This window comes from Hylobates moloch, unplaced genomic scaffold (genome assembly GCF_009828535.3).
Source record: "Hylobates moloch isolate HMO894 unplaced genomic scaffold, HMol_V3 SCAFFOLD_13, whole genome shotgun sequence".
Taxonomy (NCBI): Eukaryota; Metazoa; Chordata; class Mammalia; order Primates; family Hylobatidae; genus Hylobates; species Hylobates moloch.
This window is the reverse complement of record NW_026652288.1, coordinates 11,956,864-12,101,042: the sequence shown is the minus strand read 5'-3', so window position 1 is coordinate 12,101,042 and position 144,179 is coordinate 11,956,864. Positions and strand designations below refer to the sequence as shown.

At 38.5% G+C, this 144,179-nt stretch overlaps 1 pseudogene; it reads left to right on the top strand.

Annotated features, from left to right (window-relative positions):
• The first annotated feature begins 30,205 nt into the window (after positions 1 to 30,205).
• LOC131380922 (histone-lysine N-methyltransferase SETMAR-like) lies at positions 30,206 to 31,231 on the top strand (annotated as a pseudogene).
• Positions 31,232 to 144,179: the final 112,948 nt, after the last annotated feature.

Genomic DNA, 144,179 nt, shown 5'->3' with positions numbered 1-144,179 from the left:
TTCAAAATAGCTACACATTTAACATTCAATCATGTGTAAAGTATGTTAATTTTTCTCTGCTCATTTCCTGATGCAAGTTTATTTGAACTCATCCTGTCTCCTCAGTATCATGTCTTCCTTGTCAATCAAAACGCTCTTTGAGTCACCTAGTGCACCTAATCTTTATTTTTATTTAGGGTTGAGAGGCAGATCTTCTTGAATCTTTATAAAAGGTTGTCACTGGAAGTTTTTTCCCAAGTCACAAGTTTCTATTTACTATTCATGATCTTTGCAACATACATCTCTTACCCAATTGCGTTCCTAAAGTGGTTTTGATATCCTTGTTTGTGACAACGTGCAAGAAATGAACTTGGGAGGTCATCACCAACTCCCAATTCCCAGAGAAATAATTACACCTAAATTACATTTCTTTGCCCCCTTTGTTAATAATCCCATTAAGAGACGTCTATAGAGACCCAATACCAATGTTTACTGAGGTTGCTTCATGTTAATGTCTATTCTCCAAATACTAATTTGATTTGAAAAGTAAAATATTGGGAAAAGTCCTCTATAGTAGATTTTATACAGAACTAGATATGTTGCAATTCCTTATTCTCAAAATGATGTGTTGTTTTGGGGAAGACAGCTTTCCTTTTAATCTGACCTTTATGGCATAAGTGGAAGGGTAATACAGTAGTCCCTCCATTTCTGTGGGGAATATGTTCTATGGAATATGTTCTAAGACCCCCACTGGATGCCTGAAACTGCAAATGGTACTGAACCCTATACATACTACACTTTTTTTCTGTACATACATACCTATATAAAGTTTAGCTCATAAATTAGGCACAGTAAGAGATTAACAACAATAATAAAATAGAATATTGATCACAATATGCCAGTTTCACTATTGCTGCACTCTGAAGCCATTATTAAGCGAAACAAGGTTTCTTGGACACAAGTACTGCAATACTAGGACAGTGATTCTGAGAGCTGGGATGGCTACTCAGTGACTCACAAGCCGGGAGCATATGCAGTGTGGATACATTGGACAGAGGGATGAATCAAGTGCTGGGCAGGAGAGAGCAAGGCAGCACAAGGTTTCATCATGCTACTCACAATGGCACACAATTTACAACATGATTTCTTTCTGAGATTTTCCATTTAATGTTTCCAGACTGCAGTTAACCATAGGTAACTGAAAAGTGAAACTGGAAAGTGAAACTGTGGTTAAGGAGGAAGTACTGTGTGGAAGAGAGTGTGATTGACTTTTTCTAGAAGAAAGGGGATGAGTTAAGAAACTTTCCAAGGAGGAAGTGATACCAGAGGGTGAATTAGAAGGACCATAGGTCATGGTGTTAAGCAAGTGAAGTTGGAAGCACCCCTCATATAAAGGTACTATGGGGAAATGTTAAGAACCATGGAATATCTGAGATTTTCTTTTCTTTCCAACCTAACAAGTTAGCTGTTGCAGGTTGACGAGTGCCGGCAGAAGAAATGAGACTCCTGGACCAGAGACAAAGGACCATTATTTACAACACAGACAGCAGCATAAACTTCATGGTTGCATTGGTTCACCTTGTTCCAACTTCTAATGGAGACAAGACAAAAGTGGGCCCAGGTGAATGCTGCATGCACAGGTGTGCATCACAGATGAGGAACTCCAATCTCATGAACTCAAATCTTTTATACTAGATTGCAAGCAAACTTGTGGAAATTTTTTCCCAGAAGGAAGACATTATCTTTCTTTTACCTGACACTTAATAAACTTACCCTCTACTCTAGAGGATGATGCTATCTATATCTTCCAAGGCTTCTTGCTATATACAAGCATCCTTGAAAATATAGTTATCTTTTAGTGCTTCTGCTTGCAATACCTTCAGAAATGTGAAAACCCAATGGAGAATTGTCTCCCAACAGGAAAAGCAAATATACTTGAAATGACTTACCTGAGGTCACAAAGCCAACCAGATCTGCTCACAGGCTACACAGTGCACACACACTCTACCCCCGGCCTTTCCTGCTGACATCATTCTTCTGTGGGATGATTGGCTCCCCTAGATAGCATACAAGCCCAAGGAGGCACACAATGAGGGAAGAGCCCATGAGGCAGGCAGACTTCTAAAGTGACCCCCAATGCCCCACATCCTTGTACAGTCCTTTCCCCTTGAGTGTAGGAGCAATAGGAAGGGAATCTCTTCTGTAACTAGATCAGTTATACAGCAAAGGTGAAAAGATTTTGAAAATGTAATCAAGGGCCCTAATCAATTGACTTTGAGGTAATCTAAGAGAGATTATCCTGAGCGAGTCTGATGTAATCAAGCGAGCCCTTTAAAACAGGTGCCTTGTTGTGGAAAGTGCCACATGACAGAGAATGGCAGGTGTCTTCTAGAACCTGAGGACTTCTGTCTCACAACTATAAGGAATTGAATTCTGCAAACAAACAGTGAGCTTGGAAGAAAATGCCAAGCCTCAAATGAGTTCACAGTCTTAGTAGACACCTTGATTGTCTGAGCAGAGAACCTAGTTACGCTATACCTGGACTTCTGACCCACAGAAGCTGTAAGATAAGAAATCTGTGTGGTTTTAAGTTACTAAATCTGTGTACATTTGTTGCATACAACTAATGCACCCCAAGATTGACTTCTAGTTGTTGTATATTTCTGATCTATGCTTCTATAAGATAGCAGAATGAAGACACACATATTTATTGTGTACTATTACTTGTTTTTATTCGTCTTTCTTCAATATGTGTATAGCTCATATTAATTTCAATGTTTAATATTAGAAGTGTTTTGTCTTTATTTAGAAGTTTGATGATGTTTTTGTGACTAGAAATATGCTGCAGGAACTTAAGTCCTGTTTATATCAATTAAGCTATGGTAAAGTTGGTTTCACTATACATCATTTAACTTGAAGTCCCAGTTTTCAACAACCTACTAGATCTGACTTTTAGAACTATATTAATATTTTGCATATGCAAATATAATTAATAAGAATGGAAGAAAAAACTCCAAATGGAATGCGAACAGAAACAAATTAACCAAACTACATTTCAAGTTAATAACATAACCGCACTAAAGGAAAAAAGAAAAAAAGACACGTCACTTCTGAGAACGCTTCTCTAGTTAATAAGTCCTCTGCATTAGAAGTTGGCGAATTTCTTTGTAAAGGGTCAGATAGTTAATATTTCTGGCTCTGTGAGCTATATGATCTCTGTTCCAAATATTCCACCTTTGGAGTCAGAAATCAGCTATAGATAATATGTAAATGGATGGGGGAGTGGTACTGTGTTCCAATCCAACTTTATGTATGACATTGAAATTTGAATTTCATATAAGTTCCGTATGCCACAAAATTTTATTCTTCTTTGAGTTTTTTTTCCAACCATTTAAAAATGTAAAAGTTATTCTTAGCTCATGGGCAATATAAAAACAGGGATGTGCCAGATTCGGTCTGTGAACCACTGTTTGCTGGCCTGGCATTCATCAGTGATTGAACAAGTCTAAATTCAGCTTTTTACTGTCTCCAATGTATATTTTATTTTTTTGTATCATATTCTAGTTTAATTACATTTTCTCCCTAACTCCGCCAGCTCCTTTAAAACCCTATTTTCCACTTGACCAACACAAATTCTGTCTTACTTCACAGCAACAATATTTTTTTATATGCTGAGAACACAAAACAGATGCATTCTATTTTTTTCTGCCATTTGTAATGAATTATTTTTCTTTTCTCTGAATCTTTATTGCTATATCTCACCTTGTCATGTGTCAGAATGTTTTCATACAGCCCATGTTGTTGTTTTCTGTTGTTCTTTTCTAGTTTTTGCTTATATGAGATAAGACGTATAGATGTCTGCTGTTTGCCAACAGATACGGAGTGTGTATTCAATTTGATCTTTTTATTGTTCATCTGGGTGCCACCTTAATGTCCCCTCACATCTTAAACTATGCAATAAGCATGGTCTCTAGCCAAATGTCTAGTGTGTGGTAGACCTTTATCTTGCACTGCTTTGTGGGAAGGTGGATATTTTTTCTCATTCTCTCAATATGGTTCTTTAACTATCAGAAATTTTTTGTCCTTCTATCCTAGCTTCTGTATATTTGAAACAATCGATACTTTTTCTTGCTCTTATCAGTGTGGGGAATGTAAAAATGCACTATTCATAGCATTCTGCTTCTAATTCTCTGTCTGTCCTTGATGGAGAGAGGGTTGGAGAGTGGAGTTGGCCAGCAGCGTTTTCCAGCCTCTCTTTTTTCTAGTTAGAGTGCTCTGTTTCAGAGGTTTAGGTGGGAGTCAACCACCAGTCCTTTCCCCAAGCTCATTCCTGCCATAGTTAAGGACAATTCCTTCAGTGACTGGCCTGTCATTCATCAAAATCCTCACTACTACTAATACTACGCTTTTACTATTTAAAAAACTTCATAGGTGTGGGTTCAGAGACACTAAGTGATTTGCCTAAGATTTTGCAACAAGAATTGGAAAAAGGATTTAAGTCCCCTTCTACGTAAATTTGAAAGTATGCTCCTTCCATAGGGACCCTGTCTCCACAAAGGTTAGGCCACCAAGAAGTCATTAACTGGCAAATAAAAAAGTAACATAAAAATGCATAGTATGGTATTATAAAAAAAGGAAAAAGTAATTCATCAGTGGAATGGAAGATCAATTGTACTCAATGTGTTTTGAGGCGGGTGGGGGGTTGTCTTATTTTGTCTATGATCCTCTAGTAGACATTGGCATGAAGACACAACTTAAAAAAGAGGCCTCTATTGTCACAGTTCCAAGCTCTGCAGCTTCTTGATTTATAAGTCTGAGGCAGTTTGGGGAATACAGGTGCCCATGATGCATATTGTAAACCATAAATTAATGAGTGATTAAAATCTTACTAAGGCAAACACACAGCCACAAATCTGAATGATGCACAATTATTGCCAGCCATAGCCAGCAGATGTATAGAAATAATTGGCTTTTAATGCTCATTAGTCAGTTTTATTACAAATAATGCATTTGCATGAAGTTTGTAAATTTATGCTCCAGTGGGAAGATATGGTGACTGCACAGTACAAACAGGCAAAGCAATTACAAAAAGTGCATCCAAAATTTATTAATTGTTCAACGTTACATTTATTTATATGTTTGCTTCTAACCTTGCTCATTCCAAAACAAAATAATTTCTTGTATTTGAAGAAATATAGCCATTATAAGAATTTTTAATTGAAGAAAGCATGGAGAAAGGAAAATGAAGGTCAGAAAATATAATAAATCAGCAGTGAAGTTAGTATGCAAGATGGATGTCAGAACATTCTATATGTGTGATAAAAACATAACGCAAAGCCACCTCTGTATTCATTAAAATTCAACACAAAAGAGTGAAAACTGATTTGTGTGTGATTCATAGTGTTTATAACCAAAAAAAAAAAGCGCATTTTTCTCAAGGGAAATATAACTTTACTTGGTAAAATGACCAGAGAAAAATTTACCTTATAATTGATCATACGAGTGATATGACCATAAAAAGAAACTAATGTTTAGTGATATCTCCAAAGCAAATGCAATAGACTTCTTTTTGATAATGCTCCAGTACGTAGGCTGATAACCTTCCACCAAATTGCACTTAAATGAAAATTAGGCACTTGAAGAGGGGAATTAACCCCCCTTTCATACCCCTCTCCCTGCCATATTCGTGCACACTTCCTGGCCTGTCATCCTTCCAACCTATCCATATTTTCATTTTAGTTGGGTACAAAATGAAGTGCTTATTTTATTATGGCCATATAAATGCTAGGCATGATTGACAGATACAGGACACTTGAATGAATTTTCTTACACAAATTTATTTTTCTTAAAGTTGTCTAATTTATTTCTTTTTTTCTATTAATTATTACTAATTCCTCCCCAAATTCTTCCCCAGAAATAAAATCTCTTTATAATACAGTGGAGCGTATCCAATCTTAGGAAAGTTTCATCTGCTTGAAGACGTCCCACCCAGAGACTTCTATCCGTTGGGACTGGTACCTCACAGCCTGGAGCGTGGCTGCCTAACATCTCCCCTCACTGTCCTGTGGAGACCCCCCAGCTCTTTTGTGTTGAATTCCTAGTTTAATGAATCTCATGTGTTTTAGTGTCTTCCTTTTTTTTTTTGTAAGTTGCCTCCTTGAATAGCTATCTAGAAAAGTGCATATGGCAGATAATTTTTTGGGTCTGGGTCTGTGAACATCTAAAAATGACTACTCCATAGGCATGCAAAATGGATGACCTAGGTGCTATGGAACACTGATTAGAAAGGATTCTCTTTCAGAACTTTCAAGGAGTTGCCACTTTTGCTTCTACTTCATTGTGCCTGGGACTCCTATTTTCCTCCTACTGGGAACACAGCACCATATAGCGAACGTGCTTTGTGCATACACTGCTTCCTAGAGATGTGAACTCCATCCTCTATCTCTGAGCCGGTGCTTCAGCTGTGTTTTCACTGTTCCAATGTTCTTTCAGGCCTGCAGGTTTTAGCTGGTATAATATTTGTTAAGATCATTCCTGTAGTTACTGGCCTACTCCCTCACCTGCATTTCTGTTAGGTGGGCTCACTGGTTTTTGACAGTTGTTTGTGGAATCCTGTGCCAAGCAGCAAATACTTCGTAAGGCTTCAGACACTGGGGCTGTCTGACACCCTCAGGTAAGTAAAATCCATACCTGAAATATCTACCAATTTCGCTCAGTGACTTGGTGGCATCTGCAATGTGGAAGAGGCCCACTTGGTCAACTGTTACCAAGTGACCAGTTTGGTCTTCAAACTCAGTGTGGGCCTCTACATTTGACGTTGACACTCAGTGGCAACACTAGTCTTGGTCAGTAAGAGATCCTGCCGTGGGGTCCGTGTGGAGGCTCTCCATCACTGCCACTGCTTTGGCCATATGTCCCTGTGCTAACATTGGTCTATGACAAAATCTGGCTGACATTCTGTCTACTTGGGTATTCAGTACTCCTTCTCTGGTGGATGCTCTGTGGTGGGTATTAACATGTGACTCCAAGATCTTCATACACCATTCACACTCCAAAGGCCTCTATCCCACCCCTCCTTGTCCTTCTCATTGCAAAATTTGTTTATTTATTTTTTCAGACTTGCCAGGCTATTTGCTGCTGCCTATGAATCTGTATAGTCTCATGTTAGGACACCTCTTTCCACAAGTGCACAACTAGGTGTTCTTCCCAAAGTGCATTTCCCCTCACCACTGTCTTTCAAGGCTGCCTCCAAGAAAGGCTGTTATTTCTGACTTGGGCCACATTCAGAGCCAACCCATCTGTGAACCAAGCTCTGTATCTTTCCCTCTTCATAAGCTGGCACAAGGGATCACACCATGTGGCACTGGTGCAGGATGAGGGAAGGGTGCTGGGGCATCAGCGGTGGATGGCATGGGGTCAGCTTTCCCTTTGCATGCAGTTTGCTCTGCCCCTGGTCCTGCCCATGCTACACTTCATTTTCTCACTATTGTTGCCAGGTGTGTCTAATTTTATAACAGTGTGTTCCAACAGAATCTAGGTCATTGTGGGCAGTTCCTCATTCAGGGTCAAAAAAGTCCCATGCATAGATATTCCACTTTTATTGGGGTTGGTGGCATGCCAGCAGTTGTTTTTCAAAAGGTGATTCTCCGCTGCATATGCATGGCAAAGTGTCCACTGGCATTCTTGGTCCAGAGTCCAAAAAACTTGCTCTGTGATGCTCTCCCTTGAGACTCTCACTGGCTCTCCATGGTCTCTTTATTCCACCACTAATACCTTTAATATCTTAGGATCTTCTGGGTCATATGGCCCAAGGGTAATGGCTGCTTGAACTACAGCCTGAACCTTTTACAGTGCACTTTCTTGTTCTGGGTCTCACTCAAGGCTGGCAGCATCTCATGTCACCTATACATAAGTCAGAGCAGTATTCCCAGGGGGGTACACTGCTCATGGAGTGCTGGGAGCCACCCAAAGCAGGAAAAGGTAAGGAATGGAATTTTTCTATGAGCATTTTAAGGATGTGTGGATCTGTCAACACCTGAATTTTGGACTTCTGGCCCCCCAAACTGTAAGAGAATAAATTTCTGTTGTTTTAAGCCACCCATTTTTAAATAATTTGTTATGACAGTTACAGACAACTACTACAGGTGGGATCCTGGTTTGCCCGGAACACTGGCTTCCTAAATATTTTGCTAGTGTGGCAGGCCATATAGCTTTGTAGGCTTCATATTCCACCCTCAGTTGTGTGTGTCTTACTAAGGCTCCCAAAAAGGTTGCCACCTTTGGTTCCTCCAATCCAATTAGCATGACGTGTAAATGCAGGTGATCAGTGTGATGCTCTGTGGATGTCAGATAGTCCAGTACCTCTTCAGACTGTATTATTGACAAAGTAGGGGAGGGAGGGAATCAACAGTGCCTTGAGACACAATTATGAACCTGTAGTTTTGTCCATTCAATGTAAATATTAACAATTTTTTATCTTCTTTCTGATAGAGATAGAAAAAATGACCACAAAACATGGCCTCAAACCATGCACTGAAACCATGTTAATCTTCTCTATCAAATATACTCGATCTGGAACAGAGACTGCAATTGTGATTGGAGTTATATTTGGTATAGTTGGTGGTAGTACATTGCCCTCCTCTATGACTCATCTGGTTTCTGTAGAGGCTGGACTGATGAATTGATTGGGTATTTGGTGGGGACCACTATCAATGCATCATTTAAAACTTAGCAAAAACCCTAGGATGATGCAAACTGGGTCTTAGGAGCATGCAAACTAGATCCTAGGAGCATGGAAAAAGTGATGGCCAGGGTAAGGGAGGTCTGTCCATATGTTGGGACCACTGTGTCTGATGGTAGAGAATGGGATAAAAAGCTATGAATGAATGAATGAATTAATGAAACTCATTTTTCACATGCCCTGGAATGCAATATTATTTTTAATTTACTGTCTTGGATTGATGGGGAGAGCAGTTTCAGAAGGGCCTGAGAAAACAGCAGGTATTGCAGACTTACAGTTGGTAAGTCTGATATTGGCCTTGAACTCTAGTTAGTTAGCTCTATTTAGTTAGCTCCACCCCAAAACTGGAGCCATAGTGACTTTTGGAGTTTCTGGTATCACTGCCAGTTTGAGTTTTCCTATTTCCTAATCTATTTCCTATTCTCCTATAAAGTTACCTGAGTTACCTGTCTACCTGGATTTTGACAATGAAGTGCTACTGCCTGGCTTCAGCAGGGATCTTATTATCCTTATCACTATCAGTGACCCTAGCTCTGTAATAATGCCCTCTCCTATGGTCAACTTCACCTACAAAGGACAGCCACCAATGAACTTCTTGGTGATGCTGGTTCCCCTCTCACCAGAACACCTCTTGTTTTCTCTGGGGATTTCCCATGAAATGGAACCACATGGTGGGCTTTTCCTACATTGTATATCCTCCCTAGAATGCTCACTCCCTAGCTTTCTATCCCATTCTCCACCATCAGACACAGTTGTCCCAACATGTAGGCCTCCCTTACCCTGGCCATCACTTTTTCCATGCTCCTAGGAACTAGATTGCATGCTCCTAAGACCCAGTTTGCATCATCCTAGGGTTTTTGCTAAGTTTTAAATCCTATACCTTGGGAGAGTGCTCCCAAATTTACTAAACTACTAGTAGATAACATCCTTTATTTACTCTTAGGCTCCAGCCTCCTCAATCAGTCCCATACCTGCTCTCCTGGACCCTGCAGCTCTATGTTAGCAGGTTTTATTTTAGCTCCTTTGGGATGCAATTCTTTTCCTTTCTTACCAGGCCCAGCACACTCAAGGCTGGATTATGCTGCAATTTACCTTAGTTATTAGCCTAATGGCCAGGAAGCAAGGTGGGGAAAGGTCCTGAGTGGAGTACCTGCTCTCTTTCAGGGGAGTAACCTCTGAATGGGTTAAAATGGAGGGAAAAATCTGCTTCTATAGGCTCAGAGATTTGGGAGAATCTAGGAATTCAGAATTTTTCAGGTCATCAACCAAGTCTCTTTTCCGTGTTTCAGAGTCCCGTTCATCCCAATCAGGGTCTTCACCTGGATACAAATGGCTTTGTTATGAGTACATTATTCTTTCTAGTTCAGCTACCATGACAATTAAGTTGTGGAGCTTTTCTCCAACTTTCTTCCCTGCTGTTAAAGGAGATGAGAGGCTTTTTATAGGGTACTACATAAAAGCTTTGGCTTTTGGATTTGGCTTTCATACTTAACCTTATTTTTGTTTTTTTCTCTAGAGCTTAAATAAAGTTTAACAATAGTCATACAACCTCTTTGCCCTATAGTCCCTACCTCTCCCATAATTTTCAAATGCACTAAAAAGCATGCATTGCACCAGTGAGCGCATTCACTTCCACTGGTGTAGCTTCCCAGCTCACCTTAGTGAAAGTTTTACCAAGCAGTACCCACCTTGCACCAGGACTAGTTGTGCTCCACCAACCACAAGTGACTGCATCTTAATCACTGGCTGGGTGGTGAGTCATCCAGCTCCAAAATCCCATCTTGAGCCACTTGCATTAATGATACCATTTAGATTCACCAGGATGCAGACTCTGAGATGAAGTATAATGTTCAAAGTGTTTATCAGAGTGCTCTTGTAATCAATCTCCACGGAAGGGAGGCATAGAACGTGGGATTGGACAAAAGGAAAAGCTGAACTATTATGCAGGCACAGCCTCAGCCAGTTTCATGGAGAACTCTGGAACTAAGATGGCCCCAATTCCCCTGCATTGGGCTGCAGTGGCTGGGCCTTTATAGCTCCTGCATCCATCAGTCATGGATGTGGGTCACACATGGAAGGGCATGACCTTGGGGAAGGTGGCTTGCTGCAGCTGAGAAAAATCACTGGAAGGGCTGGCAGCTGGAGCCTGCCTCCTAACAGCTCTGCCAAGGGCTGGTGAGAAGATGGGGGCAAGATTTTCCCTTCATAGGAGATAAGGATTATGGGTCCTATGCCCTGACTCTGCCAAAGGAAGATGTGAGCAAGAAATTAGGATTCCTTTTTATCTTCTACAGCACCAGTCTTATCCCCGCTATTGAGAAAGAATTATAATCTCATTCTGAGATGCTCCTTAAAGATTCTAATAAATCCCAGAATAATTATCAATGCACCTTAAAAGTATCTCTAAGTGTAAGTAGGGAATACAGAAACTAAAGTATTAATTCTCTAGAACATAGAGGAATAATTTCAAAGTGATTCAGTCAATAAAAATTATTGTCTATAATGTGCTAGATACTATGCCAGGTGGCAGTGATTCCAAGATATATGCTCCAAATCCAGTAGGAGAAACAGACAAAAATGCATTTGACATGAATATTGTTCAATAGAGACTATAATTAAATAATGTCCCAATTAGAGTGAGAGCTCAGAAAGGGGAGATTCCAAGAAAAGCTTCACAAAAGAAAGGACCTTGGAACTGAAGTATCTGACACCTTGCACTCATTCAAAGAATATTTAGTGAATATTTGGTGAATATAGGTGGAATATTAATAGGCAGCAGAAATGATGGTGGATGGGAGAATTCCAAGCAGACCTTGGAGGCCTTGAAATGTTTCCCTGTATAGAAAGCAGTAGGTAGTCGGTATGAATATTTATTAGGTAAGGCTAGAAATATAGGATGATGTCATGTTGCTTTGAATTCTCTTAGAAGGAGTACTGACAATATTCTGTGGACAGTGGGAGAAGGTGTGGGATTCTGAATGGTTTTTGAGCTGGTGAACAGCTGACACATGAGCAGTTTATAGAATGGTTTCTCTGTGGAAGTCAGGGGAATGGACTGGTTAAGGAAGAATTAAGGGAAGATGACAACGAAGGGGCTATTGCAGTGGCCTGGGTAAGTGTCAGTGAGGCCTCAAGTGTGATACGGCTGTCCATGTGAGGGAGCATCTTCATGAGGATAAGCTCATCACCAACTGTCACATAATAAATCAACTGCTGAAGGAGAAGTGCTGGCAATGTTTCTGCCTCCAGAACAGGACGTGTCACCTCAAAATTCAGTGTCTCAGTTAATAACAACAGATCCATCGTCTCAATGAATGATGAGAGTTTGGAAGGGTATTCCAAACTCTTTCATGGAAACAAAAAAAGGTTTAAATTCTACATATTTATTTGTTTATTTTATTTTGGAAGAAATGTCATCATTTAAATATATGTTTGTTGTCACTCCTTAACAAAGCTCTTCAAACTCTGGCCAAAATACCCATTACACAACAGAGAGTACATTTTCCTTTCTGTTGTCCCTGCATTGTATTCACACTTTGATCTATCATTTTCTCACATTATGTTTTCACAACTTTCAGGATGTCTTCTAGATAATCCAAATAGATTCACAGAAAGCAGATCTGCTCTTCCTGTCAGTGTGGCCTCAGGCAATGCCCAGGATTAAAAGGGTCATTAGCAGTTATTACTTTGATGACATCACCAGTAATTTGCCTCATTCACTTTCTAACATGCTGTAATTTTGCTTTGAAAATGCTGCACATAATAAAGAGTTATTGGCAAGGGTTTTGAACCACGACATCTCAAGTCAGCTTACAGTTTAACTCTTCTAGCACTGATAATTTCCTGCTGGACTGCAGCTTGAGGGAATGCCCATGGCATCTGAGGACCGTGCATATGTGCAGATACTATTTCATTGTTTTCATGACTTCAAATTATGGCAGCCTCTCATCAACACACAGTCATCTGCAAAATGATGAAGTGTGAAGCAATAATTGGGTAGTGAGAAGAACACACGATTTTGAGTTAGAAGATCTGTATCAAGCCATAAGTCTTGGCCAAGTTACTTACAGTCTTAGAGTCCCAACTCCCATCTTTCCACTATGATTAGGGGAATGACCCAAGAGCACATACTTAAAGAGGATGTATCAAATTAATCAAAATGCAACAATACGGTAAGGTGCAAAAATTATGAGTATGTTGCTCTATAAATTTTACGAAAGCAGCAAACCCGTGAAAATTACAACAGACATTAGAAGCTGCAACATTACCAGGACCCAGGGGTATCCTCTCTCCCCATTCCAGTTATTATGCCAGCTTTCCTAAAATAACCTGGATTCTTACTTAAATTGTTATAGTTAGTTAGCTTTGGCCATTTCTGAAACTTCATGTAAATGAAGTTGTACTCTATGTACTCACTTGAGTTAGTAGTATTCTTTTACTCAACATTCTGTCTGGTAGTTTTATCCTTGATGGCTCACATAGCAATAGTTAAAACTTGGTTGTTGCACCATAGTATTACTTTATGTGATTTTACAACAATGAATGTATTGTATCCTGGGAGGTTATGTGTGTTGTTTCCATTTTGAAGCTATTATGAAAAATGTTTCTAAGAGTGTCCTTGTGCCACTTTTTTTGGTGTACATGTGTATGCATTTCCTTGGGGCAAATTTCTACAAGGGGAATTGCTCAAACATCAGGTATGCCTATGTTTAGTTTCAGTAGATAGTACCACAAGGTTTGTTGTTGTTGTTTTTTGTTTGTTTGTTGAGATGGAGTCTCCCTCTGTCACCAGGCTGGAATGCAATGGCTCGATCTCTGCTCACTGCAACTTCTGCCTCCCAGGTTCAAACGATTCTCCTGCCTCAGCCTCTCTTATAGCTGGGACTACAGGCACACACCACCACACCCAGCTAATTTTTGTATTTTTAGTAGAGACGGGGTTTCACCATGTTGGCCAGGATGGTCTGAATCTCTTAAGCTCATGATCAGCCTGCCTCAGCCTCCCAAAGCGCTGGGATTACAGGCATGAGCCACCACACCCGGCCAGTTTTCTAAATTACCTGTGCAAATTCACATTCCTACTAGCAACGCAGAGTTATTCCACATTCCTGCCACCACTGGTCTTGATAGGTTTGTCGTTTGTTTTTGTCTTTTTTCTTTTTTTAATTTGACATTTCAGATAGCGGTGTCTAATTGTTTCAGTTAGTGGTTTTTGAAGATTTGTGATATTGAGCAGATTTTTTTATGATTATTAGTCCCTTGAATTTTTTTCTGTAAAACACCTGTTCATGGCTTTTGCTCATTTTTTTTCCAGTTATATTTTCTGTACTGACTTGAGGAAAAAGGAATAAACATACAGTTTTTCTATTTTTCTCATTAAGTACAACTAAAATCAAAGCAAGTAGAAGGAAAAGTAACAAAAGTAAGATTTCAATGAAATAGGCTGGACGCGGTCGCTCACGCCTGTAATCCCAGCACTTTGGAAGACCGAGGTGGGCACATCATAACGTCAGGAAATCGAGACCATCCTGGCTAACACGGTGAAACCCCGTCTCTACTAAAAATACAAAAAATTAGCCAGGTGTGGTAGCGGGTGCCTGTAGTCCCAGCTACTCAGGAGGCTGAGGCGGGAGAATGGTGTGAATCCAGGAGGCGGAGCTTGCAGTGAGCCGAGATTGCGCCACTGCACTCCAGCCTGGGCGACAAAGTGAGACTCCATCTAAAAAAAAAAAAAAAAAGAAAAGAATTTAATGAAATAGAAAGCAGAACAAACTAGAAAAGAGAAAAAAATCAAAATGGATTTTTTTGTGGAGATTAATAAAATTAATACATTCCTGAAAAATTCTTAAAGATGGAAAAAAGAAAACACAAATTTTCAATATCAGAATAAAAGATATCCTATAGTCTTTAATTGGATTGTAAGGAAATAAAGGTCTTATAGATCCTCAAATCAGAAAAGGATTATAGATCAATAAGTAAAATAATTTTTATACTAATAAACTTATCTACATTAATACATAGCTCCCTTTTCATTTTAGCTGAGGTGCAGTATTCTTTGCAATTGGATTATTGTATATTTTATTTATCTGTCATCATTTTTGTGATAATGAGCAAGTAGGCTGTTTCTAGTATTTTTTTGTATATCCAATAACCATCAATTATATGTTGGTGATATAAATGGCAAATGCCTTCTACCATCCTGTAGCTTTTTTAATTTAAAAAAAAAAAAACTGCATTGTCTTTTGTTGTACAAAATTTTCCATTTTAAGGTGGTTGATTTTATCAATGTTTTCCATTAAGAGTTATGTTCATTGTGTTTTATTTAAGAAATTCTTCATTGCCGAGGCCAAGGTCATAATGTTAACTTACAATCTGTTTTTCTAGGTGATTTAAAAGTTTGTTGCTTTTTAGGTTTTAATCATCTGAGAAGAATATTTATTTTATGCCGTTTGGGGTAGAGGCATCGTTTTTTCCCTGTGTAGACAGCAGATTCTGCAGCACCGATTATTGTATAATCTTTTCCCCATCTGGTTTAAATGTTACTTCCCGTATTACAAGTTTCCATATATGTGCCAATCTGACTTTGGATTCTTCTTTTTTTTTTTTTTTTTTTTTTTTTTTGAGACAGAGTCTCACTCTGTCACCCAGGCTGGAGTGCATTGGCGTGGTGGCGCGATCTCAGCTCACTGTAGCCTCCACCTCCTGGGTTCAAGCGATTCTCCTGCCTCAGCTTCCCGAGTAGCTGGGACTACAGGCGCCTGCCACCACGCTGGGCTAATTTTTTGTATTTTTAGTAGAGACGAGGTTTCACCGTAATACCCAGAATGGTCTCGATCTCCTGACCTTGTGATCTGCCCGCCTCAGCCTCCCAAAGTGCGGATTCTATACCTTGTATCATAACTCCATTTTTCTATTTCTAAACTAATACTACACCACACTTTTGAAATTATTATAATAAATCTTGCTGTTTTTTTTTATTTTGGCTAGGGCAAGTGCTTCCACTTTATTTTCATTCAAATATAAATGACTGTTCTTGGCTATTCTATGTATGCCTTTTGGAATCGATTTATCAGGTTATACAAAATGATTATTGGAAATTCAAAAAATAATAGTATTATTGGAGTATAATTTATATGTTATAAAATTCACCCTTTTATAACACTCAGTATTCTTTTGGCATATTCACAGACTTGTGCAATCATTACTATTTAATTTTAAAATATTTTCATACCCCTAAAAGAAACCCTGTACCCATTAGCAGTCACACTCCATTCTACCCACCCCCGGACCCTGACAACTTCTTATTTACTTTACGCCTTTAGGGATTTGCCTATTCTTCACATTTCATATAATGGAATCACAAGATACATGGTTTTTAGTGCCTGGTTTCTTTCACTTAACATCATACTTTTCAAATTCTGCTGTAGCGTATGTCCAGACTCTGTTCCTTTCTATCACTGGGTAATATTCCACTAGGTATATGTACCACATTTTACTTATCCCTTTAGTCACTTGATGGGCATTTGGTTGTTTCCACTTTGGGGCTATTAAGAATGATGCTATGAACATTTGTTATGAGTTTCTATGAATGTACGTTTTCAAGTACCTTGGGCATACACCTAGGAGTGGAATTGTTTGTCATATGGTAGCTCTATGTCTAACTCTCTGAGTGCAGCAAACTGGTTCACCTGTTGGATTGTCTCTATCAGTTGTCTTTTCTCTTAAGAATTGATCACATTTTCCTCATTCTTTTTACACCAAGTACTTCTGGATTACAACCCAAGGCACTTGATACCCACATAACAAGATACGCAGAGCACATTCTACATATTAAATGGTGTGCTAGGGAGCAGTGTTGGATTGAGTTGGAGATTGGATTCTCTTACATTTCTCTGAAGAGTGTGGATTATCTTTTAAGCAGATTTAACTTGGTTGGAATCAAGCAGGTTTCCCTTGATTGAACTCAAATAGCAAATTCTGCCTTCTGCAATTCAGCTGTATTTTGTCCCATATATGCATGCTTCAAGAATCAGCAACACACTTAGGAAGTGTTTATATGCAAAAATTAGTTTCACTTTTATTTTTGATCTTTCTGTTTCCTGAAAAACAAAAACAGACCTGAAAAACATATAACATATTTTAATACTTGTTAATGCTGAATGGTGGACAGATGCATATGACTATGCTTTTATCTTAGTTTTTTTTAAAATAAAGCCAGTAAATATTGATTGTTCGCATCCTGAAATGTAGCAGAATTTAGAAAGTAGTTAGTTTTCAATTATAACGTTGACCTTTGATTTACTTCTTAGCAAAAAAGGAATTAATTCTTTACTATAATTAGTATTTCTAAAATTAGTAATTTATTGTTTTTTGAATTTTTCTGATATTTCTAAGCTAAACTTCACTTTGCTGCACACATATATTACACACACCTACATATATGTGTAGATGTATATTCGTGTGTATTTAATATATATTTTATGTAGTATATGTGTAAGTATATCTAATTTGCTTGTATGTACATATTCATATCTGTAGATATACATAAGTATATTATATATACATTTCTATGTATATGCGTACACATATGTCTTATATATTTGAATATATATCATTTTAAAATATAATACACTATAGAATTAGAGTTTTGAATTTTATTTGGATTTTTACGTAGATGTTCATATGTGGCACTCGTCAGTCATTTTCTCACTGCAGTCATTTTCAGATTTGGGGTTTAACCCCATGCTGGCTTGGTAAAAAGAATCTGAAAATTTTTCTTCTCTTGGCTGGAAGAATTTAAACACACTGAAGTTACATAGTATTCAAAAATATAAAAGTAATTTTCCTATGCAACACCTTCTTAGCATGTGCTGTGATGTGTGAGTATGGGTATGTATGAGGCAGGGGAATTGTCCCATACTCCCTTATTGAAAAAACTGTGGCATTTGTTTGTTTGAGTTGATGAGATCATTTTGAAATGCATTTCTGTCCTTGATATTTTCCTGGAAATTCATCCATTTTGTGTGTTCACAAACTTATTTTACACTGAATTTAGTGATGCTACCACTTGACAGCAATTAGCAATATTGTATGTGTTTTCCCTTTAACCACACTATTTCATTTACCTTAAAATAATCCCTCCACACGTTCTCAAAAAAAAGGTAATGAAAAAGCATGTTTGATAATGCATTTAGCAATATAACATAGCATGATACTATTTCTGTAATTGTTAAAAGATCTAATGGTTTCAAATATATTTCTCAAGTATGAATAGATATGTTGTTCATGGACATATGTATGTTAATTTATAATTTGGTTCAACAGATATACACAAGTTCTTCACAGTGTCTGTCTCAGAGAAGAGTGAAAGGGGGAAGGCAGATGGAGAATGTGATTAATCTGTTATGTTTTCTTTCTTTCTTTAAAAATGTCTTGAAATAAATATAACACAATGTGAAACTGTCAATTCAGGGTAATAGATATCTAGCAGTTTCTCACCTTATTCTTCATACTAATCTGCATTTGTGTTTTTTTTTCTCAACAAAAACAAGCAAAATAAATAACCAGAAAGAAGGACATAAAAAGCCCATTCCTATCCTACCACCTCCACTCATTCATACTGCCCAGGGAGCAGTCACCGTTCACGTCACTCCTCCAGATCTTAGCCTATGCACAGAGAAATGTGCATTTCATCTCATTCAAAAAGATCAAGGTTTGTAGGGAACATTTGTTTCTGTTTTGTTTTAATTTGCATTTCCTTTTTCAAAATTTAGAAAGATTTTGCATCATTGGTTTTTTTAGGATTTACCTTTATACAAAAATGAACTTTTCCAATAAATCTGCCATTTTTTGACCTACCACTGTGAACATAGGGAAATACGAAACTTACACATTCTCTTTTCCCTCCCTACTTCCTGATATTTGTTTTAAAACATTTTTCCAGGGTCCGTCAGAGTTATATAGTTGTTTTTATTCCTAATGAAAAAAATCATTTTTTTCTGTTTTAAAATATATATTTTAGGTAACCATAATTGCCTCAATTATTTCACTTTGGTTTTGTATCTAAATGGATTTAGTACTTACTGCCAGTCCTTTCATAGAAGGTCTTTCCATTCCATTAGTTCAATTTTTTTTGCTATGGAAATTTCTCGTTTTCATCGGTGAACTTTTTCAAAAAGGTTTCAGTTTCTTCATCCTAGCAATTTTTAGGATGCCTGTTGATTTCCTTTATACCTGAATGACTATCAGTCTGTTTATGACATTCACAGATCATACATATTTCCCCACAAGCCTCCACTGGAATTCCTGCATTGTCTTCTGGCATTAATTGATGCAGTGTAGAAGTTTGAATGCAATGCAAGTTTTCTCTTTTTTCCTCTTACAGGACTCTTTCTTCCCCCAATAATGTTCAGGAACTTTGCCAAGATACAAACAATAGCTGATACCTGAAAAGAATATCCTCTGTACCAGTAACTCACCGAAGTCCATGACATATATTACCTCATTTCACTCCCATTCACAACAAACCATGAAGCTGGGATTTTTAATAGTCACACTTTGCAGATTAAAAAATCAGCCTGACAAACCCGCCCAGAGTCACAGCTACTAAAGAATGGAGCTAAGATTCATGTCAGATCAAGGGATCTCTTTTACTCCCTTTACATACGTGGATGTAAAAGCTTCTCATGTTTGAAGGTTTGGCAAATGTTTCATTTCAGGAAATATTTTTCTGTATCTCTGAGTGTTCTTTATCTGTTCCATTATTTTCTCTTCTCCATCTCAAGGACACAGATGTTCACATGCTGCTGCTTTGATGCATAACTTCCGTATCTGCCATATTCATTGAAATTGTTGTCATCCTGCCATGCTTTCCAATGACAATCTTTATGATTATTTCAATTCTCTCTTCCATAACACAGTATTGATTTTCAACTGGCATCTTCTCTTTTCCTTACCCTCTAAAGCATGTTTATTAATCTGCAGTGCTATTGCTTGATCTTCAAATACTTTCAGTACTTTTGCAAACTAATTCGGTGGTGTTATATTTTATATCTATATTTTATTTATATCAATCTGTTCATTATTTTAATTGTAGTTTTGGCGTTTTTCTAAGTTCTTCTCAGAAAGTGTTTTATCAGAATATTTATTCTATTACTTGGTGTATACCTTCTTCTAGAATAAATTCTTCTTTTCTATTTTATATGCTAGCTTTCTTTCTTCTCCTCCTCCTTCTCCTTTTTTCTTTTCCTTCATAATTGTTAAGAGTGCCATGACTCTTTTTTTCATTTTACTCATCTTTGATATTAGCAGCTGTATGTGGGCATTTTCTTTGTGCATATATAGCATATACAAATTATTCTTGTTTATCTGCCTCTCTTAGTGGAGGCTTATTTGTTTATTCCACTAGAGGTTCAGCTTGTGACTTGGTTACTGCTGATGTCTGCTTGCAGGTGTCTGTTTTCTTAAGGGGCCTCAGATGCAGTTGTGACTGTTTTGATTTGTTGTTTTCTGCTCAATTTCATGTAATTTTATTATTATTATAGAGTTTATTATGAGTACTCCAAGGTGTATCCTTCTTAGGTGAGTAGAGAAATTATGTTTATATTGGATTGTTCTGCTATGTAGGCATCACTTTATAGCTACTGCAGTTTCACATTGCCATCCTCCTGAGCTATTCTATGCTGTTATCCCTCTTCTGACCAAGCCAGAGGAGGGGAAAATGAGTGAAATTTATTATTTGAACAAGGTGCTATAGGAAGAAAGACCATATAGAGCTCTTTTCTTTTTTTACCTCCTTTCACATTATTCCCTTTGTCAAGGGACAACCAAATTGCCTCAACACTTTGTCTTATCTTGATGTTGTTTATTACTGGAAATAATTAGTTGTGCTCAATCTATGCCTCTACTCCCTCATCCTTGAGGTGTAGGGGAAGACCGATGAGCAGTAACAGATTTTCCCTTTGTTGAAAAATTTTTCATCTCTGATGTTGGGAAGAGGCTTCTATTATGAAAGAGACATTTTATAAAATTACCCAGGATGGCCTTCCAAACTGGGGAGAATTTTATGCAGTTTTGCCTATAGATGTCTTCTCACACACTTCTCACACAAGAATTTGTGTACTATTTTCTAGATTCCTCTGTCTCTCTGTTTCTAGATTATCTTTTTCAAAATGAATAATATTTTTTGCTCCATTTATTTTTGTATTGCTCTTGGAGAATTAATTTTTGAAATAATTTTGCTCATGTCTGTTTATTTCATTAGGTTTTGGGTAGGGACATTGAGGATTCTGCTTTGTATCATTCTGTTTTCCCAGAATTCCCCATCAGTTTTCCTCCTGCCTCCAAAGTCAGCTCACTTATCTCTGATTTCTGTATTTTCATACAAAATATTCAAATAACTCCCCTTAATATGGTTTTCTCTCTTACAAATTATAATCCATGCTTTCTTTCTTTGCTTATTTCATTTTCATTTTGTTGTGCAACCTCTCTTCCCTGGATAGCCATCTTTCTTGCTTACTTACTAAACATTGATTTGATCACGATGTTTTTAGTCTAACCATTCCCTCTTTATTTTTTTTACAGTCTATCTTTGTGCCCCAGTTATCTACTGCTGCATACAAATTAACCCAAACTCAGTGATTTTAAAATAACAATAATAACATTCTTATTTTTCTCGCATCTCTGCAGGATAACTGGGCTCAGGTAGGTGGTCCTCACCCAAGGTATCTCATTTTGTGATAGTCAGACAGTGGATAAGGCTGTAGTTACCTGAGGGCTTTGCCCAGTCATACGTCTGGCTGGACTGGGAAGACTCAAACATCCAGGGAAAGTAGCAGCTGGAGCTCCTTAGGCATCTTTCTCTATCACCAGCTGGCCTTGCCATGCTATTTCTCCAGCATGGTGATGTTAAGAGCAAGGCAGTGACAAAGTCCTGATCAACTTCAAGGTCAAGGGTAAATAGGCTCCACCTCTTGACTGAGGGATGAGAAAGTTCTAGAAGAGCATAATATGGCCATTTTCTGAAAAAATAACAATTGGCGAGAGTCTTCTTTGGCCACAATAATCTACTTTCCTTACACATTAAAAATACACTAACCCTTACCTCCAAGACCTCCTAAAGCTTTATTTCATGAAGGGATCAGCATGAGGCCTTAGAGGCAGAATTTTATCATCTCAATTAGTTCCAGGTATAATGAGGCTCCTAGGGTGCACTTCCTCAACTACAGTTCCTCGAGAATGTCTCCTCTTAATGTAAAGACTTACAATTTTCAGATCACAAGAGAAAAGTTATCCTCTGCCTTCCCTCTCTACACTTATCATAGACAAGTACAACAAGCATAGGATAACCACTACAGACATTCCCTTTCAAAGGGGGAATACTGTGGTGCACATAGGAGTTGCTGGTCTGTAGCATTCCCAAAATCAAGCCTGGCACATGTTGTCAGCCTTTTTAAACAGCTTTACAAAGAACTGTAGATATTTAATATGTAGAATTTGATGAGTTTGTAAGTATGTAAACACTTAGGATACCATCTCTACAATCGAGTTAATACACATATCCAACACCTCCCAATGTTTCCTTGTGTCCCTATGTTTTGAGGTCTTTTATGTGGCAAAAACACTTAACATGAGTTCTAGCCTCTTAATAAATTTTAAAGTGCATAGTACCTTGTTAACTATAGGCACTGTGTTGTACAATGTATCTCTAGAACTTCTTCATCTAGCTAAGATTTTAAACCCATTGAAAAACAAATTCCTGTTTTCTCCATCCCCTTAACCCCTGGCAATCACTACTGTATTCTTATTTCTGTAAGCTTTACTATTATACACATCTTATAAAAGTGGACTCTTACAGTATTTGTCCTTCTGTGACTATCTTATTTCACTTACCATAATGTCCTGTGGTTTCTTCTTGTCAGAAATAGCAGGATTCAGGATTTCCTTCTTTTTTTAAGGCCGAATAATATTCCATTGTGTATATATGCCACATTTCCCTCATCTATTCATCTGTCCATGGACACAGGTTATTTCCATATCTTGGCTCTTGTGAATAATGCTGCAATGAACATGGGAGTTCAGATATCTCTTCAAGAGCCTGATTTCAGTTCTTTTGAATATGTAACCAGATGGAAGATTACTAGATCATATGGTAGTTCTATTTTTAATTTTTGAGAAACTTTAGCACTGTTTTCCTTAGTGGCTATACCATTTTGCATTCCCATCAACAGTGTATGAGGGTTCCAAATTTTCCACATCTGCACCAACACTTTTAACTTCTGTTTCTTATTTTGAAATTAGCCATACTAACAGGTGTGAGGTAATATGTCAATGTGGTTTTGACTTTCATTTCCCTGAAATTTCTGATTTCAAAATTTCAAAATACATTAAAGGCTCCAGAAATTAGTCTGATACTGGCATAAAGACAGACATGTAGATGCATGGAACAGAACAGAGAGCCCAGAAATAAATCAATGCATGTATGGTTTCACCTTGGTACTTTTTGACGAAGTACCAAGAATATACAATGGAGAATGGATAGTCTCTAACAGATAGTGCCGGGAACACTGTATATCCTCATGTAAAAAAAAAAAATGAACCATCACTTTATACTACACTCAAAAATCAACTCTAAATGTTTTAAAGACTTAAATGCAAGACCTGAAACTGTAAAACTTAAAAAAAGGAAAAGAAAAACTCACCGGGGCCAGGCAGTATGGCTCACGCCTGTAATTCCAACACTTTGGGAGGCCGAGGTGGGTGGATCACTTGAGATCAGCAGTTTGAGATCAGCCTGGCCAACATGGTGAACTCTGTGTCTATTAAAAACAGAAAAATTAGCCAGGTGTGGTGGTGGGCACCTGTAATCCCAGTTACTTGGGAGGCTGAGGCACAAGAATCACTTGAACCTGGGAGGCAGAGTTTGCAGGGACCCGAGATCACGCCACTGAATTCCAGCCTGGGTGATAGAGTGAGATTCAGTCTCAAAAAAAAAAAGGAGAAAATCATCTTAACATTAGTCTTGGCAATGATTTCTTGGATGTGACACAAAAAGCATAGGCAATACAAACAAAACTGACAAGTGCAACTACATCAGATTCAAAATGTTCTGTATAGCAAAGAAAAGAGTCACCAGAATAAAAAGGCAACATACAGAATGAGAGAAAATGTCTTCGAATCATATAACTGAGAAGGGGTTTAATTTTCAAAATATATACGAAATTCCTATAACTCAGTAGCAAAACCAACCAAACAACCCCAAATAACTCAATGAAAAATTTAAAAAAAATGAACGGAGGACCTAAACAGACATTTCTTCAAAGAGGCATACTCATGGCCAACAGGTATCTGAATGCAAGTTGTCAGTTGTTGATCAGAGCTCAGCTCTAATGTCTGGAAATCATTCCCATAGTATATAGCTCTGAAAAATGTAGCACATGTACCCAACTTTGTAGTTTTTCAGCCTGCTTCCTGCCTGTAGAAGCAAAAGATTCTGATATCTCTTTGTATTTTCTTAGTTTTGATAGCCCTTTCAGTGTAAGCTAATATAATTCCTGTAAAAACGTTCTGGGTTTTCAATGAATCAATTTATAATTCACTCCATTAGATCCAAGCCACTCCACAATTTCTTCAAGATAATTCTTTCTGTGCTGTGGACTCCCTTGGGGAATGCTGTGGGACAATGATCTTAACATTCTCAGAAAAACTGTTGTTTAAAGAATAGAATCTTCAAGTCATGCCCTCAAGATCTTTAGAAGGATTTCTGTCTATTGAAAGGGTCTATTAGGCAACACCTTAAATTGCTCTGTGGACTTAACAAAGTGTTTTACTTTGATACCCTTAGCTTCTCCCTTACATCATATTTTCCTAAAATTATAAATTTGTCTCCTTTCCAGAAGTCATTTCTGAATTTCAGCATTGTTTGGCCACTGGTGGGGCTCAGAACAAGAAAAAGTTTTATTTCAAAACCTGGCAGGTTCTATCTCCTTTCGCATTTTACTATATTTAATAAGAAGAAGCCACATAGCACTATCAACATTCCACCTAGAAATCTTGGCTGGATCATCCAAGGCATGAGGTAGACTGCCTATTTTCCACCTTACAGCTGGAAGTAGTGATGTTAAACTTTCTACCACTCTGTAAGAAAGTCTCCTTTCTTCCAACTCCTAATCGCCTTATTCTCACTTCCTTTGAAGTCTTTCCTGATGATCTCTTTGGGGTTCATTAAGCTCCCACTGTTTTTCTAAGGCTTTTTCAATGTATGCATCATCCCTTAATCCTAAAGTCCCTTAGTTACTTAGTCCCAAAGCCACTGTCTCATGTCTTAGATTCTGTTAGAGCAACACTTCACTTACAGGTATCAGTAGGTTTTCCAGTGACCCATTGCTGAATAACAAGTCGCCCTATACTGTAGGGGCCTTAAACAACAGTATTCATTTTATTATTATTTCTCACATTTCTGGGGGTTGACTGGACTCAGTGCAAAAGTTCTTACCCAATGCCTTTCATGTAGGTATCAACCCATGCAGCTGGCGCTTGAATCTTCTGAGTATTTGCTCCCTCTCCTATATGGTGGCATTTCTGGGAGATTCAAACTGCTGGGGCCCTGGATTGGCTGGAGTCCTTGGAAGTCTCTCTCGGTCTCTATGTGGTCTCCCAATTAGCCTTTCCAGCGTGGCAGCTTCAGGATAGCTGCAGGGTTGCTGGAATTCTTATGTGGTAGATGAGGGCTCCTAAAAGAGAGACACAGAGAAAGAGAGAGAAAAGAAGAGGGAGAGAGAAAAGGAGGCTAAAACTGTAGTACCTTTTCAAATCCAGCTTTAGAAGCTACCTGTGTCCCTTCTGCCATGCCTCTTTGTTGGGCTAGCCATTAAGACCTGTCAAGACTCATGGTGTGGGTAAATCTGCTCTGCTTCTTGATCACAAAATTCTGGAAGACCATGTGGGACCAGAATTATTATTATGGAGACTACAATCTGCCACACTGAGTGCTAACTATTATCTCAAGCATTCAACGTTTCTAGGAGTGAAACACTGTGATGTTGTCAGGCATTTGAACCAGAGTGACTCCATCTTGAGTAGGGGGTGGGTAAAATAAGTCTGAAACCTACTGGGCTGCATTCCCAGTTAGGCATTCTAAGTCACAGGATGAGATAGGAGACTGGCACAAAGCACAGGTCACAAAGGCCTTGCTGATAAAACAGGTTGCAGTAAAGAAACTGGCTAAAACCCACCAAAACCAAAATGGCCACCAAAACCAAAATGACCTCTGGTCGTCCTCACTGCTACACTCTTACCAACACCATGACAGTTTACAAATGCCATGGCAATGTCATGAAGTTATCCTATCTGGTCCAAAATGGGGAGGCATGAATAATCCACCCTTTGTTCAGCATATCATCAAGAAATAACCATAAAAATAGGCAACCAACAGCTCTTGGGGCTGCTGTGTCTATAGAGTAGCCCATTCTTTTATTCCTTTACTTTCCTAATAAACTTGCTTTCAGTTTTCTCTGTGGACTTGCCCTGAATTCTTTCTTGCCTGAGATCAAAGAACCCTCTCTTGGGGTCTGGATCCAGACCCCTTCCAGTAACAATGTAAGCAGATGCAGAGTGATGATAAAGAGGATACAGAGGGTAAAGATTTCACATCCTGAAAAATAAGGGTGAGCTTGAGACCCTCTCAGGTGGGAGTTAGAAACTCCAGAGCAAGGTTCACAGATATAAAGACCTCGTAGTTTAGAAAGCTTTGCCACTCCCTCTGGTATGTTAGTTCTGCAGTTCTTCACCATTGCCGATGACCCTTGCATGTGACTTCATGAGCAACCTGGAGGAGTGTTAGCTGCAGACTGATTCCACACTGCAGATATTTACAAGGATGAAAACTCAAAGGAGTTCATGAGAGGTGTCTGCTCTCAAAGGAAGTGCAAACAACAAAGTCCTGGGTCCTGTAGCAAGAAACATGCAGAATGGTGGATGGCCTGGGACAGCCACACAGCAGCTAGCCCTTGTTGACTCATAGGTCAGGCTCTTCCGTCGTGTGGTTTAATCTTTAGAGCAAGCCTGTGAGGTAGCTCTCTGCATCGTTGGTGAGGAAATGGAGACTTCCATGATTTTATTAACTTTATACAGCTTTAAGGCAAGAAACTAGGACACAAAACCATGTAAGTCTGTCTCCAGAGTCTACAACCTTGTACTGGGACAGGTGACTGAGAGGACCACATGCAACCCCACTTATCAGGGACATGTTTTTTCCTCTCTGGAAATGACAGAACAAAGATTACAAAGACTAAGAGATATTGGCCTGAGGAGTGGGACATTCACTTAGCTCCTTCTTTTCTGTAAACACATAAATTGAACTAACATTTTTCCAAATATCCTCCTGTAAATGTCAGGTAGATCGTTTCTGCTATTGATTGTCTTATTTATAGCTAACAACATGCATACATTAGTTAGGAGAGAGGAATGAAAATAGTCTGTCAATTACTTTTGTGCTCACAAACTATGCTAGACATTTCAAGTTCTTCATTCAAAATTCCATAGCATCTGTTTAAGGTAGTAGCTACTTACTTCATTTCACAGGTGTGATACTAAGGCTTAGAAAGGTGAAGCATCTTGCCAATGTCACATAGGTAGTAACTGGAAGAATCAAGGCTTAATCCAAAGTTGTCTGGCTGCAAACTTATTTTTGGGTTTTCAAATGTGCACTAAAAGCACTGGCTAGGCTGGTTGGGGAGAAACCGAAGAAGAGGAACTCATGTAGAACAGGGAAACTATTGGACCAGCCAAAGCTGCTTAACCTTTTCTGCTGTAATAAAATGTCCAAGGGTACCATGACCTTAGTCAACGGCACCTAAATCCACTCTTACGAAGCTGTGATTCTGTGACATGCTTGATAGACACTTATCTGAGTCTATCAATTAAAGCTTCAGCAACCTCTGTCCAGATGTATTTTCATCTATAGTTTTAAGACAAATTATTATTTAATGTCAGTCTTTTTTCCTTAGCACCATGCTAAGTGCTTTACATACTTAGCATCAGTTAATGTTCGCAACAGCTCTGTGACGTGGCTTGTTATCCTCATCCAACAGATGTGAAAACCAAGGATCCTTCCAAGCTTGCACAGCCAATTTTGGTGGAACCACAATTAAGATGCAAGTTGGTTTAACTCTGAAACCTGTGTTTCTTCATGAAATTGTGCCACGATTTCATTAGGAGAAGCCCTCTTGCAGGCCCCTTTCATATTTAACGAATAATCCATACTTGACGGTTTCTGCTGCTTTTCTTTTCCTGGAGGATTTTATTAAGAAATCCATTTGTCTTCGCGCCCTGGGAGCTGCTTCCTCCTGCTGTCTGACTCAGGCTTTTCAGCCTATTTGCACCTCAAATCCCTCATTAGGGAATCCAGGCTGGGGAGAGTTCTAGGCACAGTTTAAAAGGTTTTGTTCCCCCCACCCTGCCCGCCCACCCCTTCCTATTTTTGCTTTTATTTTTAACTGCACTTCTTTCTGACAGGAACTCTGTTTGTCCTGACTTGAGTCTGATGTTATGAGTCACTGGGGAGATATAATATGCTGATTGCCGAACCAGGTTATTACTTTTTCTTTTTCTATGACTCATTCTCTTCAAAATCTCTAATTTATGATAAAAGTCAGTAAGATGTAAGCACAGAAAATGTTCCTAATGGGCTGTCTTATTAAGTTTGGGCCCACTTTGTCTAGTTTAACTCTTGAGATGAACAATGTAATTCAGTGTCCCCCTTAGAAAGATCTGGGGCCGGTGGGCCATAGCTCCTCCCACACCACTGCCAGACAGGGCAATGAGCACTGCTGGGGCTCCACTCATAGGAAGAGTTCAACCTGTGGACCCAGTTGAAAGAAGAGAAAGCTTCTGATGAGATACTACTAGTGCTGCCTACATATGTGCATCAGAAGGACATAGAGCCATAAAAACCTATCTTGCTTTACAATGTTTCTAATGAAGGAACACTATAAGTCATCATCCCCTTAAAATGCCACCCCAAAATGGGGCAAACGCATATTCAAAATACAAACATAGCTCACAAGATTACAGTGTAAACTAAGAAAATCTGCTCAGACATAGAAAGAGATGGGGATTTTTTATGATCCACTTTATTATGTAAACAAAGAGTCAGACTGTGAGACCAGGGCAAGATTTTCAAGGTCTCATTCAATGCACAACCACTTTTCATAGCCCCTTGGACAGATGCAGCCAGAAATGGGGAGCTCCCTGTGTTCTCAACTATTTAACCATTTGAAGTTCATTGGTGAATAACTGAACACTTACCCTGTGCCCCGATGTCTCCTAGGAACCAGAGACACAAATGTGATAATGATGTCTCTAAGCTGCCCTGGTCTTAGGAGGACAAACTCCTGACTCTTATTCAGCAAGCCCTGCTGTGTCCTTTCTTAGCCTTGCCCAAGCCCGTTTAACCTGTGCAGGAGCCGCAGCGTGAGGCTGAGGCAGCTTCTAAGCTGCTATAGATGTGGCCTTTAGTCCCCCGGGTTGTTCTTTTGTGTCAGCCTCTGCCTGGTGACACAGCTTTTCGGTGACACAGCTTGTCAGTTCCACTGCTTAGGATCTGCCGCAGTGCAGCAGCTGGAATGAATCACACGCCTCTTCCAATTTCAGTGGTCTTCTGTTGTTATGGACTGAGTTCTGTCCCCCTAAAATCCACATGTGGAAGTAGTCGTAACCCAATGTGACTGTATTTAAAGATAAGGTCTTCAAGGAGATAATTAAGCTTATTTAATTTTTTATTCATGTAAGTTTACAGGATATAAGTGTAATTTCTTTGCATGTATAGATTACATAGTGGTCAAGTCAAGGCTTTTACAGTACCCGTCGCCTGAATAGCATACACTGTACCCATTAAGTAATTTCTCATCCTCTACCAATTTAATTAAGTTTAAATGCGTCAAAAGAGTGGGAAGCTAATCCGATAAGAGCTGTGTCCTTATTAAAGGAGGAAGAGACACCAGGAATGTGCAAACAAGGAAGAAAGGTCACATGAGGACACAGTGAGGTGACCACCTGCAAGTCAGGAAGAAGCCAACCCTGCTTCACTTTCATCTTCAACTTTTATCCTCTAGAACTATGAAAAGATTAATTAAGTCACTCAATTTGTGGTATTCTGTTCCAGCATCCCACAGGGGACTACCACACCTCTTTATCATCATTCTCTTGTCCAACAGAAACTCTTTTTGGGGAGATAAATGTCTTGGTCTTGGCCATCAGGCCAGGTTCCATCTTACTCCATCTAGCACCAAATGGACATCCATGTTGTTTGTTTTGATTTGGTGCAAAAGTAATGGTGGTTTTTGCATTGTGTAATTTGATGTTTGATATTGGAATACATTCTTAAACAAATGTGGTTATGTTACACATCATTCTAATGTGCATTTCTCGCTTTATGGTTTTTTGCTAATGACTTATTACTTGCTGTTTATTTTATATTTATTTTAGACTATGAAAATTATGTTAGACAAAAAGCAAATTCGAGAAATTTTCTTATTTGAGTTCAAAATGGGTTGTAAAGCATCAGAGACAACTTGCAACATCAATAACACATTTGGCCCAGGATCTGCTAATGAATGTACGGTGCAGTGGTGGTTCGAGAAGTTTTGCAAAGGAGATGAGATCCTTGAAGATAAGGAGTGTAGTGGCCAGTCATCGCAAGCTGACAACAGCCAATTGAGAGCAATCATCAAAGCTCATCCTCTTATAACTACATAAGAAGTTGCTGAAGAACTCAACCATGACGATTCTGCAATTGTTTAGCATTCGAAGCAAATTGGAAAGGTGAAAAAGCTTGGCAAGTGAGTGCCTCCCCAGTTGAGTGAAAATGTAAAAAATCATCATTTTGAAGCATTGTCTTCTCTTATTCTACACAACAACCACAAACCATTTCTCAATCAGATTGTGACATGTGACAAAAAGTGAATTTTATTTGACAACAGCAATGACCAGCGCAGTGGTTGGACAGAGAAGAAGCTCCAAAGCACTTCCCAAAGCCAAACTTGCACCAAAAAAAGGTCATGGTCACTATTTGCTGGTCTGCTGCTGGTCTGATCCACTACAGCTTTCTGAATCCCGGCGAAACCATTACATCTGAGAAGTATGATCAGCAAATCCATGAGATGCACCGAAAACTGCAGTGCCTGCAGCCAGCAGTCGTCAACAGAAAGGACCCAATTCTTCTCCATGAAAATGCCGGACCACACATCGGACAACCAACACTTCAAAAGTTGAACGAATTGGGCTATGAGGTTCTGCTTCATCCACCATATTCAACTGACCTCTCCCAATCAACTACCACTTCTTCAAGCGTCTTGATGACTTTTTGCCAGAAAAATGCTTCCACAACCAGCAGAATGCAGAAAATGCTTTCCAAGAATTCGTTGAATGCCAAAGCATGGATTTTTACACTACAGGAATAAACAAATTTCTTATTGGTAAAAAGTTGTTGATTGTAATGGCTCCCATTTTGATTAATAAAGATGTGTTTGAGCCTAGTTATAATTATTTAAAATTCATGATCTGAAACAGCAATTATTTTTGCACCAATCTAGTAACTGTGGTTTTTAGTACCAAAGACAAATCAGTCTTTCTTGTCTCTTCCTTTTTGTTAGTTCCGCTTTTATTCAGCCACCAAAGATCTTTTCTTAGTATTCCTCTTTCTGACTTCAGAAATCACTATTTCGTCCATCTTTTTTCCAAAAGACATTTGTTTTCAATTTTTATGAGCAGACTTGAAATAGCTTTGCATTTTTCTTCAAAGATATCATGACCCCTAACCTCCCCAACCAAAAGAAAAAGCTTTCCGGGCCTGGTGCGGTGGCTCACGCCAGTAATCCCAGCACTTCGGGAGGCCGAGGCAAGCAGATCACGAGGTCAGGAGATCAAGACCATCCTGGCTAACACGGTGAAACGCCATCTCTACTAAAAATACAAAAAATTAGCTGGGTGTGGTGGCAGGCGCCTGTAGTCCCAGCTACTCAGGAGGCTGAGGCGGGAGAATGGAGTGAACCCGGGAGGCGGAGCTTGCAGTGAGCCTAGATAGCGCCACTGTACCCCAGCCTGGGCTACAGAGCGAGACTCTGTCTCAAAAAAAAAAAAGAAAAAGCTTTCCTACAGATCATAGTTTAATGATGGAGACACCTGTAGAAAAACGTTCAAAAGATGAGCCAAGGAGGGCTATACAGGGCAAATGACTTCTTCTGTCTGGTGGCATTCAAGCAGATTTCACAATGGGAGGGGTAGTTAAGCTGCACCTTCAAGGGTGGGTGAAAGGTTATGGGTGAAGAAGAGAGGAAAAGGGTCCCAGTAAGCGGAATAGCACGTGAAGCTGCAGGGAGACATAGAAAAGGCACATTTGAGCAAGAATGAGTGAACTCCTGTGGTTGCAGCCCAGGGTTCTAGGTGTGAAGGAAGGGCTGGGGAGGTGGCGCCACGTGGGATGTGATTATGTCAGATTTACCAGCACCTTTAGGACCTGCCCTGCAGGTGTGTGAGGAGCAGTTCCTGAGCTCTCTGAGCTTGTCTTTCTTCAGAAAAAGGCTTGAATAGATGACTAGTCAATGGCATAGTGGTTTTGGCCAGCAGCACTTGGCATTGAGGAGGAAGTTCTGGGTAAAACAGCTTCTTCCCATTCTTTCCATATATGTTTGTGTGTTGATGAAATGGCACCAAAATTTTTTTGAAAAGTAAACTTCGCTTCTCCTTGTGAGGCTCTCACTGATATTTTTACTGTCTAATCAAGGCACAGTGAGGCAGGCTATGCAACTTTTTCAGAACCCTCACCTGGTAAATAATGGAGCATGAAGTCGGACTCAGATCTTTATGGCTCCAAAGCTGTGCTCCTTCCACCATGTTCCCTTCCTCAAACGTGGAATGACATTTTTGTAGAAAAATAAATGCGATTCAATACATTGTGATCATTTATTTTGCTAACCTTAGGAAAATGTCCAACAGTTGCCTGAATTACCTATGACAAAAACATTTCCACCGGAATCTCCTCCACTCTTCAGAGTGAGTTAAGTGGATCTCTGTAATTACCTTAACGGGTGTATATATTTTGAAAAACAGCACACATAATAAGGTGCTTAAGCCAATACCTGTTACAGTATTTGTTCAATAAATGTTGACTATTACTAATATGAATAAATAATATTTTCTTAATTGTACATATATTCCCAATGTATATATAGATATACGGAAATTTTTAAAAATGCAGTGCTCATAAAGCATTTCTTTTATTCAGCCAATATTCTCTGAGCACCAGTATCTTCTAGGCCTTTAGATTGGATATTACATCTTTGTGGCACTCACAGATCAAGAGGCGCTAGGAATCACTGAGACCTTATTAGCAAAATGCCATGGCAAGTGCTATAATCTTCGATAATTTCTTCAGATAACAATCATTTTATAATATTTTCTATTAAGAAAAGGGAAAGAGAACTCAAGGTCTTTCCTTTTGCATAGTGAGTTGATTCCTTTAACTTCTGTTACTTTAACTTCTGTGACTTTCAAAATCCCTATCAGTAAGGCCATGAAAATTTTTACTGTTGTCAAATTTGGAAAAAAACACATCACGTTTATTTCAAAGATATAAGATTTCAAGCCACTTCACATTTTCTTGTGCAGCAACCATTCTTAAAATCTTTGATTAGACAAATTTCATTAACCAGCTTTTTAAGAAGCCTTTGTTGCAATGGCATATTATGAATTTGCTATTTTGATGATGTCAGTATTTCCAGTCAAATCAGTAGGAAATTTAAATAGTCACTTTCATAATTATATTTTATCTAATTCCCTTCTGAAAAGAAAACAATGTGGGGTGTTTTAATTGTATATGCTGTAAAATTAAACATATTCTGAGACAGACAGAACTTCTGTTTCAAATTATCTGCTTGCAGTTTTACGTGTTTGATGATTGAAAGCATTTTCCACAGATTAGCTTCTGAGCCTTCACATTTCAAAACCTGTTTCTCCTCTGCTCCCCGAACATTTCTGCAGCCTTGGGGCAAGCTTATATTGTGTATCAACCTCTGGCCCTGCTCTTTTTTGTCATGGCACTGGGTGAGTCAACACAGTGGGTGGTAGGAATATTCTAGAAGCCGTTTCTACACCAGGATGGTTAGCAATAGCTCAATTGTTCTGGAAGTGACTAGGAGACATAGGAATTCATTTCAATAAACCCAGACTAACCCTAACTGAGGTTCTTCTCAGTTAAATCCTCAAAATGCCGCCCACCTCTGCACCACCACTCAACACGAGGAAAAGTTGGACAGAGAAAAAAAGTGAAATGGAAAAAGGCACAGTCTTAATTGATGACAATTAAAATATCTTACTTTTGCAAATTTTACAAAACTATATGAACATCAAAATACATGGTCGGGGACTTTCTGAGAGCCTTGGAAGGAGTCCACGCACATGGAGGGTTCTGGAGCCGAAGTTTCCTTAAACTCAGGGAAAACACAGCCCTGGCTCCATGTCTGGAGCCTTTGCAGGGTAGACAACTAGTTTACATCACTCTGAAAAGCACCGAGTGGGATAACAAAGAACACATGCTAATCCCCAGTCCACGACCTGGGGCATAGTTTTTTTGGTTTTTTTTTTAATGAAAATAGCTCTCTTGTGACCATGAAGGCTGTCAGGGCCTGGATATAGAAGTCGTCTCTGTTTCCATGTACTTTTTGGCACCCAAACTGTTGACTTGTGAGCTGTGGTCATTGAAATGGTCTATGTCGAGAATAACAACTTTGAACCTTAATCAGTCCACTAGGATGTAGCTAAACCCTCTCCTACAGTTCTTTGTCATTGTAATCTGATCAAAAGCAAAGGGAAAAAGAAACTCTGCCTCGGGGGTGGCCAAAGCACAGTGTAAAATAAATTGTCAGCAGGGAAGAATGAATTGGGCTGTAAGTATTAGGAAGGCTTGAATGGCTGGAAAGTGGGAGACATGCCTCACTGATGGGCAGAAGTTCAGTTGAATGCTCTGAGGAATTGTTTTCTTATAAGTCATGCTCTCCTAAATCTAGTTTCCCTAGAGCTTCATCCTTTACACAACTACAAGCAGGTGGCTTTCCAAAAAATAAATATGACCATTTTGCTCCTCTTCCTAAGACTATCAGTGGTTCTGATGAACCTCAGAATAAAGTTCCAAGGCCTTCAGCTGGTACCAGGAGATCTTCATTATCTGGCCTTGGCTGCCAACTCATGGCCTCACTTTCTGGTCATCATCCCCTCTATGCCTGTGTTAGGCACCGTTTTCCAGAGAAACAGGATCAAAAGGGTGTGTATGTCTGCATCTGTATCTATATTTATATCATTTACATAACCTATCTACATCTATGTTTATATATCTATATCATCTATATATCTGTATCATCTCTATAACTATATCTGTATCTATCTGTATCTATAGAGAGGTTTTCAATGCTCATCACAATTACTTTCCTAGCTCGATACATAATACTGATTTCTGTTGTCACCCATATCACATTGCTCCATAATTTGAATCTATTGAGGAAAACTCTAAACTTCTCTCAGTCTGTGTCCAGTCAGAAACCACTTTACGTGTTTCAAATGGAAGGAATTTAACACAGGGAAGGTGTTATAAAGCCAGAAAAAAATAGAAGAGAAAATAAAGAAGTGGAGGAACAAAAGGAAGAAAGGTCTGATCCACCCACCAGCTTAGGCTAACACCCTAGTGCTGGCAGCCACGGTCTACTCCTGCCCTGGGCTGTTGGCGATGCTACCACACCCAATCCTGACTCTACTAAAGGGGCATTGCTTGGGCCAGAGCTGGAGTTGCTAAGCAGGTGCTACTTCCCCTGGGATTACTGGAGCCTGCCATTCCCTATGCTCACTGTCAGCTGTATCCAGTAACTTCTACACAATCAGAGGCACAAACCCCCAACTTCTTTCCCCAGCCTTGTCATCTCCAGGCAGTGCCTCCTGTTGGCTGAATCTAGTGGGAATCCTGCTGACTGGGGCTCTCTGGAAACATAGTTTGCAAACTCCCAGTTTTAGCTCATGGCAGGTGTGTTTTGTCCTTTGAAGGCCTCCTGAAACCACGGATCTCAAGCATTTTACTGTGGTCTTTGTCTTTCTCTTTGCAGCATCTTCTTCCAAGCAGTGATGAAAGTTTAAATAAGTTAATCTGTTGCCAAGCAACACACTTTTACATTAGCACAGTTCTCATTGCTAGTGGTAGCATTTTTTTTTTTTTTTTCATTTCTTCTGTGACAAGGTACTGGCAGGTTTTAAGGAATTATACATACACCTACAATACTGAGAGGGTTTTTTTTCCCGCTTGTCTTCTAAAAATGTGCTGAGTTTTATTACCTTAGATAGAGGCTTCTATGAAGCTAGAGAATGAATTAACATGTCTTCTTTCAAAACCTCATGTGCCTTCAAGAGACATTGGTTGCACATTTTATGGGCTTTTCACTTTTTTTGTTTTGAAAATAAAGTAAACCTGGTGCCTTAGATAAAACCATGAGCTTCTCCACCTTTTCTTTTTCTTTTTTTCAGTGCTTTTCGCTTGAGTATTAATCATATTCCACATTGGGCTTTATTCCTTGAGAAAATAATGTTCAAAGCTAACTGGTGAATCAGAGATTTTTGGACACTGCCATTCAGCTGTGATTTGGTCTTTCAGTTAGGAAAGTTTTTGTTTATTTTTCATTTAGAGACATCTATACACACGCACACTCACAAGTGTGCATTTCTTCACATCTATATTGTATCTGCATAAATGGAAGAAATGGCCATTTGTTGTTTGTTCTGCTGTAAATAGGTGCTGTTCTCAGCAATTCTCATCCATTGTTACAACCCTGAGTCGGTATTTCATGTTTTTTCCTTAGGTTTTGTTGCTGCCATTTGACAGACGAAAAAACTGAATAGCAGAAAAGTTAAGTAACTTGCCAAAGTCATGACAGTCATTGATGGAGACAGAAATCAAACTTAGGTGTGTTGTTGCTAAGACAGATGCTTTGCCACTGGTTGTCACATCATGTCAGCACACACAGTGCATGCCTCATGCTCATGACCATGGTGAAGCTGATCAACTCTAAGATTATCTTATACTCGGAATCTATAAAATATTAACTTGTTTTAGTTTTGCTTGAAGTTATTTTTTATCACTATGATCCTAACCAAAATACTTTCACATGCACAATTATAGCGCAATGATAAGTCTCCAGAAATGGAAGCATGAATCTATGAACAATCACTTAAAAATTATCATCCTTGTTACAGTATAGGACAGCAGTAGTCTCAAACTGGCTCTATGTGCTTAGTGAGCATATTTTAAAGGCATGGTATTGAGCTATGGCAGCATGTTCATCCATACGATTGGTCTCCCAATTAGATAGTTTGACCTGACTTTCCAAAAAACATACATACAAAAAGTTGCATTCTATTGTCTTTAATATCCACACATTAGCTAAAAAAATCCTATATTTATTTTCACCATATCTCCTCTGCAATTTTTTGCTTTGTTTACACAACTGTACATTTTAAGAGCAATAGTTAAAATAGTAGTGAGCATTTTTTTCCCATTATTTTGCTTACTGGGCTGACCAAGACTCAGGAGAAGGGACAGCAAGACCATCTTTTGGTTAAGTATATTAGGATTTTCCAATCAAAAATCCTAATCTTGCTATCTATTGCTACCTATCACCACCACAACCCTATTGAAACTATGTAACATTGCATCTTAAAATAGTTTTCTCTATGTGATATTTGTTTCAATATATTAAAATGTTTGCACCCTTGGTGATATAAAAACTTAGCTATCAACTGGTTAAACTCTGAGAGGGAAGTTGTTGAATAGTTTTACATGGAGACAGTGTAAGAAGAAAGTGTTATTGTCAAAGTAAATTAAAGCACAATTCGAGTCCAAGGCGAAATTTCAAAATCTTTCCTTTTGATGCGATATCTTTTTTTAATCTTCAACTTATACCCTTTGCAATAAGAAAAACCTAAAATACACTCTGTGCAAACAACAGACGTTGTATAAGTGCACATTGGAAAGAAAAGAAAGGCTGCTCCGAAGAAGGGAGTCATGTCAACACCTTCCCATCTTCTCTGCCTCTGGGCTTTGGGAACGTTAAGCCAGAAGGTCTTCTTGCATACAAGATTAACTTTTATTTAATAATTCTAGTCTATATATTATGGAGCATTTGATAGTACCTTGTTAAAATGTAATAGCGTCTTTCATATTAATTATTCACTTGATTCTCACAGCAGATGCTCCCCTTTCCAGGCTGTAAAATCTCCTAAGGTAGGGATGAAGTCCCACCGTTTCCTCCTCTTCTGTCCCTACTCTCTCCCCCATAGCACCCAGCACCAGTAGGCATCTCAAAGGAGGCATCTCACAGGTGATTCTAGGCAGAGTGAAGAGCCCCACCTCCTCTTTCCTTTCTTTCTGAGTCTGCCTGCCTGCAGAGAGGATAGACTTTTAGAGGTATGCTGTGTTCTTGCTCAAAGAGACCAATACTGACAGTGTCCAGGTGAGTGTGTCTGTCTAATTCTAGGAATCAGTATGAGAAGCAAACTGTGACCACAAAACTAAGTCATATCTTTTAGCTTGGCCTTTCTCACTGTATTTTGGATTTTATCTCTCTGGGTCATATGACTATCTCTTTGTCAGTTCTGAACCTTGACAAAGAGATGGTTAGCTATTGGTTTCTCCAACTACGAAGTGCCAACTATCAGCCAATCATCATACTAATTGCATATATTCACTCATTTAATGCTTATAAAAATCCCACAAGTTCCGACTGGGGAAATTGTGCTGCAAGGAATTAAGAAAAAAATAAATAAAACTTGCCAGTGTTAAATAGCTAATTAATGGCAGAGCTGAAAGTCAAATCCAACATGGCTTAATTCCAAAACTTATGACACTTATACCACCATCTACAAACTTTAGTAATCATTGCCTTTGTCCCACTTTCACCTCTTCAACTATATTTCTTCTTGACCCATTTAAATACCTATTCCAGATGTGTTGAAAGAAAATCTCCCCCATTGTTCAGTGATAGATTCTGCTATTCAATTTCATGTTCTTTTCATTCCACCACTGGGTAGTATCTGTAAAAGAGGGACAGGTCACTGAGTTTCCCTCCAACTCTTCATTCTGTGGGCAATCTAAGATTCATTCTGTGGGTAATCTGAGATGGCCTCTTTTCTTCATAACCAAGGACCTATTTATACCACAGTGATACTTTCTCATATGAGATAAGTGGATTGTGACAAAAAAGAAACCCTTCAAAAAGCGGAGTGATCTCTTTAGTCCAATATTGTGATCAAGTTTGTATGTTTCCTGTCCATTAATTTATTTATTATCTTTTTTAAAGGACACATTATGTCTAGGTAATAGATCGTGTTTTGTAAATGTACACTTAAAATAATAACAGCAAGCAGCGTTTGCAATTGTTTCTATTCATTTTCTTTAAATTAAAATGAAATCTGAGTGTAATTGCTAAATCTCCTCAGAACCCTGAGTAAGTAAGATTCGTGATGTCAACAGACACTTAGGTTGTTTCTATAACTTGACTATTGTGAATAATTCTTCGATGAACATGAGAAAAAAAAAGTTTCTTGGTTTCCTTTTCATGAAGATGGTTAAAAGGAAGACTTAAGTTTCAAAATAGCTGCCCATCTCTTGTTTTAAAAGGCAAGTTGCTGGACTTGATCTGAGTGAAATCAAATACTGTGTTCCCTCCCTTGGATGGATGATACACTCTGAAGTTGCTGATTGTGCGCTATAGTAGAAAAAACAATCTGAAGAGTACAAGAACCTAGAGTAGGAAAAATAGCCCAGACCTCTCTGCTTGATGAGACTTTTATCAACCATGTGGAACCACTTTAGGTTACTCAATCACTGCAGCACTGAAATATTTTAAAATTCCGAGCCATGTGTTGCCACACACTAAACACAGATTCAGCAAACCTTCCACTGTGGCATGGTTGAGAACCCCAGGCTAAGGATTGACAGAGTTTCTGAATTTGCAAACCAGAAAGAGCAGCACTTCATCACGGCTTCAAGAAGGCCCCTGGGACGGGAGGGCCTTCTGCTTTTCTTTCTTCCTCTCTGTGTAAGCTCCCCAAATGAGTATTTTGGTCACCTGCATAATCATTTAGTATATGTAAGATTCTCTAATGTTGCATTTAATGAGAATCACATCAGTTGTTGGGGGACCCTGAGAAGAGACAACCAGAGCGAGGCTGAGCTCGGGGCGGGGAGTGCAGTCCTTGAGGACGGTCCACACTCAGACAGAGAATGATCCTTCCCCACTTCTGGTCCAAGGAAGTTGTCACTCATGCTGGAGAGAGCTGCTTTTCCTCCTGCTGATATTTTTATTTAGGGCAACAAGCCAGTCCGAACATAGAGGCTTTAAAAAAATTTATCCCTTTGCACAGACAGTTCCTCTTCCTGCAACACTGTTCCCACCCACATCCACCAGTGAATTTCTTCCCATTCAGATATTCAGCTCAAATGTCATCTCAGGGAAACACAGTAGTTCCACATCACATCTCTTCTGTGCTCTCTGATACCCCATGTATGTCTGTGTTAGGTGGAGTTGTAACTGTTAATGTCCCCTACACTGCCAGCTCAGGGATGGCTCTGTCTGATTAATTTCTACGTTCCTAGGAGTCAGCACAGTGCCTGGGAAACAGAATTCTCCAAGAAATTGTTGATTGATAAATTAGTGGTTGAACGAATAATTGCAATTGAGAAGTTATTATCTGCTGTGTGTGTGTGTGTGTGTGTGTGTGTGTGTGAATTATCAATCTACCATTCTGCATGAAAACCCCACACCTGTCTGTATGTAATAATCTGATGGACATTTATTTCTGTGTGTGCCACAGGTCCCCAAACCCAACATAACTAAAATTGCTGCATTCTTTAAATTCTTCCAGTACCTCTCCTAACTTCATCCTCCTTCTCTATTTTCTAGTTCAGCTGTTTGTCTATCCCACACTCTACATTTAGGGTCATCATAAATTTCTTCCTCTCTTTTCAAAAGTGTAATGTGTCATTAAACCTTCATAAATGGCTTTTCTATTCATGCCCTCTTACATTCTGAGATAACTTGCTTACAGTTTCCAGGATGATTTTAAAACAAAATTTCTGGCCAATCTCTCCTGTTTAAGCAACAAACAGACAACAGTCTTTGATGGATGTCTGTGGCCTGTAATCTGAAGAGACTAAAGTTCTGTGATGGTAACTCAGGAGCCAGTGGGAGGGAAGTCCAGAGGCCAGGTGTGCAAAGGGATGTTTCCTGATCTCAGAGTTCGCAGTTTTCTGAGATCCACAGGTTGTGTACATGGGTCTAGCTACCCCAGACAGCCGCAGAACATCTCTTCTACGTGGGAAGAAGGAGCAATGGCAGCTCAGGACCACAGACATGAGGGCGAACAGCACCTAGGATCACTGGGCCACCCACATCACATTCCAACAAGGCATACACTTTGCCAACAGCCTGCTTCTCTTTCCTCTAGAACGTGTCATCTGAATTTCATCCAATATGTCCATAACTTCCTTCTCATCTCAAATTTAGACAGGGCCTGTAAATACTGATCATGCGCTTTGCATACTTGATAAAATTTAAAAGTACAAAAGAGACTCTGCAAAGAAATCAAAGTATTTCCCTTAGCAAGCCCTGTGTGCAGGAATTTTTTAATTTATAATTAAATGATTGAACCATGACTGTCCCAAGCCATTTCATCATTCTTCAAGAGGTAAAAACACCTGTAACTGCCACTCTGGCTTTTAGAGTGTTTTACAGTTTACGAAGAGGTTTCAGATGGATCAGCTCCATATATTGTATATTTCTCTAAGGAAAGAAGTCCTCAGATGATGATTTTTGTTTAATAGAGGTTTGAAAAGAAAATGGAGGCTTCTAGAAGGTAAATGTTTTAGCCAATGCTACACTGCTAGCATGCAGAGAGACAAGACAAGAAGCTAGATGTTTGGGTTTCCACAATTCTTGGTTGAATCTCACTTTCTAACACTAGGTACACTAGGTATTCACACTGTCTTGTTTTTGTTTTTGTTGTTGTTGTTTTTTTTAATTTCCATTTTTTTAGAAACATAACTATTGTCTTTGATCTCAATTCTTCAAGATAGAATTGGCTTATACAAAAGTGTTAGGGTGTGTAAAAACCTGGCTCAAAATCATATTCTTGTACCGTATTTACTACGTGATATTGGATAATTTATTGATCATCGAACTTCAGTTTTCTCATCTTTAAAAGACAGCTATGACAATCTGCATCCTAAGGTAATTCTTGCAGGGTACACAGTGAGAACACTTGGAATCTCCACATGCAACACAAATGCCAGCTGTTGTCTCTGTAATGGCAGCTCCTGCCCAACAGGCCTTGAAGTGGTCCTTGTTCAGCTTTCCTAATTTGTGGCCTCTTGCTTTGCATTTGGGCCATGAACAATGGGATTCAGGTCCTCAACAGGGGTTCCATGTGATATTTGCTTCTGGGTCTACCTCATGTGGACAGTAAGCAATTAGACTTAAGCCTAAGGAACAATTTTGCTTATGCAATATAATTAGAAGCCATCTCTGTTCTTTTTGTTTGTTTTTTTTTTTGAGAAAGAGTCTCACTCTGTCGCCTAGGCTGGAGTGCAGTGGCACATCCTCGGCTCACTGCAACCTCTGCTTCCCAGGTTCAAGCAATTCTCCTGCCTCAGCCTCCTGAGTAGTTGGGATTATAGGTGCCCACCACTACACCCGGCTAATTTTTATACTTTTAATAGAGACGGGGTTTCACCACGTTGGCCAGGCTGGTCTTGAACTCCTGACTTCAAGTGATCTGCCCACCTCGGCCTCCCAAAGTGCTCGGATTACAAGTGTGAGCCACCATGCCTGACCTAAAGCCAACTCTGAATGGTGTTATAATTAGAGGTATAGTTGAGTTTCATTCAACATATATTTATTGAGCACCAGGCATTTTATACATAAAGATAAATGAAGCAAAGTGTCCTTAAGCATGCATGGTATATGAAATCAGGAAGATAAACATGTAGATAATTGCAGAAGGTGTGATACATACTCTATGTGCACACAAAGGCTGTGAGGACACAAGAACAAAGCATAAGTAGCTGTGCTTGGTCAGAGGAAGGGTTCAGGGAAAACTACATGGAAGACATAGCATTGGACTGGGACCAGGACTGAGAAGATGACATTGCCTTGGCAGACAACTGGAAAAACATCATAGTCAGACAGAAAAATGCCTAAAATATCAACCAAGGTGTTTTGCAACCAGTTATGACGCTGATTCTGATTTTCATGCTTCCTACCTATTTCACCTTGGGTAAATTACTAAACCTATCATTTAGTCTTTCTTATTTGTAAATTGATTCTAATAACACCTTTCAAAAAGGTATTGACATTGACATTACATTGTGGGATTTCACTGATCTAATGCTTGGTATATAGAAGGTACTCCATAAATTTCAGGCCTGAACTAGCAGACAGGCATGGCTTATTCATGGAATGCAAAGGACAGGAGGAGGGCAGCATAATTCAGTGTTTTAATGAAGGTGCCCAAGGGTAAAACCCTTGGGAAATGAACAGTGTGCAGCATGAGCAGATGCTGATGTCTGTGAAAGAGACGATTATGACCAGGTTTTGTGGTGGTGTGTTTGTTTCTTGTTTAGACCGTCAAACTGAATCATTGTGGTGCCTTTCTCCCCTCTCTCCAGACTACTATTCCCTGTTCACGCTCTTGAGGACGTTATTGGGTTTTTAGGAGCTGAGATCTCTTGCTTCAATGTGTGTGGTGGCCATAATTTTCTCAGCATGGCAACCTATCCACCAGGACAGCGTCCCATTGCTGGGCTTTCAGCAGCACAGTGGATAAGCTCTGCAGTTGACAACCATCCACCCTGGCTTAATGTTTCACGTGACTGAGGTTGTACTGGGGAAGCCAAATTCCAAGAGGAGTGAAATATGTACAACTGTTCCAAGAGCATCTGTTCAAGCTCCCGTTCTAGGGCCCCCCATACTTAACTCCACACTTGTGTACCCAGCACACAATCGTACTTTTGACCCTGGAAAAAATCATCCAGCAGACAACAGGCGAAATAAATATCTCTCACCAGGTACCTAATGGAAAATAAGCGGGTGGCTCATGTTCACTGTGCAGCTATCTTTATTTTTAAGGTCTCCTGAGCAAGAGGGCCAAAGTCCAAACTTCCCAAATTCATAGTATTAAGTTACTGTTAATAGGACTGCATTTAAACTACTGCGCTGTAGGCTGACCCTCCAGCTCGTGGTTTTGTTTTTAACTCTAGGCTCAGGTTTGGAGCAACAAGGTTACCCACCTGAAACAACAACATTTGCCTAATCTAGTGTGATCTATTTCCCATGCAAAGATTGCTTTCTGTGTTATTTTATTTTTAAAGGGAGTTAACATTTAACGTACACGTTAGCTCGTTCCTGTTGCCCTGAATGGCTCTGTTTGTTTCAGCACGTCTCTCTACCATGCTGTTGAGCCCCTCTTTTCTTAAGGTTCAGGAAACTCTAAATATTAATGAGGGCCAAAGACCCATGCATTTGGCAACTCCTTCCCCACCACACACTCCATTAAACACAATATCCGAAGGCATTTTGTAAGTTGGGAAACTTGGCTAGGAAAAGTATAGCACAGTTGCAATTTGGAATAATGGCATTTTTAAAAAATGTCATTTATGCAGAAGGAATTGGTAGAGTTGGCTGGCCAATAGTTCATATGAAGCAACTCCAAAGATTTATAGAGATGAGTGGTTCTCCAATGATCAGCGGTATCAGCATCACCTGGGAAACTTGTTTGAAATGCCAGTGACCAGAGCCTACCCCAAATCTGCAGAATCATAAACTCATCAGAGAGTCTGCAGTGGGGCCTACCAGCTGGTGACTCTGATACACGTTACAGTTTGAGAACTAGTAGTATAGACATAACCTCCTACCTCGTAGAGCCGTAATATTCAGCATTAGGGAAACACAAGTGTACTTCAGGGAGCTTAGGACTGAGGCCCAGACAGTCCTGAATTCTATTCCCAGTTCTGCCACTGAATGGATATTGACCTTAAGTGTGTTTTGCAGTATATCCGGGCCTCCTATTTCTCATTTATAAAATTATTATAGAAATACATTCCATTCTACTTGACTCCTTGAGTTTTGATGGTATTAATAATACATAATACATTTAAATAATATTTTCAAAAATATTTTATTTTAAATAATAAAATGAATATTGCTCAAAGTGCTTTGAAACATTGAGAGGGCTTCCCATGGTGACCAACCTGTGGTGGCGCTTTATTGCAGAGATCTCCTTAGTTAATCAGTCTCTCCAGGTATATGGGGATTTCTGAAATTCCAGACAGATAATCTTATCACAGTGCAAAAATATTCTGTCCTATAAATGGCAACAACAAAAAGCCATTCATTTCAAGTGGTTAGTAGACAGATAAAATGAAGGAGGTGTCAGTGGAACTTGAAGGATGAGTTTGGCAAGCAGAAATAATAGCACGTCCTTCTTGGAGCCAAGAGGGAGCAACCTGTGTTAACTAATGACAGAGCTGAGGAAATATAGAGCAGAAGGAGTGCATGAATGTGCATAAATGCTGGTGCGTGTGTGTGTGTGTGTGTGTGAGAGAGAGAGAGAGAGAGAGAGAAGTCAAAAAAGGAGGACAATGGCAAGGTGGAAGCACGCAGCTCCCAACTGTGCCTAATGGTACTTTCTCCTTTACAGAGTACTGCATTCCCCTCAATCCTCACCCAGGCCGTTAGGTTGACACAGGAGGAAACTGAGGCCCAGAGGACATAATTTATCTCCTTCATTGATACTGGCATGAGAAGAAGCTGAGGCAGAAGCTGAAGGAATGGCCACAGGAGCTAAGGATGGGCAAGGAGGACCTTGATGCTTCTGGTCCTGCTGGGACCACTGACCACACGTGGACCTCTCTGCAACTTGAGCAAGGGAGGGTCAGCCTGGCTGACAAAGACATAAGCAGAGCTGGCCAGGGCATTTCTGCGCATGTTCATCCCAGTCTCAGCAGAGAACAGTTTCAATCCACAGTAATGCTCCAAACTTGGTCCCCCCAACACTTTCAGACACTCTTGCTAAGTCAAACACTAAGAGATGTTGGACAGTATTTATTTTTGTGTCTCTGTCTCTATTTATTCTTGCTGAAATAATAATATTCCAGTTAGACCATTTAAATAAAAATTCTATCTCCATGATCTTCAATACATGATATTTTTTGCAATCTTTCCTTTTATTTCTTGTCCACGGCTTTTTTACACACTTGTAATCATAACACACATATCCTCTTGACCCTTCTTTTTTTATCGCTATTATGTAATAAACAATTAGACTTGTTGCTATGGTGTTTCCATGATATTCATTTTAATAGCTACATAGTATTTTATTCAGAAAACACACCATAAATTATTGAACCATTTCTGTTTTTTTAGTGGAACTCCCATTTTGTGCTAAGACATTCATTGTAGATATATACAATAATGCACTCCATGTTTACTATGCCTTTTGGTACTTTGGTTAATATTTATTTCCTGTTATATTTTGATAGAATTTGGAAGGTAAGCATCCTATTTTTAATAGGATGCTCACTGTTATCATAAGAAGTTCCACAAACATTCCGAATACTGTGATGTTCTATTTATATCCATCTACTCAAACACATGGACACTCAGCTCCCTTTTATGGAGTTTTGTGCATTTTGCCTCTTCTCCCTCTCCCTCTCCCTTCCCATTCTTCACTAGTTTAATCTTGGGAGCCTGACATCTTTGCTTAAACACCCCCCACATACACACCACCACCAGTTTGCTTCATGTGTCCTGTTTCTAGTCAAAAAGGAGTTAGATTGCCAGTTTTCTTTCTCTGCTTTTCAATTTTCCTATTCTCTTTTTGCTGTAATAATTGCCCATCCCATTCCTTTCTTTTTAAATTTAGCACTTGATTTCATCACTCATATTAAGTATTCTTTTCAAGAATTTTCCCCTGTATTATGTTCTTGCTGTTAATGGATTTAGGGAAATGTGGGAGTCCCTGGAAAGAAAGAGTACATCAGGGCAGCATGAAAGATAATTACAGGCCCCATGTTTGAGGTCACATTCTTTACTTTGGCCACTATTAAATAAGCTTATTTACAACCCTCAACTTTATCCCTCTCTTTTAAAGACATGCATGTATACATTAAATATAATACCCTCACCCCCAGCTTCATTTAATTTTACTACCAATAATATTCCCTTTTCAAGGTCCTGGGTCTAATATTTACTTGTTGAATTTTATTTTGTAAGCTGTCTCAATTTACTTTTTGAAAGGAGTGGAAAAACAAAAGAATGGACGTCTACATGATCAAATGCACATAGATTTCATGGTGAAAAAAATCATCGAAAGACATTCCATGATGTGGCAACTCAGATACAATTGATCTTTAAAACCCAATTGAACAGAATGCCTCAGTAATTATTATTCAGAATACCAAGGCCCTGGCCAATGGTACAATTATCAGACGCTCCATTTTTGATATTTACTGCCTGTTAAGAGAACTCTCTGGAGAGGAACTGAAATAAAACAGTCTCTGGAATCACTGACAAAAGTCTCCCCTAAATGTCTGCTACATACTCAATGCGGATGAGCTGTGGTCCTTGTCATGCCTTCTCACACAAGAGGAAAGATGGTAGAATGGGAATTTCTTCTTTTCCTTGAGTAGCAAAAACCAGCCTGCTATTTACCAAACCTGTTCTCTTTTTCTCCTGAGCACACAACTAGGAGACATTTCCAATGTTCCCTGAAGTCAGGTGAGGTTACATGACCGAGTCCCTGCCAATGAGATCTGTGTAGAAGTGGAAAGTGCTGCTTCCATGGTGGTCCACAATAGTTGATTACATGTCATTTCCTATGCTCTTTACTTTAGTTTCAGATTCACCCAGATGCCTTGGATAATTTGTTTTGGAAAACATATATTGAAGATACCAGAGCCACAGTACAACAGAAGACTAGGTCCCAGAATCACAACTGGAAAGAAAGTCATGCACTAATGAAGAAAACAATTCTTAAGGCTTATATGAGCTGAAAACAAACTTCTGTCATGTTGCTGCCTTTATCCATTTTTAAAAGATGTTTGTCATCAGTAGTGCTACTCTAATAAAATACATCATGAACACAATAACTTAAACTGGTCTCATTATAAATCCTAGATCTCCTATCATCGCAGTTTAAATCCAGCCTACTGGTGTGGAAAGGTATATAAAAGCCTTCCAGAATCTGAAAGGCATAATTTTGTTCACTTATTTCAGGTTTTACTAAGGATTCCATACCCTTGGCTTCTGTTGAATTATTTCATAGACACTATTTTGTAAAGTACATGGAAGAGGTATCTAGGGTTTAGGGTTTTTAATGTTTTTCCACCTTCCCAGGATGCCTATATAGTAATCATTTAAAATGCAAGACAATCCAATAACATGACATGAAGCTTTCCATGAACTCGAAGAACCAATGAGAATAGATCTCTCTAAAATATTGGTGAACAAATGAATACTTGCCAGAGTCAGAACAATGAATTTTAATTGAATTATTGCACTCACCAGGCATTCTAGAGCCAAAGCACTTTTCCTTTTTTAAGTAACAATTTTGTCTTTTAAAAAGTTTATTTCTAGCTTGACATAAGCATGACTTTTTCTTTCATGTGTCATGTATAAATGGAGCAATTTATTTTCTTTGGACTCACAGAGTAAATCCTCATCTTTGCTTGTGCTGATGGGGTGCAGGCATGTGTGGGAGGAATTCTATGAATGTGGAGCTTTTCCCGTGGGTGCAGAGAGAGTTTGATGGGAGCTGATGAGGTGTGTGTATTCTTCAGACTTATCAACCATCACACGATGCTGGAAGATGAGCCAGTGAATTTGTGGGTGTTGAGCTTGTTGGATATTCTGGATGCAGGTTTTTTTTTTAATTTACAATTTAATAAAACCCAGCTGACAAGCTTTTTTTGTTAATCATGTTTATGAGATATGAGTCAGTGATGACATATCCATAAGTGATTCCAATGAAAGGAAAACCTTTAAGGCAAGCGGCTCTTGGTTTTGTGGGAAGCTTAGCCAAGCATGTTGCTCTAGCCTCTGGGGTGAATTCTTTCCTAGCTACAGTGAGATGAGAAAATCTTCAGAGCACATTCCAAGATGAGGCGCTTTTTTGTTGTTGTTTTTTTTTTTTTTTTTCTGTGAGAAGGTGAAGACAGAGATCAGTTTGATTTGGTGGTTGTCATTCCGACTTTCCACACTGTCATAACTAGGACATGGCTGTGAAAGAACACCTTGGAGATGAAGCAAACCCTGTTTTAGTAGCCGGGGAGCCTTTGTTTAGTTTTAGTTTAGTTTTTTGTTGTTGTCGAAGCTTTTGAAAGTCTTCTCTGAAAGTGGTTCTGTGTAGTAGAGGGGAGAGACAACTTCGTTGTTTTCTAAGAAACAAACAAAAAACCTGCTTCTTTGAATCTCCCAAATGCAAAAGCAAAGATACTTTCCTTGTACCTTCCTCCAATTCCTGCCATGCATGTTTGGGTCTCATTAGACTTCTTTCCTTACTGTGCCATCCAACGAAATGTCATGGTCCTTGAATGGCTATATTAAATATCAGATGGCAAATACGTATGCAGTTGTGAGGCACAAGAAATAGCAAACCATCCTAATATCCTCTAAATAAGCTGAACATTTCACTTGAGGGAAGGTATTGCAGATGTTCCAGCTTGAGGAAGAGAATACACCCTCTATAAATTGAGACCTTTCATTAGAGTTTTCTAAAATCTCATATTTTCATTAGGAACTGGAAATAAGATCAATTTTCTCTTGGGACCTATAATGAAAAACATAAAGAGACAAATATAACCCAGGCAGACAGGAATTGATGGGCACTCAAGTAGGAATTTTTTTTTTTAAATAAAAACTTACGTGCCCATGGTATGGTTAAGTTTGACTCAACTGCAAAATGATTTTTGTCATTGTTAGATGCCATAATGTATTATATTAGCAGTCTAACCTACATGAGAGATCGTAGGTTCAAACATGTCTCAGGAGTTCAAACATATCATCAATATTATGGCTAGAACCAAGGTTTTTAACAGGTCAGGCTACTTTCAGGAAAACTCTTTCCGAGTGTCATATGTATAAAATGTTTGGAATTCTTATTTAATGCATTCTATTATTTAGAGGGCTTGCTTCTATTATTCAGGGGCTGAATAGTGCTTTGACTTAGTTATCTACAAAATGCAACTTGAAATACGAAGGAGGGAGAGAAAGAGAGACTTCTGTCAGAGGTATCCTCTGCAGTAAAACCCTTGTATTTTACTTCCTAGAAAAGCCCAGGTCTTGATCTGAAGGATCCTGACCTGCCCCAGGCATGACTGTGTGACAAAGCAGTATATTAAAACAGTTGAGCATAACCACTGGAGAAAACCTCTGCTACTTTTTGAATGAGTTTGCTGCATCGAATACAGCAGCTATATCCTACTCAGTTCTGAGCATAAAAGTTTAAAAGTAAAATTGACAATTTGGAATTTATCCAGAGGAGAGCAACTAGTAAGTTAAGTATTATAAAACCAGAAAACTACTTCAAATGAGGAGATAACACTGAAAGAAAACGAGACATTTAACTGAAGAAAGAAAACTGAATGGGGACCCTAATTCTGTTTTCAAATATAAGCGAACTGCCAAGAGAAAGTAAAATTTGATGCTTTCTAGGTAGCTCCATTGAGTGGAAAATTAAGAGAGGGAGATTTCAGTTGAATGATTATTTAACTGATAATTAAAATAAAATGAACTCTCTCATAAGTGGCAGAGATCCTTGATCTCATAAATCAACAGAGATCCTTGATAATCCTGAAAGGGAAGCTATAGATGACATTTACAATGGATGAATGTGGTCAGATTGTTTCTATGGCTCTCTTTCTGCTCCAACCTTCTGCAATTTCATAAACCATCGGTTGTGGCTTTTTCGTTGTTATCGTTTGTTTGTTTTTAAGACAACCCTATTAAATTGATGTAGAAGAGCCAAGATTAAGAGACTGACAAAATTTGTGCTGAAAAAGGCCTGTCAATGGATTTGCTGACATGTAGATGTTACGTGATATAAGCACAGTAAGACTTTCCTGTTCTCATTAGTTCCTCATACTCATTGTGTCCAAGTTTCTCTGAGTAGGTAGCCAAACCATCATGAGCTTTGGAGGTTTTCCCCTTCTCATGGATGTCTTATTAAAAGAAAATTCACTAGCATCTAGCAGAAAAGTACTATTTTCGGTATTTTATCATCTAAAGTGCCATATGACTCAGACATTATATCACCCACTTATGCCTCACTAAAGACATATCAGATTGTTACCATTCCCTTTTTGCAAATGAGAAACTGAGTCTCAGTGAAGTTGGGGGTCATCTGCCAATAGGCTTTTATGGAAGATATTTTGGAATGGAGAGAAAAGTCAACTTTCTTGTGTTTCCAGGATGTTGCTTCAGCATGTCCACTGGATAACTAGGCATCCAGTAGGATACTACATATCTGGCTAGATCTAGGATACTGAGATACTACATATCTCAGGAGATCTGGTGGAGAATTCCTTAATCTACTGGAAAAGAAAGACTAAGCCAACAACTCTTCGTGGGTATGACAAAAAAGATTTATGTTTTTGCTGAATAATTTTGCCTGTGTTACCTACACATTAAGGATTTTATTCCTCAGTAAATCATCTGTAATAAACCAACCGTGTAAAATTTCCTGTCACTATAATCTTGATGTCTTAAAAATTAATATCCATACGGATTTACAAATTTAAAGACTTTTTCAGACGAAAAGTCTCATTTTTGAATTATTTTAAATGCCCAAGAAATTTAAAATACCATCAAAAATATGAAATACTTGGAATAAATCTGATGAGAGATGTGAAAACCTTTGAAAATTGAGTGATTTTAAATACACTCATTGACAATGAGAGCTTTCTCTTCTGTGATTGCCTAATTTATTCTTTGACTATATTTTTTGTCTCTTTTTTATCATTTATGGAAATTCATCATTTTGTCTGACACAGCCATTTAATTTTTTCCCAATTTTGGTATATCAATTTACATATTTCATGTTATTTTTTGTCATATTACTTTGTTTTTTAAGCATTCAGGTTCCAGGTCTTTTTTACAATGTTTTACCACACTTAGATTACACTTATAGAGCTTTATTTTATTGATTTTCATAACGGTTTTTAATTTTTCTGGAATTTAATTTTTAAAAGGTATTTTTTGAAATACCTTTTCAATGTGTTTAGTGTACAATGTATTAAACAGACAATCATCTTTCAGTTCAATTAAAATTTTATCTGAAATAGATTATCATATTCTGGATTTTCTTTTATTTTCACTGATCTATTTATGCATTTATATTCAAGTGCATAAATGACATTATTATATTACAATTTTTAACATTTTTAACCTTTGTGTTATTTTAATACATCAAAAGCACAAATCTTTCCACAGTAAGTTTTATTTATTCTTTGTTATTATCCCATTGGAATTTTAAGAACTTTTTATAGAAATCTTTGTCTTTTTCCTTCACCACTGAAAAAATGAAATTCTTATTGGAATTATATGGAAATTTTATGTATGTTTTGTTAAAATGAGCATTAAGATATCACAATTTTTTTCAAAAAGTATACATGTTTTCATTTCAAAAAATCTTATATTTTTCTATATAGGTCTTATATCTTTCGTGTGAAATACATTCTTAAATATTTTATAGCTTTGGCATATTTTTGCAAAAGAAGTTTCTCGGCGGGGCATAGTGGCTGATGCCTGTAATCGCCGCACTTTGGGAGGCTGAGGCAGGCGGATTACCTGAGGTTAGGAGTTCAAGACCAGCCTGGCCAATATGGTGAAACCCGATCTCTGCTAAAAAATACAACAATTAGCTAGGCGTGGGCACTGGTGCCTGTTATCCCAGCTACTTGGGAGGCTGAGGCAGGAGAATCGCTTGAACCCAGGAGGCGGAGGTTGCAGTGAGCCAAGATTGTGCCATTGCACTCCAGCCTGGCCGACAGAGCAATACTTCGTCTCAAAAAAAAAAAAAAAAAAAAAAAAAAGAAGTTTTTCATCTCTGTTTATAGCTGGTTATTTCTAGGATTGGGGAAATCTGTTGATATTTGTGTGCCTTTAATTCAGCCCCCACATCAAATTAATTTATTCAATCTAATAAATTTTTTTCATTTTTTTGGCCAATCATTGGATTTCCAAGACACATAATCACATCACTAGAAAAAATATTAATAAAAGGTACTTATACTAATTATTTAATACTGTATTATTACAAACATTGTACTTTATCAGGAATGTTGAATAATGGTAATATAGACAATAGACATCCTCGTTCTGGAATTCAATACGAGCAGTTTTAGCACTCCTGTTGCTAGAAATATGCTTTTTGTTAGTGTGTGATCAGTAAACTTCATTATGTTAAATCATTTTCTTGTATGCATATCTTACTAAGATATCTTTTTATGGATTTTCACTTTTATCTAGCATCTTTTTAGGATCTATGAATATATGACAATATGATTTTATTCTTTCATTTGTGGAATTGCAGTATTTCTGATATTAAACTATCCATGGTTTCTTATAGTAAGTTATCTGGTAATAGTTTCAAAACTCAAGTTTCCAGGAGATGGTGACATTTAGGAGCTCTCAATACCCAATGTGATACTGTGTCTACTTTTCTGTAACTTACATTTTTGTGGAACACTATAATTTTGAAGTTCCATTAAGTCTTTTAATTTTGCTATTGTACAGTAGTGTTTAAGTATCTAAAAGTTGATGTGCCTATACCGGTTTGGGTGAAAATATAAGGCATTGTTTTCAAAATTGGATAAACATTGAAATCACCTAGAAATATATATATTTTTTAAAAGACAAAAATCCCAGTACCTAGACTTTATCACAGATCAGTGACTTGAGAATATTGGAAAAAATGATCCAACCACCAATATTTTTGCATCTTGTTTTACATCCTTCCATATCCCCATCAATGTGTAGTGTTGCCAAGTTTTTTGTTTGTTTTTGTTCTTGACAGTCTGTTGGGTATAAAACTGTATCTCATTGTGATTGTAATTTTTATTTACATAATTACCAGTGGGGTTGAACATATTTCCACATGTTCCTTGACCATCTGTTTATTCTCTTCTTTCAGCTGCCTTTCAATTTCCTTCACGTATTTTTATTTTGAATAGTTTTTCTCTTTCATAATAATTTGTAGAAGTTTGATTTTAAAATATTCTGAATAACAAGCTTTTGTCATATATATATATGTTGATCACACGTTCTCCAATTATTTTAGTTTTTGTTTTCCTTTTAGTAGTTTCTTGTTAACACCAGAAGTTTTAATATTCAACTAGATTAAAATTACCACTCATTCTCTGTAGCTCTCATTTTGAATCTCATTTTAAGAACACATTTCAAAATCTGAGACTATAAAGATGATCTCCAGTATTTAATCCTAAAATCACACATTTTTTATTTTTTCATTTATGAAATAAATAAATAAATATGGTGTAGGGTGGAGATGTCTGTGGTTTCTTTTCAATATGAATAACTTATATTTCCCTGTTCATTTAATTTATATAAGATTTAACATGTTTTAATGAAAACATGAAATGTTTTAGCAATTGTGTTCAAATAAGCTACAGCAATATTTCACTGTATGGAATAAGTAATAATTTTTGTATTTGGTAGATCAAGTTCATTGACATTGTTATGTAGCTCAAAAATCATTTTGTTTATTTTTGACAACTTTTTTCTTCTACATACGTTTAAAACCAGCTTCTGTGGATTTTTGAAATATTCTTGGGATTTTTTTCACTCATTTTGAATTTCTTGGTTACTTTAGAAATAATTGCTGATTTTGTCTTGGGGGTTCTTATATAAATTTTTAAAGTTCTCCATTTATTAAATTTTCTTTAATAAATATAAAGTTTAAATTGAAATTGAAATGAAGTTATAATTTTTTCCAAACGCTCACACACACTGTTTATTTAGATTCATTCCTAGGTGACTTTTAAAAAAATATATTATTGTAAATGGGACTATCATAAAAGTTTCTCATTACATTTTGGTGATATATAGAGGAACATTTTTATTTCTAATCTACCAAAATTGCTGAACTTTTTGAAAATTTTAATAATTTATATGAATACTTTGGGTTTCTTTAGGCAGATAATCACATCAACTGCAAAAAAGTTGGGATTTGGCTTTTTAATTTCCAGTTCAGGTGTGTCTTACCTACTTGCTTTTTTTCACTTCTGAGAGTGTCTTGTCCAAGGGAAACATAAGTCATATTTCAATTTAAATTTTCTAGTAGGCATATAAATGAGTAAAACAGAAACAAATTAAATTGAATTTAATAATATATTTTATTAGGCAGGATATCTTAAATATTATAATGTCAACATGTAATCAATATAAAATTACAAATAAGGTATTTTTATCTTTATTTTTTACTAAATATTTGAAATCCAGAGGTACATCTCAGAGTGCATCTCCATTGAGACTATCCTCATTTCAATTGTCAAAAGTCACATGTGGCTGGGGCTACTGTATTATACAGTGTGATACAAACTTCTGCAATGTTAGCTACAAGTGGTGATATTGGACATCCTCTTCCATTTTCTGATTGTAAGGAGACTGCTTGAAGAAAATCTAAGGGTTTTTTTTTTTGCTATTTATTTATTAATTTTATTCTACTTTAATTTCTGGGGTACATGTGCACAATGTGGAGGTTTGTTACACAGGTATACATGTGCCATGGTGGTTTGCTGCAACCCTCAACCTGTCATCTACATTAGGTATTTCTCCTAATACTATCCCTCCCCTAGCCCCCAACCCCCCAGCAGGCCCCAGTGTGTGATGTTCCCTTCCCTGTGTCCATGTGTTCTCAGTGATCTACTACAAAGACACATTCATACATATGCTTATTGCAGCACTGTTCACAACAGCAAAGACATGGAACTAACCCAAATGCCCATCGATGATAGACTGGATATAGAAAATGTGGTACATATACACCATGGAATACCATGCAGCTATAAAAAAGGATGCGTTCATGTCCTTTGCAGGGACATGGATGAAGCTGGAAACCATCATTCTCAGCAAACTAACACAAGGAAAGAAAACCAAACACCACATGTTCTCACTCGAAAATCTGAGTTTTAAAGGCAATATCTGTAGTGTACCTTTGGTTCCAAATTTTTTTTTTTTTTTGAGATGGAGTCTTGCCCTGTCGCCCAGGCTGGAGTGCAGTGGCACGATCTCAGCTCACTGCAAGCTCCACCTCCTGGGTTCACGCCATTCTCCTGCTTCAGCCTCCCAAGTAGCTGGGACTACAGGTGCTCACCACCACACCTGGCTAATTTTTTTGTATTTTTAGTAGAGACAGTGTTTCACCATGTTAGCCAGGATGGTCTCGATCTCCTGACTTTGTGATCCGCCTGCGTCAGCCTCCCAAAGTGCTGGGTTACAGGTGTGAGCCACTGTGCCCGGCCTGGTCCCAAATTTTAATCAAGTTAAAAGAAGTTGTTCCTATTCTCGGTTTCAGATTTTAAAAATCATGAATAAACTTTACATTATATTGAATATTTTGGTCAACTCGAAATTAGCATATGTTTTAGAACTAATTTATTAATATGATTGATCACATTAATTTTATATTAAAATATCCTTGCTTTCTTAGGCTAAACCTAACTTAATTAGGTATTTTTGTTGTTATATAACTGCACTTTGTTTTATATTATTTATAAACTTTTATTTTAGAGTGAGATTTGCCTTTAGTTTTCCTTTATCATGCAATTCTTTTCTGTCAAGATTATAATGTGTCATAAAATGTGTTGGCTATAATTCTTTATTTTTCAGTTCAATGGATCAATTTGAATAATAATGGAAATGATCTTTTGTGGAACTTATTTTTACATCAGTCTGGACACTGTGAAAATAGGTTCCAACAATTACATTTTGTTTTTCATTTGTATTTTGCTAAGTCAAAATTTAAATAAAACTATTTGAAATAATCTGTAATTACTACATATTCTGAGGATATGGATATTAAAAATGTCTTTATTTTGGTTTTCTTTAGTCAATTTATATTAAACAGGTTACTAAAATTTTCCTTTCCTTTTTATCAGCAAGTTTTTCTTAGTCAATTGTTTTCCAAAAAACTGTTGGCAAAATTATTTGCAAAAACTATTCTTAGTATTTTCCCATTTATTTTATTCACTACCATTTATTTTATTTCTGCAGCTATGTGCCTCTTCTCTCTCTCTCTCTCTCTGTCTCTCTCTCTCTCTCTCTCTGTCTCTCTCTCTCTCTCTCTTCCTGCCTCCCTCTCTCACTAACATGTTTGTTTGAGGCTGATCATTCCCCTGGACACAGCGCCTTATCTGTATCTCATAGGTTTTGATAGGTGGTATTTTGTGTGTTCATAGATAAATAGTTTTAAATTCTCAGGGTGGTTTTTTGTTTGATCTTCATATTTAAATATGTATTCTCTTTAGTGTTTGTTTTTTGGTCGAGTGAAGAGGTTTGAATTAAGTTCATGCCCCCATCATCACTGATCTGCACAAGGGGTACATTGCCATCCTTCCTCCACTAGCAACAATTATTCTAATAGTTTGATTGGTCTCCTTTTATTGATATGTGCCTTCCAAAATGGACATTGCTATTTCATGCTTGTACCTAAATGTATAGATATGTTCATCTTCTTAATCTCTTCATATGCCTATCAGTCTTTAGTATTTTCTCTTCCATAAATTGCCTATAACTGTTAAACTACCTCCTTTGTCCCAGCATTCTTTCTTATATCAAGTATTTTTCTTACTTGGATTTAATTTTTATTTTGCTAGAGTCCAGATTTGAATAATATTATGAGAAATAGCTGTAAGTACTATGTATTCTGTAGTCTTGAATAGTTAAAGCACCTTTGTTTTGCTTTTACATGTGTATGCTTGATGGATTTATTGGAAATAAAATTATAAGTTTTTCATTACATTTCTCAGAATTTTGAAAATAAATCTTCATTATCTTCCAGCAACTTCAGTGATGATCTTCCTGTGAGAACCTTCATCATTGATTCACAACTGAAATATTCTAATTCCTAGACTTGTTCTGAAATCACACCATGCTGAGACCAGTTGAATGTTTGTTGATGTTCTTTTATCCTGTTTGGTATTTCATTGTTTCTTTAATTCTGACGACTGGAAAAATCTTTTTCCTCTTACTTTGATTGTTTCTCCTACTACATTTTATACACCTGGAATGCCTGCTAGGAAGGTACTGTAGCTTCTGGATCTGGCCATGATGTTTCTAAAGTTTTCTATACTTTCATGGCTCTTAGTCCATTTGTACTGCACTCTGGAGAGATCCCATGGTTCAAACTCCCACTTCGTTAATTCTCTCTTAAGGCGTGTCCTACCTACTACTAAGCCCTGGTAGTTTTGTGTAAGGATCACACTTTTCATGCATAAGATCTCAAATGACTCTTTTTCTTAAGAGAATAGTTTTTTTCTTTTGTCTATCTGAAATTATTAACTGCTGTAGTTCTTTTTCTTCATTTCCTACATTATTTCTCATTTTTAGTGTGATTTTTTTGAGTTTACATCTCTGTTTCATTTAGTTTATTTTCATGAAATGTTTGTTTATTCTGACTTCTCTGTTCATCTTATTTGTGAATTCCTGTCCAACTGTGAAAATTTGTATTTCAAGAATTTCTGTTTAGATTACAGCAATCTTCCTTGATTTCCAGTATTGCTATGATTTTATTTATTTTTAGATGTTTCTTTTTCTTCTGTCATTCCTATGGATTTGGGTCAAAAGGGAAAGTGGTGTGTGCACTTGGCCCAACATGATGATCTAATCTCCTCTCCGCTGTTTTCTAATTGAGTACAGTTTTGTGTTTATTATGCTATAAGTTTGTGGCAGTGTTTTCCTTCTGTGTTCTAGGGCACAGTTTCTGTTTACAAGTAAGGGGTTGAGTCTATCTGGTCCACCCACCTGAGAGTTACTAAATTGAAAATCATATCATGAAGGTTGGAGCAGTTCCAGAATGAGATTTGGGTGATTGTCCAGCTGGAGACATGTGATCAGACTGGATGGATAAGCCTCTTTAAAATGTACAATTCATGACAAATTCACTAGTCCTCCCCTGGACTAATGAATGCCTTTGCATCTCATAGCATTTTACCAGTGTGATAGAAATCTCTAGAATATTTATAGGGAAGATCAGCCGTCTTTAATAGTTTAAAATTCTAATGTAATTCTGAAACTTCTTACAGACAAAAATCATGAAAAGTTTGTGAATATGAAAGTTACATCAAATTATGGAATAATTATTTTGAAAGAAGTTCACGTAATCAATATATATGCCACACAGTTATAAACAAGAACACTCATAGTTAGAGATATAACGTCCTATTGGAACATTATCAAGTTGTGTACTAAGGATTTATTTTGAGGCACCCATTTTCGATGAAATGCTTGATACATAATTGCTGTCAGTAGGACAAAAGGAATAGTGTTCAGATTTTCTCTCTAAAAAAATTAATACTTTATGCACTAAGTTTCATTGCAGAAAAATCATATCTTGATAGGTAAAAATATTTTAAAAAAATAACTTGCTTCTGCAAATTTGTCAAAATCAAATCAATAATCACTTTCAATTTCTACATCAAGTGCAATGGGATATGATAGCAATGAAATCTGGAAACCAATGAATTAAATATTGAGTCAACGAAGTGTGAACTTTTTGTGTATTTTTACTTATTTCCTGTTTACTTAAAAGCAACCTAAAATGTTACTGGTTAAAAAAAATCAACATATATTTTAATATGCAATAAAATTTGATTGAATACCAGCAAGTCAGCTAGACCTTGTATTTTTCTTGGCATTATCTGGCACCCATGACTGACACTTGCCAATGGTCCCTAAGGCTTTCCTTGCTCTTTGGACGTCCCTCTTTCAGGTTTTCTTCTGGTTTTGCTATGGCCCCAGAAATAGTACCGGGAGACACAGTAGTTATTTGTCAGTTTCCTCTGACCCTTATTTCACATTGCACCATGATTTTTGGATAGCTATGTTCAAGTTTTCCTCCTTGTAAGTTCTTTAAAAACAAAATAGATTTCTTAAATTCCACTAGAAGAAACTTAATGACTAGTATTTGAATAAATATCTAGCAATCTGGGTTTTGTTTGTTTGATTATTCTGGGATAAACTTTTGCACACATTACATCTTGACACCAATAACATTTAGAAGCATCTTACAGTTGCCATATAGTTACATTTCTCCTGCTGGCAAGAAGTTGCTTAATATTCTAGTAGCATAATAGGAAAATGACAGGTCTTTGATGTTTCAGTCAACAACCAGTTAAGGACTACTTGAGGAATAAACATGAATTCTGGTTGCTGTCTCAATACTTTTTTTGACACTTTTTTGTAAGATCAAGAATCTGCCAGCGTTAAATGTTGCAGACTTGATATAATTGACTTGGAAACAAATCTTGAAGCAATTGTGGAAAGTTCTTGATGGCACAGAGGATAATAATTTGTGGAGAAAGAAATGGACATCAATAACTAAGTTGAAAATTATTTCAGACAAGTGGCTTTGAGTATGAAATAGTATGAGGATCACTTAACCGATGAACCTCAGTTATATTTTCTTTTTAATATTTGGTTAAGTGGTATGAGATTAAAAACAATGTCTCATATGTCTAAAAGAACTCTTTCAATAAGTATAGAATAAAAATTCTCTGTTACAAAAAGCATTGTCTTATAGCTCAATTGCCAGCAGATAATAAATTGCATTTTCTTTTTTAGACGTACATTAAAAATGGTGCGTTAGAGTATTAGGAACGTAGTATTAATCTAAGAGCAGAGAATTTAATGATTTAAAAAGTTTCAAAAGTTTTTTTTTTTTTTTTTTTTTTTTGAGGCTGAGTCTCACTCTGTCACACGGGCTGGAGTGCAGTGGCGTGATCTCAGCTCACTGCAAGCTCCACCTCCCGGGTTCCAGGTTCATGCCATTCTCCTGCCTCAGCCTCCCGAGTAGCTGGGACTACAGGCGCCTGCCACCACACCCGGCTATTTTTTGTATTTTTAGTAGAGACGGGGTTTCACCATGTTAGCCAGGATGGTCTCGATCTCCTGACGTTGTGATCCGCCCACCTCGGCCTCCCAAAGTGCTGGGATTACAAGCGTGAGCCACCGTGCCTGGCCTCAAAAGTATTTTTTAAACAAAATTTATTTAGCCCCTGTTATATACCTGTAAGTCACCATGCTAGTCCTGATGAAAGTGTGGGCAAATTGTCCAACAAGTGAGAAGAACCTTATGATGTAATGGAGGAAGAAGTGGGACTGTACATAAATACTCTTAATAGCATGAAAATGGCGAGTACTTTTCAAAGATCCATCTAACTATGTACTACGAAGACTCCAAAGACAGGAAAGATGATTTCCAACCTGAGCTGAGGAAAAAAGCCATCTTGAATGTTATTTGAGCTTGGTATGCCATATGGGCAAGATGTTGACATCAGTGATGGTGGAAGAGGTATCATGGAGAAGAAGATATCACCCTTGCAGGTATGTTGTTGAGTAATAAGTAGTTTGACCAGCCTACAACTTACGGTCCACAAGAGTAGGCAGTGGGACACACAGCAGAAGCAGAGCAAGCTCTCTCATACGGTGTCTCCAATGCCAGGTTACCAGGTCATGGCACTTGGATTTCATTGCATAATCAATTATAAACCACTGAATATATTTTACATAATAAATAAATCTGACCATGACTTGATTATGTTCTAGGAATATACTTCTGGTATCACAAGTAGAGTGGATGTGTGTTGTGGCTAGGGTAGAGGGACGCAGCAAGGTACACGATGGAAGAGTCAGGAAGGAGTAGGAGAGACCTTTGCCCATTTTACAATGATTTGTGGATAGTGTTGCAACAATACCCACAAGTGCTAATCAGAGGTAAAATCATATCCTATCTGATTGAAGTAAACATCATGACAATGAGTGCCACAGTCATTGTTATAATTTACATTTTTTATTCAAGATAATTATCTCTGTTGAGATATGGACTAATTTCTGTAATTATACTGTGGGCCCAGGCTACTACAATTGCTGATGAAATCAGGAAATTTTGGTAGTTGGGGAGTGAGGAGTCTATTCACAGTTTATTCTCCACTGTGGCAACCACCAGCCAAGACAAGAAACTGAGTACTGTCTCCACAGTCCTAGCTTTCAGAGTTGTGACTCTTTAACATGGGATAGAGAGAACCAGCAGGATGAAAGACACACACACACACACACACACACACACACACACACACACACACACAGACAGACAGAATTATGGATATAAAAAACATGAGACTCAAGAAGAGTTTTTTTTTTTTTTTTTCTCTGTCTTTTAAGGTAAAGCAAAAGCTAGAAAGAGGTAGAAAGAACACAGATTTTTCACTTGCTACGGTTAGGTTCCATTCTGACCATGTGACCCTAGGCAAGTGATTTAACCAGGATCTCTGAACCTTGTTTTGTTTATAACTATATTGCAGGTCTGTCGTGTTCACTTACAATTATTTTTTTGGAGAGAGGAAAAGTTTCCTCATAGCAAAGACTTGAGGTTGGTCTAGGTGCCCTATCACGTGCCAGGCACTCTACTCTATCCCTCACAGACTTTCCAGCAAACACCTTCAAGCCAACACATCGAGGAGAGTGGGTCGGCCAAGGGTCACTTGAGCATTGGGTGTTTTGGTGAAGCAAAAAGAAGAGGCTCCTGGCATGGACAGATTCAGCCTGGACACGCATAGGGTATGTTTGACCCTGGGCCAGTCACTGGCTTTCTCTGATCCTGAGACAGCTCATGCGTAGAATAATTACAATAGAATTGTTATTGGGATTCACTCAGACTGTGATGTCCGCACATAGTAGGTTCTCAGCCCTGTTCGCTCTCTGCCCAGATACCCCTGCTCTGCTGAGAGGTTTTGCTGTCAGCCTGCGGTATAAACCAGCTCTCACACTTTCCCTCAGCTAGTCTGTTGTGTGCTGATGTTATCTCATTCAGCAGAGATAGCTGCTGGGAGCTGACCTTCATTTTTAACTGTCAGTTTCCTTTGAACAGTTATCCCTCAGAACATTGCAGTTTATTTAAAACCAAACAGAATAGACACCGCCCCTCCAACTACACTCAGTGTGAGACTCTGTTGTATCTCTTGTATTGGAAGTTCTTTGCTGACAATTTATCTATGGAATTGAACCTGTAGGAGCATGAAGAAGGAAGATGAAGAAACACACACACACACTGCATTCCTCGCTTGTTACAAGAGTACATCTTCCAGAGAACAAATGGAAAGTTCTGTCTCAGGATCACTTAAGCCTTTTAAGTGTTCCTGATAAATATTCTATTGCATGGTACTTGAACACTTTCTAGCAAAATGATGGATTTAACTTAAACTCAAGCCAGGTTTGGGTACCACATCTTCATGCTGAAAAGCCCTGGAAAATTCAGCTTGGATGACAGGTTCCTTCCATCATATGCCCTTGAGAAGAAACAGCACCTTCAGCCTGTTCACCTGCATGAATCTGGCTGAGATCAGAGTTCCTGTCTTATTCTTAGTTTTATTCTTTTAAGAAGCTGCATCTTCCTGCCCTTATCTTTCTCCAGTGATTCATTTCAGTTTCCCCAGCTGACGCTGAGGATTCACAGTTCATCATCCATTTGAACCCAGGCTCTTCTTATTGGACTCAATCTGTACAAAGTCAGATGCATTTCACAGAGATTTGTTTTTTTATGGATTTGAACCACACACATGCACTCCAGAATTTGTTATTGTGATGCCATTTTCCAGTGCTTTAAAAAAGTTGCTTCCATTCACTGAATTCAGCAAAATATAATGAGAGTTTAATGGGTATCAAGCTCTATGCTAACCAAATATGTGCAGTGGTGTATTATTTAGGGCTCTCCCAAATAATATATTTTTATATATATTTATATAGAATGATATATGTATGATAATATATATGATTATATATGACTAGATGTAATTATTTGTAAATATGCAGAGAATATATAGATATATGTGGGATTATATGCAATTCTATATAAGTTACCTATATGTAGATAGAATATATATACTTACATATAAACATATAGGATAGATATAATTTTATTTATAAATATACAGGAGATATAGAGACAGTCAGGGGAGAGAGAGAGATTTACTGTGACAAATTGGCTTATGACACTACACAGGCTCAGAAATCTCCCTGTCTACAAACTGGAAGCCGGTGGTGTAATTCCAGGCCAGGTCTGAAGGCTGAGACCAGGGGAGCCAAGGGCACAAATTCCAGTTCAAGAGCAAGAAGAGACCTACATACCAGCTCATGCAGGTAGGCAGGAAGCAAAGGGGGCAAAGTCTTCCTTCCTCTGCCTTTTTGTTCTCTTCAGGCTCACAGCAGATTTGATGAGCCCCACCCACACTGAGGAGAGCAATCTGGAAGTGAAAATCAAGCCTTCTAGCCTCACCATGGTTTAAGGAGCGCCTCAAACCTAGTCATCTGATGAATTGGTGAATACCATGTTGTCTTGGACTGCATGGAAATTCTCCTGGCTGCACCAGGGAAAGTTTCAATTGTTAGACCCAGTGACCAAAGACAGATGAGCATGACATCTCTATAGGATTTTGTTTAACTATCTTCAGGAAATCATCTGCCCAAATGTAATTGTCCCTGGGATTTGTTCCATGAGTGCGTAAGTCAACTTTGGTGTCTGTCCTCAAAACTATGGATTCAGAATGATTATAGCTCTAGTATAGAAATACCAATATTGGAACTGAACATATGGATTGATAAGAGGCTTATGCAAAACTTGAAGTGCCTACTAGGGAAGAGGTGAGCATTTCAATATTCAGCACTTGAGGGAACTGAATCCCAGTTCTAGTGCTGCTGCCTATCCACTATTTTACCTTCTTGGTGAAGAATTGGCCCTCTTTAGCTTTATTTTCTTCTCTATAAACTGGAGTATTTGGCCAAATAGCATCAGAATACTTTTACCAATATGCATTCCTATGTTTTTATTTTATAATTAATAAATGCACAAGAATAATAATTACTATGATATATTTGACTCTGAAGGTTTATTTATGTATTTACTAACATTGGAGGCTTTTGTGAATGTGTAGACAGAAAACAATTAGTCAGAACATCCTCCAGAAAGCCAGTGCAGTGATTGCCAAAGAATATAGCCTATTAACCATAAAATCCCTAGAAGAAAACCTAGGCAATACCGTTCAGGACATAGGCGTAGGCAAAGACTTAATGACTAAAACACCAAAAGCAATGGCAACAAAAGCCGACATTGACAAATGGGATCTAATTACCCAGAATCCACAAGGAACTTAAACAAATTTACAAGAAAAAAACATTAAAAAGTGGGCAAAGGATATGAACAGACACTTCTCAAAAGAAGATGTTTATGTGGCCAAACACGTGAAAAAAACTCATCATCACTGGTCATTAGAGAAAAGCAAATCAAAACCACAGTGAGATACCATCTCACACCAGTTGGAATGGTGATCACTAAAAAGTCAGGAAACAACAGATGCTGGAGGGGATGTGAAGAAATAGGAATGCTTTTAGACTGTTGGTGGGAGTGTAAATTAGTTCAACCATTGTGGAAGACAGTGTGAAAATTCCTCAAGGATCTAGAACTAGAAATACCATTTGACTCAGCAATCTCATTACTGGGTATATACCCAAAGGATTATAAATCATTCTACTATAAAGAAACATGTACACCTATGTTTATTGTAGCACTTTTCACAATAGTAAAGACTTGGAACCAACACAAATGCCCATCAATGTTACACTGGATAAAGAAAATGTGGCACACATATAACATGGAATACTATGCAGCCATAAAAAGGAATGAGTTCATGCCCTTTGCAGGACATGGATGAAGCTGGAAACCATCATTCTCATCAAACTAACACAGGAACAGAAAACCAAACACCACATGTTTTCACTCATAAGTGGGAGTTGAACAATGAAAACATATGGGCACAGGGAGGGGAACATCACACACTGGTGCCTGTCAGAGGGTGGGGGACAAGGGGAGGGATAGCATTAGGAGAAATACCTAATGTAGACGACGGGTTGATGGGTGCAGCAAACCACCATGGCACATGTATACCTATGTAAAAAGCCTGCACGTTCTGCATATGTATCCCAGAACTTAAAATATAATATAAAAAATGCAGTTTATTTAGAAATTAATAATTAGACGTTGTGACTTCTGAAATTAAGGACAAACATTAGGGGGAAGGAAATTCTCAAGAATAAAGTGGCTTATAATGATTTATTGTTAATATAAGATGTAACCACATATTCTGAACCAAAACTTGGAACACAGTACTTAATAATGAAACAATTATTTGCTATTTAGGCTATTCTCAAAAATCCAGGATATGTCCTTTACATTTTCAGAGTTGATAACATTATAATAAGAACCTACACTAGACCATGCAGTTTTCTAAATGCTGTAATAGTTTTCTTTAATCCATGCGACAAACGTTATTTTCATATACAGCCAAAGAAATGGAAATTCCTGGAGGTGTTGTGACTTGTCCGAGGTCACACAGTTATTCGTATCAGAACTGCTATTTGAAGCAAGATTTCCTTGAAACCAAAACCTCTCCTTATTCCAATTTAAGAACATTTGGTATCTGAAAAGAATAATTTCATAAACAAAAAATAAATAAAGTGATGGAAAAGAAACCTTGCCTAACTGGACAGTGATCTCAAAAGAAACAGAGAATGAATTCAGAATACTCTGGTGTCCAGAGGGCTGCAATGGATCCCAGAAAGGTCTATGGAGACACCCCAAAGAGCGATGTGGACAGGCTCTGGCCACTTTGGTCCTGATGCAGCAGTTGTCTTAGTCTATTTTGTACTGTTATAACACAATACCTGAGACTGGGTAATTTATAGAGAGCAGAGATTATTTCTTACAGTCTGAATGCTGGGAAGTTCAAGGTCAAGGGCCCCACATCAGGCAACAGCCTTCTTGCCATGCCATTCCACAGCACAAGGCAAAAAAGCAAGAGAGCATGCATGAGAGAGAGATTTGGAAAGGGGGTTGAACTCATCCTCTTATAAGAAATTCACTCCTGTAACAACTAACCTACTCCCTCGTAAACAGCATTAATTCATTCATGAGAGCAGAGCCCTCCTGACCAAATCACCACTTAAAGGTCCCACCTCTCAGTGCTGTTGTACTGAGGATTACGTTTCCAGCACATAAGCTTTGGGGGATACTTCCAATCTATAGCAGCAATGTGGATATGGCCCAAGGAATAAAAGATCCTGGTGCAATTGACCAAAAGCAATGGTCTATCTAGGCAGTTCAAACGAAAGAAATCTCTCTCCTCATAGCTACTTTGGGAAACTACAGTAATCTAAAAACAGACCTGTTACACTCTGTGTAGCCTTGCCATCTTCATCTTCAAAGAGGAGATAATACAATATAATGATAGATACTACACGAGGACAAATAAGCAATACCATTTTGCTTAATGTAAAGTATTGTATGCATGCTAGTTGCTGTTGCTTAAATTTAAATATTACTTCAGTATCCAAGAAAGACTAATGGCCATTTTATAATGAAAAAATGCAATCGATTAAATTGATGAATTTCACAGCAGATTAGACACAACAGAATACAGAATGAGTGAACTGAAGAACAAATCAACAGAAAAATTATCCAGACTAAAAGAGTAGAGAGAAAAAATAATGAAAACAAACAACAATGCATTAAGAACATCAGACACCACACACCTACAACCATCTGATCTTCGACAAACCTGACAAAAACAAGCAACGGGGAAAGGATTCCCCTATATAACAAATGGTGCTGGGAGAATAGCTAGCCATATGCAGAAAATTGAAATGGCACCCCTTCCTTCCACAATGTACAAATATTAACTTTGGATGGATTAAAGACTTAAATGTAAAACCCAAAACTATGAAAACCCTAGAAGAAAATCCAGACAATACCATTCAGGACATAGGCATGGGCAAAGATTTTATGATGAAATTGTCAAAAACAATTGCAAAAAAAATCAAAAATTGACAAATCAGATCTAATTAAACTAAAGAGCTTCTGCACAGCAAGAGAAACTACCATCAAAGTGAACGGACAACCTATAGAATGGGAGGAAATTTTTGCAATCTATCCATCTGACAAAGGTGTAATATCCCGAATCCACAAGGAACTTAAGCAAATTTACAAAAAAAAAAAAAAAAATGAAAAGTGGTCAAGGGACATGAACAGACACTTCTCAAAAGAAGACATACATGTGGCCAACAACATATGAAAATAAACTCAACATCACTGATCATTAGAGGACCGCAAATCAGAACCACAATGAGATACCATCTCATACCAGTCAGAATGGCGATTATTAAAAGGTCAAGAAACAACAGTTGTGAGGTTGTGGAGAAATAGGAATGCTTTTACACTGTTGGTGGAAATGTAAATTAGTTCAACCATTATGGAAGGCAGTGTGGCGATTCCTCAAAGATTTAGAATCAGAAACACCATTTGACCCAGCAGTCCCATTAGTGGATATATACCCAAAAGAATAGAAATTATTCTATTATAAAGATGCATGCACACATATGTTCATTGCAGCACTATTCACAATAGCAAAGACATGGAATCAACCCAAATGCACATCAATGATAGACTGGATAAAGAAAATGTGGTACATATACAGCATGGAATACTACGCAGCTATAAAAGGAAATGAGATCATGTCCTTTGCAGGGACATTGTTGGAGCTGGAAGCCATTATCTTCAGGAAACTAACACAGAAACAGAAAACCAAACACCGCATGTTCTCAGTTATAAGTGGGAGCTGAACAATGAGAACACATGGGCACAAGGAGGGGAACAATACACACTGCAGCCTGTTGGGGAAGGGTGGGTTGGGGGCGGGAAAGCGTCAGGAAAAATAGCTAATGCATGCGGGGCTTAGCACCTAGGTGTTGGGTTGATAGGTACAGCAAACCACCATGGCACACATTTACCTATGTAACAAACCTGTGCATCCTACACATGTACCCCAGAACTTAAAATAAAGAAAGAAAGAAGAAGAAACAGATTTTTTAAAAAGGAGAAAGATATGCAGGACATGCTCAAACACATTTACATATGTGTAACTGGAGTCTTAGAAGGATGAGAGGAAACAGATTAGAGTAATATTCAAAGAGATGATGGCTAAGGATTTTCCAAAATTGATAAAAGACATCAGTCTGAATATTCAGGAAGCTCATGACCTTTAAGCTACATAAATACAAAGAAAATTAATCATCATCTGGAATTTCATACTCAATTAAAATATTCCTGAAGCATATAGATAAAATAAAGATGTTTTTGGTAAACAAAAGCTGGAAAAGTGTATCACCTTACAGAAGGAAAATAGTTATTGATGGAAGCATGAAAATGTATGAAGGAATGAAGAACACAGGAAAGGGTAACTATGGAGGTAGAGGAATTAGTATTGGCTACAAAAAATGCAATAACTGGAGTGTCCTGGGAATTCCAATGAAAAGGCCTAACAGTCATTATTATTCAAAGCAAGTGTGTGCAAAGGACATTAAAGCGCCCTAAGTCTCTAGCAGGAGTATGAAAGTAGTAAAATTAATAATTTGTGTTAGACAGCGATATCTCAAGATGCATGGTATAATATCTAGGTATCCACTAAAAGAATAGCAAAAGAATGTGTAATTAACAAGTTGGCAAGAGTAATTTCCTAAAGTTAGATGGAATAAAACTGTGGATAAATAAACACTTTTGTCAGAAGTGAGATTAGAGAAGTCACACTCTGCTAAGACAATGAGCACCCATGAAGAAAGGAGTTCACGTTGTTCTGTAAACCTAACACGCTAACAGAACCAACAAGCACAGACACTCAACTGGCCCCCACTGATGCTCCATTAAGCAAAATGATCCAGAATGACCTTTTAATTCAAGGTGAAGGTGCCGTTACTCTCATGACAAGGATTTCTATTTCAGCTATAATTAGAAGGGTCAGGCCAGATAAAATCTGTGTTCTCTGCGGACAACTTGAAAGGTGAAAAAAGGAATACAGGATTAATGAAAGATTCACAAGATTAAAATTGGGATTGAAAATTTGAGAGACTCTTCCCAGATCTGAAAACAGGTACTCTAACTACTCTAACCCTTCTCCCTTTTCCTCCAAAGTCACATTTAGGGGAATGGTTGCACATCTGGTCTCTGGAAATCCTTCACCTGGCTCATAAATTCATTGATGATTCGGTGAAGTTGAGGACACGAAATCTTCTAAGGTCAGACTCATGGTTTCCTTTCAGGCTCATTAGCCTTTAATTGCAAAACCAATGCATCTGCTAACCACAAAGGCATGGTTGGTGCATGCTGGAGACAGTAAAAGCTTAGTGCCATTGCTTCTGAGAGGCGGCTGTGGGCCCGGGGGCACAGTTTATGTGGGAGGGTGCCAGATGATGAAGCATCACTTTTGTGGCTTCTGAGCAGTGTTGCTCCTGCAGAAAGCATTGACTCTTCCCCCCAGGCCATTCTTCTTCTGTATCTATTTGGCCGGCGGTCAAGGTCAGGCTTTCTTGAAAGTAGTGCAATGTGTAGTTACTAACAATTTTAAAGACACCATAAAGACCCCCTGCCAAAAACGGACACCCTCGCTGCCATACTAGAATGCCACGAATCCATGTCATTTGCCACTCCATTAACTCAGATCATTGAAAGGTTTTGTATTAGTGTAACCTGCAGACTTGTTCTCTAGTAGGGCAGTGTAATTAGGACCTCTTCAAAATAAGACCTTACTACTGAGAAATTTAATGAAGCAAGGCTCCTTTAAAGTTAAATCACACAAGCATCATCTCCTCATGTTCTCTGGTCTCCCAGACCCTGGTCAGGGAGTGGTGTTCTCCCAGCAGCTGTGAGTAACATTCTACCAGCATGTGCTGGGCTGCAGTTGTCTGTTTATCTGCCTCTCTTATTAGATTGTGAACTTTCTGAAGGTAGTGATTTTACACATATCTCTGAATACTTAGGCTCCAGACCTGGCACTAAGAGAGTACTTTGAAAATGACTAACAGAAGAAGAGAGGGAGAGAGAGTGAAGGAGAGAAAGGAAATTTGCATGGTTCAATAAGTGTTCTTAGTTTCCTTACCAAAAAAGCATTTTCACTTATTTTTTCAGTAAAGAGGGAAGAAAGATCAGACGGGTACAGTGATCAAAAAGCAAGTTTGGAAAACCAGTGTTTGAACTATTGCTCAGTTACTTCTCCTGAATGCTGCAAGGCAAGAATCTGAAATCCTTTATATGATTTTCAAATTTTTGCAGTCTGTGTCCAAACTCTGAAATTTTCAAATTCAATTCAAATTTATCTTCTACCATTCTTTATCATCACACTCCTAAGCAACAACCAAGCTAAAATTGTTATTATTATCTGGTCCTTGTGATGGGTACAGAATTTTGCTTCTGCCTTATAATGTGTTCTCATTGGGAATAATTATTTATCCTTCAAAATTTATCTGAAAAATTGTTTCTACTTTGAAGCTATCTCCAGGCACAACTGCTTTTATTCTCCCTTTGTTCCCATTACTCTTAGTGCTCACATTTATTACAACACTTGTTGGCTTCATTTTTAATCACTTGTCTTCCTGGCTTCTCAACTAGACAGTGTGTGAGCTTGAAAAACAGGGCATTTCTGGTACAAATCCTGCATTTTATTTATTTCTGAATCTCTGGTCTCCCAAGTTTCTGTCGCCTGACACAGAATGCAAGTACTCATTGTGTCACCTGACACAATGCAAGTACTCAGTGAAATGTTGAACAAAGATAATCTTGCAAAGACTAGAGGAATCTGAGAATGCTGAATAACTAGGAAGAGGTTAGTCCTCAGATATAGACACCAGCCACCCATGGTGTAAGAATTATTGCCAGGACTTGGAAATCACCAACGATGGTCATAATCATGGTTAGCAGAACAGAAAAATCACAGGGCCCTGCTTCACTACCTGGAAGGGAATACTTAGGATTCATATGTCTTCAGGATGCAGTCCTGAGAAAGACCCCACGCAAAGACATTAGAATAATTGTGTTGAAATCACACACATTGTATACTGTGAAATCAAGATGATTATGACAGAAACTATCATATGTGCATTAAACCACCAATATTAGCTAGCCCTTCCTCCTGGGGACACAGTTAGGTGACCTGTCCCAACTCTCTTGTAGTTAGGTGGGACTCTGTGCCTGAATTTTAGCTAATGTACTTTGAGCAAAAGTAACATATTCAACTTCCAAGCCTGGACCATTGAAACTTCCCATGTGATCCTCCATCTACTGTTTCTTCCTTCCTCTGCTGGATAGGCAAAGGGTGATGGAGGACTCCAAGTAGACCACTGGATAGTAATTGAGTGGTAAACTATTAGATAGAAGGATCCTTGATCTCTGCGAGAGTGCATGGAAACGAATCCTCCCACATTCCTGCTGCCAACTCACATCAGACTGGGATGTGAGTGATAAAGACCCCATATCCCAGTAGCTTCACATATTAAAGATTTTTTTTCTTGTAGCGATTTGCCTATAACACTGACTAATACAATACTTAGCGAATCTCAGGTCCCTTGTCTGACAAATAGAGATTAATTCTGCATTGCCCTCTTTACAGAATTAGCATGAAGATCAGAAGAAGGTTTTGTCAATTGTAACGCTCTTAGTAAATGTTGGTAGAGTTTATTGCCTTTTCTTACAGGGAATCAGGCAGGGAAAAGAACATCATTTCAGACCAATTGCGTTCCTATGTGAGAGAACAATCTGCAAAGTGTGGATCTTGCCCATGGTGAGTTGGAGGCACCTTCTTCTATTTTAATGAATGTTTTGGGATGAATATTCTGTGATTTGGTAGTGTTATTTCTCAGATCTTTTCAGTGTGGCCTTGGGTCTGGTGAAGCTGCTCTAGAAAACTACCCTCCATCATCTGGACATGCACTTCTCAACGCATGGTCCTGGACAACTCTTAGCCTTTCTTTGGGCCTCAACACCAATTATCACATAGTGAGAGGTGGAATCAAAGGACCTCTCTTCCTCTCCCATCTATTGGCCATTACCAGATGTAGTCAGCTCTCTGTGCCTGGACATGTTCAAGGGGAGTACAAATTGCTTGGTAGACACCACAGAGGTGACTCCACCATCCGGGGAGGAGATGAGGAGGAGGAGGAGGATTGCCTGACCTGTTGTCATTCAAAGTCATCTTCAAGCCTGAGATTTTTGAGATGACTTTGTGGCCAGGAGGACTATGAGTCACACAGTTTTCTAATTCTATTTCAGGAAACTCGTGGGAAGCAGGGTAGTGTTATGGAAAATAATAGGGCACTGGAGCCACCCAAACCTGGGTTTGAAACTTGACTCTAAAACTCACAGCTGCGTAAGACGGAAACATTACTCTGACTTTCTGAACTTCACTTCCCTTCTCTGTAATTGGAAGAAATATCACCTACTCCCAAGTTTTGTTGAGCACTTAAAGGGAGTAGCATGGGAAAGCACTAGAATGGTATCTGGCACACCAGGATGGTACACCTATGCACTCTGGTAATACTGCTAAGAGATATTACAACTTCCCTGAATCTTCCTAGAATTCCAAGATAGGGTGAATAGCATCTATTTTCTAACTTAGTTATGAAACCTCCATTATCATTACCAGATTATAACCATATATTTAGCTTTACAGTTCAAAGCCACCAAATGTATTATTCAGAAAAATGCATTTCAAATACACCAACACAGCTCGCTGTGGTGGCACACATCTGTAGTCCCAGCTACGCCGGAGGCTGAGGCAGGAGGATCATTTGAGCCCAGGAATTCAAGGCTGTGGTGCATTATGATTTGGCTGTGAATAGCCACAGCACTCCAACCTGGGCAAGATAGCAAGACCTCCTCTCAGAGGCAAAAAATATATACCAACATAGACTCAGTTTCCTTACATGGGAGAGTTAAGTCATTACTAAGCTCATGGAATGTGTGCAGGATTCAAATGCATTTATTCTTTTAGGGATCACATAGTTATTATGTGCATACTGTACTGTACCCATGTCCCATGCTGAATGGTGGGATTCAGCGAGATATGAACCATAACTATAATAAACACAACTAGCATTTATTGAGTACTTAATATGTACTAGGCACTGTGCAAAGTATATTAAATATATTTTCTTATACTTATTCTTCAAAACACTGTAATGAATAGACATTCATGCTTTAATTGTACAGATGAGAAATTTACTGAATAGGTAGTTGCAGTAACTATCCTGGTTACTAATTGCCAGAACCTCCAGCAGCAACATCTACTCCATTAACAATGTATTTATTTACCTGACTCCTGTCTTTCTTTCTGCACTGCATAGCTGGGTGTGCAGGGGTTCCTGTCCTTGAGATGGGGAACTTCATGGCTTGGGGGAGATGAGTTTAGTTCATCCCATGATGAGGACACAGTGCAGGTGGGATGTCCAGGCAGAGCTGGCCTCCTACTACTGTTAGAAGAGAGTTTCCTGGAATTCAGAGGGCTCAAGGCAGAAATTTCAATGTTAAATCCCTTCAATTTTTATAAAATACTTAACATACAGGAATGAGAAAAGCACATCACTAGTAACAGAGAGAAGAGCCCTTAAGTTTGAAAGGTAGGCTCTTACTGAGGGGCCTGAGAATTTAAAGGGTAATTGTTCGATAAAAAGAGAATCATAGCTGCCATGTTATCTATTTGTATGGCATACTTATTTAAAACCGTCATCTAGAGAGCACGATTAAAATATGTTAATCCCAAGTCATCTGTTTCCTTTTCCTTGGATTTTTGGGTGATTCTTTTGACAACTCTGGGTCCCACTGACTTAGACTTGTGGTTTTAAGCTATTATTGGTGAACCTCAAACCAGACGTTTCACGTGGGAGAAAGGCAATGTGGGAAGGCATGGTGGCATTTACATGCAGAGGCAGAAAGGTTGAATCAGCAAAGATTTCTGAGTTGTCTCATGCTCAGATATGACATGCAGAGCAGCATCGTGGGGGCCACACCATGAATCTGGGAACCTGACTTCCAGGGCCAGCCCTGGTTCTGTCTTGCTGTTGTGTGGCTTTCAAGGGGCCAGTTACTTCCTTTACCTCAGACCCTATGTCTTTCATTTGAAAGCTTTCTGCCGGTTGCCAATTCTCTAATTCTCTTTTCAATTCCAAGTTGTCTGATGTCAACTTTGTGTCCCATTTGCCCCCTTCCAGAATGTTCTTGCACCCACCTCGGTCTGCTAACTCATTTCTTGAATTCTTTAGTTCATAGATTTGATATATTCGTCTTCTCAGCAGCAGTGCCTTCCCCTGACTTCCTGAGTCCACACATTATTCAAGCTTCAGTTATTCTTTCCCTCAGGGAGAGACTTCGGTTGACTTCTGGTCATGTTCTAATTCACCATTCCGAAATTTTTATTCCTTAAGAAATCTAAATTCATTAAATATTAGGCTTATGCAGGATCCTCAGAAATCCACTAATTTTACACAGAGAGTAAATGAGGACGGCATAGACTTGACAGATAATAGAGATTCCACAATTTTTTTTTCAATTGTGTTGAATATATTTCTAGAACTTAATAGAAAACATCTATTTAGAATTTCCCTCAAAGACATAAGTTTTCTCTTCTTCCTGGCATTCCCTCCTTACTATTAGAGCTCATGGTAACCTTGAGAAATTAAAATGTTGCAAAGCCCATGCCCTCACCTCCACGGAGACACTGGTAGGGAGGTGGTGTAAAGAATACTGGGATTAAAACCCAAGCTCTGTCTCACATTCATTCACTGTATGACCTTGGGAACGTCAATTATCTTGTAAGGGTAAGCTCTCTGTTTCTTTGTTCCTATTTCCCTGTTCAATTCCTAAGTGTGAAACCACTGGCGTATGAAGGCCCTGTTGAAATTGCTAGGAGCTGTACAAATGCAAGTTACTTTTGATACGCAGTGAGGCCAAATCCCTGCGTGTGATGTAGTTGTATGTGTGTGTAAGCAGACGGTGTTATATATTTCACAACTGCTTGATTGAGATATAATTCACATGCCATATAATTCTCCTATTTAAAATGTATTTTTAATCAGTGAGATGTGCACTTCTGCCAAATTTACATGGCACTAAGGCATCTTCTTTTCTTTTTATTGGCTTTATTGTATATCTAGTTTCATCCAGGCTCATAGAAGCAAAAACCCTGTCAGGTGACCTGGTTTGCAAGGCCCCAGCACCCCCCTGGCTTTCGGTATGAGTCGTCCTGATGTTCTTTTGCCTGTTCAGTCAGTGGAGGGGCAGGAAGGGGAAGGGTGGAGGAGAGTTCCCACCCTTTCCTGCCTAACAGCAGAGACCTCAAACCTGCACCAGCGAACAAAGGAGTAAGGGTGTCATGTATTTTGTGTTTCTTATTGCCTTATCCTAAACTTAAAACCATCTTTCATCTTGTTAAGTTGTCAACTGTCCTTCTTTCTGTGTTTTTTAAATTATTTTAACAAGTCAAAATTGCTTGATTACTTGCAAGAGTACATCAGTAATACAAAATTACTACCAGAACAGAAAGTGGCATCAATAAATATCTGCATCCCATTCAGCTTTAGACAATGATTTTTTTTATTTTTTATTTTTTTATTATTATACTTTAGGTTTTAAGGTACATGTGCACAATGTGCAGGTTTGTTACATATGTATCCATGTGTCATGTTGATTTGCTGCACCCATTAACTCGTCATTTAGCATTAGGTATATCTCCTAATGCTGTCCTTCCCCCCTCCCCCCACCCCCCACCCCACAACATTCCCCGGAGTGTGATGTTCCCCTTCCTGTGTCCATGAGTTCTCATTGTTCAATTCCCACCTATGAGTGAGAACATGCGGTGTTTGGTTTTTTGTCCTTGCAATAGTTTACTGAGAATGATGAAACTGGAAGACAATGATTGTTAAAATTAACCATTATTACTAATTTAATATGTAACTTACGACGTGGAATACCTTTTCTCCCTGCTAAGGCAAAAAAAAAAAAGGACTCCAATTGGTCTTGACAGTACATGAGCCATTTTTATTGGAACACAGCATTATTTTTCAAAACTAATCTTGTTCCTCACATCTAAAGTGGCTCCAGACCAAAAAAATAAGAGAGCTGCCAATTGATAGATCATTGACAGTGCTGGCTGCACTGTGGCAGCTAAGACAGAGCCCCCAGGTAGCAGGGAGGTGAAAGGCCCTGTTGAAAGCTGAAGCTCAAACTTGTAGACTCTTTGTTCCTCTAACTCTCTCTAGCTTGGATTCTTCAGTCCTTTCTCAGGAGCTCAGTTTCCTCCCTAAACATTGGAAGAGAGTTAGGGTCTCTTCAATGCCCGGTGAGTTGTGGGAGGCTGCATTTCCACAATTCTAAGACCCAGCAGAACAAGAAGATGCACAGCCCCCATGTGTCTGCAGAAAAATGGGTCCCTATAGGCAAGAAAAGTCAGACATGTCGAGACTTACCTCATTCCTTTCACCTAATTTTATAAATTCAAGGACATTTCCCAAGTTTTCTGCATATTCATAAAGAACACAGCAAAATTTGTCATTAAGTTTGATTGCCTCTTCCTTCAGTGCCTGAGACTGTCTTCTTTCCACCCACACACCATCAGATGTTACTTGGCATTAATGGAGTTTTGAGTCTATACCAGAAACAGATGAGGCAATTTGCTGTGTGGTATAAAGCTGACCCATGCTGTCTGACCTTGAGCAGCAAGTGAGGAAATATGTGTATATATATATATATATGCATTTTTTCACAGTAAAGAAGCCATTTTTATATCAATTATTTCATCGGATCCATGTTGCTACTTTATGAGGTTATGATATGAACGAGATAACGGAGGCTCTAAGACATTAGGCAGGCTGGGTGCGGTGGCTCATGCCTGTAATCTCAGCACTTTGGGAGGCCGAGGCAGTCGGATCACGAGGTCAGGAGATCGAGACCACGGTGAAACCCCGTCTCTACTAAAAATACAAAAAATTAGCCGGGCGTGGTGGCGGGCGCCTGTAGTCCCAGCTACTCGGAGAGGCTGAGGCAGGAGAATGGCGTGAACCCGGGAGGCGGAGCTTGCAGTGAGCCGAGATCGCACCACTGCACTCCAGCCTGGGCGACAGAGCGAGACTCCGTCCCAAAAAAAAAAAAAAACAAAACCCACAACCTACATTTAACTACTAGTAACATTCTTCTTTATCTAACTATATTTCTGAACCATTGAAAAGAAGTTGCAACTATCATGACACTTCACCCATAAATACTTCCTCATGCATGATTTAAGAGCGTTATATTCTCCTTCACAACCTCAATGTCTTTGTCACACATAAGACAACTAACAATAATGTCCTAATATTGAATATCCAGCTCAAATCCAAGTTTTCATAACTGTCCCAAGGATGTTCATTATAGTTTTTATTTTTTAAGTCAAGATCTATTTAAGATTTACACATTGCATATGGTGATGTTGTTTTTGAAGCTCACATTTATTGGGCATTTACTATGTCCCAGAATACACAGCTTATTCTATTTAATTTTCACAAGAAAATTTGAGATAGCTTTTGTTAATATATAAAATGATGATAAAATACTTAGCTTTGAACACTCTGATGTATTTTAGTTATTCACTATTACAATCACAGAATCTATCACAGGGCATTAGATGTACTAGGTACTAATATGTAACTACAATTTCTAATCCAGGGTATACCAAAGCTGTGTTCTGAAGTATCAAATGCCTGCTGTGATGGTTAACACTAAGTGTCAATTTGATTGGAGTGAAGGATGCAAAGTATTTATCCTGAGTGTGTCTGTGAGTACCTTGTCAAAGGAGATTAACATTTGAGTCAGTGGGCTGGGAAAGGCAGACCCACTCTTAATCTGGGTGGACACCATCTAATCAGCTGCCAGCACGGCTAGAATATAAGCAGGCAGAAAAATGTGAAAAGAGAGACTGGCCTAGCCTCCCAGCCTACATCTTTCTGGATGCTTCCTGCCCTCGAACATCAGACTCCAAGTTCTTCAGTTTGGAGCCTGTCTTTCTCTCTCTCTTAACAAGATAAACGTGTGTTCAACCAAAGTATTTATTTATCCAATCAGATCCATTATTAGCAGGTTTTTAAAAATGGCTACAAGATTGAAGAGATGAAGTAACCATCATCTGTAAGATTTGGCTAATGACAAGAGCAAGCAACATCTCTCCCACTCACATGCCTTGCTTCTTAGGGAGCTGCTGTTGCGGACGGAAGTATTATGCTAGGGTATAAGTCCCCTTCAAGTACAAAAATAATTTAGAGCTATTTTAGAAAAATCATCACTTATATAACCTGGTTGTAAGTAAACTCAGGAAACTGAGGAAACGACATTGCTTTTGGTGTCAATGCAAAAAATTCCAGTGAGTCACATATGTACCCATTACTTCCTGTTATACACACATATGCACACCCATGTACAAAAACACATAGTGGAACCACATTACACACAAAGACAATATTCTTAAATGAAGCAGATGAAATGAAAGTCACATAGAGTCAAAATGACCCCAGGTTATCCCTTCTTTGGTTGAACCCTCAGTGAAGCCGTTACATTGATTCCAGGATCCAGGTTGTGAGAAAGCAATGGACCTGGAAGGAGTCATGGTGAGGTGAGGGGCTTGCCCTCTCGAGGCAGCAGCCACTCAGACCTACAGACAGAACTGCAGAGTCTCATTTCCCACCTAGGACACGTGCTCACTGAGTGAAACAGTGGGGGAGTGTCTCCCGCTGCTCCCTCTTCATTTATCCCATTCTCTGTCTCTCTCTTTCTTTCTCTCTCTCTTTCTTTCTCTCTCTCTCTGTTGTCCAGAAAAATAGAACTACTATTACATATATATGTCCTAATAGTAATATTATTCTATACACTAATAGTTTTCTATATTTTTATAATATTAGTAATCATATTCTATATACTAATGGATATATAAATTAAATATATATATCCTATTAGTAATAGTATCTAGAATACTATAGAATATATATTCATTATATATGTATTATGGATATATATTTCCATTTTTTATATATATATATATATTACAGGTATGTATTTCCATGTTTTATATGTGTGTATATCACATATAGTATATAATAGTATAATCTATAATATTCTATATAGTAATGAATATATATCTTATATAGTATATATGAATATAGAAAGAATATATATCCATTATATATTATATATGGATATCCATTAGTATATAGAATACTATATATGTATATATAGTGTATATGTAGTATATCTACCTGTAGATATAGATATATGGAACCTTCCTAAAAGCAGAGTTGTGTTGTTGTATATATTAAATAATGTATATATATTATATATGTATATCCATTAGTATATAGAATACTATTACTATTTGATATATATCATAAATATTGTAATGGATCCATTATAATATATATATCCATAAATATATAAAAATATATCTTTTATTTATAATTTTTATCCATTAGTAATAGTATTCTATATACTAATAGATATACATACTATATATATATGTGTGTGTGTATATATATGTAAAATATATATCCTATTAGTAATAGTATCCTATATACTTATATATTAATGAATAGATCTCTCTGGACCCAGGAAAGCCAATGGTACAATTTTAGTCTGAGTCCAAATGCCACAGAACCAGGTGAGCCAACGGTGTAAGTTGCAGTCTGAGTCTGAGTCCAAAGGCAGAAGAAGACCATTGTGGCAACTCAGAGTCAGGCAGAGGGAGGTGATCTTTCTTATTCCACCTTCATGTTCTGTCCAGGCCTTCAGTTGATTGTATGAGACCCACTCACATGAAGAAGGGCATTGTGCTTTACTCAGTCTATGAATTCACCTCATCCAGAAACACCCTCACAGACACACCCAGAAGGATATTTAACCAAATAATATCTGGGTACTGTGTTACCTAATCATATTAACACATAACATTAACACACACTCTCTCTCTTTCTCCCACCTTCTGTCTCTCATTTTTAGAAGACAGAGCATAGTTAAATTAACATTAAAAACCATAGTGCAAAGTGTATGCAACTCGTTTTGGGAGCTGAGAGGAGGAAGCCATGACTTTGCCTCAATTCGGGGCAGTGTCAGGGAAGACACCACAGAAGAATTCACTTTCAAGTGCTCCTTGAAGGCTGAGCCTGTCAAGTGGGGAGGTTTGGTGGATGAGGGCAGCAGCCTGGCCAGTGCTAGGAGACTCTCTGTACGTATGATCTGAATGAAATAACGGCTTGAACTGAAAGAATCTTCTCTCAGAGCAGTTGACATTTTCTTCGGGTATGTTTTCTCCTCCTCTTACACGCCTCAGTTTCTCTCCAGGAAAGGCCTTGTGACCTCAAGCATAAAGTCCTCCTTTATGGAAGAAAAGGTGCTGATTCAGCAGCCATACAATCTGGGTCTTACTGGATCACCTTGCACAAATTATGTGACCTCAACAAGTCTCTGCCTCTTTATTTGTAAAAAAAAAAAAAAAAAAAAATACATAAATAAAACCTCCACTGTTCAGTATTGATGTGATTTAAGAAGACGCATGTGAGAGAGACCGTAGCTCTGTGCCCAACACAGAAACATACTCATAAACATTTAGTCCCTCTCCCTCTCAGTGCATGGCTGAGCTGTCCCTGCAGGGAGAAGGGAGCAGAGCCTCTGAGCCAATGCTAGAACTATTGGAGAGTACAGATGAGGAGGCAGCCCGACTCACACAAGAGATAAGAGAGATCTGGAATGTGTTTTCTGAAAGCCACCTGGTGTGACAGGGAAGGAGGCCAAGCGTGGAGTGAAGAGCCTATTAGCCAAACCCCTCAGAAAGGAAAGGTCCCAGGCATTGGCGAGGAAAGCCAAAGTACCTCCCATCCCCACCCTGACTTCCCATGTTGCCTTAGTCCTGTTACTCATCAGAAGCTTGAAAGGGGAGCACACTCATCTCCTGATTACAGCATAGCACTGGGCAAGGGAGGAAGCAGAGGCCTCAAAGAGCCTGTTCTCCTCGGGCTACAAGGGCGGGTTCCAGCCTCACAAGGTGGCCTCGTGCAAGGCGTCTTACAGCTGGGAGCTCTTGTCTTCTTCTAACTGGCATCCCACCACATTCCCGTTTCCCCAGAAGGCCATCCAAAGACACATTCTTTAGACAGCTCCATTCCTGGTAGTAGCATGCTGAGAAGAGAACTTTCTCCTCGTCCTGAGTTTGCTGCCTGGGGTCTGGTAGGCAGCTCCCGACCACAGAAGGGGCTCCCAGGAGACAGAGGTGCCAGCATGGCAGGGGGGCACCACCACTTGGGGCCTACAGAGGGGCAGCTGTGCAGAGCTTAGGAAGAAGCCTGCTCCTTTACTGACAAGGACCCACATCAACAGAACCAGCTCTGGTCTGTGAAGTCTCTCCAAGAAACCTGGACTCTGCCTCTCTATCCTGGCCAGGCCAGCCCTGGCACCTGTCAACCAAGCAGAGCACCCTTGTCCTGCACGCTCTCCACGTCCATGAAAGGGCCTTTCCAGACCCTGCACTCACATGAATGTTTTTCTCTCACTAAATTTTTTTCTTTTAAAAATCTCTTATTAAGGTACGATTGCCTTATAAAAAGCTATACGTATGTAATGTATCCAGCTTGATGAGTTTGGGGTACATGTACAACCGCAGAACCACGACCATCATCAAGGCCATGAACCTATCCAACACCTCCCAAGGTTTCCTCCCACGCCCTCTATCATTAGTATTATTGGATTTTCTTTGTTTCATTTTCTGAGCTGAGAACACTTAATAAAAGATCTACCTTCTTAACATAGAGTAAGTATACAAACAGTATTGTTAACTGTAGGCACTGCCGTATAGTAGACCTCCAGAACTTACTTATCTTGCATAAAAGAAACTTGGTACTCTTTGACCATCTCTCCTCAACCCCCATCAGCCCTAGGCAATCACCATTCTGCTCTGCTCCTGTGAGTTTGAGTGTTTTCGTTTCCACTTTTCAATGAGACCATGCGATATTTGTCTCTCTGTGTCTGGCTTATTTCACTTGACACAATGCCTCTAAGCTTTTGTTCATCTACAGCCACTGCTCAGAATGCATTTTACACTTCTTTATTTATTAGAAGTCTACTTATCTTTCAGGGCCCTTACTATTGCCTTATTCCGCCTCCAGCCTTCCCAAATGTACAGTCGTGTTTAGTTCTGCCCTTCTCAGCTTACACCTGCACTTCAGTTACGCCTATTTTTGTTGTTTTCATTCATCCTACTATGTGATATAATGGAGTTGAGTGTTGATGTGTTCACCTCCCCATTGGACTGGATGTTCTTTGAGGAAAGGGAGCTCAGAGGAGGAGGAGAGAAGTGGGAGGAGCTCCCTTTGAAGTCCCTTAAGGGCAGGATTGGCATTAGAGTGAGGTAAGTAAAACATTTGTCTTGGGTGTGAATTTTAAGTATGCCAAAAACTCAGAAATCGAGATAAATATTTGAATGTGGTATATTTAAAAAATCAAAGTTATGGCCAGGCGCAGCAGCTCACACTTATAATCTCAGCACTTTGGATCACTTAAGGTCAAGAGTTTGAGACTGGCCTGGCCAACATGGCAAGACCCTATCTCTACTAAAAAAAAAAAATAGCTGGGCATGGTGGCGGGTGCCTGTAATCCCAGCTACTCTGGAGACTGAGGCAGGAGAATTGCTTGAACCCAGAAGGCGGATGTTGCAGTGAGCCAAGATCTTGCCATTGCACTCCAGTCTGGGCAACAGAGCGAGACTCCATCTCAAAAACAAACAAACACAAAATCAAAATTAATTCAAAACTCCAAGATAAATATAATATTACATTTTGTGTTTTTTAAAACCAGTCTGTTGTCATATTTTGTAGTCCTGCCTCATTGTGAAGTGGGAACAATCATTTCCCGTCAGTCCATGGTTCCGAGGCTTCGTAGTCCTCATAGTCCCTCCTGGGTGAGCCTATGAGGAGGGTTAAGCACAGAGCAAGGACAGACTGGACAATGCAGGGCTTTTGTAAAGTCATTTTCATAAAATTTCAGATCTTTTTTAGCTTTTTCTATATGGATCGAAATATGGTAGAATATTTGGTAAGTATGTATGGGGCACACATTTTTCCACTGTTTCTTTTGGCTCAGGCACTGACATGACCGTGCAGCTAAGCTGCAGAAAGTACACTTGCTCTAGGATTTACTATGCAGAGAAGATTTATGTCAGCAGAAAAGGACCCTGAGGACTCCACTCCCCACCCATTAGTCAGAGAGTCTCGATCCAAGAAGTCTGCCTAGACATACATTATTCAAATATTTTGTTGAGAATTTGTTCTGAACCAGGCACTGTACTACATAGTTCAGAAATTGATAAATTTCCTGATAAATGCCCTGCCCTCCCAATGCTTCCAGTTTCCCATACTTTTTTGTGTGTCACTGGGAGGGGTTGAGGCAGGGGATAAAGAGATAGAGAGTAAAAGACAATCATACTATGGTGTCATGAGTGTGATAGGGACAACAGGAATGCAGAGGAGTCAGGAGCCACACATTCTGCCTTCTCCGGCCGAGGCAATGTTACTAGAAAGGGCAGTGAGACAGGACAGACAGGAGAGCAGGTGTCACTAGCAGATGCACAAATAGGTAGGCAGTAGTGGTCCTCCTGATGCACTCCAGGGGAAAGGGGGTCCCCAGTGGCATATGGAGACTCCCAGAAGCAAGAAGAGGCTGTGTGAGTTCAGCGATCTCAGTCTGGCTGGCCCTTAAGGTATGAGAGCAGAGTTTGGGGCTCTCTGATTCCCACTAAGGAAACTGGACCTGAGTTGCTGTGGCGTAACTCTTCCAAGGAGCTCAGAACAAAACAGTGACATGGTCAGTTGTGCATTCCAGTTGCCTCCAGGCCCACTGAGGGTGTGAAGCAGGGTGGGGTCGGCTGGAGAGGAGGGAGAGCAAAAGGCTGGCCTGTTGGAGACATGCTCCCTGGTAATGAGAGGAAATAGAAAATGTAATTAAGACATGCCACCAGGAACAAGAGCTAAATCTATTACTCTCCTCTTCCCGTTTCCATTATGAATTATTGTGTTTCAATTAAAATTTCAAAAGTATTTCCTTAAGGAAATATGTTAAGGTTCCTCAATGGGAAAAGAGGGAATGGAACCATGAAAGTTTAATTTATTGCAGTGCCTGCTTTCAGAAAAGGAAGAAGAAGACGAAAGAGAGCGGAAAGGCAGGCAAATTGAGGGGAGTTGGACAGGGTCACCTGCACTAGGCAGAGAGCAGCTGGGCAAGAGATGCTGGAGGTGCCTGAATATTTACGGAGTCAGTTCACAACATCTGATGATGGAAGAAGAAAGTGTACCATTTCATCTCTGGCTCCTTTTAGTCTGCTCCCTTGTCCTTCTGCAACAATTTAAAGATGAGAGTAATCTTGGTCTGAAGGAGAGCCATGTTCTGCTCTGTCACCAGGCTGGCTCCTGGGATGCAAGGGTGTAAATGAGTAGGATGTGGCCCCGCCCTCTAAAAGCTCACAGTCTAGCAGTGAAGGGAAGGGAAGCTAAAACAACAAGAAAGAAAGTGTGGGCAAAAGAGCTTCTCCTTGGGGCTGCAAGAGCAAGCCCATGCCATTCAGTAGGTGGGATGCTAGGCTGGAGAAATAAATGTTTTGTCAGGCTCTGATTCACATATGAGTCAAGAATTGTCTCAGGGGAGAGACACCTCCAATGTCTTCGGAAACGATGGAGGAATTCAAGGTGCGTTCATTCACTTATTCACACATTAACATGTAACTGGGAACTCAACCAAGAATAAGCCTCAGCCTTCTCCTTGAGGATAGCGGGCTACTGAGAGAGACACATCAGGAATAATTACAAAGCCAGGAGGTTGGAGCCAAGATGGTGATATGTGTAAGGTGTTACAGGATCTCAGACGGAGAGCAGTGAATTCTGTCTGGGAGGAAACCAAGTTTCCAGGAGAAAGAGAGCCTTGAAGTGAGTCTTCAAGGAAACTAAAAGTTTTCCTGGTAAATGAGTAAGAAAAAGGCAGAGAAGGTGTCCTGGCTAAAGCTGCAGCCCAGGCCGAGGCAGAAAGACAAAAGCAGCATGGTGATTCCAGGGAGCCCTGGATTGATGTGGGGAGAGAAAGGAGAGTCAGGCCGGGTCCAGAGGGCAGAGGGCCATGCACGGGAGCTTGGATTTCATCTAGATGACACTGGAGAACTCATGGGTGTTATTCAGCATGAGTATGACATGTGGGTTCTAGAAAGACTACAAGGGTGGCTCGCTGCAGGATGGCCAGGAGAGGAGGGAGACTGGAGTTCTAGAGTCTGTGGGAATCCACAGCAGTCACACGAGAGAGACTTCTGTCCGGAGACACATTATCCCTGGAGTCCACACATGGGGCGAATGCCTGGGAAACAACTGAATATAGGGAGAGGAGAGAGAAACACATTGTTTATTTCTTAATTAGGAGCGATTCATAATTACTTCCATCCCATTTCTTTTTATTTTCACCTATTGCTTTTGTTTGATCCCTAAATCAATCCTGCAAGACAACCGGCACGCTCCCCTTTTAGAGGGGAGGAAGCTAAACCTCAGAGAAGTTCAAGTTTGCTCAAGGCTTTGCATAAAGTGAGTTGTGGAGATGGAAACAGAACTCATGTGTTTCTCACTTCAGAAACAGGACTTCCTTCCTTCCTCTCTCGCTCAATCCCAGCACTTTGGGAGGCCGAGGTGAGTGGATCGCCTGAGGTTACGAGTTCAAGACCAGTCTGGCCAACATGGCAAAAGCCCATCTCTACTACAAATACAAAAAATTAGCTGGGTGTGGTGGCAGGTGCCTGTAATCTCAGTTGCTCAGGAGGCTGAAGCAGGAGAATTGCTTGAACCTGGGAGGCGGCAGTTGCAGTGAGCTGAGATCATGCCCCTGCGCTCCAGCCTGAGCAACAGAGCAAGACTCTGTCAAAAAGAAAAAGAAAAAAAAGAAAGAAAGAGAGGAAGAAAAGAAATTAAGGTGTCTGGTAAGGCATACGACCACTGTCTAATGGAAAACAGACATCTGAATAAGCTCCCAGGGGAGGAGGGCTAGAGAGACGTAGGGCTATGTCCTAGTGTTCATGCAGGACAGAGGAAGCAACATCTCCCTCTGTCTAGGGGTTCAGGTAAGGCTTTGGGAAGGAGGTGATATTTGCTTTGAGGATGCATAGGAATTCTCCAGTTGCAAAACACTTTCTTAAGCACAGAAATTCACCACAAGCTTTACTTAGTGAAGAATCTACCTTGATCCCATGATGAGTCAGACTGGAATTCCCTTTCATTTGCAGCTAGTTCACTGGTTTGCTGCTGAAGCTTTTCGTGGTGACCTTCTCTTTTTCATTCTCGGATGTGCTTCATTCTGGCCTCTCAGCCTTTCCTAAAAAGCCCACGCCAAGTCTGCATGAGTGCCTGCACAAGGCCACCAAAAACAGGCGGGTATGCCTGAGTGGTGTGGCCTAAAATCTATGTGCACCTCTGCACTTACCTTCAGGGACTGGAGATAATGCCCTCAAAAAGAGCAGTTAGACAAGTCAATTCCAGTCCTCTCTAAGCAGCAGCCAGAGAGGCAACTCCCTGAGCACAGGGGAAGCAGCCCAATGTTGTAAAAGGATGCAGGCGAACAATTAAGTCACCATTTACAAGAAATTCTAATCTTAGGGCAGTTCAAGGTAAAGACAGACACCAGCCAGGGACAGCCAAGAGCAACATTGCCAGAACATTTGGAGACAGGGCCTTCAGCCAGACACTGTTTTTTCTCTAAATATTGTCACCAAAAACTCAGTCAGAAAGTTTCTCTGTCCCCTGAGCAACCCCAGTATATTAGCAATAAAATAGTCAAAATAATTACTATGATATAGGATTGCCTCCTATGTGCTAGTCGTTTGTTTGTATTATTTAATTTTATGCCTCACCCGCTGTCCCCCCAAAATATCTAAGTAGATATTATTACAGAAAAGGAAACAGAGAGGTTGGGTAATTGGCTGAAGTCACACAGTTAATAAGGAACAGAATTAACTTACGTCTAGAATGTGAACTCAAGACTATCTGCTTTTCAGATTTTTTAAAATTTTACTATTATTATTCTTTAAGTTTTAGGGTACATGTGCACAATGTGCAGGTTTGGTACATATGTATACATGTGCCATGTTGGTGTGCTGCACCCATTAACTCATCATTTAGCATTAGGTGTATCTCCTAATGCTATCCCTCCCCTTTTGTTTTGCCAAGCAGAAAAACTGTTTCGACAGACCAAGGTTTTATTTATTTCTGAATCATCTGCATCCAGATGAATGCATCACAAATATTTGGGGCTATCAAGATTTTTCTTAAAATGTTGTGAAAAAATATGGTCGACTTTCTCCCCCAAAACTGCACATAGGCAAATGGGAAGTTTTCTGTAAAATGTCAGGGTATTCACAGAGTGTTTTGGAAAGCAATCTGCGAGCTTCAGGTTAAGAAACCCCGGTGAAAATCATTTTTGTGAATTGATTTGGAATTATAGTTTGCAACCCTAAGTCATCATCCCCAGCAGGGCATTGTCATCTGCCTGGGGCCTCCATTACAGTCTCTACTCCTTCTCCAGTTCACTCCAGTGCAGAAGGAGGACCTGCTGGCCAACCAGATTCAGAGGGGACATAGCCAGCTGTCAGAGAGAGTTCTAGGTCCCTCTAATCTCACATTTCACTGAGAGCTGGGACATTCTACCTCTGATATCACCTGTGGCTTATGCAACTGTCCAAAGGCTGGGGAAACCCTGCAAGTTCCACAACCCGTTTTCACATTACTGATGGCAGAGACAAGAAGACAATAAATTTCTAACTTCTCACCATTTCCCAAACATGCCTTGCTCTTTCACGGCTCCAGGCCTTTGTACTTGTGTTTCCCTCTGCCAAAAGCATGTGTTCTTCTCCTAGCAAAGCCTATTCGTCTTTCAGAGAAGTGGAACATCACCTCCATTTGGACATCACCTTCTCTTGGATGCCCTCCTTGACCACTCTGCACCCTACACTGCACACCATCAGTCATCGCCATTCTTCTCCCTTTGTGAACCTGCACCTGCCCATGCCCTGCCCCAGTCAGTGTCGTGATACTGCCCCATCAGTGAGAATGATGCCTCTGTCCCCCGAGGGTGCCACAGAACCTGACCTATAGGAAGTGTTGAACAAATGTTTGCTAAAAAGCAGAATGAACAGTTGGAGGGAGCTGGTGGAAATTCCTTTGAGGCAAAGTGCTGATCTATCTAGAAACTTCCTTAAAGTGATATTCCCTTAAAGCATTTTGGTGGGTATTAGTCATTGTCATTTTAACCTCAATTAATGTGATTTAAATGAGTTTTTCATTTGTCTAGTTTCTGTTTGTTAGGTTTTTGGCAACGTAGGACTTTTTGACCTCAAGTCCTGAGATAGTTTTCCCTGAAATTCCTTGGAATTTGTCATCAGGATGTTCACCAGGAAAGGCTGTTTTTGAATCAAATATACTCTTTGAGACATTCTCAAATTGGAAACTCTATTTAAGACAGGAAATTCTTATTTGAGCACACATACGTGTGTGTGTGTGTGTGTGTGTTCAAATAAGAATTTGGGGTTGTCTGTCTTTGATATTTAAAAGTATCTTTCAAGTATTTTCCCAGGCCTTTCGTACTATCGTGTTATCAACAATCCCATCTATCCTTTATTTTATCGTTTCCAGAGTAGAACACAAAATAAATGAGAAGCTACATTGTGTGTTAAGTTTTGCGTGATAAAACAAAAAAGGGTTTTAAGCAGTTTGTTTTGCTTGGTTTCTTTTGCAAACAATCTTATTCTCTCTCTTTCTCCCCTGCTCCCACATTGTCTCAAGTAAATGAAAGACCCTAGGTTTGATGAGATTATAAGACAAGTCATCAAAACAACCTGTGGGCAGTGTAATGAAGCCTGGCAGTTATCAGAACTATCACTGCTTTAAAATATTAAGTATGATGCACAGTAGAATCAATTTTTAAAATGTGGTCCTGGTATTTCTGGCAGGTCCTGAGATCTTTCTAGGAAGCCAATGAGGTAAAATACATTTTCATATTAGCATGAGCATGTTATTTACCATTTCACTGTGTGGACATCCGCAGTGACGGTGTAAAAGTAATGGTGAGTAAAACTGGGTACCTCAGCACGAATCAAGGAAGTGGCACCAAACTGAAATAGCAGCTGTCATTGTTTTCTTCAATATTACACATTCACAGTAAAATAAAACAAAAAAGCAAAAAACAAACAAACAAAAACAATGCCCCAGCTTTACCTAAAAATATCCTTGCTGAAGCAATGAAAATTATTAACTTACATATGCGGCATCATTTCTGAGGGCTCTGTTCTGTTCCATTGATCTATCTCTCTGTTGTGGTACCAGTACCATGCTGTTTTGGTTACTGTAGCCTTGTAGTATAGTTTGAAGTCAGGTAGGGTGATGCCTCCAGCTTTGTTCTTTTGGCTTAGGATTGACTTGGCGATGCAGGCTCTTTTTTGGCAACTATCTGATCTTTGACAAACCTGACAAAAACAAGAAATGGGGAAAGGATTCCCTATTTAATAAATGGTGCTGGGAAAACTGGCTAGCCATATGTAGAAAGCTGAAACTGGATCCCTTCCTTACACCTTATACAAAAATTAATTCAAGATGGATTAAAGACTTACATGTTAGACCTAAAACCATTAAAATCCCACAAGAAAACCTAGGCAATACCATTCAGGACATAGGCGTGGGCAGGGACTTCATGTCTAAAACACCAAAAGCAATGGCAACAAAAGCCAAAATTGACAAATGGGATCTAATTAAACTAAAGAGCTTCTGCACAGCAAAAGAAACTACCATCAGAGTGAACAGGCAACCTACAGAATGGGAGAAAATTTTTGCAACCTACTCATCTGACAAAGGGCTAATATCCAGAATCTACAATGAACTCAAACATATTTACAAGAAAAAAACAAACAACCCCATCAAAAAGTGGGCAAAGGACATGAACAGACACTTCTCAAAAGAAGACATTTATGCAGCCAAAAAACACATGAAGAAATGCTCATCATCACTGGCCATCAGAGAAATGCAAATCAAAACCACAGTGAGATACCATCTCACACCAGTTAGAATGGCCATCATTAAAAAGTCAGGAAACAACAGGTGCTGGAGAGGATGTGGAGAAATAGGAACACTTTTACACTGTTGGTGGGACTGTAAACTAGTTCAACCATTGTAGAAGTCAGTGTGGCGATTCCTCAGGGATCTAGAACTAGAAATACCATTTGACCCAGCCATGCCATTACTGGGTATATACCCAAAGGACTATAAATCATGCTGCTATAAAGACACATGCACACGTATGTTTATTGCGGCACTATTCACAATAGCAAAGAGTTGGAACCAACCCAAATGTCCAACAACGATAGACTGGATTAAGAAAATGTGGCACATATACACCATGGAATACTATGCAGCCGTAAAAAAGGATGAGTTCATATCCTTTGTAGGGACATGGATGAAACTGGAAAACATCATTCTCAGTAAACTATCGCAAGGACAAAAAACCAAAGACCGCATGTTCTCACTCATGGGTAGGAATTGAACAATGAGAACTCATGGACACAGGAAGGGGACCATCACACTCCGGGGACGGTTGTGGGGTTGGGGGATGGGGGAGGGACAGCATTAGGAGATATACCTAATGCTAAATGACGAGTTAATGGGTGCAGGAAATCAACGTGGCACATGGATACATATGTAACAAACCTGCACATTGTGCACATGTACCCTAAAACCTAAAGTGTAATAAAAAAAAAAAAGAAAATTATTAACTTAATTCAATTTCAACCCACAGGTCTTCTTACTACTCTGTGTGATGTAATGGAAGGCACTCACACTGGCCACAGTGGTCATCTCAAGGAAAAGTATTTGTGCATGAGTTGCCAGCTAACCTAGCAGCTCTTCTCCTTGAATGCATTTTTTTTTTTTTTTTTTTTTTTTTTTTTTACAGAAAAGAATGAACAAGTGACAGAAAAGAATGTCTATTCAGATTTGGATATTTTAAAGACATTTTATCAAAAATAAACTAAGTGAGCCTGCTACTTCAAAGAACACAACGGACAAATTGTTGTCAATAATACTTGTCACGTTTTTAAGCAAAAATCAGTTAGGAAGCTTCTATCTACCAGCATAAGCTTGACTTTTACCTAATGTATACTAAAAAACATCCAGCCTCACACAGATATGTAGTGGGAAAAGGTGGAAGTATTTTAATAGCCTTTTTAGATAATTTGATAGTTTAGATAACTAATAATTTAGGAGATAATAATTATTCTCCTTTGATACTGCACTAAAAACTGGCATGTGGTAGTTTTTTAAATAGTTGTTACAATGTGGAATTTTAAGCCACATAAGTGATTTTTTTTTCTTTTTTGAGATGGAGTCTCACTCTATCTCCCAGGCTGGAGTGCAGTGGTGCGATCTTGGCTCACTGCAACCTCTGCCTCGCAGGTTGAAGCCATTCTCCTGCCTCAGCCTCCTGAGTAGCTGGGATTACAGGCGTGTACCATCACACTCAGCTAATTTTTGTATTTTTGGTAGAGATGGGGTTTCACTATGTTGGCCAAACTGGTCTTGAACTCGTAACACTGCCCACAGGTTGATCTGCCCGCCTCGGCCTCCCAAAGTACTGGAATTACAGGCGTCAGCCATTGTGACTGGCTGTAAGTGACTTTTTTTCATATTTTATTACATTACTTCATATACTTCAACCAAACAACATATCACAACATATTGAAGGCAAAAGCAGATATAAAATCCAGTCATTTTATATTAAAGCTGACTTTAATTTATAAATTTATAAAAGTATAAAACAATATATATCTTCTCACTCATTTTTATTTTAAAAATAGTTACTTTATTAAAATATGTTATTCATGTTAATATGTAATAGGCTTATATTGTCATATTTGCATGCATTCATATATATTTTTAACTGTCTCAGTTTTAATTGCTCATACAGAACATAATTAGTAGATATAACCCATACAAACAGAGGCTCTTTGGGGTCCTCAGTAGTTTTAAAGAGTTAAAAGCATTCTGTGATCAAAAAGTTCAAAAACCACTGCACTCTAACAATCTCTGAGCTTGCAAAAATTACCTCAAAAAGCCATTTTTAGTATGGAATGAATGGGTGTGATGGCCCATTTTCCAATACCTACCATCATTTAGCCCCCATTCCTCTTGAGCTAGCCCAGAGAGGTGTGGCTGGTAGGCAGAGAGTTGAGGCCTACAGAGCTCTGGTCATATATCTAAAATATAGATCTAATTCTAAAATGGACAAAGGCTAATAGCTGCACATTTGTCCTATAAGACAGAGCCCCATTATTAGGTGGTTGTGTGTATCTCTTTTCCATAGCATCAACCCTATATCTCGGTGCAGGTAGCATGTCATCTTCTAGAAAGGTAACTTGATACAGACCCAGGCTTGAAGATAAGAGCGCTGGATTCTCTTCTCAGACTCACCATTAACCAGTCTTATGACCTGAGCAGTCTCTCCCTCTGGACTTCAATGTCCTTATTCACAAAAGGCAGATGTTTCATAACTGGACCATACGCTCTCTAAGATATTTTTCAACTTGGAAATTCTATGAATCAATTTTGAGAAATACTTGAAAGACAATAAGAATAACAATTGACTTTTATATGGTATTTTATACTTGCCAAATTACTTTTCCATCCAAATTCTTGCCTGGTGTTAATTTCATGGCAATTGAGATTAAGGATTCCAGAGGAGATTGGCTGGTATTGAGTTCTGATGTGTCACTAACCAGCTGTGTGGCCTTGAGTAGGTTATTTAACTCATCTACACCTCAGAGAGTTGATAAGGTGATTAAATGAAGTAAGGCATGCACAGTATTTAGAATAGATTCCGGCCTATGTTACACACACAGTAACTATTATTAACACCTGATTCAATGTATTGTAATTTTATGTTCACATGTCTCTCTCCCCTCCTAGACTATGAACTCCTTATAGATGAAGACCTCATCCTGTTCATCACTGCATTCCTAGCATAGTGCCTAGGTCATAATCAGTACTCAGTAAATGCTCATTAAATGGATGAGTGGATGACTTATGTGATAGTTTAAATCATTGTCCAGCATATATTCAGTTCTCAATACTTCCTTCTTTGGGCAGAGTTTAATTTTCCGTGTTATTTGGGTTGATCCATGAGATTTCAGAGGGCTTAAATGCACATGTATGGTTTGGCTTGAATCTTGTGCTCTGATGATGATAACGGTGATGATGATAATCCATGAGAATTGTCATCCAGGTAGCCAGTGCTTCTTTAGCATGGGCCCCAGATTGACAGAGACAGTGTAGCAGACAACCATGCTCTGAAGAAGAGCCTTCTAGCCAGTACCACCCCTAATCACAGACAGCTCTCCCAGGCAGTGCTGTATTTCTTTCATGGCATCATGTGAGATTGAGCTGCCAGAATGTTGCTGATTTGGGGTGAACAGAATTGTTTATATATAGACAGGGCTCCACACGAAATATTCCTGTGTTGTCCATACACTTCAAAAGCAGCCCTGCCATGAGCCAAGGCCATCCTAGACCACCTGATATTGACCAGAAGACTTATGAGTACAAGAATACATGTCTGTTGCTAAATGACTGAGATTTGGGGATGGTTTTTAAAATGACAGTAATGTGGCAATCATAGATAGATTGATACAACTGTATAATCTATGAGGTAATTGTTATTGTTCTTCCCATTTTAAATGTGACAAAATTAACAAAGGGGATATCATCTAGAATGCACTTTTACTTGTTTGCTAATAATAGAAAACAGCTCAAATTGTTATACAGGATAATAGAACCCAAAAAGGCAGAGGTAGTGCAGACAGAGTTCCTGATGAAGCTGAGCCAGTGGGTCCCCAGGGTCACCAGGGATCCCATTTCTATGTATCTATTCATATTGCCTTTTGCCGTGACAGTTTTATCTTCAAGCTGCTATGGGCTCATCTGTGCACGTCTGCACACGCAGAGTTCCTAGAGCCTGCACCATCTCTACAAGGTCCTCAAGACTCACTCTGAGCAGACCCTCTAGGGCCAACACCAGTCCTGATCCATTCCCAATTCTACCCTGTGTATGTGTGTTTTTAATCATCACTCACTTATTTAACAAATATTTATTGAGTGCCTCCTCTGTCAGGTACTTTTCTATGTAGTGGGAATAAACTATTGAATGAGGCAGGAATAGTCACTGTGCACGCGGAAGTTACATGCTCTATATTGTATATAATAATACAGACAAATAGGCTAGGGAGAGAGGGAGCTAGATAATTATATATACAGAAACCTAATGATGGCTATCATTTACCAAGACCAAAACCAGGCATTACATCAGAGGTTTTTAATTCAATCTTCAAAATAATGTTACAAGATAAGACTTATTGTTCACATTTTTATCATTAACAATATGATACACAGCAAAAATGAGTAATTTATCAGGCTCAAACACAAGGCTAAATTTATAATTTTTTGTTACTCATCTGCCATGCACATTGCCTGTCATACATGAAAAATCCTGTTCCTCTTTGGATGAACTATAATTCCCATACCAAGTGATGTTAGAATAAACTATCTTTCATTAATTTTATTATAGTAATTTAGTTAAATCCCTTAGAATGCTTTGGCTAAATACAAAGTGCTTAGAACCTCATATATTAATCAATTTTTCAAAAATAAAACATTGTATCTGTAGATACTACATGTATATCATTGGTGTTACTATCACCCAGACAATTTTAACTTTTCCCATATATTACTGTAGTTATCCTTACCTTCTTTAATTTATTTTTAAAAATTAATGCATTGTTATTATAGAAATTTTGAAAAGAACCCAAAATTAGGAAAGTGTAGAAAAAAATTATCCACAGTCTAACAACTCATAAGCAACAACTAGAGGCTTAGTTTTCCTAGTTTTTTCCTCCATACTGTATTTTCACAAAAATAAGATTATATGCTACATACCATCTTGTATTGTACCCTTTAAGCTTATTATTATACCACCCAATTTTATGTTATTATAACTTTGCTAACCTTATTTTCTATGTCATAATTCTAGTGTATAAAATATGCCATAATTTTATTAGTCATTCTTTCCCTGTTGGACACTTAGATTGAATGATGAATAGATCTATTTTAACTTCTTCCTGTGAGGACATAACGTATTTTTATTTATTTATTCAATCTTAATTTATTTTTGCGATGGCAAATTAAAGAAGAAAAGACAAATTGTGTTGAGACTTGCCTAGGTTTTTCGCTGTCTGCATGTCTAAATCTAAACTCATCAGCTTATTCCAGAAAAAAAAAACAAACACATTGTTTCTCTTACACCTTCTCCCTTGGTTAAGGTTCCCTATTTTCCAGACTGCCCTGGCTCAGAAATGCCCAGTCAGCCTGACTTTTTGCCCCTTGAACGTTAAAATCTAATCAGTCTCCAAGGCCATTCAGCCCTTCTTTCAGAGTACAGTAACGCTACATCCCCTGCTCCTCCGATTTTCTGAGTGAGTATCTAAAGTCGGGCTCGTTTATCTCATGTTTTCTTTACTTATGAGCCAGGGTCATGACTGAAATAACTCTATATTTGCATGTGGTCAATGCTGGATGAGTACTGGACACGTGAATGCTGAATAAGCATCGCCTTTACCTTTTATTGATTTTAAACATGAATACTACCCCATGCCTGCTCTAAAGGCTTGTTGAGCACAAAAATCATGAACTAATAATAAAAACAGCTAATAATTTTTAAAAGCCTACTATGTGCCAGGAACTATACTGAGTGTTGCACATAGTTTTTCTCTAGTGCTTTAACTGCCCTACCTATAAAGATCACCATTTGTTTCATAAGCGAGGATACAGAAAAACAGTATGATTTACACAAAGTTCCATAATAACTGCGGGAGCTGGACTTTGAACTGCAGGTTATCTGGCTAAGCACAGCTCTGTCACCGTGCCTGGCCCCATGCATTGACTATTAGATTAAATCATGAAGAATGGGACCTACAAGGTAAGCCCCAATCGTATCATGGTTATGCCAAAGAATGTTTATGAGCAGTGAAGATTGTGATGCCAAGAGGTTCAAATAAAAGAGAAATATATTTTCCAGTTTTCTATAAAAAATATTTCCCAATAGTGTGTCATCGTGGTTTTATTTTCTGGCATTATTGTAAAAGCCTCAGTTTCTGGTGGAGATGTTTGCTTGGGTCATAACAGAGTGCATGCTCTCCATGCGTTGCGATGGGACTGAGAGTTGTAGCCCAGGAGCTGAAAGCACAAGTATTGGTTTCAAGCGACTTAACCTCACATCTCATCAGGATACTTACTAACTTTGTGGCATTGGGCAAGTTGTTTAATCTCTCTAAGACTTAGCTTCCTCATATTTAAGATAATAGTATTTATACCTACTTAATAGGTTTTGGCATAGGAGAGAGAAGGAATAAAGAAAATAATAAATGAAACATACAACCACCACGCCTGGCACCTGGCACATGTTAAATACTATTTTTTTGTGGTAATGACTCCATGACTTCCTGCTTTTTCAACAGTTACCCCTACTGGTGCTTGTATCAGTCCATGAACAGCACTTACTAGATAATTATTGCACACTTAGTTGATAAAGAAGGGAGAAATTATAAACAGAATGCATGGATGTACAGGGACATGGGACTAAAAAACAATGAGGAACTGCGAGTAAATTGTTATCTTTCAACCTCATATCATGAACATAAGAGATACCCTTAAATATTTTGTTATCAACAGTTAATTTTTTGATAAATGTGCATTACTGTATATATTGCAGACATATGTGTTCACACACCCAAAACAATGCATAAGTTACCATTCCTGGTCCCTCTCTTATTTTTAAAAATACATTTTGGAAGATATTAATTACCTTCTTGCTTGTAACTAGTCAGGCAAAAAAATAAATAAATAAAGATTCCTGATGATTAATTATGATGTTGGCTTCATATTGAGTTTATAATAGCCTATCTCTCCAAAGAACTCTTCTTGGTATAAAAGACATAAACTACAGCATTAGGAGATATACCTAATGCTAAATGATGAGTTAATGGGTGCAGCAAACCAACACGGCACATGGATACATATGTAACAAACCTGCACATTGTGCACATGTACCCTAAAACCTAAAGTATAATAAAAAAAAGAATAAAAGACATAAACTCTGCATAAAATAGTTTTTAAAATCATCTTTTCAAATAGGTGGCTGGGCTGGCAAGAAAATAAGATAAATGCTTAAAGTCCAGAGATTAGGAGAAACACAAAAGCAGAGAGGTGCATATGAGCTCTGGCAGTATTTTCCTATCTCTGGTGGGCTAGTACCTGACTCTCAACAGCCACACATGCACTTGAGGATGAGTAAACAAAAGCTGAGCAAAAACCCAAATGCTAATAGTCTTATAGGGTGAACCGTTAAGAGAGAACCATCCCATAGACAGAAGCTTAGCGGTAACTGTCTGACTCCATCCACTTGGGTCTGGGTGGGAAAAAAAAGTTCCTGTATAGTTTTTAAGCCAAATACTAAGATTCATAAGAGGCTGGGGCCAGTCAGTTTCCACAATTACATCTGAAAAGCTCTCTTTACTGTTTTTATTTTCTTAATAAAGTATCTGACTTGTGACTATATATAAATAAAATCATATTCAAGTACTATCATAATATTTTATATGTATATAGTGTTTTGTCATTTTCCTTGTGTAGTGTGCACCATCTTGTCAAATCCTCAAAATGCACCTTAGTCTGGAACTCAGGTCTCTTGAGCTCCATTGTACATCCTGCTGATCAACATCAAGACAATCTAATTGAATCATTTGATATTTTAAAATGAAAGAAAACAGAATCTGTACCAGAAGCTGTAGCAAATGTAGAAGTAATGAATCTTCCCTGCCCTCAAGATGCTTATAAGAAATGCCTGCAGCAAAAGAATGTCATGAAGGATGTAAGAGTGTTTCAAATAGTGAGACATAGTCACGACATGGCCTTTGGCTGATTTTATAAGAAAAAGAGTTATGATGAAGGTGGAACTTACTATGCATCTTCAAGTAAAAAAGCACCATCTATATGAGACAACAAGAAACTAATTTCAAATATAATAATAGGTAATTTCAAGGTAAAATTGTGTAAAAGATACATCACACAAACGCAAATAAAAAGAAAGCTGGCTGGGCACACTGGCTCACGCCTGTAACTCCAACACTTTGGGAGGCCGAGGTAGGTGGATCACGAGGTCAGGAGTTCAAGATCAGCCTGACCAACATGGGGAAACCCCATCTCTACTAAAAATACAAAAATTATCTGGGCATGGTGGCACATGCCTGTAATCCCATCTACTCTGGAGGCTGAATCAGGAGAATCACTTGAACCCGGGAGGCGGAGGTTGCAGTGAGCCGAGATCGTCCCATTGTACTCCAGCCTGGGCAACACTCCATCTCAAAAAAAAGAAAAAAAGAAAAAAGAAAAGAAAGCTAATATGGCAATATCAATATACACAAAATAGACTTCAGCACAAAGAAAAGCACCAAGGATAATGTGGAATATTAAAAAATGAGAAAAAGTCACAATAGTCCTAAATGGATTTGTATCCAATAATAGAGCATCAAAACTAAAAGAAAAAAATAGACAAATAGAGAATAATAGCTTGTGACTGCAAAAATCTTCCCTCAATAATTGACAAAGCAAATTAAAAGAAAATTGCACAGGATGTAGAAGAATGAACAACATCAGCCAACTGGATCTAACTGACAATTACAGAACATTCCACCCAAGCAACAGCAGAGGACACATTCTTTTGTTGTTGTTGTTGAGGTGGAGTCTTGCTCTGTCACTCAGGCTGGAGTTCAGTGGTGTGATCTTGGCTCACTGCCACCTCTGCCTCCCAGGTTCAAGCCATTCTCCTGCCCCAGCCTCCCGAATAGCTGGGACTACAGGCACGCGCCACCACGCCCGGCTAAATTTTTTTTGTATTTTTAGTAGAGACATGGTTTCACCGTGTTGGTCAGGCTGGCAGAGTACACATTATTTTCCAGTGTGTGTAGAACATGAAGCAAGAGAGACCATATCTTGGGTCATAAAGCAAACCTTAACAAATAATTAAATAATACAAAGTATGTTCTTGGACCATGCATTCGTTTGCTGGGGCTGCCATAACAAAACCACAGACTGGGTGGCAAAAACTATAGACTGGGTGGCTTAAGCAACTTAATGGTATTTTCTCACAATTCCAGAGGCTAGAAGTCCAAGATCAAGGTAGTGGCAGGTAGAGTTTTTTCTTACTTCTCTCTCCTTGGCTTGAGGATGGCCTCCTTCTCTCTGTGTCTGATGGTCATCTCCTTGTGTATGTTGTCTGTGTCTGAATCTCCTCTTATTATAAGGGTTCTAGTCATATTAGATTAGGGTCCGTTCTAATTACCCCATTTTAACTTAATTACTTCTTTAAAGGCCATGCCTCCAAATATAACCATATTCTACGGCACTGGGATATTAGGTCTTCAACATATGAATGTTGGGGGTACACAATTCAAACCACTGCAGGCCATGTAGAATTAAAGTAGGAAACAATAACAGAGAGATAATAAAATCTCTAAACATGTGGAAATTAAAGAAGACACAGAGGAAGTTACAAGGTAAATAAGAAAAATGAATAAAAATGAAAATAAAACATCTCATAACATTGTGGGATATAGTTAAACAATGCTTAGAGGAATATTGATAACATTAAATGTTTATATAAGAAAAAAGAAAAGATTCAAATCAATCATATATGTTTTTACTATTAAAAAAACTAGAAAAAGAACAAAATAATGACAAGGCAAGCAAAAGGAAGGGAATAAAGTTAAGAACAGAAATCAATATAATTATAAATGGAAAAATGATAAAGAGAAACAATGAAACAAAAACATGTGTTTCTTTTGGATAGAAGAGTAAAATAGTTATACCTGTAGCAAGACAGAAAAGTGAGAGACAGAGAGAGAGAGGGAGAAAGAGAGAAACAGAGACAGAAAGATGACAGAGAAGAGAGAGAGAGAGAAGATATGCATTGCCAATATCAGAAATGGAAGAAGGTATACCACTAAAGAGCCCACAAATATTACAAGGATAATAAGGAAATACTACAAATATTTCTGTGTGCATACAACTGGCAACTTAGATGAAGTAGACCAATTTCTCAAAAACAACTAAAACAACTGTAATACAACCAAGATTATGTTGGTAACTTGACTAATACAATAACTATGAAGACATTTAAATTATTAGTTTAAAAATATACCAAAAAATGTAGATTCCATGGGCCCAATAGTACCAATTCTATAAAAATCTCTTTCAGTTAATAGAACTGAAAAGAATACTTCCCAATTGATGTTATAGGGTCTACATTACCTTGATCCCAAAACTAGAAATAGCCTGTATGAATGAGAAAACTTCAGACCAATATCCCTTAAAAATATAGATAGCTAAATTATAAAAATATATTAGTAAAACAAATCTAACAGTATATTTAAAAATCATTTATCACAACCAATAATTGTTAATCTTGGGAATTCAAAGCTGGATTACTATTTGAAAATCAAGCAAGTCATTTACAATATAGAAACATAAAGGAGAAAGTCACTTTATCATATTATTTGATACAAAAAAAAATGAAGAAAATTCAGCACACATTCTTGAGAAAAACTCTTTGCAAACTAACATTGAAAAAGAATTTCCCCAATTGGATAGCAGGCATCTAAAATAAACTATAGGTAACATCATATTTAATGACAAAAAATTTAATGTTTTCCCCTATAATGGAAAAAAATGCTGGATGTTCAGTCTCACTACTCCTATCCAATGCCATTCTGAAAGACCTATTCAGTACAATAAGGTAAGAAAAAAAAGACACATATATTGGAAAGAAAGAAATTAAAATGACTGTACTTTCAGAGTATGTGATTTTCTGCATAGAAAAATCTCAAGTAATTTATAGAAAAACTCCTAGAACTAATAAGTCAGTTTAGCAAGCTCATAGAATATATGGTCTTCACACAAAGACTACACTACACTACCAACAAATGATTGGGAATCAAAATTAAAAGAGCAACGTAATTTTCCAAAGTGTCAATAAATAAAATAGATGTAAATCTAGTAAAACTTGCACAGGATTCATATTCTTCTACATACTTTAAAATGCTGACTAAAAACCCATAGAAAATCTAAATAATTGGAGAGACATACACCATTTATAGATAGAAATTCTCAGTGTAGTAAACAAAAATCCATTCCCTCTAACTAATATGTGTAATATGTGGTCTTAATGCAATACCAATCAAATTTAAAATCCTGCAGGGTTTTTTTTTCCAGTATAGAAAAGATAATTTTAAATTTATGTAGAAATACAAAGGTACTAACAAAAACAATTTTGGGAAAGAATAGAGATGGAAGAATTATAGTAATCAACTTTAAGGCTTACCAAAAAGCTACAGTAATCATGGCACTGTAATATTGGTAAAGGGATGCATTGATTAATGGAATATACCACAGAATCCAAAAATAAGACTACACAGAGGTGAAAGCAATTTAATGAAAAAAAAACAATATTTTCAAAAGGGGTTAGAAAATTTGGAAATCCTCATACAAAGCAATAAACCTAGATCTAATAGTCTCATCTTATTAAACACTTGATTCAAAATGGATCATAGATCTAAATGTAAAACATAAAACTATAAACTATTTAGAATAAAAAATAGAACAAAAATCTCACATGGGCTAATATGGTTTGACTGTGTCCCCACCCAAATCTCATCTTGAATTGTAGCTCCCATAATTCACACATATTGTGGGAGAGACCTGGTGGGAGGTAACTGAATCACGGAGGTGGGTCTTTCCTATGCTGTTCTTCTGGTAGTGAATAAGTCTCACGAGATCTGTTGGTTTTACAAAGGAGAGTTCCCCTACACAAGCTCTCTTGCCTGCTGCCATGTAAGACATGCCTTTGCTTCTCCTTTGCCCTCTGCCATCATTGTGAGGCCTCCCTAGCTATGCTGAACTGTGAGTCCATTAAACCTCTTTCCTTTATAAATTTCCCAGTCTCAGATGTGTCTTTATTAGTAGCATGAGAACAGACTAATATACTGGCTTAGGCAAAAATAAAAGTATAATCCACTAAAGAAAATATAATAAATTATATTTTATCATAAATTAGATTTTATCATAAACTTTTGCTCTATAAAACATAACTTTTTAAATAACAAAAAAGAGAAGCTACAGGCTAAGACAAAGTATTCATGAATCACAAATCTAGAACAGAAGACTTACATCTACAATTTCAAGTAATTCTCAAAAACGCAACAATAAGCAAACAATGGGCCAGATGCAGTGGCTCATGCCTGTAATCCCAGCACTTTGGGAGGCTGCAGTAGGTGGCTCACATGACCTCAGGAGTTCAAGACCAGCTGGGCAACAAAGTAAGACCCTATCCCTACACAAAATAAAAAATTAGCCAGACATGGTGGTGCAGGCTTGCAGTCCCAGCTACTCAGGAGGCTGAGGTAGGAGGATGGTTTGAGCCTGGAAGACAGAGGTTGCAAGGTTGCAGTAAGCCAAGATTGCACCACTGTACTCCAGCCTGGGCAACAGAGCCAGACCCTGTTTGCTTTTTGAGAAAAAAACAAATATAAAAACAGAAACAAACCACTCCCCAAAAAACAAACAAACAAACAAACAAAAAACATTCAATTTTAAAGCTTGCGCAAAAAGATTTCAGCAGACATGTTAAAAAAAATCTAAGGATAGCAAATAAGTATGAGATGTTGAATGTTGTTAGCCATTAGGGAAATGCAAAATAAAACCACATTTATGTATCACTAATACACCTACCAGAAGTGCAATGATCAACACACACACACACACACTTACACACACAATGCCACGTGCTGCCAAGTATAAAAAGAAACTGGAACTCTCATTTGTTATTACTGGATGTGAAAAATAGTGCAGCCATCTAAAAGACATTTCTGAAAGTTTCTTATAAAGTTAAACATATACTTAACAGAGGGCCCAGGACCCTAGAGAATTAGAAACTTAGGTTCACACAAAAACTTCTATATAAATTTTCATAAAATTCCTATTTAGAAAAACCTAAAACTTGAAATAATCCATATATCCTTCAACAGATTAATGAACAAACTACTGTCCATCCTTCCAACTTCCAGAGGCTTCCTGCATCCCATGGCACTCAGCTCCTTCCTCTTTCTTCAAAGCATAGCACTCCAACCTTTGTTTCTCTTGTCACAGCCGTTTTTCTAATTAAACATCTTTCTTCCCTCTCATAAGGACTCATATTACTACATTGGGACCACCTGGATAATCCAGAAAAACCTCCCCATGTCAAGATCCTTAATCACTTCCAGAAAGTACCTTTAGTTATGTATGGTAACATATTCTGGGCTTTTTAGGATTAGCATGAGAACATCTTTGGGGCAACTATTCTTTCCATCACACATGCACACAATAGAATACTACTGAGTAACAAAAAGGAACACACTATTGGTATGAGCAACAATTTGCATGACTCTTGAAAGCATCAGGCTGCATGAACGAAGGCAGGCTCAAAAGGTCATATACTGTTATAATGTATGGCTCTCTCTCTCTATATATATGTACATATGTACATATACATATGTATATAGTATATATACATATATATACATATGTATATAGTATATATATACATATATATACATATGTATATAGTATATATATACATATGTGTAATACAGAGTTTCACTCTTCTTGCATAGGCTGGAGTACAATGGTGAGATCTCGGCTCACTGCAACCTCCGCCTCCTAGGTTCAAGCGATTCTTCTGCCTCAGCCTCCAGAGTAGCGAGGATTACAGGCGTGCACCAACATGCGTGGCTAATTTTGTATTTTTAGTAGAGACGGGGTTTCTCCATGTTGGTCAGACTGGTTTCGGACTCCTGACCTCAGGTGATCTACTCACCTCGGCCTCCCAAAGTGTTGTGATTACAGGCATGAGCCACCATGCCCAGCCTTATATGACTGTCTTACAAAGATAAATCTGTAGCAATAATTATCGGGGGTTGCCAGAGCTTAGAAGTAGGGGAAAGTGTGACTATAGAGGGGTGGCATAAAGGAGTTTGTTGAGGTGATGGCAGCATTCTATGTTCTGATTGTGGTGGTGATAACATGAACGGATACCTGTGTTAAATCTCACAGAACTCTACTCCAAAAAGAAGTTTTAAGTTAATTTAACTCTGTGGGTTTTTTTTAAAGCATACACTTAGTAATAAATTAAAAACTGATCACTTTTAGTCTATCCTATCTATCTACCTACCTACTTATCTCTATTGATCTATGTACCTATCTACTTATCTATAATAATCTATGTATGTATCTATAATTATATCTATTATTCATCTCTATCTATATCTATCAATCTATCCATCTATTTATCTATCCATCTCTCTATCCATTCACCTATTTATCTATCCATCTATGTATCTATCCATCCACCTATATCTATCTATCTACCTATCTAATTTACCTATCTATCTATCATTCTTAACTACCTGTTTAAAGAAGAATAATTGTAGTACAGAAGCCTGGAGCACCCCCCTACACTTGCCTGCTGGAGCATTTTGCAGACAGCTCACTTGATTTACCCACCTCTCATGTCTCCAAACGCACGTCAATAAGGACACAGAACACCCCTCATTCTAGATGCCTGGAGCCCCAGGAAGCCTGAAGGAAGAACATTCCTGGGTGCTAAGATTAGTCCTCTGGCACTGGTGGCTGAAAAACCTCCCTGCGACAGTGGCTTTTAACACTTTTTATTTAGTGCTTTTAAAAAAATATTTTTATCTTTGGCCTTGTTTAACATTTTTTACCGAGTTCCCTTTTCCTTTCAGAAGGCAGAGGCCAAAAAACACAGAAAATGAGTTACAGGAGCCTCAGCAAGAAGTCTCCTGGGATGTCACCATCTCCTGGAAAATTCTCCTCAAGAGCTTACCAGACAAATATAAATATATGCTGGATGAAGTTTTCAGTGACCTTTAAACTGTTTGCATTTCAAGAAGATTCCAAGACGAGTTTCTGTTGCTGGCAGATCCTTGGGATTCTAGGCTTACATTAAAAAATCTAAACCAGATCACACTTCAGGCGAAGCATCCCAGAAACATCATCACTGTGGAATCTGAGTGTCAAAGAACGACTCCTCCTTAGTGCCTACTGGGTTTTAGGAAATACGTTCAGTGCTTCTTCTGTGTGGTTCCTTTAATCCCAACAGCTTTAGGAGGAAGGGAGTTCATCAGACAGAGGGGGAAATGGAATCTCAGATTACAAAGCCCACTGCTACATACTCTGTAAGGGTCCCAGATTCCTTGGATATAAAATGGATTTATGTTTCCTATCTTGCAGGGTTGTTACAGATTAAGCACTGAAGAAAAGAACATAGTAGGTGCTTGCATTAGTCTGTTCTCATGCTACAAATAAAGACATGTCTGAGACCGGGTAATTTATAATGAAAAGCGGTTTAATTGACTCACAGTTCAGCACGGCTGGGGAGGCCTCACAATCATGGCAGAAGGCAAACGAGGAACAAAGTCACATCTTACATGGCGGCAGGCAAGAGAGCTTGTGCAGGGGAACTCCCATTTATAAAACCATCAGATCTCATGAGACTTATTCACTACCATGAGAACAGTATGGGGAAAATCGTCCCCATGATTCAATTATCTCCACCTGGCCCCGCCCTTGACACATGGGGATTATTACAATTTAAGGTGAGATTTGGGAGGGGACACAGCCAAACCTTATCGGTGCTCAATAAATGGCAAATGTTATTGCATGTGGGTAAGCCAAAATCCAGACCCAGGCTCCACTGGCTCAAAATGGCAAGTTCTTTCCATTTCTGCAGGTAGGCTTCTCTGGGGCCCAGCCAGGCAGGTGTCTCCTGCTGCCCTTTGTTTCATGGCACCAGAGGCTGTTTCCTAGCCTTTAATGGGAGCAGCTCTCACCTCCCTGTGCCTGAGGTCCCTTCCCCACAATTGTGAAGCGAGAGCCCCTGTCACTGGAGCTCCTTGTCCTCTCCACCTGCAAAGAAAGAGTGCTCTTCTTTTTTAGGACTTTGCTGTCATTCACCTTGATGAGAAGCTAGAAGGTGACAAAAATAGCCATTACGAAGGATCAGCCAAGAATGTGTTACCCTAAAATGCCCTCATGATCGATGATGATCAGGAACATCAGTCTCTTGTTCCTAGCACCTTCTGGATAGAAGGTGACTGCAGTGGACATATTTCTTCCGTCTTTGTTCTGTAAAGGCATGATTCAGTGCTCATCAAGATTTCCCAGGGGGCTTTCAGACAGAGAAGGTGAAGAACATTCTTCCTACTGTCAAAAAGGTATAGTTCAGGCTGGGCATTGTGGATCATGGCTGTAATCCTGGTGCTTTGGACCCAGAGGCAGGAGGATCACTTGAGGCCAGGAATTTAAGACCAGCCTGGGCAACATAACAGGACCCTGTCTCAACAAAATATAAATAGCCAGGTGCAGTTTTAGTCCCAGCTACTCAGGAGGCTGAGGCGGGAGGCTAGCTTGAGCCCAGGAGTTAGAACTGCAATGAGCTATGATTGTGCCATTGCACTCCAGCCTGGGTGACAGACTGAGACTATAACTCTAAAATAAAAGAAGATGACGAAGAAAGTGCAGTTCAGATGGATTCTTACATTGCCCATTCTCTTCAGGGAGCATTTGTATTCCTAATACTCTCTAGATGAGGTGACATTTCGTGCTTTATACCTCTAAACCACTCATATTTGGGTAGTTCCTGCTTGGTATACGTATTTATTTATTTTTATTATTTTTTTTTAAGGATGGTGTCTTGCTAAGTTGCCCAGAATGATCTTGAGCTCCTGGACTTAAGCGATCCTCCTCCTCATTTACTTGGTGTATTTAGATGTTGACAAGAAAGAAGAAAGAAAAAAAGAGAGTAGAAAGAAGGAAGGAAGGGAAGGAAAGAAGGAAAGAAGGAAGGAAGGAAGGAAGGAAGGAAGGAAGGAAGGAAGGAAGGAAGAAGGAAGGAAGGAAGGAAGGAAGGAAGGAAGGAAGGAAGGAAGGAAGGAAGGAAGGAAGGGAAGGAAGGGAGGGAAGGAGGAAGGAAGGAAGTGGGTATAGAGGCTGACAGTTGCAATCCCAGCACGTTGGTAGGCCAAGATGGGAGGATTTCTTGAGCCCAGGAGTTCAAAATCAGCCTGGGCAATATAGTAAGACCCCATCTCTAAAAATAGAAAAAAAAAACAAAACGTTAGCTTGGCATGGTGATATATGCCTTTAGTCCCAGATACTCAAGAGGCTCGCTTGAGACAGCAGGATTGCTTGAGCTTAGGAGGTCCAGGCTGCAGTGAGCCATGATCATGCCACTGCATTCCAGCCTGGGTGACAGAGAGAGACCCTGTCACGATGAAAGAAAAAGAAAGAAGGAAAAAAGAAGGAAAGGTAGGAAGAAGGAAGGAAGGAAGGAAGGAAGAAGGAAGAAGGAAGGAAGGAAGGAAGGAAGGAAGGAAGGAAGGAAGGAAGGAAGAAGGAAGGAAGGAAGGAAGGAAGGAAGGAAGGAAGGAAGGAAGGAAGGAGAGACAAGAAAGAAAAAAATATGAGGGAAGGAAAGGAGGGAAGGAGGGAGGAAGAGAGAAAGAGGACGGAAGGAAGGCGGGAAGGCAAGAAGTCAGGGAGGAAGGGGAGAGAAAGAAAGAAAAATGAAAGGTATGAGGGAAGGACGCAAGGGAAGGAGGGAGGGAAGGAGGGAAGAAGAGAGAAAGAGATAGAAAAAAATAACTGATGGCCGAGCGCGGTGGCTCACGCCTGTAATCCCAGCACCTTGGGAGGCCGAGGCAGGTGGATCACGAGGTCAGGAGATCGAGACCATCCTGGCTAACACGGTGAAGCCCCGTCTCTACTAAAAATACAAAAAAATTAGCCGGATGTGGTGGTGGGCGCCTGTAGTCCCAGCTACTCGGGAGGCTGAGGCAGGAGAATGGCATGAACCCAGGTGGCAGAGCTTGCAGTGAGCTGAGATTGTACCACTGCGCTCCAGCCTGGGTGACAGAGCGAGACTCCATCTCAAAAAAATAAATAAATAAATAAAATAAAATAAAAAATAATTGACAATATATGAGCTGCATCAGATAAAAGTAGAAGCAAGAGGGAATTATGTGTATACCTACAACACAGTGAAACAATATTTAGTCAGATTAAATGAGAAAATAAACTGGCTTAAAATTTCTGGCTTAGAGAATTTTGTTTTATGTTATACTTTTTTCTCTCTGGTTTTAAATGTTAGATGAACATTTTTGTAACATATTTTTTAAAATAGAGAAAGTAAAAGAAGCAGGAAAATAATTGCCTGAGGTCCTTCACCTAAAGGTAAGAACTCTTAACATTTTGGGTCCTCTTGATGTTTTTCTAGTCAGCTCTGTCTTTGTGTAGCTGAGATCATGGTGTGCATTATGTATGTGTGTGTCCTGTTCTGTGTCCTGCTTTCCTCAAACAATATAAGCCATTAATATTTCCCCTTATCATAAAAGATAAGAAAAGACTAAGGAACTTGTACTAATTGGAAAAGACCAAGAAGATAACAATAGTTTTTTTTGCAATGCAGGATTCTGGACAGGATCCTGGAACAGAAAAAGGATGTTTATGGAAAAAACAAGTGAATCTATTAAACTCTGAGGTTTAGGGAATAATATTGTAGCAACATTCACTTCCTGGTTTTGTTGATTGTGCTGTGGTTATGTAAGATGTTAACATTAGGGGACACTGCTTGACAGGTATGTGGGAACCCTCTGTACTATCTTAGCAACTTTTCTATAAGTCTAAATTTAGTTCAAAATACACAGTTTTAAAAATTCCTCAGTGTTTAACAACATATTTATCATAGAAACTATTTGTATCTATTGTTTCATGCACATCATGGGAAAACTGCTATGATATTGTTGCAATAAATACCATTTCTTTTATAACTCTTCTGCAACTTTGAGATCTTTCTTAAAATTAAGCCCCCTACTGAAATTACTGGGTCAAAGGGGTTGAATAGATTTTTGCTATATATTTTCAAATATCTTTTAAAAAATTTTTACCAATTAACATTTTGACCATCATTTTACATGTGCCTTTTATAATTAAAAAAAATCTTACTAATATGATAGGTGAAAATTTAATTGAGATTTTTTAGCTCATATTTTTTGTATAAAAATTCAAGACCATATTTTGATCTTGAAGTTTGAGGTTTTTCCTATTGATTTGAATAAAGTGTACATAAATATAGAGTGACAATTTTCTCTCTACATTATCTGTTACAAATTTGGTTTGGTTTGGAAATGTAGTAGAAAACATTTTAATTAGATCAAATTGCATACCTTAATGGAAACAGGACTTTAAATATTTCTTAAGAAGTATCAGTAGCATGATTTGCATTAATGAATTAAAACATTAGTAATTATTAAAATTATTATAACAGTTTATTAGATTTAGTATGAAGAGGGTGGCCCCCGCTCTTCTTACAGCAGGGACAAAGCAAATATTTGCTTTAGCAGAACTGCTGTAAATTTCTAAACTAAGTGAGTGAATAAATGGCCCTAAAAGTACTGTAGCCCAAAAGATACTGTCTTAGATACAGGATGCAAGGATTGGAATTTAGCCCACATATCACACAGGCTATGGTGACCTTGGGCAGATCACCTAACCTCTCCTGGCCTTTGTTTCTTTTTTCTGCAGAATGACAATTAGACCTATTCTGCATCCTTCAGTGTTACAAGAATTTAATAATATGAAATGATATTTTCAACAACAAATCTATCTATTCCTGTATTCATTCAACAATTATGGTGCTTGGCTAGATAGCATAGAACACTGGGTCCCTGCAAACAGCTATTGACAATGATAATTAAGACTGCCCTTGAAGCTAGCTTAAAACTTTAAGTATTCTATCTGAAAATATTTTGATTTTTTTGTGTGTCCTGTGAATACAAAGATTAGCTGTCCAAAATATTTTGTCCTCTTTATCCTCCATTAACAAAACTTTAGGGAGAATTAGGTTTTCTGGTGAGTAATGTATACAACATATTTGAGGAATTTATCAATTTTACCTAAGTTTCTCAAATTTAGTGTGATAACATTGTTCATAGTATCTTATTAAAGTCTGCATTATTTAGAGTTAATTCATTCTCATTTCTAATACTGTTTATTTGTACTTGCACTTTCATTTTTTATCATCATAAGAGGTGTTTTTCTTTCATTGTGTTTTTTTTTTCAAAGAACCAACTTATGTTCTTTTGAATCCTCTTTTGATTGTGTTTTTTGAAAAATGGTAACATCATTATTTTCTGTTTCCATAATTCTCTCCTTTCCAACATTTTATGTTTTGTTTAATATTTTTCCCAATATCTTAAGAAAGATGATTACTGCGTTATATTTATCAGTATTTTTTCTATTATTTAAAGGTATAGTTTTCGCTCTGAGTACTGCTTTTGCTTCATTCCACGGTTTTATTGTGTGATATTTTCATTTGCAGTTATAAACGATTTCTAATTTTCATTATGTTTTTTAATCTGGATTATGCATGATTGTAAAAGTATCTTTTTTTCTAAATCTGTCTTCTCTTTCTAGCAACTAATTATATTGCAGTAAAAGAATATTGTCTGTATGAAGGTTGTGCTTTGAAATGTCTTTGAGACTTGTTTATAGCTCACCAAATGGTTAGCTTTGTTAACCATTTGGTGTGTGCTTAGAACTTATACTATGCACCTATTGGACGTAGTGTTCTGCATACAACCATTAGATCAAGCGTGTTATTTGTGTTGAATTTTCTACAAAAGTCTTATTTTTCAACTCTATCAGTTACTGAGACAAGTGTATTAAAATCTGAAACAACGGTAGATTTGTTGATTTGTTAATGTAGTATTGTTGGTTAAAATTTTTAAGCACATTTTTGAAGATTAGCTGTAAACAAGTTCAAAATAGATATTTGAATATTTATGATATGGTTTGGCTCTGTGTTTGCACTCAAATCTTATCTCTAATTGTAATCCCTACGTGTTGCGGGAAGGACCTTTTGGGAGGTGATTGGATCATGGGGACAGTCTTCCCCATGCTGTTCTCGTAATAGTGAGTACGTTCTCATGAGAGCTGATGGTTTTAAAGTGTGACACTTCCTCTCTCTCTCTCTCTGTCTCTCTTTCTCTCTCTGTCTCTCTCTCTCTGTCTCTCTTTCTCTCTCTGTCTCTCTCTCTCTCTGTCTCCTGTTGCCTTGTGGATAAAGTGGCTGCTTCCCCTTCGCCTCCAGCAATGATTGTAAGTTTCCTGAGGCCTCCCCAACCATGAGGAACTGTGAGTCAATTAAACCTCTTTGTTTATAGATTACCTAGTCCCAGATAGTGTATCCATAGCAATGTAAGAACAGAGTAATACAATTAATTACTGACTGCCTTTATCTTTAGTGATGCTTTTATCTTAAAGCCAATTTTGTTTGGTAATATTGTAGTTATCGCAGTTATTCTTTGGCTTTCATTTGGCTGTTATATCCTTCTTTTCCTATTGCTTTAATTTTAACATTTATTTAACCTCCTACTGTTTATATCCTTCTATGAAAGAATATACCACTGGACTCCTTTAACCCTGTCTAACAATCTTTATCTTAATTTGAGCACTTAGCCCATTTGTCATGATCACTGATATGTTTAGATTCATTTCTACCATTTTGTTTTACTGTTTGTCCCAGATTTTCAGTGTTTCTTGTCCACTTCTTTTTTGTGTTCTTTTGAGTGTCTCCTAAGACACATGATGTGTGTATTTTTTTCCTTAGTGGTTTTTCTGCCAGTTATAATTAACATCTTAATTTGAAATAATCTAGTCTGGAAGAATACCAACTTAATTTCATTAAAACATAATACTTGGGCTCATAGAGCTCTGTTTCTTCCAACCTCCTTTGTTCTATTATTGTCATATAAATTATGTCTTACACATAAAATACATAAACACAGTTTTATAATTATTGCTTTATGCAGTTGTTTTTTAAATAATAAAAGAGTTTCAGGCTGGACGTGGTGGCTCATGCCTGTAATCCCAGCACTTTGGGAGGCTGAGGCAGGAGGATCACAAGGTCAGGAGATCGAGACCATCCTGGCTAACATGGTGAAACTCTGTCTCTACTAAAAATACAAAAAAAAAATTAATCGGGTGTGGTGGCGGGCAGCTGTAGTCCCAGCTACTCGGCAGGCTGAGGTAGGAGAATGGTGTGAATCTGGGAGGCAGAGCTTGCAGTGAGCCAAGGTCACGCCACTGCACTCCAGCCTGGGCAACAGAGCCAGACTCTGTTTTAAAAAAAAAAAAAAAAGAGTTTCAAATAAAAAATTCTTACTGTCTTTTACATTTATCTTAGCAAGTTATTTTCAACCACGTACTTTATGTCTTCATATAGACTGGAGTTACCAGTTTAGTGACTTTTCAATTCAGTCTAAAGAATTAACCTTTACTATTTCATATAGAGAAGTTCTACTAATAACAGATTCTTCAGTTTTTGGTTGTCTGTGAATGTCTTAATTTGTCTTTTGTTTTTGAAAGATAGTTTTGCGGGCATACAATTCTTGATTAATTGCCTTTTTTCTTTCAGCACTTTGAAGGTCATTTCAACTGCCTTCTGGCTTATATGACTTCTGATGAGAAGTTATCTGTTAATATTAGAGAATACCTTGAGAATCCCTTGTATACATCTAGTTGTTTTTCTCTTGCTGCTTCAATGAGCCTCTCAGGTTTGATAGTTTATGATGTGTTTCAACTGTAAATCTCATTGAGTTAATTCCATCTGGAGTTTATTAAATTCCTTGAATTTTTAGATTAATGTTTTTCATCAAATTTGGAGGGCTATGGTCATTATTTCTTTATGTATGCTTTCCCTTTCTCTTCTTCATTTTGATTTTCATAATGTGCATATTGGTCTGCTTGATGTTATCCCACATGTTTATTTTTCTCTTTTTTTTTTTTGTTTTGATTCCTTCAAATGGATCATCTCAATTGAACTATCTTCAAGTTAATCAATTCTTCCTTCTACCAGCTCACATTTGCTGTTGAACCCCTCTAGTGGATTTTTAATTTCAAATATTGGACTTCTCAACTCCCAAATTTATATTTGGTATTTATTTTATAATTTTTATCTCTTTATTTGTTGTCTCAACTTAGTAAGACATCATTCTCATACTTCTCTTTACTTCTTTATACAAGATTTCCTCTCTCTTTTTTTCATCTATTTGCAATAGCTGATTTAAAGTCTTTGTCTAGTAAGTCCAATATATTTGGGCTTCCTGAGGGTCTTTCCAGTGTCCTTGCATGTCTCACAATTATTTTGTTGCAAGATGGACATGTTAAATAACATAATGCAGCAAATTCAGACCTCCAATCCCTTCCCTGACTTTGTTGTTATTATTGGTTGTTGTTGTTGTCATCACTGTTTGTTTAGTGACTTTCCTGTATTAATTTGTAATGTCTGTATTTTTTGTCAAGCATAGAAACTGATGTCTCCAATTGGGTTAACTCATTGTTCAGCTAATGTTTGGCAGGCATTGTCTTAAGTACCTTGAACCAATAAGCCTCCCAGCCTTTGCTAAGGGGCTATATTTTAGTACACAGTGTGGTGAAAATTTTCGGTTTTATGACAGGCAATTTATGACTCTGCATTAGGCCCTACTTTCTGCTTGTGCAGATTTTCAGTGTTAGCCAGAAATAAGGTATATAGAAACTTTTCAAAGCTCCCTATGAACATACCATTCTCTGGCTTTTCTTTTTAAATATTTTTGGTCAGACTTTTTTCAGACCCAACTGATACTACTGCCTCATGCAACTGTGATGTTAAACAATTGCCATTTACTGTTTGCAACAAACTTCCCAGGTATAACATTGTTTTCTAAAGCAAGCCCTGAGTTAGGTAAAATGAAGAGAAGCCCTTCTAAAATGTGAATAGAACATTTTAGAGAGCTCCTAGACAGGGAAAATTATAATAATTATCAGAGAATGGGGTTTTCAGGGAGCTTTAAACCCATTCTGCTCACTCTAGTGAATTCTAGATGGATGGGTTTTTAAAGCTGTTATTGTCATAAAGCTGTTTTTCTGTTTTCATTTATGTTTTGAGAGAGACAAGGTCTTGCTCTATCAGCCAATCCAGAGTGCAGTGGCATTACCAGGGTTCACTACAGCCTCGACCTCCTGAGCTCAAGTGATCCTCCCACCTCAGCTTCCCAAGTAGCTGGGACCACAGGCACATACTAGTATGCCCAGCGATTTTTTTTCATTTTTTTCTAGAGATAGGGTCTTACTTTGCTGTCCAGGTTGGTCTCAAATTCCTGGCCTCAAGTGATCCTCCTGTCTCAGTCTCCCAAACTGCCCCTTAAATATTCAGCAAAAACTGGAAGCAACCAAGATGTCTTTCAGTAAGTAAATGAAAAAATAAACTTTGGTACATTCATACAGTGGAATAATACGAAATAATATTTTGCAATAAAAGGAATGTTCTATCAAAGCCATGCCACAAAAAAAGAATTAATCTTCTCTGTGTGTCATTAAGTGGAAGAAGCCAATCTGAAAAAAGGATAAATACTACAAACTTAAGTTTACATAATCTTTTGCAAAAGGCAAAACTTCAGAGATAGTAGGAGGTCAGTGTTCCAGGGTTTTGGGTAGGGAGGAGGGTTAAAGAAATAAAGCAAGGGGATATTTTAGGTGGGGGAAATTATTCTGTATGATACTGGAAGGATGACTGTTTTACGTTATGCATGATCAAAACCCATGGAAATTCACAGCACAGAGAATGGAACTGAATGTATACAATTTTGAAAAAGAAATCATCTAAGAGTTTGGTTCAGTAACCTTAGTTCTAGCAGGAAATGCAGACTGTCACAAAAATAATCTATTTGTATTTCAAATGTATGAAATAATCTCACTGAAGGATATAGGGAAGGTGAAGGAAGATGCTACCCTAATCATCTTTGGAAATGAGTGATTACTACAAGAACAAAGGCAAAAGCAACTGTACATAAGACCTATACTCCAGTTGATAAAGTTGTTTCCAGTGAGGCTACAGGTTAATAATACTGATACAGTTATAAATATATACAAAAATTGAACAATTGGTAAATGAATGGTGGATTGTGGAGGCCTTGGTTTTTAACTGTTGAAGTAGACAAGCAAAAGGAAAAAGCTAGAATCATCCATGTGGCAATAGATTAGAGTTGGAGACATGAGTGCAAACTCATGTTTAGCTTAGTATAGATACAGACAGTTAAATGTAGAAATATATATAGATATGTTTATATAAGCGGGTTAGTATACACATATACGTCTCCTTGCTCTGTCGGTCAAGAGGGTGTAGAAACAACGACACCCCAATTGAATAACTAGTGCCCAGATTTGGGGTTCTAATACCATTCTTTTTTTTTTTTTTTTTTTTTGAGATGGAGTCTTGCTGTGTCACCCAGGCTGGAGTGCAGTGGTGTAATCTCGGCTCACTGCAACCTCCTCATCCCTGGCTCAAGCAATTCTCCTGCTTCAGCCTCCCTAGTAGCTGGGACTACAGGCATGTGCCACCATGCCTGGCTAATTTTTTTTGTATTTTTAGTAGAGATGGGGTTTCACCATGCTAGCCAGGATGGTCTCGATCTCCTGACATTGTGATCCGCCCGCCTTGGCCTCCCAAAATGCTGGAATTACAGGCATGAGCCACTGCGCCCGGCCTCTAATACCATTCTTGAATAAAAAGAACCAGGGCTTCTTGGAGAAATGGCTGGTTCTAGCACTGGAGTAGGGAATGCACAAAATGAGCTTGGAGCATCTTGCAATGCCAGAAAGTAGAAATGCTTAATACACACACACACACACACACACACACACACACACACACACATATTGATGGGGTGTTTTAGAGGAACACAGGAACCAACTGAAAGAGCTCCCAATGGCAGAAGCTGGAACAAATTGGCAAAAGAAAAGAATACATTAGTGTGGTGTTATAACCAAAATATAAAATAAATATCAAAGCCATAGTAAGATAAAAAAAGATTGAATACATAAAATAATAATGGTGAAAAATAAATATCTCTAGTAGTTATGAATGACTGAGTTAATGTTATCAATGAATAGTACCATTCAATATTTTGAATAAAAAATTAAAGCCCTGAAAGGATTATTATGCTACTTTTATAAGAATTTTTCTATTAACAACCATATCTGAAATTTGCAGGTCAAAATTTCAAAGTCCTTTTCTCTCATTTCTGGAAACACACTTGCTAAATTAACTTTGAGTTTTAAGTGCCATCAAGCACCCAAAAAACTGCTATGGCTGGACTGATGCCAAAGGTTCCCAACTTCTAGGTTTCAGGTGTGTTTGGATGGCAGCTTCATCTCAGGTTTATTTGTTCTATGACAACAATTTTAAAAATTGTACCTATCTCTGAGCCTTCAGGCCTATCACAGACACAAGAAATTCCACATCTTGTGAAAAATGTGTCATTTGCATGGCATTTTCCTTTTGAGAATATGTGTGTGCACTTTCTGTGCCAAAGACAGTAGAAAGTGTAACAGAGCATGTGCTGGGGGAGGGAATGAGCTGCGGCTGAGCAATGCACTTCAACTGCTTGTGGAAAATCTCAGCCTAGGGATTGTCTGTTTCTTCCCTTTAGATCAACAAAGAAGTATCCAGTTTATTCAAAGTACCAGTGTTGAATCTGTGCAAAACATTGATTCCTTTGTCTGATTCAAAACTCACATCTCTTGTATTAAGCATGTAATTATGCACCATAATAATGTCTCACGTTTTCCTAAGATTTTATATTTAACCAATTTCATGTCAATTATATCACTGAACGCTAATTCCCTTTCCCCATCCTGTCCCATTCTCTTGCACTGCCAACTCTTCCCTCAGAACACATACTCAAGAAGCATGGAATGTTGACCATGTTTGGAGGTTGAGGAAATGGACGTTTGCAGAGGGTAAATGATGCCCCAAAGTTAGAGAAACACCAACTAGAGAAGCAACTGTGTAAACAGACTATGAGCTGATGGTTTTGTTTTTAGGGACACAGCTCAAATTCCCTAGGACTGTGCTTTGCTTATAGTACACCATCAGATGGAAGCCCAGCTCTTGCACAGTGATTTCTGGCATCTCTGAGTGTAGAAGAATTTCTCCTTCTTCGCTCTCCCTCCATACCTGCCTCCCCAGGCTCCGTAAACTTCTCCCTTATGATGCCCTGCCATCTGCTATTTCCAGAATCCACTCATAGATGTGCCTCTTCTACCAATAAACTGTGAGCATGTGAAGGGCAGCGCCCATGGCTGACTCTTCCCTGTATCTGTTGACCCACCCCAAGTATTAATGTAGGTCCTGGGGAGGAATGATATTTGATAAGTGAGCATGAAACAGGACCCATTACGGCGAGCAGTTTAAGATGAGGAAAATTAAGAGTTGGAAGGGAACGAATATATATTGATCCCCTATGCATGCCAGGCTGTAGCCTCAGTCCTTTACAGTTATTCTCCATTAATTTCTGACTTCCTGTTACCATCTTCATCATAAAGAGGAAGAAAATCACACTCAGTGAGATTAAGTCATTTGCCAGTCACCAGGATTTGCATCCAGATTGGGCAATTCCCTAATCAGTACTCTTTGTACTAAAAGACAACCCCAGGTGAATTGGCAGGATCCAAAGACTAATCCTATTTATATTCACCACAGGAGCATAATGTACCAAATACCTGAGAAGAAACAAGATAGGAAATTTTCTGTGTGTACTTTATCTGTGCAGGGAACATTGGAGTCTATTTTCATTGGCTTTATCCCCCCCTTTTTTTTTTACTTAAAACTAGTAACAACTGAATATTTTCCACTGGCTTATAAATGGATGTCTCAATTGCAAAGGTGCCGAGAGCTCAGTCTTACTTAACTTTCAGTTTAGGTATCCACCCTGCGTTGCACAATCATCAAATGAGATATGATGCAATATTTTTTAAACAGACTTTGCAAAACAAGTATTGAGTAACCAGAATCTCTTTTTCCTTGTATGTGCCTAGCAACCTTGCAGGTCTGTTTGACAGGAAAAATTTGCCCTTGGACAGCAATTCAGAAAGATACTGAAAGGCTGAGAAAAGCATGAGGCTCTGGAGTGTTGCAATCAGTGGGTCAGGCTGATTAACCAAAAAGGAAGTGCTTGGGCTCCCCCGTTGCTCCGCCCCTCTCTGTGTAAGGCAGCAGGGTCAGAGAGAGAAGCCAAATTCATCTGATACATTCCTCTGTTTACTTTGTGGACTGCAGAGCTTGGTGAAAAACTTTCTCATATATATATATATATAAAATTGTTAAAAGAACGATGCAACATTGCAGAAATTTTTGAAAAGTGAAAAATTAATCATGCATCATTTCATCACCCCAACAAGTGTGTTTTCGGTTTTATTTATTTCCTTCCAGGCATCCTCCTCATTCATACATATTTTACACACTGGGACAGAATCCAGGAAACACCATCTGCTGAGCACTATTTGGTCAGAAACTGGACTCAATGATTTAGATTTATAATCAAATTTATTTCTGACAAAATTCCTCCAAGGTCAAAAGATTGTCTCCATTTTACAGATTAAAATGCAGCCACTACCTAAGAAAATATCAGTACCTGCCTGAAGTTCCCTGGTCAAGTCATGAATCTGGGATTCAAATACAATTTTGTTTGCCCACAGAACCAATGGTTTATTCTACATCATTGTCACTCAGCTTTGTATTTTTCTCATTTACCATTATATATAAGTATGTTATTTTATAATACTCATCTATATTAACATGTTAATATATGTAATCTAAGTACTAATGATGTGTCACCATTTACTCTACAATATTAAGTTTTGGAGCAGGTATTAATCTCAGCCTGCAAAAAAATCAATTTTGCAAGAATATAATTGTATTTTCTATACATGGGCAATATTCATTTCAAACTTCTGTTTTGCTACATGGTAGAAACTTAATCTCATCAATTAGGGACTTACACTCCTGAAACCTACCAAATTCCAGAGGTGGTTGTTGTGTTCCATGTTCTTAATTAGTGCCATGCTTGGGTAAAAAGCGACGTGACCCTTAGATGTTTACATCTGTCCATTGTAACATCCCCTGGGATGGCCTGATACCCTTCCAACTCCTAGTTAATGTGTCCTTAAACACCACTGTGCATCCTCCTTTGCCCGACTGCAAAGCCTGTGCACTTCTGGGTTAATGTAGCCACTCCTAGGCCTATCTTCAGAGCAAGAAACAGGAGTAGCAGGACTGAGTGAATTGGTTTTTCACGCCTTCATGGCTCTGGCTTTCTATGGTCTTGCTTTCTCATTAGTTGGATTCCTATTTACAATGGATCTGCTGCATTTCCAAAGAAGACTCTCAGCCACACGCTACAAAGTTATCAAGAGTGGCTGTGATGATTGGGATGAAATGTGGGATGTGTCAAGGCAAGAGAGGACACTCAAGTGGTACTTAAACTGTAGCCTCCAGCTGGGTGTGGTGGCTCACACCTGTAATCCCAGCACTTTGGGAGGCCAAGGCAGGTGGATCACGAGGTCAGGAGATTGAGAGCATCCTGGCTAACCCAGTGAAACCGTGTCTCTACTAAAAATACAAAACAATTAGCCGGGCATGGTAGTGGGCGCCTGTAGTACCAGCTACTCTGGAGGCTGAGAGAGGAGAATGGTGTGAACCTGGGAGGCGGAGCTTGCAGTGAGCTGAGATTGTGCCACTGTACTCCAGCCTGGGCAACAGAGCGAGACTCTGTCTCAAAAAAATGAAAAGAGAAGAGAAGAGAAAAGAGAAGAGAAGAGAAGAGAAGAAAAGAAGTGTAGCCTCCTTACAGATGACCAGTGATTGGATGCGTTTGTATTAGTTCTCTGGAGAAACAGAACCTATAGGATGAAGATTTAGATATATAAAAATGAGATTTATTTTAAGAAATGGCTCTGATGATTGTGGGGGCTTGGAGAGTCCAAAATTTGATAGGGGAAGCTGGCAGGCTGAAAACAGGAAAGAGTTTCAGTTTGAGTCCAAAGACAGTCTTCCAGAGAATTCCTTCTTGCTGGGAGAAGGGAAAGTCAGTCTTATCAGTCTTACATTCTATTCAGGCCTTCAGATGGTTGGATGAGGCCCACTTATAAATGTGGAGCACCATGAGCTTTACTCAAAGTCCACCAATTTAAATCTCACCGAAAACACCCTCACGGAAACATCCAGAATAATGTTTGATGACATATCTGGGCACTGTGACCCAGGCAAGCTGACACATAAAATTAACCATTACAGCATCCCTTGCATGAGCTGGCACCATAAACACAAACAGCAAAAAGGGGATACCTCTCCGAGGCTTCTCTGCTGGGATACCTCTCCGAGGCTTCTCTGCCGATTATTTTAATCTGCCTTCTCAACTTTTTAGGATTACTCCAAGAAAGGGCATTTTCTTTAATTAAAAACAGCAAAGAGATAAACAAAAAAAAAATCCTGTATTTGCAGCACATGATTTAATTCATTTGAGAAATATTAACAGTTCCAGGCACTATTCATCTCTATAGATTCACAGGTGAATAAAATCTTATTCTTTTTGTCTCAAGGAATTGACTTAATGCAAAGATAGAAAACTAAACAAGAAACATTACAATAATTGCTTAAACTGCAATAATCAAAGGTGCTAAGGGACTTTTCCATTTTGGTCTTTCATTAATTTTCCTTTACTGGTTTTCATGTTAATGTTATGCCACCAGCTGCCCCCAGACAGCCCTAAGAAATGTGCCACTGTGTCGGTGGTGGAGACACCATGGAAGGTGACATGTACAGCTTCACATGGTGGCTGCCCTATGAAGACGTGGGACAAGCAGTATCTTGATTTTAGATAAAAAAAAAAGAAAAGCTGTGCTGCTTCTCAGCCACTGGCTCATTTTTGCCTTAAGGACCAGTTGAGTTTACAAGTGATAATATATGTAGTTTTTCTTTGTCTTCGCTATAAAGGAGAGAAAAGACAAATGTGGGTATGATCCGTAGTAACCCTGTAGAACCATATGGCATTCATTCTGCACACTGACTGTGCTCCAGAGTGTCTCTTCTCTGCTCTCTCTCTTTATTCCCTTATTTTTATCACTAGATTTTTAAAAATCTTATTTTAGTAAATGGTCCACTGACAGCCAACTCAGATCCATTTTGGAAAGACATAGAAAATTATGTAGGTGGATGGATGGATGGATGGATGGATGGATGGGGAGACAGTTTCCTTTGATAGAGTTAAGGAAAATGTCTTGGAAATAATGACACCTTCAGGCTTGGTCTAAGAGGATGCATGGCTGTTTATTGGAAGGGAAGGAGGGCAGCTTCTACCTAGGGTAGGTAGTGGGGAGGGATGGGGAAGCTGGATTGCACTAACCTTTGGTGAACAGAGCTAATTAAGTAAGTTACTTAGTAATCACATCATCTGGTTAATGCAATTCAGAATGAGTCCCAGATACTCTGGTCATTATGCTGATGGAAAGCTTTTTGAAAAAAAAAAAAAAAAGAAAAAAAAAAGGCCATCTCCCTATGCTCATCCTGTAATTATCCATTTCTTGCCTACCTCTTGCTGTTTTTGATAAGAGCCATTAGGATAATAATTACAGGCTCAACTAATGTATTAATAACTCTATGGACGTACATTTCTTGATGTCTCTGTGAAAGACTGAAATATGTTAACCTTTTAAATGTCTTCAGTCACAGGCTGTGTCAGACTTTTATTAATGGCCGAGTTCAGCTGCCCAAACTCCAGCTAGCTGCAAGCGCATATGATGTGTGGTAACAAAGCCTTTTCATCCTGCTCATGTTCACTTCCCTTTTTAGGAACTTGAAATGAAATACTGTGTTTATCCTGTATATCCTAAGAATGTACGTCAGCTGCAAGCCCTGAAATAGACACAGTTTGCTGCCCTAAATATTTGATTCTTGAGTCAAGTTATTGTAATTGCTAGACATCTTTCTTTAAATATAGAAGGACAGTAGGGCTGTACATTTGAAATAAACATCATGCTCACATATAACACAGTTTCGATTTGATTTTTTAAAAATAATTTCCTCAGGTTTGGTGAGTGCAGTAAATGATGAGATATTTAATTCATCGAAAATCCTACAGCTTTAAGGAGACATGATTAAGACATCTCTGGGTTATGAAAGGGTATTTCTAGCAGTTAAAATAATGCAGTTACTACAAGACAGAAACTTCAACACACCCTTTTGTAAAACCATTGTTAATCTTCCATTGCCCCAACTCTATGGCTGCTGTTTGGCTGATAAGTATTTTCAGATTAAAGAGTGAAAGCGAATACATTTACCACAGACAAAAACACATATTAGGGGACCTAACTGCCTTTGAACTGTTTGATAGCTTATCTCCTACCTCCAGGGCATTAAGCTAAAGTTGCAAGGCTGCCTGACACCTGCAGAAATAACCCTGGGACAAAAATATTTTCAAGTATTCCTGCCTAGTACATGCTAAAGTTAGAGAACAAAATAAAGGACTCAAAGCTCCTGTGTGTTTATGGCATGCGAGATGCCCATCACTCAGCCTTCTTACCCTCATGTCAGATTTGATCTACTTTTAGACACCGAAATTGAGATTCCAATCTTAAAGTTGAAAGCAGTTTGGTAGAGTTTGGGGTAGGTAGGTTCGTTGAATTTAAACTTCGTGGGAGGAGGCACAAATATGGTTTGTTTATTTGAAGAAGTCATAGCAAAAGGAGTTTTCTAATGGTTGTTTAGAAAGTAATAGTCAAAGCCAAATACTCTATATAGCATTTATAAATTCCTTAATATATAATACATTTAAATATTAAATATGTAATATGTATTAAAGTATTAAATATCTATATTCTATACTTAATACTTTAATGTGTCATATTTTATAAATTCCTCTAAGGAATTTATAAATACTATATAGGAATATTATGTAGGAATTCTAAGGAATTATAAATTCCTTAGAGGAATTTATAAAATATGACACATTAGAGTGTTAAGTATAGAATTAAGTATAAATTCCTTAGAGGAATTTATAAAATATGACACATTAAAGTGTTAAGTATAGAATTAAGTATAAATTCCTTAGAGGAATTTATAAAATATTATGTATTTAGGTATTAAATATACAGTATATTTTAAAAAATTTATAAAATACACTAACATGTATGTATATATACATATACACGCACACATACACATATCGAGATAAAAAGAAAGAGTGCACTCACCTGGGACCAGCTTGACAAAGCTTGATGAGTTCTATCATTTTATGTCCAATACTCCTCTTTTTTTCATCATCAATTTATGAAGTTAACAAATATTTATTGACACTTACTACTTATCTAGTGCTGTGGAAGTTGCTGAAAATATAAAGTAGATTAAGACAGGCATTTTCTGCCAAGTTTGCACAAACAAATGGAAAGAAGACTGAAATTTCTTGAGAGAGGACCGATGATGAAAGTAAACAGAGGGCCTCCAAATGCTCCAAGAATGGGCACCATCCCCCGGCTGAGTGGCGGAGAAAGGAGAGCACCAGAGGCTGCTTCCTGAGAGGGTATTTGCGATTGTTTCTCATGGTATTTGCTATCCCTTGTTGTTTGGATATAACAAAGGCAGAGGCATGTGTTAACCACGCTTCTTTGTTCGTGGCTTGTTATCAACAAGTGCATGTGGAAGGACCCGGTCCTACTTTTGTTTGTTAATGTATTTGTTTATTTACTTTTTGATTTTCCTTTCTTACCGTTTCTCACTCCCAATTCTCCTGTCCCCACTATCAGCAACAATTCTCTTCTGATTAATGTTGACATCTGTGTGTCTTTATATACTGTGTGTGCTATCGTTTTATAGGCATGCATCTTAATTCCTGTAAGTGGCATTGTTTTCTATCCTATTATGTTTCTTTTTCACCACACACTATGTTGTTAACGTCCATCCATCAGCCACATATTCGTTACTTCCAATTGCTGTATAACAGTCCACCTCTGTCTATGCACCAGAATAATGAGGGGTGCACAGGTGTTCTCCAACTCTACTGCCATGCACAATGTCCTTGTGAGGTCCACTGTTAAAGCGATTTAAGAATTATGCCATTTTTTTACTAAAAACAAAGTATTCAGTATTTCTAGCACGTGCCTAGTAGGTAATACAAAGATGTAAAGCCCACGGTCCTCTTTCTCTAGAAGTTAATTGTATAGTTGCAGTGGGAAGGAGGATGTATGATCTATAAATAAGTTACTCTTATAAAAACAGACAAAGGCTAGATCAACAATTCCAAGATGCAGGAGAAGGTAACTGGCATTTGTCAAGCATCTGCTATAGGCTGGGCTTTTTGCTGAGAATTTCCCAAGCACTGGAAAATTTCTCTGGTGAGCATAAAAGGAGGGAGACTTATGGGGGCAAAACCTAAGGAGCCTCCTTGGAAAATGCCAGATTTATTCCAGGAAAGTAGAACTTCTTCAAGCATAGATAGGAGCAGGAAGAACATTATGGTCAGAGCAAACCTAAAGAATAAAGGATGAGTGCTCAGAGCATGTGGGGCATTGGTGGGGGAGCAAGACTTAGGTCCATTTAAGGAATTCATAGATAGTATAAGAAATGGTGGGCATTCCTTAGAAAGTCATAGCATGTGAATTTAATAATATTTTAAATAATGAATAGAGGTGGTTTCCTGGTATCTAATCCTCTCAACTAATTTGTTCCATGCAATATTCTAAAATCTGTGATTACAGAGATGAACCAAAGAGACTTGGTCCATATCCTTGTGGAATCTAAATACTAGTGGGTAAAAGCAGATGATAAATAAGTTAAGATAGAGCAGATGAATAAATAAGCAAACCAAACACAAAAATACAAGATAATATGTGCTAGTTCATAGGCCATTATATGAATTAAAAACAACTGTTTCCTCTAGGAGGACAAAACAGAGAAGAAAAATACCATTCCCACTGCGATGAAAGGCTTGTCTACTCAATACTGCCTCTTACTAACACAAAGATGTTGCTCTAGAGCTGAGGAGCAATCTGTGAGTCAGATTTCAACCCACACTCATCCTCCCAGTCTGCAGCCATTGGCAATGCCCAAACCAAGCAGCCTTGGACACGGACACAAGACAGGGCCATGTGTTAAAGAAGAAAAAGATGTAGAGGGCAGGTATGTCAGTCAATACGATTGCCTTGCAGAAATGGTGATATTTGTCCTGAGATCTCAAAGAATAGAAGCAACCTTTTATGCAGCATTAAGGGAATGTCACTCCGGACAGAGGAAGTAACAAGGTCAAAGGCTCCAACACAAGTGCTGACACAGTTGTCCCCAGACCAGAAAGGCCAGTGACTGACACAAGAGCAGAAGGCGATACAGAGATAATAGGGGCCCAACTACAGAAGACATGCTGTGGCGTTTGGATTTTAAGATTTTACTTAAATGGTATGTGTATGCTGTGCATGTATTATTGTAGTTGAAGCTAGGTGGAGGAATTTAATTGAAGAATGGGTTTACAAGAATCTTCAGAATATCTTGGCTTCTACATAAGATAAAAATAAATACATTCAGGTTATAAAGCTCTCATTTATGGAATCAAGATTCTAGATTGCCATAACTGAAGGGGAACTCATATATTATTTAGTTCAAACTTTTTTTATTTAAATAAAAAAAGATATCCTATGTAGACACATTAATTTATTCATATATAGATCAGTATATATTGATTTATATAGATATATTAATATCTAGATATATTGATATCTCAATCTATTTATCTATCCATCCCATGTAGATATATTGAAAAGTACCAAGTTCAAAAGCTCAAGAATGAAACAAATGCAATTACTTAATCTGCCTATACCTGAACTTATTATGCATATTTGCAAACTTCCATTTTACCAGGGAGTGGACATTTAATTTAAGTCTATTCAGTGGCTCTCCTACCCTCATCCTGGTGCTCTTTCTAAATTATCAGGCACATACACTGCTCTAAGCCATTGATAGTACTGGAAAGAGCTAATAGGTCCCATCTTCATTGTTGTTTCAGTTCATTCAGGCAACTACAGCAAAATGCCTTAGAATGTATCATTTATCCCCTGAGTCCCCAAAGTCCATTCATATGCCTTTGCATCATCCTCATAGCTTAGCTCCCACCTATAAGTGAGAACATACAATGTTTGGTTTTCCATTCCTGAGTTACTTCACTTAGATAAATAGTCTCCAGTCTCATCCAGGTTGCTGTGAATGCCATTAATTCATTCCTTTTTATGGCTAAGTAGTATTCGATCATATAAAAATACCACAGTTTCTTTACCCACTCGTTGACTGATGAGCATTTGGATTGGTTCCACATTTTTACAATTGCGAATTATGCTGCTATAAACGTGAGTGTTCAAATATCTTTTTTTGTATAATGATTTCTTTTCCTCTGGGTAGATACTCAGTAGTGGAATTGCTGGATCAAATGGTAGTTCTACTTTTAGTTCTTTAAGGAATCTACCACTACTTTTCATAGTGGGTTGTACTAGTTTACATTTCCACCCACAGTGTAGAAGTGTTCCCTGTTCACCGCATCTGTGCCAACATCTATAATTTTTGGATTTTTTGATTATGGCCATTCTTGCAGGAGTAAGGTGATACCGCATTATGATTTTGATTTGCATTTCTATGATTAGAAGGGGGTGAGGGATAAAACACTACAAATTGGGTGCAGTGTATACTGCTCAGGTTATGGGTGCACCAAAATCTCACAAATCACCACCAAAGAACTTACTCATGTAACCAAATAACACCTTTTCCCCAATAACCTATGGAAATTAAAAAAAAAATTTAAAAGAATGCATCATTTATAAACAACAGAAATTTACTGCTCATAGTTCATGAGGCTGCAAAGTCCAAGATCAAGGAACCAGCAGATTAGGTGTCTGATGAGGGTCTGTTTCTCCTAGGAGGCACCTGCTATGTGTCGTCACATGGCAAAAGGGAAGGGACAAGCTCCTCTGAGCTCTTTTGTAAGGAAACTAATGCCATTATAAGGAACCCAATTACTTCCCAATTATTCCATCTCAGTGGAGATCAGGTTTCAACATATGAATGGGGATGGTAGAATACAAACATTCAGAGTGCTGCAGTTGTCATTGGCCCTTGCCCTCTCTCCATACTGGCATAAGTGACAATGTGCTTCTTCTTACCTAGTGAGAGCCCTGTTGTTTGCCTGCTCTTGGATTCTATCTGAACAACTCTTAGGCCCAGGGAAAACATTTTGTATTTTCCCATGTCACTCAGGGCAAGTAGATTTTATAAAACTGATCTGGAGCTTTCTGCCTCAGTAAACCCGTCTGATATTCCTTCTCTGACCACCTCATTCACAGGGAAAATCAAGGCCTTGCCCTCTTTTTTGCCTTTGGCACTGATTCTCTTCTACCCTCAGTTACTCAGTTCTTCTCAAAGACACTTCATCCACTCCTCTCCTGGGAATCCCCAGCTACTCTGCCTTCATCCTTCTTCTGTTCTGTTCCTTCCTATCTTTCCAGGCCAGGCAATCTTTATCTAATAATTGACCAAGAGGATGACTAATTTTATCTAACTAGCTAAATACCATTCTGAATCTTTGTTTGTTTGTTTGTTTTTTTTAAGACAGAGTCTCACTCTGTCACCCAGGCTGGAGTGCAGTGGCAAAATCTCGGCTCACTGCAAGCTCCGCCTCCCAGGTTCACACCATTCTCCTGCCTCAGCCTCCTGAGTAGCTGGGACTACAGGCGCCCGCCACCACACTCAGTTAATTTTTTGTATTTTCAGTAGAGATGGGGCTTCACCGTGTTAGCCAGGATGGTCTCCATCTCCTGACCTCGTGATCCACCCACCTCAGCCTCCCAAAGTGCTGGGATTACAGGTTTGAGCCACTGTGCCCAGCCCCATTCTGAATCTTTTCTTTTGTCCCTAGGTCACCTAGATCTGTCACTTTTTCTCTCTGCATTCTGCTGGAATAGAATTGGCTTCCTAGATGCAGGAGGTCAATAGGCTAATAGGACACATTCCTGAAAAAGAAAAAGGACCACAATGGTTAGTAACATAACAAAATATTCCTCCCACATATGAGTTATCAAAATAAAGCAATATCATTTAAAGACATAAACTATGTGTGGTTTAACCATATTGCAACTCGGTGTAACCTAATCAATCTTAAATGTTTTGTAATTATTTCTCTTAAATATCAGTTGCTCCCCTCAAATGCACATACACATTAGTATATAAACTATTGAGTCATGTATATTTGTCTTTCCAGAAATAGATATAAATGTATCTCACACACTCACACACAAAACAACCCACATACAAACCAATGTAGTTAAGGCCCTAGGATACATCATGAATGTTAACCTAAAATAAACACCTGAAGGGAACCCTTTTGTATGAGGCATTCTTCTGGTTCTTCAAAGACCATACATGGCTGAATTCTTTATTTGGCAAACATTTCAGCTATGTGTCAAACCATGAGAATCGAGCCAGAAAGCGCACAGCAACACTGCCCCGGCAGGAGGACTCCTACCTCTGCAGATCTTGGAGAAGCACAGGGGCAAGACTTGCTTTATCCAAGAGGTAAAGCCCCCACTGAACTCAGCCAAGAGCCCACCCCCTGGCTCCACACAGACAGGGAGGCAATCCTCAATTGTGCATTTTGAAGGAGCATGGTCTCTGGTCCCACGTGGCTTGAGCAATGATGCTGCGTAACTGCGGAGACCAGCCTGCAGCCTTGATCCACTACAGATCCTAAATAGCAGAATTGCCTGGCCGGAAGATGCATCTTGTGACCACCTAAGCAGGAGCCATTGTGGTACCCAGCCAGCCAACATCAGAGCAAACCCAGGGGCTCAGTCAACTACTGAACTCAGCCAGCCAACATCAGAGCAAACCCAGGGGCTTGGCCAACTACTGAACTCACAACAAGCGCTGCGGATTGGTTGCTTACCAGCTGGCCCTTCCAGAACCACAGTTTGGACAGGGAGGAATACTCTATCACTGCCAAAGAACACCTGTAAAGGCCTGAATTTACCTATTTGTGACATGGAAAGCCGCACAAGGTCTTTTGAGTAGGAGAATGAAAATGTATTTGGATTCTGGAAGTTAAATCTAATACCAAAGTGAGAATATTTTGCACAATTCTTGGGCTTTTAAAAAATATATATATTTATTTGAGGACACATAATACAAAAGAGAATGTACTTTATTTCCAAATGTTCTTTAATCCATTCTTTTTATCTACGTAGTAAGGAATTAGTAAAGAGGAAGACAAGATGACAGCATGGCGTGATCTGTTTTGGCATTAAAAATTTTATTTTTAGGCTGGGCGCGGTGGCTCACGCTTGTAATCCGAGCACTTTGGGAGGCCGAGGCGGGCGGATCACGAGGTCAGGAGATCGAGATCACGGTGAAACCCCGTCTCTACTAAAAATTCAAAAAATTAGCCGGGCGTGGTGGCGGGCGCCTGTAGTCCCAGCTACTCGGAGAGGCTGAGGCAGGAGAATGGCGTGAACCCGGGAGGCGGAGCTTGCAGTGAGCCGAGATAGCGCCACTGCACTCCATCCTGGGCGACAGAGCGAGACTCCGTCTCAAAAAAAAAAAAAAAATTTTATTTTTAATTTACTGTCAGACTCTAGAAAAAGTGTTTTGAGTGTTCATAAGGAACAGTAAATTTTCATAGTTTTTAAATAACTTGTGGATTTCATTTTTGGAAATAGCAAGTCATTCGATTCGTAATAGGCTTTATTAATATGGTAAGTCACTATGCCATCTTATAGACTATTATGTGGCTAGCACCTTATTTTGTTATTTTTTTATGTTATACTAATAATTTTTTGTTACTTTTCTTCCCATTTCACAGATGAAAAACTAAGTCCTAGGTATTTCCCCAGTGAAACACAATCAGGAAAGGGTAGAGATCAAGTATTTCAAATACCAAGTCCATTTCTCTTTCCATTAAGCTAAGTTGAATCACTAAGCTAGGAGACAAATGGGAAGTTGTTGTCTGTGATGTTATAGTGAAGCTCTTTTTGTTCACCGATATCCAAATCTAGGCAGAAACCATGAAATCAGAAGATGTCAGTAAGATTGTTTGTTTAATGAATCAATTACATTGAATCAAGTGTTACATATCAGATATTTTCTCTGGCATAATTTCTCCACATCCCCAGAGAAATTCATTTGTTTCAAGATGTTTTTCTTTATTAAAACTACAGTCCACGCATATTATACCACAAATCAGTCTTATGAGTATGTGTGGATAGTCACCGTCGAGTACTAACTTATCTTTCAAAACTCACACCATTTATTATCTCTTTGAGACTTTCTTGACCTATCAAGTTAACATTGATGATTCCCTCTTTGTACTTCCATTGTTCCCTTTAGAAAAGCCTATGACAGCAACTCTAACGAATGTTTGAACGCATTTGTTTTGAGATTTGTTTCCCTCATCTGACTCAGAGGTACTTGAAGAAGGCAAATTTGTCTTTTTATCTCTGTTTTCTCAAATTTAGCACAGCAATATACACAGGAAAAGTAGACAAGTATTTTTTAAATACTATTTTTCTTCAAAGCCCAAATACTTCTGAGGAATTAAATACAAATTTCAATCTAATTATCATTTGTCTCAAAATAGCATCATTTTGCTAGTCTTTTTATTATTAGACTGAATTAAAATCGGATTCAAAAATTAAACCACGTATACTGAGTATATATGTTGTGCTAGGCACAACATTTTATCTGTGCTGATTTTAGTATAGCAATTTTAGATTATTTCATCTTTACCCAGTCAATCTTTTGATTTGTGACAAGTGTGTATGTATGAGCACATTTGTGTAGGAAACTGAGGCAGTCTGTGGGCTGAAGAACTGCATGTTTGCCAACTTGTTCTTGATCTTTCTCTCTTGCCCCTCTTTGCCTTGACACAAACACCTGGAAATCCCTCAGGTCAGTCTCACTGAGCTGAAGATGTGGCACCATCTGTGCAGTGGAGGACATGTTCATCTTGTTAATCAAACTTCTTTATGACTTTGATATGTAGCCAGTGCATTGAATTTCCTTCCTTTACATTCATGGTTCTACTCCCTGATCTCATTATGATAACATTGGGCACAGCCTTCCTTAATCCACAAAGAATGGGGCTCTTGAGCCCAATAGGTGTCTGAACAGACTGGATCTACTAGAGCAGAAATTCTAGGGACGGAACTTCCTGCGACACAGAGATGGCTCTTTTTTGTTAGAGTCTCGTTCTGTCATCCAGGCTGGAGTGCAGTGGCACAATCTTGACTCACTGCAACCTCCGGCTCCTGGGTTCAAGCCATTCTCCTGCCTCAGCCTCCTGAATAGCTGGGATTACAGATGCGCACCACCATCCCCAGGTAACTTTTTTTTGTGTGTGTATTTTCAGTAGAGACGGGGTTTCACCATGTTGGCCAGGTTGGTCTCGAACTCCTGACCTCAGGTGATCTGCCTGTCTCGGCCTCCCAAAGTGCTGGGATTATAGGCGTGAGTCACCACACCTGGCCAAGATGGCTCATTTTAAAAAACAGCTTATGTGCCAGCTCTTAGCTAGATGTTGTGAAGAGTAATGAATCAGACAAGATTTCTGCCCTCTAAAGTCTGGCTGAGGAGACAGAGGCAGGTTCTTTCTGTTTTTCTTGGTGAATGCAGTGATGAAGCTGTGCACAGGACATTAGGGACATCAACAAGCGTATGACCTACAAAGCCCTGGGAGAAGACGTCTGGTGAAATGGAGGCCTGAGTTTAGTACTGAGAGTTAAGAAAAAAAAAAAGCTATCCTTATGAAAAAGGGCAGATGGAGGTGGTATGGGGAAAGCCTGATAGACTAAATATGTGAGACAAAGAAAGGAATAGGAAGCTATATAATGTGTGTCATCAGAACCACAGTTTATGCTGATAGTATGGGTCAGCATTCTCTTCATTATGCTGTAGTAACAACCCCAAGACCAACAAAGGTTTATGGCTTCTCTTACATTTTATATCAGCTGCAGTCACTGAGTGCTGACTGCAGCAGCTATGACTTAGTTTCATGCATCCTTCTTTATGCTGGGATCTGGGTTAAAGAGGCAGCTTCTGCCTGAAACATGTTATTCTCATGGCAGTGATTCTTACAGCTGCTTTCACTCATCATCTATTAGCCAGATTATGTCACCTGACAAAGCCTGACGTTAAGCACAGGAAAAGAATTATCTTCCAATAGGAATCTCATGGCAAAGGAAAGGGATACCCATTCATCTTAAAGGAAAGGCAGGAAATCCCTGGGAAGAACAACAATTAAAAGGAGGTGATTTTCCTACAAAGAATGCATGCCTCTGCTAGCAAAAGTAAGTTCAAAACCACCATCTCAGTGGCTCCTGGGGCCCTGTATGAGTCAATTCAGGCTGCTGTAACAAAAACAAACAAACGAATACATAGACTGTGCAGCTATAAACAACAGAAATTTATCTTCACACAGTTCTGAAGGATGAAAAGTCCAAGATAAATTTTCATCTGATTGCATTTCTGGTGAGGTCTCTCTTCCTGGTTTACAGACAGCCACCTTCTCACTGTGTCCTCACATGGCTTTTCCTTCGTGTGTGCATGGAGAGAGAGGGAGAGAGGAAGCTCTGTGGTGTCTCCTCTTATGAGAACACGAATCCTTATCAGATCAGGGTCGCACTTTTATGACCTCATTTAACTTCATTGATTTCCTTACAGGCCTCGTCTCCAAACACAGCCCCACTGGGGATTAAGACTTCAACATATGAATTTGGGAGGGACACAAATATTCAGTCTACCACAGACCCACATTTTGAAAATTATATCAAGTACCTCTAGCCGTGGATGGCTGTCAGAGCTGAGAGTAAGCAGGCCCTTCCTCCTGTTACCTGCTCAAGCACATCGAAGACATGGAGACAGGCTCTTGACTGCTGAGGGGGACCTTCAGGTCAGAGTTCGTACATTCATCATGCAGAACCACTTGGACTTCCTTGTCATTTTCAAGCATTTCATTTTTGCTCGTATTGTCCCAACTTTCCAAAATGTCCTTTCCATCCTTTCAACTCATCAATTCTCATTGATTTTGCTATTTTTTTGTGTGTTTTAACATTAAAGAAATTATAAAACTCAGTCCAATTTCTCCTATAATATTTTACACCCAACTTTCATTAACTACTACGTTCTATCTGCAATGCTCTTGTGGTCACTTTCCTAGTTATTTGGTGATTTTTTTTTTTTTATGTACTTGGTTATCTCTCTTCCTTAAATATAAAACAAAGCCATCCCTGTTTCTCAAACTCTAGCCTAGAAACTCAGTAGGTCAACGAAAAAGAAAAAAATAAAAGCAAGAAAGAATGAATACATGAATGACACAATTGAGAGTATATCATATCTTTCTTCAGGGAAATGCACATGCCTCATTTGGCCATTACATCTTTCTTTGAAAAATTAAAAACTGTCATTACTGGAATTTGAGGCATGACTTGGAGGAAAGAAGAATGGGGAGAGGGTGAAAAGGAAGAGAAATATTCCAAAACGCCTGAAATCCCATCGTGTGGCTTACTCATTACTGTCAACTCAATCCAGGCCTGCTGACCCCCTGAGCCTCCACCCTGTGTGGTGTCTCTGGGCCATCAAAGGACTCTGTGCAGCCAGGAATCTAATTAGCCAGACTAGAGGACCAGGGGAAGACAGCAGCAGGCTCACTTCAGCTCGTTAAAAGCTCCAGTCTCCTGCTTGGGAAATTGCTCTCCCATTTTACCAGCACTGTTTGCATTTTGCAGCTCCCAGGGGACAGAGGGCAGTGCTGGTTGAATTCCTGGCTAAGCCATTTGGCCCAGAGCCTCCATAAAACCTCAGCACCAGTCTTCCTGACTTGGGGCTTTCCTCATTATACATGGAGACAGGAGCCTGCTGTTTGGCTTTCAGAGGCCAAGGTGAGACAGACTGGTCTCCTCTTCCCTGAGGTTTCAGGGCTGATAGAGAGCTTGGAAGAAGATGGAAGTGAGGGCAGTGGTGGTAGACATTGGGCGCTGCTGGGGAAAGGGAGGGAGGTAGCAATGAAAATAAATATGTGCAAATCAAAACTCTGGTTTCCAAAAACATAAGCCTCCTTTGTAATAGCTGATAGTTCCCTGCTTAGAAAACCTCACCTTTGAAAATTTACTACCCACCTTGAACTTGAACCTGAACTGAACCTTACATGTGACCTTTTAATCATTTTGTTGATGGTCTACAAAATACTTGAAGAGTCTTCTGGCTTTTTAATAGTAATTGCAAGGCCATGTAGTTTGCCAAGAGACATGAAGGGATATGGTACCATGGTTATGATAACATTTCAACAAGTAGAAGATGGTCTCTATGCATCTTCTAATAGTCACTAGAGGGAAGTTTCTAAAGCTAATGCAGCCTCTCCTCTGTGTGGAACCCTCCAGCAGAGCTGTGCTTTACTCCATAAGGCACACATGCCTTCACTTAGAGTCCAAGACTCTCTGAGAGCAGGTGGTCCATGCGGCTCCATCCACCTATGCTTCTCCATTCATCTCTTAGCACGGCTTGCTGCCCTGGAAAGTGGGTCTCCCTGAATCATCACCTTTATGGGACTTAATGGCCCTGAAAGAGAATGTATAGGATTTATGGGGAAAAAAATGTATAAGTTCAGCAAGGAGCTGAGTATAGAACATAGAGAACTAAATTTCTAATAAGGAAAGGGGACCAGAAAATAGCCTGTTAATGCTACCACACATTCAAATAATATCTGATGTGCATGCTATTTTGAGGTAAAAAATCTAAAAGAAAAACAAAGGTGTACTTCACATCTCAGACAATGCACTGTGAAATAGGAACAGCAATATGAGACAGAACAATAACCTTAACTTGACTCGAGAGAAAAGAGATTAGAGCAAAAGGGACCAGGAAGAATACAAGCCCCTCCCATCCCAAGCTCTCAGTAATCTTTTCCCTTCTACTGGACTTCTATTTCATTTGAAACCCTACAACCAGGGCAGCTCAACTGAGAGGTGGGCCCAAGTCACTCAGTTTTCAAGTAGCAGAACTAGAAGAACCCCTCCTGAGCCAGCCACTCATCCTTCCTGGCCACAAGGTCACTTCCCATATCGCTGTGCTATTCAGTGGGCACAAGCTCATTGCACAGCTGTCCGGCATGTAGTGTACTTAGAGAGTACTCTAAGTAAAATGAGTTAGAGATTACGGGTTCTGTATCCAGACAAACATGGCTGCCAACACCAGCTCCACCCCTAGTGAATGACATCATCTCAGGCAGGCTCCTTCAACCCTCCGAATTGCAGTTTTTCAAATTTAAGATGTGGCAACCACACCTCTCTTGATGGGTGGCTGAAGGATTGGAAATTATAGATGGAAAGTGATTCCCATAATTCCTAGCTCACTATAAATGCTAAATCATGGGGGGCTAGAGTTATGTGTGCTGGATGCATAAATTAATGAACAAACTAATAAGGAGGTAGTCCCTGAGGTATCTTCCAACTCTTAACTGTCTCTACTCAGTATCACAACACCCTTGGAGTATTTAAAAGCAAGTCTTTAAAATATGCCTGCATGCCCCAGGGAACTCAACATCTGGGCAGGAGGTGAACAAAATGATGTTGAATATAACTTTTTCCTCTCTAAATTCTAGATGCTGTGATTGATTACCAATTTCCCACTCCCTGGGATTTCAGTTGCTGCTACAATCTGGGATGGAATCACACTGCATTTGAGATGAGCGTGATTAAAAGTCCTCTGAGAGCCCTGATAGGTAGCTTTCTGAAAGCTATTGTATAAGAGTAGGACTGCATAAGAGCCCCTGCTTTGCCCTAAATTGTGGCTTTTCCAGTGCTTTTGTACTTAGTGTATTTTAAACACAGATAATTTTACTGCCAACATCTGTTATATGCTAGCATATAAAACAAGAAAAAAGATACACACGTATTTTTTCTGCCTCTAGAAATAATAATAGCTATCACTTACTGAGCACTACTATATCCCACATATTTTGTTAAATTTTTATATGTAGTATCTCTGATTCTTATTCTAGCCTTGTTAGGTCAGAGAAGTTAGATAATTTCTTACTGTTACTCAGTGAGCACCTTTTAGGGTCAAAATTCAAACCCAGTTACTTCTGGCTTCAAAGGCCTGATGTTTTCTACTGCACTATACTATTCCACAAATATATCAAAATGATAACAATGAGTTGGTTATACAGGAGAAGTAGTAACTTGGCATCCTAACTCCAAATCTGAGAATTACTTACTGAAGAAATTGAGCCACAGCATTTGACCTGGCTAGTGGTTCCCGCATGAAACTAGGCACCAACATTTTGTTGCTGCTGCTATTCATTTCCTCGATGTACCTTGACTTCTACCTTAGCTCTCCTGAATCAGAATCTCCAGGGACTGATCCTTAAAATCTGCGTTTCTATGTAGCTTCCAGTGCGGTTCTGGTGAAACCAATCCAGAGAAAGACATAAACACCACTGTTTGGCTAAAAGCCACATTACATCTTTAAGTTTGGGTAGTTCTTTTCTTCTCTTACATTTATGATTCTTTTGTTTTCATCTTAAATATATATATATTTTAATATGGAGGAGTAAAAGCCAAGACAAAAGACAACAGCTCATTAGCTCCCTCCCAAGATATATTACCATTGACATCTACTGAAATATTTTGAAAATAATATGTGTGTGTGTATATATGTCTATATATGTATATATGTATATGTGTATATATGTATATATGTATGTGTGTATATATGTGTATATGTATATATGTATATGTGTATATATGTATATATGTGTATATGTGTATATATGTATATATGTGTATGTGTATGTGTATATGTGTATATACGTGTATATATGTATATGTGTGTATATGTGTATATATGTGTATATATGTATATATGTATATATGTGTATATATGTATATATGTGTATATATATGTGTGTATATATATGTGTGTGTATATATATATATAGAGAGAGAGAGAGAGAGTACAGAAAGTGCTATATGAAAAGGTCTTTCCATACCCACTCTTTGCTATTCTCAAAGGCCACCACCATAAAAGTTACATATGTGCATATAGCTTCTTTTTCATTTTCATAACAAATTCCTACTACACATTCTACATCTTGTCTTTTTTATCCTAGAATTTTTTTGGAGCTCTTTTGGTATTGTTACATTGTGTTTGTTTTCTACAGACAATTCACAGCATTTAAGGATATACCATAATTGATTTAAGCAGTCTAACACTGAAAGGCTCATTAATTTTTGCCAGGCTTTGTGTTTTTTGCTGTTTACATTTAACAAAAATGTTGCTTCAAATATTCTACACTGATCTTGGTGAACATAAGCAAAAATCAACGTTAGGTAAAAATTTGACACGTTGCCAAATCATCACCCAAACAATGATATGTGAGGCTTCCCATATTTTACATAATCACAAGCCTAAGTATCATCACATATAACTGAGACTGAGTCATGGGCCAATAAGGAAGCATGTTTCAAAGATCAGTGAGTGAACAGATGTCTGATGCCAATCTATTAACCAGTATCTGGCTAACAGCTTTCTGAACTCATACATTGAAACGCTGAAAACACACACACACACATATACATATGCATGTATGTATAGGCATATATGCTTGTATTCACACCCCCACAAATATGTATGTGCATACTTACATATGCATGCATACATATTCATATATCTGCATGTATGCATGTGTACAAACACACTACTTACTTATGCATACATTGAATATCATCGGAAACAAACATACATAAGATATAAATAATTAAAATGTAAAAATAAAAAAGAAAGAGGAAATGATTCCTCCAAGAAAACGAGGGAGATTCATTCTCCCTCTTTATCCTTTTGTTCCTTTTGAATTTTGTACCACATACATGGATTTATCCTTTTGTTCCTTTTGAATTGTGTAGCACATACATGTATTAGCTAGTCAAAGAGTAAACGATATAAAAAGTATTCCAGAAAAGAAAATTATAAACACACTCAGACTTTGATTCGACAATTTCTCCTCTACAAACGTATTTTAAAACTAAACAAAACCAACCATGCAGAATGAAGTATATTTAGAGTTATTCACTGCAGCACTGCTTATGATAACAAAAGATTAGAAACCACCTTAATGTACCTCAATATAGGACTAGTGAAATGAAGATCGTACACACTAAAATGCTCTGCATCCATAACAGAGAATGACTTAGTTTATTACATAATGATATGGAATGTTCTCAGAGGTATATTGTTAAGTGAACAATGGCACTTCGGCAAGTTGCAGAACAGTGGATGTGATATTTACTATTTGTATCAAAAAGGAGACAAAAATCATGGAGGAGGGTGAGTATGTAGAACAAGGGTACTGTATATATAAATATATATGACATAAATATAATATATAGTGTTATACATATATGTATATATATACACACATATATGTGTATTTCCCTGTATTAGACTAAAACACCTCTGAAAAGACACATGAACAATAGACAATAGTAGAGAAAACGAAGGATGGATGCATGGGGAAGCATGATCCTCGGTAGAACTCAGCTAAGTTGCAATCACGAGTCTGCTCGGACATTCTGACTGGAGGTCTAGTTTCAATTCAAAGTGACTTTGTGGAATAAAGTTCCCTTCCATCGCCTACAAATCTGACATTTTCTATTGAATTTTTGTGAAAACAAATCTCCACTTCACTTTCACAGGAGGTTGGTAAGGAGTCATACACATCTCATTGTTCTTAATTCACACATTTGCAGATGGCTTTTGGGAGACCGGAACGCCCCACGTGGTATGTGATACAGCAGTGCACTGCATTGCAGTTGAATTTTAATCTCCACACACTAGTACTTCTGGGAATTGGAGTGCCATTTCCTAAGTGAAATAGTAACCCCCCTTATGCAAATGATTCATATAACGTTTAATGCTTTAAAAAAAGAAACATATATGCTCTTAGAAATACACTTCGCTTCTCGGGGCAGAAGACAAATACATAAACAACACAGAAAAATCCCTCTTTGAGAGAGGTCGTGACAAGTAGGAAAACCCTCCTGTTCAGAGGATTTCGTGCACGGGTCTCATATATTTATGCATGTTCTTCATAGGCCTTTTTTTACTTCCTTTAATCTCTTCTTGGCCATGTTCCAGAGAGTTAAATTAATCTTCCATTTGAGAGATTTTTCACACGTTCATACAGCTCCAGGTCTTAGACACCAAATCCAAACATACTTGTACTTACACTTTTAACATAAACTGCCACTTAAATTCAATCCAGTAAACATTATATTGGCATTTATCTTTTCCTCTCTTTCTTTTTTTCCTTCTCCCCCTTTTTTTATGTGTTCTCCTTTCTTTGCCTCAATAAAAACATATTTATTGCTATCCATGTTGTCAGAGACTTAATCGAGACCCTAAAATTATAAGGATCATTTTAAGGTACAGATCTTGCCCTCAAGGAGTCCAGACTCATGGGAAAGACAACATCACAACCTATGCTGCAGTGAAATATTGCTGTGGTGGAAGCATGTCCCCAGCATCAATTCTTCTGATGAAGAACAAAATGAGAGCAATTATTTCTATGGAGCTAGGAAGGAAAATGATTCAGGAGTTTAGGAGTAAGGCAGAGATTCCAGCTAGCCAAATGGAAGAAAGGCCCTCCAGGCAGAGGGAATAGCATCAAGCACAGGCCTAGAGACATGAAGCGCCATGACTGCTCCAACCAAGAAACACAGAACAGAGTCAAGTGCACTGATGGGAGAGGGAAGCAGGGAGAAGCAGGACATGATAGGCTGGGACTAGTTGGTCAAGAATTGTATATTTCATGGAGGTAGATCTGCTAATACTGGTATTTTTGAGGTTAAGGATGTAGCCACTGCTAGGAGAAAAGTCCGATTTGGAATTCTAAGAAGATCTGAGATGAGTTCTTAGCAGCCAAGGTGAAGACAGCTTTTAGCTCCTGATAATCCTTCCCCGAAGACCTGCCATCACCACTCCTGCCTGTCCGACATCTGCTAACAAACAGATAGCAGACTTCTGGTAATCTCTTCCCCAGGCACACAGAGACTGTTCTTGTCACCTCTTATCACTGGGAGCCCTATCATCTGCATCAGCCCCCCTGCCAGTCTCTCCTCTCCTCTCAGCTAAACAGGATTTTCTTCCTTAGTTTTCAGACTGGGGGAAATCTTGTCACTTCTCCTAGAGTAGAAAGGCCTAGAAGTCAAGGGTTAGAAACTCTGGTGAAAATAATTCTCTAGTTGGAGCCTCTTGGCATTTGTATTAGAAACTGTGTTAATGTTTTCCCCTTCCCTCTGCTCCTCAAATTCCTGTTATGCAAAATTAGGTCATAATTATTACTTTTAGAAATTGGAAATATGCATACACATCCTATAAAACACAAGGTAAAATATTGGTATGTACTAAAACATTCTTCTCAATGTAAACATTTCTAAACAAACAAACAAGCTTTGATTTCTTTTACATTGTTTTTAATCTGTATGCTAAGGGGATTATATATCCACATAAGACAACGTTGGAACCTCTAGGAATTTGCCCTAAGAAAGTAACTGGATTGCAATCAAAGCCATGAATGCTAGGCTGTTCTGTCAATGCTACCAAAAGTAGGGAAAAATAGAAAGCATCCTAAATTTCTATCTATTGTTGAGGATAGTTCAATTAATTTTCCTATACCCACTAAAAATTATAGTTTGGGAAAATAATGACAACATAATTTCAAATGAACCAGTGGAAAACAGTAGCATGTATAATATTTGTACACAGCATGGAAGGAAGAAATGTTGGAGGGAAGGGCAGCAGAATGTTAGCAGTAGATATATCTCAGTGAGACGTTATACATGGTTGATTTTATTTTCCTTTTTGTAGGAAGGCAAATGTGATATTAGGTCGCCTGCATGGGAGGATCTGGGCCAGGTGTATGGCATGCAGGAGCTGGTTAGGCCATAGCTTAACATTAAAAGTACGAACAGTAAAAACCATGGCGGCCCGTGCTGATCGGGGTCAGCTGGGGAGCACAGAGGCGAGCTCCATGGCTGACGCAGGGAAGGAGGCAAGTCAGTATTCAGGATATCAATACAAAGAGGAGAATGCATACATACACTTACAATCCTACAGGGTTAAAATGGGACAGGGTTCATAAAAGAAAAATTAGTGATGCTTAAAAATCCAAATTTTAAGCTCCCAGTTCTAAGAAGCATTAATCCATTAGCTTCATGGGATTCAGACCAAAGCTTTTATTCATTTTTGCCAATTTTTGGAAAGGCTCCATCCCTCTAGTTATATCTTGTTAGGCTCTTCTGGAACAGTAATACTCCCTCATGAAAGAATGTTCTAACTTCATGATGACTTCCATTTCACACTGATTTCTGCTTCATGGAGAGAAGAGATGGAAAACATAACTTTTAAAGTGATTTTTGCGTTCTTCTTTAGATACTTTGCATTATTTTTTAAAAAGCTATAGACTTAAAAGATGAAAATTATAGACTTTGCTATTGTTATGGGCCGAGAATTGTGCCTCACTTAAAAAAAAAAAAATGAGAGAGACAATTCTGATGTGAATCTCATGTTTATTGTTTTAAAAGCTCTGTGCTAATACCAAAAGAATGTATTTCTGGTGGGAAGTGATATATTTCCATGCCTTCAGGGAATTTGACTTCTGTCCTAAAAATATATTTCCTTAGATATTATAAACAAAACACCTTAAACAATAATAAAATAAAATATGGCAACAAAAATCTACCACAAGCATAGCGATGTTTTACATCTTCATCATGTAAGGGCTTTAAAGCTATAAGAAAAGCATGAACATCCATTCCTCCTTAATAGAAAAGTGTTCAAAGAATACAAAAGGCGGCCGGGCGCGGTGGCTCACGCTTGTAATCCCAGCACTTTGGGAGGCCGAGGCGGGCGGATCACAAGGTCAGGAGACCGAGATCACGGTGAAACCCCGTCTCTACTAAAAATACAAAAAATTAGCCAGGCGTGGTGGCGGGCGCCTGTAGTCAGTCCCAGCTACTCGGAGAGGCTGAGGCAGGAGAATGGCGTGAACCCGGGAGGCAGAGCTTGCAGTGAGCCGAGATTGCGCCACTGCACTCCAGCCTGGGTGACAGAGCGAGACTCTGTCTCAAAAAAAAAAAAAAAAAAAAATAGAATACAAAAGGCACTTTACAAAAGAAGTCTTGCAAGTGGCAAGCAAATATGAAATAAAAACGTTAACTTTACTAAGAATCAGTGAAATGAATATGAACACATCAGTAAAATGAATTCTGCTCTCAGTAGGTTAGAGAATGTGTTGTGTTATCCTTATTGCTGTTGTTATATGTTCCTTGACATTGGTAAGCAGGTGCACAGTAACACTCTCAGAACCATCTGTTGAGATAAATCGCTGCAACTTTTCTGCAGGACAATTTAAAATTGGCCTAGTTTCTTAACCCAGTAATTCTTATCCTTCCAATTTGTTATTTGAAAAGGCATGAATATGTTCATATTTTCAAATACATAGTCACCGCAGCATTTTTATAATAGCAAAAGTAACCCAAATAACTGAAAAGACCAAGAACAGAAAAATGTTCAAATTAATTATACTTAATCCATTTGATGGAGTCCTATGTGGTCAGTCACTAAAAATCATTTTTGAAAGACTAATTGCATGGGAGATTGTTTATAGTAATAAATAATTTTAAAAAACTTGAAAAATCTCAATATAATATGTTCCCCAATATGCTTATAAATATATGTATTTAAAATACTATCAAAAGTACATCAAAACAATCATGGTTTCCTCTGCATGATAGGATTACCTTTTCCTTCTCTCCTGCTTTTTTCCATATTTTCCAAAGTTTCTATCAGACATGGGTGCTACCACTGGGCACCCCGGCTCATACCTGTAATCCCAGCACTTTGGGAGGTCAAGGCAGGAGACTTGATTGAGCCCAGGTGGTCTAGACCAGCCTGGCAAAATAGTGAGACCCTATCTCTACCAAAAAAA